This window comes from Coregonus lavaretus (assembly GCF_964263955.1).
Source record: "Coregonus lavaretus genome assembly, chromosome: 13".
NCBI classification, from domain to species: Eukaryota; Metazoa; Chordata; class Actinopteri; order Salmoniformes; family Salmonidae; genus Coregonus; species Coregonus lavaretus.
Window position 1 is genome coordinate 10,379,235 of NC_140000.1, and position 141,927 is coordinate 10,521,161.

Here is a 141,927-nt window from a genome sequence, read left to right on the forward strand (position 1 = left end):
TATGGTATGGAGTCAGTCTGTCTTTATGGCACTAAATCAGTCTGTCTTTATGGCAAAGAGTCAGTCTGTCTTTATGGCATGGAGTCATTCTGTCTTTATGGCACAGAGTCAGTCTGTCTTTATGGCACATATTCAGTCTGTCTTTATGTCATGGAGTCAGTCTGTCTTTATGGCACTGAGTCAGTCTGTCGTTATGGCACAAAGTCAGTCTGTCTTTATGGCATGGAGTCAGTCTGTCTTTATGGCAAGAAGTCAGTCTGTCTTTATAGTATGGAGTCAGTCTGTTTTTATGGTATGGAGTCAGTCTGTCTTTATGGCACAGAGTCAGTCTGTCTTTATGTTACGGAGTCAGTCTGTTTTTATGGTATGGAGTCAGTCCGTCTTTATGGCATGGAGTCAATCTGTTTTTATGGTATGGAGTCAGTCTGTTTTTATGGTATGGAGTCAGTCTGTCTTTATGGCACAGAGTCAGTCTGTCTTTATGGCACCGAGTCAGTCTGTCTTTATGGTATGGAGTCAGTCTGTCTTTATGGCACAGAGTCAGTCTGGCTTTATGGCACGGAGACAGTCTGTCTTAATGGCACAGAGTCAGTCTGTCTTTATGGCATGGAGTCAGTCTGTCTTTATGGCATGGAGTCAGTCTGTCTTTATGGTATGGAGTCAGTCTGTCTTTATGGCACGGAGTCAGTCTCTCTTTATGGCACAGAGTCAGTCTGACTTTATGGCATGGAGTCAGTCAGTCTTTATGGTATGGAGTCAGTCTGTCTTTATGGCATGGAGTCAGTCTGTCTTTATGGTATGGAGTCAGTATGTCTTTATGGCACAGAGTCAGTCTGTCTTTATGGCATGGAGTCAGTCCGTCTTTATGGTATGGAGTCAGTCTGTCATTATGGCATGGAGTCAGTCTGTCTTTATGGCACAGAGTCAGTCTCTCTTTATGGCATGGAGTCAGTCCGTCTTTATGGTTTGTAGTCAGTCTGTCTTTATGGCATGGAGTCAGTCTGTCTAAATGGCACAGAGTCAGTCTGTCTTTATGGCACAGAGTTAGTCTGTCTTTATGGCATGGTGTCAGTCTGTCTTTATGGTATGGAGTCAGTCTGTCTTTATGGCATGGAGTCAGTCTCTCTTTATGGCACAGAGTCAGTCTGACTTTATGGCATGGAGTCAGTCCGTCTTTATGGTATGGAGTCAGTCTGTCTTTATGGCATGGAGTCAGTCTGTCTTTATGGCACAGAGTCAGTCTGTCTTTATGGCATGGAGTCAGTCTGTCTTTATGGCATGGAGTCAGTCTGTCTTTATGGCATGGAGTCAGTCTGTCTTTATGGTATGGAGTCAGTCTGTCTTTATGGCACAAAGTCAATCTGTCTTTATGGCATGGAGTCAGTCTGTCTTTATTGCACAGAGTCAGTCTGTCTTTATGGCATGGAGTCAGTCTGTCTTTATGGCATGGAGTCAGTCTGTCTTTATGGCATGGTCAGTCTGTCTTTATGGCACAGAGTCAGTCTGTCTTTATGGCATGGAGTCAGTCTGTCTTTATGGTATGGAGTCAGTCTGTCTTTATGGCACAGAGTCAGTCTGTCTTAATGGTATGGAGTCAGTCTGTCTTTATGGCACAGAGTCAGTCTGTCTTTATGGCATGGTGTCAGTCTGTCTTTATGGTATGGAGTCAGTCTGTCTTTATGGCATGGAGTCAGTCTCTCTTTATGGCACAGAGTCAGTCTGACTTTATGGCATGGAGTCAGTCCGTCTTTATGGTATGGAGTCAGTCTGTCTTTATGGCATGGAGTCAGTCTGTCTTTATGGCACAGAGTCAGTCTGTCTTTATGGCATGGAGTCAGTCTGTCTTTATGGCATGGAGTCAGTCTGTCTTTATGGCATGGAGTCAGTCTGTCTTTATGGTATGGAGTCAGTCTGTCTTTATGGCACAAAGTCAATCTGTCTTTATGGCATGGAGTCAGTCTGTCTTTATTGCACAGAGTCAGTCTGTCTTTATGGCATGGAGTCAGTCTGTCTTTATGGCATGGAGTCAGTCTGTCTTTATGGCATGGTCAGTCTGTCTTTATGGCACAGAGTCAGTCTGTCTTTATGGCATGGAGTCAGTCTGTCTTTATGGTATGGAGTCAGTCTGTCTTTATGGCACAGAGTCAGTCTGTCTTAATGGTATGGAGTCAGTCTGTCTTTATGGCACAGAGTCAGTCTGTCTTTAAGGTATGGAGTCAGTCTGTCTTTATTGCACAGAGTCAGTCTGTCTTTATGGCACAGAGTCAGTCTGTCTTTATGGCATGGAGTCAGTCAGTTTTTTTGGTATGTAGTAAATCTGTCTTTATGGCATGGAGTCAGTCTGTCTTTATGGAAAGAAGTCAGTCTGTCTTTATGTTATGGAGTCAGTCTGTTTTCATGGTATGGAGTCAGTCCGTCTTTATGGCATGGAGTCAATCTGTTTTTATGGTATGGAGTCAGTCTGTTTTTATGGTATGGAGTCAGTCTGTCTTTATGGCACAGAGTCAGTCTGTCTTTATGGCACCGAGTCAGTCTGTCTTCATGGTATGGAGTCAGTCTGTCTTTATGGCACAGAGTCATTCTGTCTTTATGGCACAGAGTCAGTCTCTCTTTATGGCATGGAGTCAGTCCGTCTTTATGGTTTGTAGTCAATCTGTCTTCATGGTATGGAGTCAGTCTGTCTTTATGGCATGGATTCAGTCTGTCTATATGGCACAGAGTCAGTCTGTCTTTATGGCATGGAGTCAGTCTGTCTTTATGGCATGGAGTCAGTCTGTCTTTATGGTATGGAGTCAGTTTGTCTTTATGGCAGAGAGTCAGTCTGTCTTTATTGAATGGAGTCAGTCTGTCTTCATGGCATGGAGTCAGTCTGTCTTTATGGCATGGAGTCAGTCTGTCTATATGGCACAGAGTCAGTCTGTCTTTATGGCATGGAGTCAGTCTGTCTTTATGGCATGGAGTCAGTCTGTCTTTATGGTATGGAGTCAGTCTGTCTTTATGGCAGAGAGTCAGTCTGTCTTTTTTGAATGGAGTCAGTCTGTCTTCATGGCATGGAGTCAGTCTGTCTTTATGGTATGGAGTCAGTCTGTCTTTATGGTATGGAGTAAGTCTGTCTTCATGGTACGGAGTCAGTCTGTCTTTATGACACAGAGTCAGTCTGTCTTTATGGCATGGAGTCAGTCTGTCTTTATGGCACAGAGTCAGTCTGTCTTTATGGCACAGAGTCAGTCTGTCTTTATGGTATGGAGTCAGTATGTCTTTATGGCATGGAGTCAGTCTGTCTTTATGGCACAGAGTCAGTCTGTCTTTATGGCACAGAGTCAGTCTGTCTTTATGGTATGGAGTCAGTATGTCTTTATGGCATGGAGTCAGTCTGTTTTTATGGTATGGAGTCAGTCTGTCTTTATGGCACAGAGTCAGTCTGTCTTTATGGCATGGTGTCAGTCTGTCTTTATGGTATGGAGTCAGTCTGTCTTTATGGCACTAAATCAGTCTGTCTTTATGGCAAAGAGTCAGTCTGTCTTTATGGCATGGAGTCAGTCTGTCTTTATGGCATGGAGTCAGTCTGTCTTTATGGTATGGAGTCAGTTTGTCTTTATGGCAGAGAGTCAGTCTGTCTTTATTGAATGGAGTCAGTCTGTCTTCATGGCATGGAGTCAGTCTGTCTTTATGGCATGGAGTCAGTCTGTCTATATGGCACAGAGTCAGTCTGTCTTTATGGCATGGAGTCAGTCTGTCTTTATGGCATGGAGTCAGTCTGTTTTTATGGTATGGAGTCAGTCTGTCCTTATGGCAGAGAGTCAGTCTGTCTTTTTTGAATGGAGTCAGTCTGTCTTCATGGCATGGAGTCAGTCTGTCTTTATGGTATGGAGTCAGTCTGTCTTTATGGTATGGAGTCAGTCTGTCTTCATGGTACGGAGTCAGTCTGTCTTTATGACACAGAGTCAGTCTTTCTTTATGGCATGGTGTCAGTCTGTCTTTATGGCACAGAGTCAGTCTGTCTTTATGGCACAGAGTCAGTCTGTCTTTATGGTATGGAGTCAGTATGTCTTTATGGCATGGAGTCAGTCTGTCTTTATGGCACAGAGTCAGTCTGTCTTTATGGCACAGAGTTAGTCTGTCTTTATGGTATGGAGTCAGTATGTCTTTATGGCATGGAGTCAGTCTGTTTTTATGGTATGGAGTCAGTCTGTCTTTATGGCACAGAGTCAGTCTGTCTTTATGGCATGGTGTCAGTCTGTCTTTATGGTATGGAGTCAGTCTGTCTTTATGGCACTAAATCAGTCTGTCTTTATGGCAAAGAGTCAGTCTGTCTTTATGGCATGGAGTCAGTCTGTCTTTATGGCATGGAGTCAGTCAGTTTTATGGTATGGAGTCAGTCTGTCTTTATGGCATGGAGTCAGTCTGTCTTCATGGCACAGAGTCAGTCTGTCTTTATGGTGTGGAGTCAGTCTGTCTTTATGGTATGGAGTCAGTCTGTCTTCATGGTACGGAGTCAGTCTGTCTTTATGACACAGAGTCAGTCTGTCTTTATGGCATGGAGTCAGTCTGTTTTTATGGTATGTAGTAAATCTGTCTTTATGGCATGGAGTCAGTCTGTCTTTATGGCAAGAAGTCAGTCTGTCTTTATGGTATGGAGTCAGTCTGTCTTTAAGGTATGGAGTCAGTCTGTCTTTATGGCACAGAGTCAATCTGTCTTTATGGCATGGAGTCAGTCTGTCTTTATTGCACAGAGTCAGTCTGTCTTATGGCACAGAGTCAGTCTGTCTTTATGGCATGGAGTCAGTCTGTTTTTATGGTATGTAGTAAATCTGTCTTTATGGCATGGAGTCAGTCTGTCTTTATGGCAAGAAGTCAGTCTGTCTTTATGGTATGGAGTCAGTCTGTTTTTATGGTATGGAGTCAGTCTGTCTTTATGGCACAGAGTCAGTCTGTCTTTATGTTATGGAGTCAGTCTGTTTTTATGGTATGGAGTTAGTCCGTCTTTATGGCATGGAGTCAATCTGTTTTTATGGTATGGAGTCAGTCTGTTTTTATGGTATGGAGACAGTCTGTCTTTATGGCACAGAGTCAGTCTGTCTTTATGGCACCGAGTCAGTATGTCTTTATGGCATGGAGTCAGTCTGTTTTTATGGTATGGAGTCAGTCTGTCTTTATGGCACAGAGTCAGTCTGTCTTTATGGCATGTGTCAGTCTGTCTTTATGGTATGGAGTCAGTCTGTCTTTATGGCACTAAATCAGTCTGTCTTTATGGCAAAGAGTCAGTCTGTCTTTATGGCATGGAGTCAGTCTGTCTTTATGGCATGGAGTCAGTCAGTTTTATGGTATGGAGTCAGTCTGTCTTTATGGCATGGAGTCAGTCTGTCTTCATGGCACAGAGTCAGTCTGTCTTTATGGTGTGGAGTCAGTCTGTCTTTATGGTATGGAGTCAGTCTGTCTTCATGGTACGGAGTCAGTCTGTCTTTATGACACAGAGTCAGTCTGTCTTTATGGCATGGAGTCAGTCTGTTTTTATGGTATGTAGTAAATCTGTCTTTATGGCATGGAGTCAGTCTGTCTTTATGGCAAGAAGTCAGTCTGTCTTTATGGTATGGAGTCAGTCTGTCTTTAAGGTATGGAGTCAGTCTGTCTTTATGGCACAGAGTCAATCTGTCTTTATGGCATGGAGTCAGTCTGTCTTTATTGCACAGAGTCAGTCTGTCTTATGGCACAGAGTCAGTCTGTCTTTATGGCATGGAGTCAGTCTGTTTTTATGGTATGTAGTAAATCTGTCTTTATGGCATGGAGTCAGTCTGTCTTTATGGCAAGAAGTCAGTCTGTCTTTATGGTATGGAGTCAGTCTGTTTTTATGGTATGGAGTCAGTCTGTCTTTATGGCACAGAGTCAGTCTGTCTTTATGTTATGGAGTCAGTCTGTTTTTATGGTATGGAGTCAGTCCGTCTTTATGGCATGGAGTCAATCTGTTTTTATGGTATGGAGTCAGTCTGTTTTTATGGTATGGAGACAGTCTGTCTTTATGGCACAGAGTCAGTCTGTCTTTATGGCACGGAGACAGTCTGTCTTTATGGCACAGAGTCAGTCTGTCTTTATGGCACAGAGTCAGTCTCTATTTATGGCATTTGTTAGTCCGTCTTTATGGTTTGTAGTCAATCTGTCTTTATGGCATGGACTCAGTCTGTCTATATGGCACAGAGTCAGTCTGTCTTTATGGCATGGAGTCAGTCTGTCTTTATGGCATGGAGTCAGTCTGTCTTTATGGTATGGAGTCAGTCTGTCGTTATGGCAGAGAGTCAGTCTGTCTTTATTGAATGGAGTCAGTCTGTCTTCATGGCATGGAGTCAGTCTGTCTTTATGGTATGGAGTCAGTCTTTCTTTATGTTATGGAGTCAGTCTGTCTTCATGGTATGGAGTCAGTCGGTCTTTATGACACAGAGTCAGTATGTCTTTATGGCATGGAGTCAGTCTGTCTATATGGCACAGAGTCAGTATGTCTTTATGGCATGGAGTCAGTCTGTCTTTATGGCATGGAGTCAGTCTGTCTTTATTGTATGGAGTCAGTCTGTCTTTATGGCAGAGAGTCAGTCTGTCTTTATTGAATGGAGTCAGTCTGTCTTCATGGCATGGAGTCAGTCTGTCTTTATGGTATGGAGTCAGTCTGTCTTTATGGTATGGAGTCAGTCTGTCTTCATGGTACGGAGTCAGTCTGTCTTTATGACACAGAGTCAGTCTGTCTTTATGGCACAGAGTCAGTCTGTCTTTATGGTATGGAGTCAGTATGTCTTTATGGCATGGAGTCAGTCTGTCTTTATGGCACCGAGTCAGTCTGTCTTTATGGCACAGAGTCAGTCTGTCTTTATGGTATGGAGTCAGTATGTCTTTATGGCATGGAGTCAGTCTGTTTTTATGGTATGGAGTCAGTCTGTCTTTATGGCACAGAGTCAGTCTGTCTTTATGGCATGGTGTCAGTCTGTCTTTATGGTATGGAGTCAGTCTGTCTTTATGGCACTAAATCAGTCTGTCTTTATGGCAAAGAGTCAGTCTGTCTTTATGGCATGGAGTCATTCTGTCTTTATGGCATGGAGTCAGTCTGTTTTATGGTATGGAGTCAGTCTGTCTTTATGGCATGGAGTCAGTCTGTCTTTATGGCACAGAGTCAGTCTTTCTTCATGGCACAGAGTCAGTCTGTCTTTATGGCACAGAGTCAGTCTGTCTTTATGGTATGTAGTCAGTCTGTATTTATGGTATGGAGTCAGTCTGTCTTCATGGCATGGTGTCAGTCTGTCTTTATGGTGTGGAGTCAGTCTGTCTTTATGGTATGGAGTCAGTCTGTCTTCATGGTCCGGAGTCAGTATGTCTTTATGACACAGAGTCAGTCTGTCTTTATGGCATGGAGTCAGTTTGTCTTCATGGCACAGAGTCAGTCTGTCTTTATGGCACATATTCAGTCTGTCTTTATGTCATGGAGTCAGTCTGTCTTTATGGCACTGAGTCAGTCTGTCGTTATGGCACAAAGTCAGTCTGTCTTTATGGCATGGAGTCAGTCTGTCTTTATGGCAAGAAGTCAGTCTGTCTTTATAGTATGGAGTCAGTCTGTTTTTATGGTATGGAGTCAGTCTGTCTTTATGGCACAGAGTCAGTCTGTCTTTATGTTACGGAGTCAGTCTGTTTTTATGGTATGGAGTCAGTCCGTCTTTATGGCATGGAGTCAATCTGTTTTTATGGTATGGAGTCAGTCTGTTTTTATGGTATGGAGTCAGTCTGTCTTTATGGCTCAGAGTCAGTCTGTCTTTATGGCACCGAGTCAGTCTGTCTTTATGGTATGGAGTCAGTCTGTCTTTATGGCACAGAGTCAGTCTGTCTTTATGGCACGGAGACAGTCTGTCTTAATGGCACAGAGTCCGTCTGTCTTTATGGCATGGAGTCAGTCTGTCTTTATGGCATGGAGTCAGTCTGTCTTTATGGTATGGAGTCAGTCTGTCTTTATGGCATGGAGTCAGTCTCTCTTTATGGCACAGAGTCAGTCTGACTTTATGGCATGGAGTCAGTCAGTCTTTATGGTATGGAGTCAGTCTGTCTTTATGGCATGGAGTCAGTCTGTCTTTATGGTATGGAGTCAGTATGTCTTTATGGCACAGAGTCAGTCTGTCTTTATGGCATGGAGTCAGTCCGTCTTTATGGTATGGAGTCAGTCTGTCTTTATGGCATGGAGTCAGTCTGTCTTTATGGCATGGAGTCAGTCCGTCTTTATGGTATGGAGTCAGTCTGTCTTTATGGTATGGAGTCAGTATGTCTTTATGGCATGGAGTCATTCTGTCTTTATGGCACAATGTCAGTCTGTCTTTATGGCACAGAGTCAGTCTGTCTTTATGGCATGGAGTCAGTTTGTCTTTATGGCATGGAGTCAGTCTGTCTTTTTGGCATGGCGTCAGTCTTTCTTTATGGTATGTAGTCAGTCTGTCCTTATGGTATGGAGTCAGTCTGTCTTTATGGTATGGAGTCAGTCTGTCTTTATGGTATGGAGTCAGTCTGTCTTTATGGTATGGAGTCAGTCTGTCTTTATGGAGTGGAGTCAGTATATCTTTATGGCATGGAGTCAGTCTGTCTTTATGGCACAGAGTCAGTCTCTCTTTATGGCATGGAGTCAGTCCGTCTTTATGGTTTGTAGTCAGTCTGTCTTTATGGCATGGAGTCAGTCTGTCTAAATGGCACAGAGTCAGTCTGTCTTTATGGCACAGAGTTAGTCTGTCTTTATGGCATGGTGTCAGTCTGTCTTTATGGTATGGAGTCAGTCTGTCTTTATGGCATGGAGTCAGTCTCTCTTTATGGCACAGAGTCAGTCTGACTTTATGGCATGGAGTCAGTCCGTCTTTATGGTATGGAGTCAGTCTGTCTTTATGGCATGGAGTCAGTCTGTCTTTATGGCACAGAGTCAGTCTGTCTTTATGGCATGGAGTCAGTCTGTCTTTATGGCATGGAGTCAGTCTGTCTTTATGGTATGGAGTCAGTCTGTCTTTATGGCACAGAGTCAATCTGTCTTTATGGCATGGAGTCAGTCTGTCTTTATTGCACAGAGTCAGTCTGTCTTTATGGCATGGAGTCAGTCTGTCTTTATGGCATGGAGTCAGTCTGTCTTTATGGCATGGTCAGTCTGTCTTTATGGCACAGAGTCAGTCTGTCTTTATGGCATGGAGTCAGTCTGTCTTTATGGTATGGAGTCAGTCTGTCTTTATGGCACAGAGTCAGTCTGTCTTAATGGTATGGAGTCAGACTGTCTTTATGGCACAGAGTCAGTCTGTCTTTAAGGTATGGAGTCAGTCTGTCTTTATTGCACAGAGTCAGTCTGTCTTTATGGCACAGAGTCAGTCTGTCTTTATGGCATGGAGTCAGTCAGTTTTTTTGGTATGTAGTAAATCTGTCTTTATGGCATGGAGTCAGTCTGTCTTTATGGAAAGAAGTCAGTCTGTCTTTATGTTATGGAGTCAGTCTGTTTTCATGGTATGGAGTCAGTCCGTCTTTATGGCATGGAGTCAATCTGTTTTTATGGTATGGAGTCAGTCTGTTTTTATGGTATGGAGTCAGTCTGTCTTTATGGCACAGAGTCAGTCTGTCTTTATGGCACCGAGTCAGTCTGTCTTCATGGTATGGAGTCAGTCTGTCTTTATGGCACAGAGTCATTCTGTCTTTATGGCACAGAGTCAGTCTCTCTTTATGGCATGGAGTCAGTCCGTCTTTATGGTTTGTAGTCAATCTGTCTTCATGGTATGGAGTCAGTCTGTCTTTATGGCATGGATTCAGTCTGTCTATATGGCACAGAGTCAGTCTGTCTTTATGGCATGGAGTCAGTCTGTCTTTATGGCATGGAGTCAGTCTGTCTTTATGGTATGGAGTCAGTTTGTCTTTATGGCAGAGAGTCAGTCTGTCTTTATTGAATGGAGTCAGTCTGTCTTCATGGCATGGAGTCAGTCTGTCTTTATGGCATGGAGTCAGTCTGTCTATATGGCACAGAGTCAGTCTGTCTTTATGGCATGGAGTCAGTCTGTCTTTATGGCATGGAGTCAGTCTGTCTTTATGGTATGGAGTCAGTCTGTCTTTATGGCAGAGAGTCAGTCTGTCTTTTTTGAATGGAGTCAGTCTGTCTTCATGGCATGGAGTCAGTCTGTCTTTATGGTATGGAGTCAGTCTGTCTTTATGGTATGGAGTAAGTCTGTCTTCATGGTACGGAGTCAGTCTGTCTTTATGACACAGAGTCAGTCTGTCTTTATGGCATGGAGTCAGTCTGTCTTCATGGCACAGAGTCAGTCTGTCTTTATGGCACAGAGTCAGTCTGTCTTTATGGTATGGAGTCAGTATGTCTTTATGGCATGGAGTCAGTCTGTCTTTATGGCACAGAGTCAGTCTGTCTTTATGGCACAGAGTCAGTCTGTCTTTATGGTATGGAGTCAGTATGTCTTTATGGCATGGAGTCAGTCTGTTTTTATGGTATGGAGTCAGTCTGTCTTTATGGCACAGAGTCAGTCTGTCTTTATGGCATGGTGTCAGTCTGTCTTTATGGTATGGAGTCAGTCTGTCTTTATGGCACTAAATCAGTCTGTCTTTATGGCAAAGAGTCAGTCTGTCTTTATGGCATGGAGTCAGTCTGTCTTTATGGCATGGAGTCAGTCTGTCTTTATGGTATGGAGTCAGTTTGTCTTTATGGCAGAGAGTCAGTCTGTCTTTATTGAATGGAGTCAGTCTGTCTTCATGGCATGGAGTCAGTCTGTCTTTATGGCATGGAGTCAGTCTGTCTATATGGCACAGAGTCAGTCTGTCTTTATGGCATGGAGTCAGTCTGTCTTTATGGCATGGAGTCAGTCTGTTTTTATGGTATGGAGTCAGTCTGTCCTTATGGCAGAGAGTCAGTCTGTCTTTTTTGAATGGAGTCAGTCTGTCTTCATGGCATGGAGTCAGTCTGTCTTTATGGTATGGAGTCAGTCTGTCTTTATGGTATGGAGTCAGTCTGTCTTCATGGTACGGAGTCAGTCTGTCTTTATGACACAGAGTCAGTCTGTCTTTATGGCATGGAGTCAGTCTGTCTTTATGGCACAGAGTCAGTCTGTCTTTATGGCACAGAGTCAGTCTGTCTTTATGGTATGGAGTCAGTATGTCTTTATGGCATGGAGTCAGTCTGTCTTTATGGCACAGAGTCAGTCTGTCTTTATGGCACAGAGTTAGTCTGTCTTTATGGTATGGAGTCAGTATGTCTTTATGGCATGGAGTCGGTCTGTTTTTATGGTATGGAGTCAGTCTGTCTTTATGGCACAGAGTCAGTCTGTCTTTATGGCATGGTGTCAGTCTGTCTTTATGGTATGGAGTCAGTCTGTCTTTATGGCACTAAATCAGTCTGTCTTTATGGCAAAGAGTCAGTCTGTCTTTATGGCATGGAGTCAGTCTGTCTTTATGGCATGGAGTCAGTCAGTTTTATGGTATGGAGTCAGTCTGTCTTTATGGCATGGAGTCAGTCTGTCTTCATGGCACAGAGTCAGTCTGTCTTTATGGTGTGGAGTCAGTCTGTCTTTATGGTATGGAGTCAGTCTGTCTTCATGGTACGGAGTCAGTCTGTCTTTATGACACAGAGTCAGTCTGTCTTTATGGCATGGAGTCAGTCTGTTTTTATGGTATGTAGTAAATCTGTCTTTATGGCATGGAGTCAGTCTGTCTTTATGGCAAGAAGTCAGTCTGTCTTTATGGTATGGAGTCAGTCTGTCTTTAAGGTATGGAGTCAGTCTGTCTTTATGGCACAGAGTCAATCTGTCTTTATGGCATGGAGTCAGTCTGTCTTTATTGCACAGAGTCAGTCTGTCTTATGGCACAGAGTCAGTCTGTCTTTATGGCATGGAGTCAGTCTGTTTTTATGGTATGTAGTAAATCTGTCTTTATGGCATGGAGTCAGTCTGTCTTTATGGCAAGAAGTCAGTCTGTCTTTATGGTATGGAGTCAGTCTGTTTTTATGGTATGGAGTCAGTCTGTCTTTATGGCACAGAGTCAGTCTGTCTTTATGTTATGGAGTCAGTCTGTTTTTATGGTATGGAGTTAGTCCGTCTTTATGGAATGGAGTCAATCTGTTTTTATGGTATGGAGTCAGTCTGTTTTTATGGTATGGAGACAGTCTGTCTTTATGGCACAGAGTCAGTCTGTCTTTATGGCACCGAGTCAGTATGTCTTTATGGCATGGAGTCAGTCTGTTTTTATGGTATGGAGTCAGTCTGTCTTCATGGCACAGAGTCAGTCTGTCTTTATGGCATGGTGTCAGTCTGTCTTTATGGTATGTAGTCAGTCTGTCTTTATGGCACTAAATCAGTCTGTCTTTATGGCAAAGAGTCAGTCTGTCTTTATGGCATGGAGTCAGTCTGTCTTTATGGCATGGAGTCAGTCAGTTTTATGGTATGGAGTCAGTCTGTCTTTATGGCATGGAGTCAGTCTGTCTTCATGGCACAGAGTCAGTCTGTCTTTATGGTGTGGAGTCAGTCTGTCTTTATGGTATGGAGTCAGTCTGTCTTCATGGTACGGAGTCAGTCTGTCTTTATGACACAGAGTCAGTCTGTCTTTATGGCATGGAGTCAGTTTGTCTTCATGGCACAGAGTCAGTCTGTCTTTATGGCACAGATTCAGTCTGTCTTTATGGCATGGAGTCAGTCTGTCTTTATGGCACTGAGTCAGTCTGTCGTTATGGCACAAAGTCAGTCTGTCTTTATGGCATGGAGTCAGTATGTCTTTATGGTATGGAGTCAGCCTGTCTTTATGGTATGGAGTCAGTCTGTCTTTATGCATGGAGTCAGTCTGTCTTCATGGCACGGAGTCAGTTTGTCATTATGGCATGGAGTCAGTTTGTCTTTATAGTATAGAGTCAGTCTGTCTTTATGGCATGGAGTCAGTCTGTCTTTATGGCATGGTGTCAGTCCGTCTTTATGGCACAGAGTCAGTCTGTCTTTATGGCACAGAGTCAATCTGTCTTTATGGCACGGAGTCAGTCTGTCTTTATGGCACGGAGTCAGTCTGTCTTTATGGCATGGAGTCAGTCTGTCTTTATGGTATGGAGTCAGTCTGTCTTTATGGCAGAGAGTCAGTCTGTCTTTTTTGAATGGAGTCAGTCTGTCTTCATGGCATGGAGTCAGTCTGTCTTTATGGTATGGAGTCAGTCTGTCTTTATGGCACGGAGTCAGTCTGTCTTTATGGCATGGAGTCAGTCTGTCTTTATGGTATGGAGTCAGTCTGTCTTTATGGCAGAGAGTCAGTCTGTCTTTTTTGAATGGAGTCAGTCTGTCTTCATGGCATGGAGTCAGTCTGTCTTTATGGTATGGAGTCAGTCTGTCTTCATGGCACTAAATCAGTCTGTCTGTATGGCACAGAGTCAGTCTGTCTTTCCGGCATGGAGTTAGTCTGTCTTTATGGCATGGAGTCAGTCTGTCTGTATGGCATCGAGTCAGTCTGTTTTTATGGTATGGAGTCAGTCTGTCTTTATGGCATGGAGTTAGTCTGTCTTTATGGCACAGAGTCAGTCTGTCCTTATGGCACAGAGTCAGTCTGTCTCTATGGCACAGAGTCAGTCTGTCTTTATGGCACAAAGTCAGTCTGTCTTTATGGCACAGAGTCAGTCTGTTTTTATGGCACAGAGTCAGTCTGTCTTTATTGATTGGAGTCAGTCTGTCTTCATGGCATGGAGTCAGTCTGTTTTTATGGTATGGAGTCAGTCTGTCTTTATGGCATGGAGTCAGTCTGTCTTCATGGCATGGAGTCAGTGTGTCTTTATGGCATGGAGTCAGTCTGTCTTTATGGTATGGAGTCAGCCTGTCTTTATGATATGTAGTCAGTATGTCTTTATGCATGGAGTCAGTCTGTCTTTATGGCACGGAGTCAGTTTGTCATTATGGCACGGAGTCAGTCTGTCTTTATGGCATGGAGTCAGTCTGTCTTCATGGCACAGAGTCAGTATGTCTTTATGGCATGGAGTCATTCTGTCTTTATGGCACAATGTCAGTCTGTCTTTATGGCACAGAGTCAGTCTGTCTTTATGGCATGGAGTCAGTTTGTCTTTATGGCATGGAGTCAGTCTGTCTTTTTGGCATGGAGTCAGTCTTTCTTTATGGTATGTAGTCAGTCTGTCCTTATGGCACAGAGTCAGTCTGTCTTTATGGCACGGAGTCAGTCTGTCTTTATGGCATGGAGTCAGTCTGTCTTTATGGCATGGAGTCAGTCTGTCTTTATGGCACAGAGTCAGTCTGTCTTCATGGCACACAGTCAGTCTGTCTTTATGGTATGGAGTCAGACTGTCGTTATGGCATGGAGTCTGTATTTATAGCACGGAGTCAGTCTGTCTTTATGGCATGGAGTCAGTCTGTCTTTATGGCAGAGAGTCAGTCTGTCTTTATGGCATTTAGTCAGTCTGTCTTTATGGCAGAGAGTCAGTCTGTCTTTATGGCATTTAGTCAGTCTGTCTTTATGGCACGGAGTCAGTCTGTCTTTATGGCATGGAATCAGTCTGTCTTCATGGCACAGAGTCAGTCTGTCTTTATGGTATGGAGTCAGTCTGGTTTTATGGTATGGAGTCAGTCTGTCTTTATGACACAGAGTCAGTATATCTTTATGGCATGAAGTCTGTCTGTCTTTATGGCATGGAGTCAGTCTGTCTTTATGGCATGGAGTCATTCTGTTTTTATGGCATGGAATCAGTCTGTCTTTATTGTATTTTGTCAGTCTGTCTTTATGGTCTGGAGTCAGTCTGTCTTTATGGCACAGAGTCAGTCTGTCTTTATGGCACAGATTCAGTCTGTCTTTATGGCACAGAGTCAGTCTGTCTTTATGGCACAGAGTCAGTCTGTCTTTATGGTATGGAGTCAGTCTGTCTTTATGGTATGGAGTCAGTCTGTCTTTATGGTATGGAGTCAGTCTGTCTTTATGGTATGGAGTCAGTCTGTCTTTATGGAGTGGAGTCAGTATATCTTTATGGCATGGAGTCAGTCTGTCTTTATGGCACGGAGTCAGTCTATCTTTATGGCATGGAATCAGTCCGTCTTTATGGCATGGAGTCAGTCTGTCTTTGTGGCACAGATTCAGTCTGTCTTTATGGCACGGAGTCAGTCTGTCTTTATGGCACGGAGTCAGTCTGTCTTTATGGCACAGAGTCAGTCTGTCTTAATGGCATGTAGTCAGTCTGTCTTTATGGCATGGAGTCAGTCTGTCTTTATGGTATGGAATCGGTCTGTTTTTATTGTATGGAGTCAGTCTGTCTTTATGGCATGGAGTCAGTCTGTTTTTATGGTATGGAGTCAGTCTGTCTTCATGGTACTGAGTCAGTCTGTCTTTATGATTCAGAGTCAGTCTGTCTTTATGGCATGGAGTCAGTTTGTCTTCATGGCACAGAGTCAGTCTGTCTTTATGGCACAGATTCAGTCTGTCTTTATGGCATGGAGTCAGTCTGTCTTTATGGCACAACGTCAGTCTGTCTTTATGGCATGGAGTCAGTCTGTCTTTATGGCATGGAGTCAGTATGTCTTTATGGTATGGAGTCAGCCTGTCTTTATGGTATGGAGTCAGTCTGTCTTTATGCATGGAGTCAATCTGTCTTCATGGCACGGAGTCAGTTTGTCATTATGGCATGGAGTCAGTTTGTCTTTATAGTATAGAGTCAGTCTGTCTTTATGGCATGGAGTCAGTTTGTCTTTATGGCATGGAGTCAGTCTGTCTTTTTGGCATGGAGTCAGTCTTTCTTTATGGTATGTAGTCAGTCTGTCCTTATGGCACAGAGTCAGTCTGTCTTTATGGCACGGAGTCAGTCTGTCTTTATGGCATGGAGTCAGTCTGTCTTTATGGCATGGAGTCAGTCTGTCTTTATGGCACAGAGTCAGTCTGTCTTCATGGCACACAGTCAGTCTGTCTTTATGGTATGGAGTCAGACTGTCGTTATGGCATGGAGTCTGTATTTATAGCACGGAGTCAGTCTGTCTTTATGGCATGGAGTCAGTCTGTCTTTATGGCAGAGAGTCAGTCTGTCTTTATGGCATTTAGTCAGTCTGTCTTTATGGCAGAGAGTCAGTCTGTCTTTATGGCATGGAGTCAGTCTGTCTTCATGGCACAGAGTCAGTCTGTCTTTATGGTATGGAGTCAGTCTGGTTTTATGGTATGGAGTCAGTCTGTCTTTATGGCACAGAGTCAGTCTGTCTTTATGGCATGAAGTCTGTCTGTCTTTATGGCATGGAGTCAGTCTGTCTTTATGGCATGGAGTCATTCTGTTTTTATGGCATGGAATCAGTCTGTCTTTATTGTATTTTGTCAGTCTGTCTTTATGGTATGGAGTCAGTCTGTCTTTATGGCACAGAGTCAGTCTGTCTTTATGGCACAGAGTCAGTCTTTATGGCACAGAGTCAGTCAGTCTTTATGGTATGGAGTCAGTCTGTCTTTATGACACAGATTCAGTCTGTCTTTATGGCACGGAGTCATTCTTTTTTTATGGTATGGAGTCAGTCTGTCTTTATGGTATGGAGTCAGTCTGTCTTTATGGTATGGAGTCAGTCTGTCTTTATGGTATGGAGTCAGTCTGTCTTTATGGTATGGAGTCAGTCTGTCTTTATGGAGTGGAGTCAGTATATCTTTATGGCATGGAGTCAGTCTGTCTTTATGGCACGGAGTCAGTCTATCTTTATGGCATGGAATCAGTCCGTCTTTATGGCATGGAGTCAGTCTGTCTTTGTGGCACAGATTCATTTTGTCTTTATGGCACGGAGTCAGTCTGTCTTTATGGCACGGAGTCAGTCTGTCTTTATGGCATGGAGTCAGTCTGTCTTTATGGCACAGAGTCAGTCTGTCTTAATGGCATGTAGTCAGTCTGTCTTTATGGCATGGAGTCAGTCTGTCTTTATGGTATGGAGTAAGTCTGTCTTTATGGCACAGAGTCAGTCTGTCTTTATGGCATGGAATCGGTCTGTTTTTATTGTATGGAGTCAGTCTGTCTTTATGGCATGGAGTCAGTCTGTTTTTATGGTATGGAGTCAGTCTGTCTTCATGGTACGGAGTCAGTCTGTCTTTATGACACAGAGTCAGTCTGTCTTTATGGCATGGAGTCAGTTTGTCTTCATGGCACAGAGTCAGTCTGTCTTTATGGCACAGATTCAGTCTGTCTTTATGGCATGGAGTCAGTCTGTCTTTATGGCACTGAGTCAGTCTGTCGTTATGGCACAAAGTCAGTCTGTCTTTATGGCATGGAGTCAGTCTGTCTTTATGGCATGGAGTCAGTATGTCTTTATGGTATGGAGTCAGCCTGTCTTTATGGTATGGAGTCAGTCTGTCTTTATGCATGGAGTCAGTCTGTCTTCATGGCACGGAGTCAGTTTGTCATTATGGCATGGAGTCAGTTTGTCTTTATAGTATAGAGTCAGTCTGTCTTTATGGCATGGAGTCAGTCTGTCTTTATGGCATGGTGTCAGTCCGTCTTTATGGCACAGAGTCAGTCTGTCTTTATGGCACAGAGTCAATCTGTCTTTATGGCACGGAGTCAGTCTGTCTTTATGGCATGGAGACAGTATGTATTTATGGCATGGAGTCAGTCTGTCTTTATGGTATGGAGTCAGTCTGTCTTTATGGCACAGAGTCAGTCTGTCTTTATTGCAGAGAGTCAGTCTGTCTTTATGGTATGGAGTCAGTATGTCTTTATGGCATGGAGTCAGTCTGTTTTTATGGTATGGAGTCAGTCTTTCTTTATGGCACAGAGTCAGTCTGTCTTTATGGCATGGTGTCAGTCTGTCTTTATGGTATGGAGTCAGTCTGTCTTCATGGCACTAAATCAGTCTGTCTGTATGGCACAGAGTCAGTCTGTCTTTCCCGCATGGAGTTAGTCTGTCTTTATGGCATGGAGTCAGTCTGTCTGTATGGCATCGAGTCAGTCTGTTTTTATGGTATGGAGTCAGTCTGTCTTTATGGCATGGAGTTAGTCTGTCTTTATGGCACAGAGTCAGTCTGTCCTTATGGCACAGAGTCAGTCTGTCTCTATGGCACAGAGTCAGTCTGTCTTTATGGCACAAAGTCAGTCTGTCTTTATGGCACAGAGTCAGTCTGTTTTTATGGCACAGAGTCAGTCTGTCTTTATTGATAGGAGTCAGTCTGTCTTCATGGCATGGAGTCAGTCTGTTTTTATGGTATGGAGTCAGTCTGTCTTTATGGTATGGAGTCAGTCTGTCTTTATGACACAGAGTCAGTCTGTCTTTATGGCATGGAGTCAGTCTGTCTTTATGGCATGGAGTCAGTCTGTCTTTATGGCATGGAGTCAGTCTGTCTTTATGGCACAGAGTCAGTCTGTCTTCATGGCACACAGTCAGTCTGTCTTTATGGTATGGAGTCAGACTGTCGTTATGGCATGGAGTCTGTATTTATAGCACGGAGTCAGTCTGTCTTTATGGCATGGAGTCAGTCTGTCTTTATGGCAGAGAGTCAGTCTGTCTTTATGGCATTTAGTCAGTCTGTCTTTATGGCAGAGAGTCAGTCTGTCTTTATGGCATGGAGTCAGTCTGTCTTCATGGCACAGAGTCAGTCTGTCTTTATGGTATGGAGTCAGTCTGGTTTTATGGTATGGAGTCAGTCTGTCTTTATGGCACAGAGTCAGTCTGTCTTTATGGCATGAAGTCTGTCTGTCTTTATGGCATGGAGTCAGTCTGTCTTTATGGCATGGAGTCATTCTGTTTTTATGGCATGGAATCAGTCTGTCTTTATTGTATTTTGTCAGTCTGTCTTTATGGTATGGAGTCAGTCTGTCTTTATGGCACAGAGTCAGTCTGTCTTTATGGCACAAATTCAGTCTGTCTTTATGGCACAGAGTCAGTCTTTATGGCACAGAGTCAATCAGTCTTTATGGTATGGAGTCAGTCTGTCTTTATGACACAGATTCAGTCTGTCTTTATGGCACGGAGTCATTCTTTTTTTATGGTATGGAGTCAGTCTGTCTTTATGGTATGGAGTCAGTCTGTCTTTATGGTATGGAGTCAGTCTGTCTTTATGGTATGGAGTCAGTCTGTCTTTATGGTATGGAGTCAGTCTGTCTTTATGGAGTGGAGTCAGTATATCTTTATGGCATGGAGTCAGTCTGTCTTTATGGCACGGAGTCAGTCTATCTTTATGGCATGGAATCAGTCCGTCTTTATGGCATGGAGTCAGTCTGTCTTTGTGGCACAGATTCAGTTTGTCTTTATGGCACGGAGTCAGTCTGTCTTTATGGCACGGAGTCAGTCTGTCTTTATGGCATGGAGTCAGTCTGTCTTTATGGCACAGAGTCAGTCTGTCTTAATGGCATGTAGTCAGTCTGTCTTTATGGCATGGAGTCAGTCTGTCTTTATGGTATGGAGTAAGTCTGTCTTTATGGCACAGAGTCAGTCTGTCTTTATGGCATGGAATCGGTCTGTTTTTATTGTATGGAGTCAGTCTGTCTTTATGGCATGGAGTCAGTCTGTTTTTATGGTATGGAGTCAGTCTGTCTTCATGGTACTGAGTCAGTCTGTCTTTATGACACAGAGTCAGTCTGTCTTTATGGCATGGAGTCAGTTTGTCTTCATGGCACAGAGTCAGTCTGTCTTTATGGCACAGATTCAGTCTGTCTTTATGGCATGGAGTCAGTCTGTCTTTATGGCACTGAGTCAGTCTGTCGTTATGGCACAAAGTCAGTCTGTCTTTATGGCATGGAGTCAGTCTGTCTTTATGGCATGGAGTCAGTATGTCTTTATGGTATGGAGTCAGCCTGTCTTTATGGTATGGAGTCAGTCTGTCTTCATGGCACGGAGTCAGTTTGTCATTATGGCATGGAGTCAGTTTGTCTTTATAGTGTAGAGTCAGTCTGTCTTTATGGCATGGAGTCAGTCTGTCTTTATGGCATGGTGTCAGTCCGTCTTTATGGCACAGAGTCAGTCTGTCTTTATGGCACAGAGTCAATCTGTCTTTATGGCACGGAGTCAGTCTGTCTTTATGGCACGGAGACAGTATGTATTTATGGCATGGAGTCAGTCTGTCTTTATGGTATGGAGTCAGTCTGTCTTTATGGCACAGAGTCAGTCTGTCTTTATTGCAGAGAGTCAGTCTGTCTTTATGGTATGAAGTCAGTATGTCTTTATGGCATGGAGTCAGTCTGTTTTTATGGTATGGAGTCAGTCTTTCTTTATGGCACAGAGTCAGTCTGTCTTTATGGCATGGTGTCAGTCTGTCTTTATGGTATGGAGTCAGTCTGTCTTCATGGCACTAAATCAGTCTGTCTGTATGGCACAGAGTCAGTCTGTCTTTCCGGCATGGAGTTAGTCTGTCTTTATGGCATGGAGTCAGTCTGTCTGTATGGCATCGAGTCAGTCTGTTTTTATGGTATGGAGTCAGTCTGTCTTTATGGCATGGAGTTAGTCTGTCTTTATGGCACAGAGTCAGTCTGTCCTTATGGCACAGAGTCAGTCTGTCTCTATGGCACAGAGTCAGTCTGTCTTTATGGCACAAAGTCAGTCTGTCTTTATGGCACAGAGTCAGTCTGTTTTTATGGCACAGAGTCAGTCTGTCTTTATTGATAGGAGTCAGTCTGTCTTCATGGCATGGAGTCAGTCTGTTTTTATGGTATGGAGTCAGTCTGTCTTTATGGTATGGAGTCAGTCTGTCTTTATGACACAGAGTCAGTCTGTCTTTATGGCATGGAGTCAGTCTGTCTTCATGGCATGGATTCAGTGTGTCTTTATGGCATGGAGTCAGTCTGTCTTTATGGTATGGAGTCAGCCTGTCTTTATGATATGTAGTCAGTCTGTCTTTATGCATGGAGTCAGTCTGTCTTTATGGCACGGAGTCAGTTTGTCATTATGGCACGGAGTCAGTCTGTCTTTATGGCATGGAGTCAGTCTGTCTTTATGGCACGGAGTCAGTCTGTTTTTATGGTATGGAGTCAGTCTGTCTTTATGGCATGGAGTCAGTCTGTTTTTATGGTATGGAGTCAGTCTGTCTTCATGGCACAGAGTCAGTATGTCTTTATGGCATGGAGTCATTCTGTCTTTATGGCACAATGTCAGTCTGTCTTTATGGCACAGAGTCAGTCTGTCTTTATGGCATGGAGTCAGTTTATAATAATAATATAATATAATATGCCATTTAGCAGACGCTTTTATCCAAAGCGACTTACAGTCATGCGTGCATACATTTTTGTGTATGGCATGTTTGTCTTTATGGCATGGAGTCAGTCTGTCTTTTTGGCATGGCGTCAGTCTTTCTTTATGGTATGGAGTCAGTCTGTCTTTATGGTATGGAGTCAGTCTGTCTTTATGGAGTGGAGTCAGTATATCTTTATGGCATGGAGTCAGTCTGTCTTTATGGCACGGAGTCAGTCTATCTTTATGGCATGGAATCAGTCCGTCTTTATGGCATGGAGTCAGTCTGTCTTTGTGGCACAGATTCAGTCTGTCTTTATGGCACGGAGTCAGTCTGTCTTTATGGCATGGAGTCAGTCTGTCTTTATGGCACAGAGTCAGTCTGTCTTAATGGCATGTAGTCAGTCTGTCTTTATGGCATGGAGTCAGTCTGTCTTTATGGTATGGAGTAAGTCTGTCTTTATGGCACAGAGTCAGTCTGTCTTTATGGCATGGAATCGGTCTGTTTTTATTGTATGGAGTCAGTCTGTCTTTATGGCATGGAGTCAGTCTGTTTTTATGGTATGGAGTCAGTCTGTCTTCATGGTACGGAGTCAGTCTGTCTTTATGACACAGAGTCAGTCTGTCTTTATGGCATGGAGTCAGTTTGTCTTCATGGCACAGAGTCAGTCTGTCTTTATGGCACAGATTCAGTCTGTCTTTATGGCATGGAGTCAGTCTGTCTTTATGGCACTGAGTCAGTCTGTCGTTATGGCACAAAGTCAGTCTGTCTTTATGGCATGGAGTCAGTCTGTCTTTATGGCATGGAGTCAGTATGTCTTTATGGTATGGAGTCAGCCTGTCTTTATGGTATGGAGTCAGTCTGTCTTTATGCATGGAGTCAGTCTGTCTTCATGGCACGGAGTCAGTTTGTCATTATGGCATGGAGTCAGTTTGTCTTTATAGTATAGAGTCAGTCTGTCTTTATGGCATGGAGTCAGTCTGTCTTTATGGCATGGTGTCAGTCCGTCTTTATGGCACAGAGTCAGTCTGTCTTTATGGCACAGAGTCAATCTGTCTTTATGGCACGGAGTCAGTCTGTCTTTATGGCACGGAGACAGTATGTATTTATGGCATGGAGTCAGTCTGTCTTTATGGTATGGAGTCAGTCTGTCTTTATGGCACAGAGTCAGTCTGTCTTTATTGCAGAGAGTCAGTCTGTCTTTATGGTATGGAGTCAGTATGTCTTTATGGCATGGAGTCAGTCTGTTTTTATGGTATGGAGTCAGTCTTTCTTTATGGCACAGAGTCAGTCTGTCTTTATGGCATGGTGTCAGTCTGTCTTTATGGTATGGAGTCAGTCTGTCTTCATGGCACTAAATCAGTCTGTCTGTATGGCACAGAGTCAGTCTGTCTTTCCGGCATGGAGTTAGTCTGTCTTTATGGCATGGAGTCAGTCTGTCTGTATGGCATCGAGTCAGTCTGTTTTTATGGTATGGAGTCAGTCTGTCTTTATGGCATGGAGTTAGTCTGTCTTTATGGCACAGAGTCAGTCTGTCCTTATGGCACAGAGTCAGTCTGTCTTTATGGCACAGAGTCAGTCTGTTTTTATGGCACAGAGTCAGTCTGTCTTTATTGATAGGAGTCAGTCTGTCTTCATGGCATGGAGTCAGTCTGTTTTTATGGTATGGAGTCAGTCTGTCTTTATGGTATGGAGTCAGTCTGTCTTTATGACACAGAGTCAGTCTGTCTTTATGGCATGGAGTCAGTCTGTTTTTATGGCACAGAGTCAGTCTGTCTTTATGGCACAAAGTCAGTCTGTCTTTATGGCACAGAGTCAGTCTGTTTTTATGGCACAGAGTCAGTCTGTCTTTATTGATAGGAGTCAGTCTGTCTTCATGGCATGGAGTCAGTCTGTTTTTATGGTATGGAGTCAGTCTGTCTTTATGGTATGGAGTCAGTCTGTCTTTATGACACAGAGTCAGTCTGTCTTTATGGCATGGAGTCAGTCTGTCTTCATGGCATGGATTCAGTGTGTCTTTATGGCATGGAGTCAGTCTGTCTTTATGGTATGGAGTCAGCCTGTCTTTATGATATGTAGTCAGTCTGTCTTTATGCATGGAGTCAGTCTGTCTTTATGGCACGGACTCAGTTTGTCATTATGGCACGGAGTCAGTCTGTCTTTATGGCATGGAGTCAGTCTGTCTTTATGGCACGGAGTCAGTCTGTTTTTATGGAATGGAGTCAGTCTGTCTTTATGGCATGGAGTCAGTCTGTTTTTATGGTATGGAGTCAGTCTGTCTTTATGGCATGGAGTCAGTCTGTTTTTATGGTATGGAGTCAGTCTGTCTTCATGGCACAGAGTCAGTATGTCTTTATGGCATGGAGTCATTCTGTCTTTATGGCACAATGTCAGTCTGTCTTTATGGCACAGAGTCAGTCTGTCTTTATGGCATGGAGTCAGTTTGTCTTTATGGCATGGAGTCAGTCTGTCTTTTTGGCATGGCATCAGTCTTTCTTTATGGTATGTAGTCAGTCTGTCCTTATGGTATGGAGTCAGTCTGTCTTTATGGTATGGAGTCAGTCTGTCTTTATGGTATGGAGTCAGTCTGTCTTTATGGTATGGAGTCAGTCTGTCTTTATGGAGTGGAGTCAGTATATCTTTATGGCATGGAGTCAGTCTGTCTTTATGGCACGGAGTCAGTCTGTCTTTATGGCATGGAATCAGTCCGTCTTTATGGCATGGAGTCAGTCTGTCTTTGTGGCACAGATTCAGTCTGTCTTTATGGCACGGAGTCAGTCTGTCTTTATGGCATGGAGTCAGTCTGTCTTTATGGCACAGAGTCAGTCTGTCTTAATGGCATGTAGTCAGTCTGTCTTTATGGCATGGAGTCAGTCTGTCTTTATGGTATGGAGTAAGTCTGTCTTTATGGCACAGAGTCAGTCTGTCTTTATGGCATGGAATCGGTCTGTTTTTATTGTATGGAGTCAGTCTGTCTTTATGGCATGGAGTCAGTCTGTTTTTATGGTATGGAGTCAGTCTGTCTTCATGGTACGGAGTCAGTCTGTCTTTATGACACAGAGTCAGTCTGTCTTTATGGCATGGAGTCAGTTTGTCTTCATGGCACAGAGTCAGTCTGTCTTTATGGCACAGATTCAGTCTGTCTGTATGGCATGGAGTCAGTCTGTCTTTATGGCACTGAGTCAGTCTGTCGTTATTGCACAAAGTCAGTCTGTCTTTATGGCATGGAGTCAGTCTGTCTTTATGGCATGGAGTCAGTATGTCTTTATGGTATGGAGTCAGCCTGTCTTTATGGTATGGAGTCAGTCTGTCTTTATGCATGGAGACAGTCTGTCTTCATGGCACAGAGTCAGTTTGTCATTATGGCATGGAGTCAGTTTGTCTTTATAGTATAGAGTCAGTCTGTCTTTATGGCATGGAGTCAGTCTGTCTTTATGGCATGGTGTCAGTCCGTCTTTATGGCACAGAGTCAGTCTGTCTTTATGGCACAGAGTCAATCTGTCTTTATGGCACGGAGTCAGTATGTCTTTATGGCACGGAGACAGTATGTATTTATGGAATGGACTCAGTCTGTCTTTATGGTATGGAGTCAGTCTGTCTTTATGGCACAGAGTCAGTCTGTCTTTATTGCAGAGAGTCAGTCTGTCTTTATGGTATGGAGTCAGTATGTCTTTATGGCATGGAGTCAGTCTGTTTTTATGGTATGGAGTCAGTCTTTCTTTATGGCACAGAGTCAGTCTGTCTTTATGGCATGGTGTCAGTCTGTCTTTATGGTATGGAGTCAGTCTGTCTTCATGGCACTAAATCAGTCTGTCTGTATGGCACAGAGTCAGTCTGTCTTTCCGGCATGGAGTTAGTCTGTCTTTATGGCATGGAGTCAGTCTGTCTGTATGGCATCGAGTCAGTCTGTTTTTATGGTATGGAATCAGTCTGTCTTTATGGCATGGAGTCAGTCTGTCCTTATGGCACAGAGTCAGTCTGTCTCTATGGCACAGAGTCAGTCTGTCTTTATGGCACAAAGTCAGTCTGTCTTTATGGCACAGAGTCAGTCTGTTTTTATGGCACAGAGTCAGTCTGTCTTTATTGATTGGAGTCAGTCTGTCTTCATGGCATGGAGTCAGTCTGTTTTTATGGTATGGAGTCAGTCTGTCTTTATGGTATGGAGTCAGTCTGTCTTCATGGTACGGAGTCAGTCTGTCTTTATGACACAGAGTCAGTCTGTCTTTATGGCATGGAGTCAGTCTGTCTTCATGGCATGGATTCAGTGTGTCTTTATGGCATGGAGTCAGTCTGTCTTTATGGTATGGAGTCAGCCTGTCTTTATGATATGTAGTCAGTCTGTCTTTATGCATGGAGTCAGTCTGTCTTTATGGCACGGAGTCAGTTTGTCATTATGGCACGGAGTCAGTCTGTCTTTATGGCATGGAGTCAGTCTGTCTTTATGGCACGGAGTCAGTCTGTTTTTATGGTATGGAGTCAGTTTGTCTTTATGGCATGGAGTCAGTCTGTTTTTATGGTATGGAGTCAGTCTGTCTTTATGGCATGGAGTCAGTCTGTTTTTATGGTATGGAGTCAGTCTGTCTTCATGGCACAGAGTCAGTATGTCTTTATGGCATGGAGTCATTCTGTCTTTATGGCACAATGTCAGTCTGTCTTTATGGCACAGAGTCAGTCTGTCTTTATGGCATGGAGTCAGTTTGTCTTTATGGCATGGAGTCAGTCTGTCTTTTTGGCATGGCGTCAGTCTTTCTTTATGGTATGTAGTCAGTCTGTCCTTATGGCACAGAGTCAGTCTGTCTTTATGGCACGGAGTCAGTCTGTCTTTATGGCATGGAGTCAGTCTGTCTTTATGGCATGGAGTCAGTCTGTCTTTATGGCACAGAGTCAGTCTGTCTTCATGGCACACAGTCAGTCTGTCTTTATGGTATGGAGTCAGACTGTCGTTATGGCATGGAGTCTGTATTTATAGCACAGAGTCAGTCTGTCTTTATGGCATGGAGTCAGTCTGTCTTTATGGCAGAGAGTCAGTCTGTCTTTATGGCATTTAGTCAGTCTGTCTTTATGGCAGAGAGTCAGTCTGTCTTTATGGCACGGAGTCAGTCTGTCTTTATGGCATGGAATCAGTCCGTCTTTATGGCATGGAGTCAGTCTGTCTTTGTGGCACAGATTCAGTCTGTCTTTATGGCACGGAGTCAGTCTGTCTTTATGGCATGGAGTCAGTCTGTCTTTATGGCACAGAGTCAGTCTGTCTTAATGGCATGTAGTCAGTCTGTCTTTATGGCATGGAGTCAGTCTGTCTTTATGGTATGGAGTAAGTCTGTCTTTATGGCACAGAGTCAGTCTGTCTTTATGGCATGGAATCGGTCTGTTTTTATTGTATGGAGTCAGTCTGTCTTTATGGCATGGAGTCAGTCTGTTTTTATGGTATGGAGTCAGTCTGTCTTCATGGTACGGAGTCAGTCTGTCTTTATGACACAGAGTCAGTCTGTCTTTATGGCATGGAGTCAGTTTGTCTTCATGGCACAGAGTCAGTCTGTCTTTATGGCACAGATTCAGTCTGTCTGTATGGCATGGAGTCAGTCTGTCTTTATGGCACTGAGTCAGTCTGTCGTTATTGCACAAAGTCAGTCTGTCTTTATGGCATGGAGTCAGTCTGTCTTTATGGCATGGAGTCAGTATGTCTTTATGGTATGGAGTCAGCCTGTCTTTATGGTATGGAGTCAGTCTGTCTTTATGCATGGAGACAGTCTGTCTTCATGGCACGGAGTCAGTTTGTCATTATGGCATGGAGTCAGTTTGTCTTTATAGTATAGAGTCAGTCTGTCTTTATGGCATGGAGTCAGTCTGTCTTTATGGCATGGTGTCAGTCCGTCTTTATGGCACAGAGTCAGTCTGTCTTTATGGCACAGAGTCAATCTGTCTTTATGGCACGGAGTCAGTATGTCTTTATGGCACGGAGACAGTATGTATTTATGGCATGGACTCAGTCTGTCTTTATGGTATGGAGTCAGTCTGTCTTTATGGCACAGAGTCAGTCTGTCTTTATTGCAGAGAGTCAGTCTGTCTTTATGGTATGGAGTCAGTATGTCTTTATGGCATGGAGTCAGTCTGTTTTTATGGTATGGAGTCAGTCTTTCTTTATGGCACAGAGTCAGTCTGTCTTTATGGCATGGTGTCAGTCTGTCTTTATGGTATGGAGTCAGTCTGTCTTCATGGCACTAAATCAGTCTGTCTGTATGGCACGGAGTCAGTCTGTTTTTATGGTATGGAGTCAGTCTGTCTGTATGGCATCGAGTCAGTCTGTTTTTATGGTATGGAGTCAGTCTGTCTTTATGGCATGGAGTTAGTCTGTCTTTATGGCACAGAGTCAGTCTGTCCTTATGGCACAGAGTCAGTCTGTCTCTATGGCACAGAGTCAGTCTGTCTTTATGGCACAAAGTCAGTCTGTCTTTATGGCACAGAGTCAGTCTGTTTTTATGGCACAGAGTCAGTCTGTCTTTATTGATTGGAGTCAGTCTGTCTTCATGGCATGGAGTCAGTCTGTTTTTATGGTATGGAGTCAGTCTGTCTTTATGGTATGGAGTCAGTCTGTCTTCATGGTACGGAGTCAGTCTGTCTTTATGACACAGAGTCAGTCTGTCTTTATGGTATGGAGTCAGCCTGTCTTTATGATATGTAGTCAGTCTGTCTTTATGCATGGAGTCAGTCTGTCTTTATGGCACGGAGTCAGTTTGTCATTATGGCACGGAGTCAGTCTGTCTTTATGGCATGGAGTCAGTCTGTCTTTATGGCACGGAGTCAGTCTGTTTTTATGGTATGGAGTCAGTTTGTCTTTATGGCATGGAGTCAGTCTGTTTTTATGGTATGGAGTCAGTCTGTCTTTATGGCATGGAGTCAGTCTGTTTTTATGGTATGGAGTCAGTCTGTCTTCATGGCACAGAGTCAGTATGTCTTTATGGCATGGAGTCATTCTGTCTTTATGGCACAATGTCAGTCTGTCTTTATGGCACAGAGTCAGTCTGTCTTTATGGCATGGAGTCAGTTTGTCTTTATGGCATGGAGTCAGTCTGTCTTTTTGGCATGGAGTCAGTCTTTCTTTATGGTATGTAGTCAGTCTGTCCTTATGGCACAGAGTCAGTCTGTCTTTATGGCACGGAGTCAGTCTGTCTTTATGGCATGGAGTCAGTCTGTCTTTATGGCATGGAGTCAGTCTGTCTTTATGGCACAGAGTCAGTCTGTCTTCATGGCACACAGTCAGTCTGTCTTTATGGTATGGAGTCAGACTGTCGTTATGGCATGGAGTCTGTATTTATAGCACGGAGTCAGTCTGTCTTTATGGCATGGAGTCAGTCTGTCTTTATGGCAGAGAGTCAGTCTGTCTTTATGGCATTTAGTCAGTCTGTCTTTATGGCAGAGAGTCAGTCTGTCTTTATGGCATTTAGTCAGTCTGTCTTTATGGCACGGAGTCAGTCTGTCTTTATGGCATGGAATCAGTCTGTCTTCATGGCACAGAGTCAGTCTGTCTTTATGGTATGGATTCAGTCTGGTTTTATGGTATGGAGTCAGTCTGTCTTTATGACACAGAGTCAGTATATCTTTATGGCATGAAGTCTGTCTGTCTTTATGGCATGGAGTCAGTCTGTCTTTATGGCATGGAGTCATTCTGTTTTTATGGCATGGAATCAGTCTGTCTTTATTGTATTTTGTCAGTCTGTCTTTATGGTCTGGAGTCAGTCTGTCTTTATGGCACAGAGTCAGTCTGTCTTTATGGCACAGATTCAGTCTGTCTTTATGGCACAGAGTCAGTCTGTCTTTATGGCACAGAGTCAGTCTGTCTTTATGGTATGGAGTCAGTCTGTCTTTATGGTATGGAGTCAGTCTGTCTTTATGGTATGGAGTCAGTCTGTCTTTATGGTATGGAGTCAGTCTGTCTTTATGGAGTGGAGTCAGTATATCTTTATGGCATGGAGTCAGTCTGTCTTTATGGCACGGAGTCAGTCTATCTTTATGGCATGGAATCAGTCCGTCTTTATGGCATGGAGTCAGTCTGTCTTTGTGGCACAGATTCAGTCTGTCTTTATGGCACGGAGTCAGTCTGTCTTTATGGCACGGAGTCAGTCTGTCTTTATGGCACAGAGTCAGTCTGTCTTAATGGCATGTAGTCAGTCTGTCTTTATGGCATGGAGTCAGTCTGTCTTTATGGTATGGAATCGGTCTGTTTTTATTGTATGGAGTCAGTCTGTCTTTATGGCATGGAGTCAGTCTGTTTTTATGGTATGGAGTCAGTCTGTCTTCATGGTACTGAGTCAGTCTGTCTTTATGATTCAGAGTCAGTCTGTCTTTATGGCATGGAGTCAGTTTGTCTTCATGGCACAGAGTCAGTCTGTCTTTATGGCACAGATTCAGTCTGTCTTTATGGCATGGAGTCAGTCTGTCTTTATGGCACTGAGTCAGTCTGTCGTTATGGCACAACGTCAGTCTGTCTTTGTGGCATGGAGTCAGTCTGTCTTTATGGCATGGAGTCAGTATGTCTTTATGGTATGGAGTCAGCCTGTCTTTATGGTATGGAGTCAGTCTGTCTTTATGCATGGAGTCAATCTGTCTTCATGGCACGGAGTCAGTTTGTCATTATGGCATGGAGTCAGTTTGTCTTTATAGTATAGAGTCAGTCTGTCTTTATGGCATGGAGTCAGTTTGTCTTTATGGCATGGAGTCAGTCTGTCTTTTTGGCATGGAGTCAGTCTTTCTTTATGGTATGTAGTCAGTCTGTCCTTATGGCACAGAGTCAGTCTGTCTTTATGGCACGGAGTCAGTCTGTCTTTATGGCATGGAGTCAGTCTGTCTTTATGGCATGGAGTCAGTCTGTCTTTATGGCACAGAGTCAGTCTGTCTTCATGGCACACAGTCAGTCTGTCTTTATGGTATGGAGTCAGACTGTCGTTATGGCATGGAGTCTGTATTTATAGCACGGAGTCAGTCTGTCTTTATGGCATGGAGTCAGTCTGTCTTTATGGCAGAGAGTCAGTCTGTCTTTATGGCATTTAGTCAGTCTGTCTTTATGGCAGAGAGTCAGTCTGTCTTTATGGCATGGAGTCAGTCTGTCTTCATGGCACAGAGTCAGTCTGTCTTTATGGTATGGAGTCAGTCTGGTTTTATGGTATGGAGTCAGTCTGTCTTTATGGCACAGAGTCAGTCTGTCTTTATGGCATGAAGTCTGTCTGTCTTTATGGCATGGAGTCAGTCTGTCTTTATGGCATGGAGTCATTCTGTTTTTATGGCATGGAATCAGTCTGTCTTTATTGTATTTTGTCAGTCTGTCTTTATGGTATGGAGTCAGTCTGTCTTTATGGCACAGAGTCAGTCTGTCTTTATGGCACAGAGTCAGTCAGTCTTTATGGTATGGAGTCAGTCTGTCTTTATGACACAGATTCAGTCTGTCTTTATGGCACGGAGTCATTCTTTTTTTATGGTATGGAGTCAGTCTGTCTTTATGGTATGGAGTCAGTCTGTCTTTATGGTATGGAGTCAGTCTGTCTTTATGGTATGGAGTCAGTCTGTCTTTATGGTATGGAGTCAGTCTGTCTTTATGGAGTGGAGTCAGTATATCTTTATGGCATGGAGTCAGTCTGTCTTTATGGCACGGAGTCAGTCTATCTTTATGGCATGGAATCAGTCCGTCTTTATGGCATGGAGTCAGTCTGTCTTTGTGGCACAGATTCATTTTGTCTTTATGGCACGGAGTCAGTCTGTCTTTATGGCACGGAGTCAGTCTGTCTTTATGGCATGGAGTCAGTCTGTCTTTATGGCACAGAGTCAGTCTGTCTTAATGGCATGTAGTCAGTCTGTCTTTATGGCATGGAGTCAGTCTGTCTTTATGGTATGGAGTAAGTCTGTCTTTATGGCACAGAGTCAGTCTGTCTTTATGGCATGGAATCGGTCTGTTTTTATTGTATGGAGTCAGTCTGTCTTTATGGCATGGAGTCAGTCTGTTTTTATGGTATGGAGTCAGTCTGTCTTCATGGTACGGAGTCAGTCTGTCTTTATGACACAGAGTCAGTCTGTCTTTATGGCATGGAGTCAGTTTGTCTTCATGGCACAGAGTCAGTCTGTCTTTATGGCACAGATTCAGTCTGTCTTTATGGCATGGAGTCAGTCTGTCTTTATGGCACTGAGTCAGTCTGTCGTTATGGCACAAAGTCAGTCTGTCTTTATGGCATGGAGTCAGTCTGTCTTTATGGCATGGAGTCAGTATGTCTTTATGGTATGGAGTCAGCCTGTCTTTATGGTATGGAGTCAGTCTGTCTTTATGCATGGAGTCAGTCTGTCTTCATGGCACGGAGTCAGTTTGTCATTATGGCATGGAGTCAGTTTGTCTTTATAGTATAGAGTCAGTCTGTCTTTATGGCATGGAGTCAGTCTGTCTTTATGGCATGGTGTCAGTCCGTCTTTATGGCACGGAGTCAGTCTGTCTTTATGGCATGGAGACAGTATGTATTTATGGCATGGAGTCAGTCTGTCTTTATGGTATGGAGTCAGTCTGTCTTTATGGCACAGAGTCAGTCTGTCTTTATTGCAGAGAGTCAGTCTGTCTTTATGGTATGGAGTCAGTATGTCTTTATGGCATGGAGTCAGTATGTCTTTATGGTATGGAGTCAGCCTGTCTTTATGGTATGGAGTCAGTCTGTCTTTATGCATGGAGACAGTCTGTCTTTTTGGCATGGCGTCAGTCTTTCTTTATGGTATGTAGTCAGTCTGTCCTTATGGCACAGAGTCAGTCTGTCTTTATGGCACGGAGTCAGTCTGTCTTTATGGCATGGAGTCAGTCTGTCTTTATGGCATGGAGTCAGTCTGTCTTTATGGCACAGAGTCAGTCTGTCTTCATGGCACACAGTCAGTATGTCTTTATGGTATGGAGTCAGACTGTCGTTATGGCATGGAGTCTGTATTTATAGCACAGAGTCAGTCTGTCTTTATGGCATGGAGTCAGTCTGTCTTTATGGCAGAGAGTCAGTCTGTCTTTATGGCATTTAGTCAGTCTGTCTTTATGGCAGAGAGTCAGTCTGTCTTTATGGCACGGAGTCAGTCTGTCTTTATGGCATGGAATCAGTCCGTCTTTATGGCATGGAGTCAGTCTGTCTTTGTGGCACAGATTCAGTCTGTCTTTATGGCACGGAGTCAGTCTGTCTTTATGGCATGGAGTCAGTCTGTCTTTATGGCACAGAGTCAGTCTGTCTTAATGGCATGTAGTCAGTCTGTCTTTATGGCATGGAGTCAGTCTGTCTTTATGGTATGGAGTAAGTCTGTCTTTATGGCACAGAGTCAGTCTGTCTTTATGGCATGGAATCGGTCTGTTTTTATTGTATGGAGTCAGTCTGTCTTTATGGCATGGAGTCAGTCTGTTTTTATGGTATGGAGTCAGTCTGTCTTCATGGTACGGAGTCAGTCTGTCTTTATGACACAGAGTCAGTCTGTCTTTATGGCATGGAGTCAGTTTGTCTTCATGGCACAGAGTCAGTCTGTCTTTATGGCACAGATTCAGTCTGTCTGTATGGCATGGAGTCAGTCTGTCTTTATGGCACTGAGTCAGTCTGTCGTTATTGCACAAAGTCAGTCTGTCTTTATGGCATGGAGTCAGTCTGTCTTTATGGCATGGAGTCAGTATGTCTTTATGGTATGGAGTCAGCCTGTCTTTATGGTATGGAGTCAGTCTGTCTTTATGCATGGAGACAGTCTGTCTTCATGGCACGGAGTCAGTTTGTCATTATGGCATGGAGTCAGTTTGTCTTTATAGTATAGAGTCAGTCTGTCTTTATGGCATGGAGTCAGTCTGTCTTTATGGCATGGTGTCAGTCCGTCTTTATGGCACAGAGTCAGTCTGTCTTTATGGCACAGAGTCAATCTGTCTTTATGGCACGGAGTCAGTATGTCTTTATGGCACAGAGACAGTATGTATTTATGGCATGGACTCAGTCTGTCTTTATGGTATGGAGTCAGTCTGTCTTTATGGCACAGAGTCAGTCTGTCTTTATTGCAGAGAGTCAGTCTGTCTTTATGGTATGGAGTCAGTATGTCTTTATGGCATGGAGTCAGTCTGTTTTTATGGTATGGAGTCAGTCTTTCTTTATGGCACAGAGTCAGTCTGTCTTTATGGCATGGTGTCAGTCTGTCTTTATGGTATGGAGTCAGTCTGTCTTCATGGCACTAAATCAGTCTGTCTGTATGGCACGGAGTCAGTCTGTTTTTATGGTATGGAGTCAGTCTGTCTGTATGGCATCGAGTCAGTCTGTTTTTATGGTATGGAGTCAGTCTGTCTTTATGGCATGGAGTTAGTCTGTCTTTATGGCACAGAGTCAGTCTGTCCTTATGGCACAGAGTCAGTCTGTCTCTATGGCACAGAGTCAGTCTGTCTTTATGGCACAAAGTCAGTCTGTCTTTATGGCACAGAGTCAGTCTGTTTTTATGGCACAGAGTCAGTCTGTCTTTATTGATTGGAGTCAGTCTGTCTTCATGGCATGGAGTCAGTCTGTTTTTATGGTATGGAGTCAGTCTGTCTTTATGGTATGGAGTCAGTCTGTCTTCATGGTACGGAGTCAGTCTGTCTTTATGACACAGAGTCAGTCTGTCTTTATGGTATGGAGTCAGCCTGTCTTTATGATATGTAGTCAGTCTGTCTTTATGCATGGAGTCAGTCTGTCTTTATGGCACGGAGTCAGTTTGTCATTATGGCACGGAGTCAGTCTGTCTTTATGGCATGGAGTCAGTCTGTCTTTATGGCACGGAGTCAGTCTGTTTTTATGGTATGGAGTCAGTTTGTCTTTATGGCATGGAGTCAGTCTGTTTTTATGGTATGGAGTCAGTCTGTCTTTATGGCATGGAGTCAGTCTGTTTTTATGGTATGGAGTCAGTCTGTCTTCATGGCACAGAGTCATATGTCTTTATGGCATGGAGTCATTCTGTCTTTATGGCACAATGTCAGTCTGTCTTTATGGCACAGAGTCAGTCTGTCTTTATGGCATGGAGTCAGTTTGTCTTTATGGCATGGAGTCAGTCTGTCTTTTTGGCATGGAGTCAGTCTTTCTTTATGGTATGTAGTCAGTCTGTCCTTATGGCACAGAGTCAGTCTGTCTTTATGGCACGGAGTCAGTCTGTCTTTATGGCATGGAGTCAGTCTGTCTTTATGGCATGGAGTCAGTCTGTCTTTATGGCACAGAGTCAGTCTGTCTTCATGGCACACAGTCAGTCTGTCTTTATGGTATGGAGTCAGACTGTCGTTATGGCATGGAGTCTGTATTTATAGCACGGAGTCAGTCTGTCTTTATGGCATGGAGTCAGTCTGTCTTTATGGCAGAGAGTCAGTCTGTCTTTATGGCATTTAGTCAGTCTGTCTTTATGGCAGAGAGTCAGTCTGTCTTTATGGCATTTAGTCAGTCTGTCTTTATGGCACGGAGTCAGTCTGTCTTTATGGCATGGAATCAGTCTGTCTTCATGGCACAGAGTCAGTCTGTCTTTATGGTATGGATTCAGTCTGGTTTTATGGTATGGAGTCAGTCTGTCTTTATGACACAGAGTCAGTATATCTTTATGGCATGAAGTCTGTCTGTCTTTATGGCATGGAGTCAGTCTGTCTTTATGGCATGGAGTCATTCTGTTTTTATGGCATGGAATCAGTCTGTCTTTATTGTATTTTGTCAGTCTGTCTTTATGGTCTGGAGTCAGTCTGTCTTTATGGCACAGAGTCAGTCTGTCTTTATGGCACAGATTCAGTCTGTCTTTATGGCACAGAGTCAGTCTGTCTTTATGGCACAGAGTCAGTCTGTCTTTATGGTATGGAGTCAGTCTGTCTTTATGGTATGGAGTCAGTCTGTCTTTATGGTATGGAGTCAGTCTGTCTTTATGGTATGGAGTCAGTCTGTCTTTATGGAGTGGAGTCAGTATATCTTTATGGCATGGAGTCAGTCTGTCTTTATGGCACGGAGTCAGTCTATCTTTATGGCATGGAATCAGTCCGTCTTTATGGCATGGAGTCAGTCTGTCTTTGTGGCACAGATTCAGTCTGTCTTTATGGCACGGAGTCAGTCTGTCTTTATGGCACGGAGTCAGTCTGTCTTTATGGCACAGAGTCAGTCTGTCTTAATGGCATGTAGTCAGTCTGTCTTTATGGCATGGAGTCAGTCTGTCTTTATGGTATGGAATCGGTCTGTTTTTATTGTATGGAGTCAGTCTGTCTTTATGGCATGGAGTCAGTCTGTTTTTATGGTATGGAGTCAGTCTGTCTTCATGGTACTGAGTCAGTCTGTCTTTATGATTCAGAGTCAGTCTGTCTTTATGGCATGGAGTCAGTTTGTCTTCATGGCACAGAGTCAGTCTGTCTTTATGGCACAGATTCAGTCTGTCTTTATGGCATGGAGTCAGTCTGTCTTTATGGCACTGAGTCAGTCTGTCGTTATGGCACAACGTCAGTCTGTCTTTATGGCATGGAGTCAGTCTGTCTTTATGGCATGGAGTCAGTATGTCTTTATGGTATGGAGTCAGCCTGTCTTTATGGTATGGAGTCAGTCTGTCTTTATGCATGGAGTCAATCTGTCTTCATGGCACGGAGTCAGTTTGTCATTATGGCATGGAGTCAGTTTGTCTTTATAGTATAGAGTCAGTCTGTCTTTATGGCATGGAGTCAGTTTGTCTTTATGGCATGGAGTCAGTCTGTCTTTTTGGCATGGAGTCAGTCTTTCTTTATGGTATGTAGTCAGTCTGTCCTTATGGCACAGAGTCAGTCTGTCTTTATGGCACGGAGTCAGTCTGTCTTTATGGCATGGAGTCAGTCTGTCTTTATGGCATGGAGTCAGTCTGTCTTTATGGCACAGAGTCAGTCTGTCTTCATGGCACACAGTCAGTCTGTCTTTATGGTATGGAGTCAGACTGTCTTTATGGCAGAGAGTCAGTCTGTCTTTATGGCAGAGAGTCAGTCTGTCTTTATGGCATTTAGTCAGTCTGTCTTTATGGCAGAGAGTCAGTCTGTCTTTATGGCATGGAGTCAGTCTGTCTTCATGGCACAGAGTCAGTCTGTCTTTATGGTATGGAGTCAGTCTGGTTTTATGGTATGGAGTCAGTCTGTCTTTATGGCACAGAGTCAGTCTGTCTTTATGGCATGAAGTCTGTCTGTCTTTATGGCATGGAGTCAGTCTGTCTTTATGGCATGGAGTCATTCTGTTTTTATGGCATGGAATCAGTCTGTCTTTATTGTATTTTGTCAGTCTGTCTTTATGGTATGGAGTCAGTCTGTCTTTATGGCACAGAGTCAGTCTGTCTTTATGGCACAGAGTCAGTCTTTATGGCACAGAGTCAGTCAGTCTTTATGGTATGGAGTCAGTCTGTCTTTATGACACAGATTCAGTCTGTCTTTATGGCACGGAGTCATTCTTTTTTTATGGTATGGAGTCAGTCTGTCTTTATGGTATGGAGTCAGTCTGTCTTTATGGTATGGAGTCAGTCTGTCTTTATGGTATGGAGTCAGTCTGTCTTTATGGTATGGAGTCAGTCTGTCTTTATGGAGTGGAGTCAGTATATCTTTATGGCATGGAGTCAGTCTGTCTTTATGGCACGGAGTCAGTCTATCTTTATGGCATGGAATCAGTCCGTCTTTATGGCATGGAGTCAGTCTGTCTTTGTGGCACAGATTCATTTTGTCTTTATGGCACGGAGTCAGTCTGTCTTTATGGCACGGAGTCAGTCTGTCTTTATGGCATGGAGTCAGTCTGTCTTTATGGCACAGAGTCAGTCTGTCTTAATGGCATGTAGTCAGTCTGTCTTTATGGCATGGAGTCAGTCTGTCTTTATGGTATGGAGTAAGTCTGTCTTTATGGCACAGAGTCAGTCTGTCTTTATGGCATGGAATCGGTCTGTTTTTATTGTATGGAGTCAGTCTGTCTTTATGGCATGGAGTCAGTCTGTTTTTATGGTATGGAGTCAGTCTGTCTTCATGGTACGGAGTCAGTCTGTCTTTATGACACAGAGTCAGTCTGTCTTTATGGCATGGAGTCAGTTTGTCTTCATGGCACAGAGTCAGTCTGTCTTTATGGCACAGATTCAGTCTGTCTTTATGGCATGGAGTCAGTCTGTCTTTATGGCACTGAGTCAGTCTGTCGTTATGGCACAAAGACAGTCTGTCTTTATGGCATGGAGTCAGTCTGTCTTTATGGCATGGAGTCAGTATGTCTTTATGGTATGGAGTCAGCCTGTCTTTATGGTATGGAGTCAGTCTGTCTTTATGCATGGAGTCAGTCTGTCTTCATGGCACGGAGTCAGTTTGTCATTATGGCATGGAGTCAGTTTGTCTTTATAGTATAGAGTCAGTCTGTCTTTATGGCATGGAGTCAGTCTGTCTTTATGGCATGGTGTCAGTCCGTCTTTATGGCACAGAGTCAGTCTGTCTTTATGGCACAGAGTCAATCTGTCTTTATGGCACGGAGTCAGTCTGTCTTTATGGCATGGAGACAGTATGTATTTATGGCATGGAGTCAGTCTGTCTTTATGGTATGGAGTCAGTCTGTCTTTATGGCACAGAGTCAGTCTGTCTTTATTGCAGAGAGTCAGTCTGTCTTTATGGTATGGAGTCAGTATGTCTTTATGGCATGGAGTCAGTCTGTTTTTATGGTATGGAGTCAGTCTTTCTTTATGGCACAGAGTCAGTCTGTCTTTATGGCATGGTGTCAGTCTGTCTTTATGGTATGGAGTCAGTCTGTCTTCATGGCACTAAATCAGTCTGTCTGTATGGCACAGAGTCAGTCTGTCTTTCCGGCATGGAGTTAGTCTGTCTTTATGGCATGGAGTCAGTCTGTCTGTATGGCATCGAGTCAGTCTGTTTTTATGGTATGGAGTCAGTCTGTCTTTATGGCATGGAGTTAGTCTGTCTTTATGGCACAGAGTCAGTCTGTCCTTATGGCACAGAGTCAGTCTGTCTCTATGGCACAGAGTCAGTCTGTCTTTATGGCACAAAGTCAGTCTGTCTTTATGGCACAGAGTCAGTCTGTTTTTATGGCACAGAGTCAGTCTGTCTTTATTGATAGGAGTCAGTCTGTCTTCATGGCATGGAGTCAGTCTGTTTTTATGGTATGGAGTCAGTCTGTCTTTATGGTATGGAGTCAGTCTGTCTTTATGACACAGAGTCAGTCTGTCTTTATGGCATGGAGTCAGTCTGTCTTTATGGCATGGAGTCAGTCTGTCTTTATGGCATGGAGTCAGTCTGTCTTTATGGCACAGAGTCAGTCTGTCTTCATGGCACACAGTCAGTCTGTCTTTATGGTATGGAGTCAGACTGTCGTTATGGCATGGAGTCTGTATTTATAGCACGGAGTCAGTCTGTCTTTATGGCATGGAGTCAGTCTGTCTTTATGGCAGAGAGTCAGTCTGTCTTTATGGCATTTAGTCAGTCTGTCTTTATGGCAGAGAGTCAGTCTGTCTTTATGGCATGGAGTCAGTCTGTCTTCATGGCACAGAGTCAGTCTGTCTTTATGGTATGGAGTCAGTCTGGTTTTATGGTATGGAGTCAGTCTGTCTTTATGGCACAGAGTCAGTCTGTCTTTATGGCATGAAGTCTGTCTGTCTTTATGGCATGGAGTCAGTCTGTCTTTATGGCATGGAGTCATTCTGTTTTTATGGCATGGAATCAGTCTGTCTTTATTGTATTTTGTCAGTCTGTCTTTATGGTATGGAGTCAGTCTGTCTTTATGGCACAGAGTCAGTCTGTCTTTATGGCACAAATTCAGTCTGTCTTTATGGCACAGAGTCAGTCTTTATGGCACAGAGTCAATCAGTCTTTATGGTATGGAGTCAGTCTGTCTTTATGACACAGATTCAGTCTGTCTTTATGGCACGGAGTCATTCTTTTTTTATGGTATGGAGTCAGTCTGTCTTTATGGTATGGAGTCAGTCTGTCTTTATGGTATGGAGTCAGTCTGTCTTTATGGTATGGAGTCAGTCTGTCTTTATGGTATGGAGTCAGTCTGTCTTTATGGAGTGGAGTCAGTATATCTTTATGGCATGGAGTCAGTCTGTCTTTATGGCACGGAGTCAGTCTATCTTTATGGCATGGAATCAGTCCGTCTTTATGGCATGGAGTCAGTCTGTCTTTGTGGCACAGATTCAGTTTGTCTTTATGGCACGGAGTCAGTCTGTCTTTATGGCACGGAGTCAGTCTGTCTTTATGGCATGGAGTCAGTCTGTCTTTATGGCACAGAGTCAGTCTGTCTTAATGGCATGTAGTCAGTCTGTCTTTATGGCATGGAGTCAGTCTGTCTTTATGGTATGGAGTAAGTCTGTCTTTATGGCACAGAGTCAGTCTGTCTTTATGGCATGGAATCGGTCTGTTTTTATTGTATGGAGTCAGTCTGTCTTTATGGCATGGAGTCAGTCTGTTTTTATGGTATGGAGTCAGTCTGTCTTCATGGTACTGAGTCAGTCTGTCTTTATGACACAGAGTCAGTCTGTCTTTATGGCATGGAGTCAGTTTGTCTTCATGGCACAGAGTCAGTCTGTCTTTATGGCACAGATTCAGTCTGTCTTTATGGCATGGAGTCAGTCTGTCTTTATGGCACTGAGTCAGTCTGTCGTTATGGCACAAAGTCAGTCTGTCTTTATGGCATGGAGTCAGTCTGTCTTTATGGCATGGAGTCAGTATGTCTTTATGGTATGGAGTCAGCCTGTCTTTATGGTATGGAGTCAGTCTGTCTTCATGGCACGGAGTCAGTTTGTCATTATGGCATGGAGTCAGTTTGTCTTTATAGTGTAGAGTCAGTCTGTCTTTATGGCATGGAGTCAGTCTGTCTTTATGGCATGGTGTCAGTCCGTCTTTATGGCACAGAGTCAGTCTGTCTTTATGGCACAGAGTCAATCTGTCTTTATGGCACGGAGTCAGTCTGTCTTTATGGCACGGAGACAGTATGTATTTATGGCATGGAGTCAGTCTGTCTTTATGGTATGGAGTCAGTCTGTCTTTATGGCACAGAGTCAGTCTGTCTTTATTGCAGAGAGTCAGTCTGTCTTTATGGTATGAAGTCAGTATGTCTTTATGGCATGGAGTCAGTCTGTTTTTATGGTATGGAGTCAGTCTTTCTTTATGGCACAGAGTCAGTCTGTCTTTATGGCATGGTGTCAGTCTGTCTTTATGGTATGGAGTCAGTCTGTCTTCATGGCACTAAATCAGTCTGTCTGTATGGCACAGAGTCAGTCTGTCTTTCCGGCATGGAGTTAGTCTGTCTTTATGGCATGGAGTCAGTCTGTCTGTATGGCATCGAGTCAGTCTGTTTTTATGGTATGGAGTCAGTCTGTCTTTATGGCATGGAGTTAGTCTGTCTTTATGGCACAGAGTCAGTCTGTCCTTATGGCACAGAGTCAGTCTGTCTCTATGGCACAGAGTCAGTCTGTCTTTATGGCACAAAGTCAGTCTGTCTTTATGGCACAGAGTCAGTCTGTTTTTATGGCACAGAGTCAGTCTGTCTTTATTGATAGGAGTCAGTCTGTCTTCATGGCATGGAGTCAGTCTGTTTTTATGGTATGGAGTCAGTCTGTCTTTATGGTATGGAGTCAGTCTGTCTTTATGACACAGAGTCAGTCTGTCTTTATGGCATGGAGTCAGTCTGTCTTCATGGCATGGATTCAGTGTGTCTTTATGGCATGGAGTCAGTCTGTCTTTATGGTATGGAGTCAGCCTGTCTTTATGATATGTAGTCAGTCTGTCTTTATGCATGGAGTCAGTCTGTCTTTATGGCACGGAGTCAGTTTGTCATTATGGCACGGAGTCAGTCTGTCTTTATGGCATGGAGTCAGTCTGTCTTTATGGCACGGAGTCAGTCTGTTTTTATGGTATGGAGTCAGTCTGTCTTTATGGCATGGAGTCAGTCTGTTTTTATGGTATGGAGTCAGTCTGTCTTCATGGCACAGTATCAGTATGTCTTTATGGCATGGAGTCATTCTGTCTTTATGGCACAATGTCAGTCTGTCTTTATGGCACAGAGTCAGTCTGTCTTTATGGCATGGAGTCAGTTTGTCTTTATGGCATGGAGTCAGTCTGTCTTTTTGGCATGGCGTCAGTCTTTCTTTATGGTATGGAGTCAGTCTGTCTTTATGGTATGGAGTCAGTCTGTCTTTATGGAGTGGAGTCAGTATATCTTTATGGCATGGAGTCAGTCTGTCTTTATGGCACGGAGTCAGTCTATCTTTATGGCATGGAATCAGTCCGTCTTTATGGCATGGAGTCAGTCTGTCTTTGTGGCACAGATTCAGTCTGTCTTTATGGCACGGAGTCAGTCTGTCTTTATGGCATGGAGTCAGTCTGTCTTTATGGCACAGAGTCAGTCTGTCTTAATGGCATGTAGTCAGTCTGTCTTTATGGCATGGAGTCAGTCTGTCTTTATGGTATGGAGTAAGTCTGTCTTTATGGCACAGAGTCAGTCTGTCTTTATGGCATGGAATCGGTCTGTTTTTATTGTATGGAGTCAGTCTGTCTTTATGGCATGGAGTCAGTCTGTTTTTATGGTATGGAGTCAGTCTGTCTTCATGGTACGGAGTCAGTCTGTCTTTATGACACAGAGTCAGTCTGTCTTTATGGCATGGAGTCAGTTTGTCTTCATGGCACAGAGTCAGTCTGTCTTTATGGCACAGATTCAGTCTGTCTTTATGGCATGGAGTCAGTCTGTCTTTATGGCACTGAGTCAGTCTGTCGTTATGGCACAAAGTCAGTCTGTCTTTATGGCATGGAGTCAGTCTGTCTTTATGGCATGGAGTCAGTCTGTCTTTATGGCACTGAGTCAGTCTGTCGTTATGGCACAAAGTCAGTCTGTCTTTATGGCATGGAGTCAGTCTGTCTTTATGGCATGGAGTCAGTATGTCTTTATGGTATGGAGTCAGCCTGTCTTTATGGTATGGAGTCAGTCTGTCTTTCCGGCATGGAGTTAGTCTGTCTTTATGGCATGGAGTCAGTCTGTCTGTATGGCATCGAGTCAGTCTGTTTTTATGGTATGGAGTCAGTCTGTCTTTATGGCATGGAGTTAGTCTGTCTTTATGGCACAGAGTCAGTCTGTCCTTATGGCACAGAGTCAGTCTGTCTTTATGGCACAGAGTCAGTCTGTTTTTATGGCACAGAGTCAGTCTGTCTTTATTGATAGGAGTCAGTCTGTCTTCATGGCATGGAGTCAGTCTGTTTTTATGGTATGGAGTCAGTCTGTCTTTATGGTATGGAGTCAGTCTGTCTTTATGACACAGAGTCAGTCTGTCTTTATGGCATGGAGTCAGTCTGTTTTTATGGCACAGAGTCAGTCTGTCTTTATGGCACAAAGTCAGTCTGTCTTTATGGCACAGAGTCAGTCTGTTTTTATGGCACAGAGTCAGTCTGTCTTTATTGATAGGAGTCAGTCTGTCTTCATGGCATGGAGTCAGTCTGTTTTTATGGTATGGAGTCAGTCTGTCTTTATGGTATGGAGTCAGTCTGTCTTTATGACACAGAGTCAGTCTGTCTTTATGGCATGGAGTCAGTCTGTCTTCATGGCATGGATTCAGTGTGTCTTTATGGCATGGAGTCAGTCTGTCTTTATGGTATGGAGTCAGCCTGTCTTTATGATATGTAGTCAGTCTGTCTTTATGCATGGAGTCAGTCTGTCTTTATGGCACGGAGTCAGTTTGTCATTATGGCACGGAGTCAGTCTGTCTTTATGGCATGGAGTCAGTCTGTCTTTATGGCACGGAGTCAGTCTGTTTTTATGGTATGGAGTCAGTCTGTCTTTATGGCATGGAGTCAGTCTGTTTTTATGGTATGGAGTCAGTCTGTCTTTATGGCATGGAGTCAGTCTGTTTTTATGGTATGGAGTCAGTCTGTCTTCATGGCACAGAGTCAGTATGTCTTTATGGCATGGAGTCATTCTGTCTTTATGGCACAATGTCAGTCTGTCTTTATGGCACAGAGTCAGTCTGTCTTTATGGCATGGAGTCAGTTTGTCTTTATGGCATGGAGTCAGTCTGTCTTTTTGGCATGGCATCAGTCTTTCTTTATGGTATGTAGTCAGTCTGTCCTTATGGTATGGAGTCAGTCTGTCTTTATGGTATGGAGTCAGTCTGTCTTTATGGTATGGAGTCAGTCTGTCTTTATGGTATGGAGTCAGTCTGTCTTTATGGAGTGGAGTCAGTATATCTTTATGGCATGGAGTCAGTCTGTCTTTATGGCACGGAGTCAGTCTGTCTTTATGGCATGGAATCAGTCCGTCTTTATGGCATGGAGTCAGTCTGTCTTTGTGGCACAGATTCAGTCTGTCTTTATGGCACGGAGTCAGTCTGTCTTTATGGCATGGAGTCAGTCTGTCTTTATGGCACAGAGTCAGTCTGTCTTAATGGCATGTAGTCAGTCTGTCTTTATGGCATGGAGTCAGTCTGTCTTTATGGTATGGAGTAAGTCTGTCTTTATGGCACAGAGTCAGTCTGTCTTTATGGCATGGAATCGGTCTGTTTTTATTGTATGGAGTCAGTCTGTCTTTATGGCATGGAGTCAGTCTGTTTTTATGGTATGGAGTCAGTCTGTCTTCATGGTACGGAGTCAGTCTGTCTTTATGACACAGAGTCAGTCTGTCTTTATGGCATGGAGTCAGTTTGTCTTCATGGCACAGAGTCAGTCTGTCTTTATGGCACAGATTCAGTCTGTCTGTATGGCATGGAGTCAGTCTGTCTTTATGGCACTGAGTCAGTCTGTCGTTATTGCACAAAGTCAGTCTGTCTTTATGGCATGGAGTCAGTCTGTCTTTATGGCATGGAGTCAGTATGTCTTTATGGTATGGAGTCAGCCTGTCTTTATGGTATGGAGTCAGTCTGTCTTTATGCATGGAGACAGTCTGTCTTCATGGCACAGAGTCAGTTTGTCATTATGGCATGGAGTCAGTTTGTCTTTATAGTATAGAGTCAGTCTGTCTTTATGGCATGGAGTCAGTCTGTCTTTATGGCATGGTGTCAGTCCGTCTTTATGGCACAGAGTCAGTCTGTCTTTATGGCACAGAGTCAATCTGTCTTTATGGCACGGAGTCAGTATGTCTTTATGGCACGGAGACAGTATGTATTTATGGAATGGACTCAGTCTGTCTTTATGGTATGGAGTCAGTCTGTCTTTATGGCACAGAGTCAGTCTGTCTTTATTGCAGAGAGTCAGTCTGTCTTTATGGTATGGAGTCAGTATGTCTTTATGGCATGGAGTCAGTCTGTTTTTATGGTATGGAGTCAGTCTTTCTTTATGGCACAGAGTCAGTCTGTCTTTATGGCATGGTGTCAGTCTGTCTTTACGGTATGGAGTCAGTCTGTCTTCATGGCACTAAATCAGTCTGTCTGTATGGCACAGAGTCAGTCTGTCTTTCCGGCATGGAGTTAGTCTGTCTTTATGGCATGGAGTCAGTCTGTCTGTATGGCATCGAGTCAGTCTGTTTTTATGGTATGGAGTCAGTCTGTCTTTATGGCATGGAGTCAGTCTGTCCTTATGGCACAGAGTCAGTCTGTCTCTATGGCACAGAGTCAGTCTGTCTTTATGGCACAAAGTCAGTCTGTCTTTATGGCACAGAGTCAGTCTGTTTTTATGGCACAGAGTCAGTCTGTCTTTATTGATTGGAGTCAGTCTGTCTTCATGGCATGGAGTCAGTCTGTTTTTATGGTATGGAGTCAGTCTGTCTTTATGGTATGGAGTCAGTCTGTCTTCATGGTACGGAGTCAGTCTGTCTTTATGACACAGAGTCAGTCTGTCTTTATGGCATGGAGTCAGTCTGTCTTCATGGCATGGATTCAGTGTGTCTTTATGGCATGGAGTCAGTCTGTCTTTATGGTATGGAGTCAGCCTGTCTTTATGATATGTAGTCAGTCTGTCTTTATGCATGGAGTCAGTCTGTCTTTATGGCACGGAGTCAGTTTGTCATTATGGCACGGAGTCAGTCTGTCTTTATGGCATGGAGTCAGTCTGTCTTTATGGCACGGAGTCAGTCTGTTTTTATGGTATGGAGTCAGTTTGTCTTTATGGCATGGAGTCAGTCTGTTTTTATGGTATGGAGTCAGTCTGTCTTTATGGCATGGAGTCAGTCTGTTTTTATGGTATGGAGTCAGTCTGTCTTCATGGCACAGAGTCAGTATGTCTTTATGGCATGGAGTCATTCTGTCTTTATGGCACAATGTCAGTCTGTCTTTATGGCACAGAGTCAGTCTGTCTTTATGGCATGGAGTCAGTTTGTCTTTATGGCATGGAGTCAGTCTGTCTTTTTGGCATGGCGTCAGTCTTTCTTTATGGTATGTAGTCAGTCTGTCCTTATGGCACAGAGTCAGTCTGTCTTTATGGCACGGAGTCAGTCTGTCTTTATGGCATGGAGTCAGTCTGTCTTTATGGCATGGAGTCAGTCTGTCTTTATGGCACAGAGTCAGTCTGTCTTCATGGCACACAGTCAGTCTGTCTTTATGGTATGGAGTCAGACTGTCGTTATGGCATGGAGTCTGTATTTATAGCACAGAGTCAGTCTGTCTTTATGGCATGGAGTCAGTCTGTCTTTATGGCAGAGAGTCAGTCTGTCTTTATGGCATTTAGTCAGTCTGTCTTTATGGCAGAGAGTCAGTCTGTCTTTATGGCACGGAGTCAGTCTGTCTTTATGGCATGGAATCAGTCCGTCTTTATGGCATGGAGTCAGTCTGTCTTTGTGGCACAGATTCAGTCTGTCTTTATGGCACGGAGTCAGTCTGTCTTTATGGCATGGAGTCAGTCTGTCTTTATGGCACAGAGTCAGTCTGTCTTAATGGCATGTAGTCAGTCTGTCTTTATGGCATGGAGTCAGTCTGTCTTTATGGTATGGAGTAAGTCTGTCTTTATGGCACAGAGTCAGTCTGTCTTTATGGCATGGAATCGGTCTGTTTTTATTGTATGGAGTCAGTCTGTCTTTATGGCATGGAGTCAGTCTGTTTTTATGGTATGGAGTCAGTCTGTCTTCATGGTACGGAGTCAGTCTGTCTTTATGACACAGAGTCAGTCTGTCTTTATGGCATGGAGTCAGTTTGTCTTCATGGCACAGAGTCAGTCTGTCTTTATGGCACAGATTCAGTCTGTCTGTATGGCATGGAGTCAGTCTGTCTTTATGGCACTGAGTCAGTCTGTCGTTATTGCACAAAGTCAGTCTGTCTTTATGGCATGGAGTCAGTCTGTCTTTATGGCATGGAGTCAGTATGTCTTTATGGTATGGAGTCAGCCTGTCTTTATGGTATGGAGTCAGTCTGTCTTTATGCATGGAGACAGTCTGTCTTCATGGCACGGAGTCAGTTTGTCATTATGGCATGGAGTCAGTTTGTCTTTATAGTATAGAGTCAGTCTGTCTTTATGGCATGGAGTCAGTCTGTCTTTATGGCATGGTGTCAGTCCGTCTTTATGGCACAGAGTCAGTCTGTCTTTATGGCACAGAGTCAATCTGTCTTTATGGCACGGAGTCAGTATGTCTTTATGGCACGGAGACAGTATGTATTTATGGCATGGACTCAGTCTGTCTTTATGGTATGGAGTCAGTCTGTCTTTATGGCACAGAGTCAGTCTGTCTTTATTGCAGAGAGTCAGTCTGTCTTTATGGTATGGAGTCAGTATGTCTTTATGGCATGGAGTCAGTCTGTTTTTATGGTATGGAGTCAGTCTTTCTTTATGGCACAGAGTCAGTCTGTATTTATGGCATGGTGTCAGTCTGTCTTTATGGTATGGAGTCAGTCTGTCTTCATGGCACTAAATCAGTCTGTCTGTATGGCACGGAGTCAGTCTGTTTTTATGGTATGGAGTCAGTCTGTCTGTATGGCATCGAGTCAGTCTGTTTTTATGGTATGGAGTCAGTCTGTCTTTATGGCATGGAGTTAGTCTGTCTTTATGGCACAGAGTCAGTCTGTCCTTATGGCACAGAGTCAGTCTGTCTCTATGGCACAGAGTCAGTCTGTCTTTATGGCACAAAGTCAGTCTGTCTTTATGGCACAGAGTCAGTCTGTTTTTATGGCACAGAGTCAGTCTGTCTTTATTGATTGGAGTCAGTCTGTCTTCATGGCATGGAGTCAGTCTGTTTTTATGGTATGGAGTCAGTCTGTCTTTATGGTATGGAGTCAGTCTGTCTTCATGGTACGGAGTCAGTCTGTCTTTATGACACAGAGTCAGTCTGTCTTTATGGTATGGAGTCAGCCTGTCTTTATGATATGTAGTCAGTCTGTCTTTATGCATGGAGTCAGTCTGTCTTTATGGCACGGAGTCAGTTTGTCATTATGGCACGGAGTCAGTCTGTCTTTATGGCATGGAGTCAGTCTGTCTTTATGGCACGGAGTCAGTCTGTTTTTATGGTATGGAGTCAGTTTGTCTTTATGGCATGGAGTCAGTCTGTTTTTATGGTATGGAGTCAGTCTGTCTTTATGGCATGGAGTCAGTCTGTTTTTATGGTATGGAGTCAGTCTGTCTTCATGGCACAGAGTCAGTATGTCTTTATGGCATGGAGTCATTCTGTCTTTATGGCACAATGTCAGTCTGTCTTTATGGCACAGAGTCAGTCTGTCTTTATGGCATGGAGTCAGTTTGTCTTTATGGCATGGAGTCAGTCTGTCTTTTTGGCATGGCGTCAGTCTTTCTTTATGGTATGTAGTCAGTCTGTCCTTATGGCACAGAGTCAGTCTGTCTTTATGGCACGGAGTCAGTCTGTCTTTATGGCATGGAGTCAGTCTGTCTTTATGGCATGGAGTCAGTCTGTCTTTATGAAACAGAGTCAGTCTGTCTTTATGGCACAGAGTCAGTCTGTCTTCATGGCACACAGTCAGTCTGTCTTTATGGTATGGAGTCAGACTGTCGTTATGGCATGGAGTCTGTATTTATAGCACGGAGTCAGTCTGTCTTTATGGCATGGAGTCAGTCTGTCTTTATGGCAGAGAGTCAGTCTGTCTTTATGGCATTTAGTCAGTCTGTCTTTATGGCAGAGAGTCAGTCTGTCTTTATGGCATTTAGTCAGTCTGTCTTTATGGCACGGAGTCAGTCTGTCTTTATGGCATGGAGTCAGTCTGTCTTCATGGCACAGAGTCAGTCTGTCTTTATGGTATGGAGTCAGTCTGGTTTTATGGTATGGAGTCAGTCTGTCTTTATGGCACAGAGTCAGTCTGTCTTTATGGCATGAAGTCTGTCTGTCTTTATGGCATGGAGTCAGTCTGTCTTTATGGCATGGAGTCATTCTGTTTTTATGGTATGGAGTCAGCCTGTCTTTATGATATGTAGTCAGTCTGTCTTTATGCATGGAGTCAGTCTGTCTTTATGGCACGGAGTCAGTTTGTCATTATGGCACGGAGTCAGTCTGTCTTTATGGCATGGAGTCAGTCTGTCTTTATGGCACGGAGTCAGTCTGTTTTTATGGTATGGAGTCAGTCTGTCTTTATGGCATGGAGTCAGTCTGTTTTTATGGTATGGAGTCAGTCTGTCTTTATGGCATGGAGTCAGTCTGTTTTTATGGTATGGAGTCAGTCTGTCTTCATGGCACAGAGTCAGTATGTCTTTATGGCATGGAGTCATTCTGTCTTTATGGCACAATGTCAGTCTGTCTTTATGGCACAGAGTCAGTCTGTCTTTATGGCATGGAGTCAGTTTGTCTTTATGGCATGGAGTCAGTCTGTCTTTTTGGCATGGCGTCAGTCTTTCTTTATGGTATGTAGTCAGTCTGTCCTTATGGCACAGAGTCAGTCTGTCTTTATGGCACGGAGTCAGTCTGTCTTTATGGCATGGAGTCAGTCTGTCTTTATGGCATGGAGTCAGTCTGTCTTTATGGCACAGAGTCAGTCTGTCTTCATGGCACACAGTCAGTCTGTCTTTATGGTATGGAGTCAGACTGTCGTTATGGCATGGAGTCTGTATTTATAGCACGGAGTCAGTCTGTCTTTATGGCATGGAGTCAGTCTGTCTTTATGGCAGAGAGTCAGTCTGTCTTTATGGCATTTAGTCAGTCTGTCTTTATGGCAGAGAGTCAGTCTGTCTTTATGGCATTTAGTCAGTCTGTCTTTATGGCACGGAGTCAGTCTGTCTTTATGGCATGGAGTCAGTCTGTCTTCATGGCACAGAGTCAGTCTGTCTTTATGGTATGGAGTCAGTCTGGTTTTATGGTATGGAGTCAGTCTGTCTTTATGGCACAGAGTCAGTCTGTCTTTATGGCTTGAATTCTGTCTGTCTTTATGGCATGGAGTCAGTCTGTCTTTATGGCATGGAGTCATTCTGTTTTTATGGCATGGAATCAGTCTGTCTTTATTGTATTTTGTCAGTCTGTCTTTATGGTATGGAGTCAGTCTGTCTTTATGGCACAGAGTCAGTCTGTCTTTATGGCACAGATTCAGTCTGTCTTTATGGCACAGAGTCAGTCTGTCTTTATGGCACAGAGTCAGTCAGTCTTTATGGTATGGAGTCAGTCTGTCTTTATGACACAGATTCAGTCTGTCTTTATGGCACGGAGTCATTCTTTTTTTATGGTATGGAGTCAGTCTGTCTTTATGGTATGGAGTCAGTCTGTCTTTATGGTATGGAGTCAGTCTGTCTTTATGGTATGTAGTCAGTCTGTCTTTATGGAGTGGAGTCAGTATGTCTTTATGGCATGGAGTCAGTCTGTCTTTATGGCATGGAGTCAGTCTGTCTTTATGGTATGGAGTCAGTCTGTCTTTATGGCATGGAGTCAGTCTGTCTTTATGGCACGGAGTCAGTCTATCTTTATGGCATGGAATCAGTCCGTCTTTATGGCATGGAGTCAGTATGTCTTTATGGCATGGAGTCAGTCTGTCTTTATGGCATGGAGTCAGTCTGTCTTTATGGTATGGAGTCAGTCTGTCTTTATGGCATGGAGTCAGTCTGTCTTTATGGCACTGAGTCAGTCTATCTTTATGGCATGGAATCAGTCCGTCTTTATGGCATGGAATCAGTCTGTCTTTATGGCACGGAGTCAGTCTGTCTTTATGGCATGGAGTCAGTCTGTCTTTATGGCACAGAGTCAGTCTGTCTTAATGGCATGTAGTCAGTCTGTCTTTATGGCATGGAGTCAGTCTGTCTTTATGGTATGGAGTCAGTCTGTCTTTATGGCACAGAGTCAGTCTGTCTTTATGGCATGGAATCGGTCTGTTTTTATGGCATGGAGTCAGTCTGTCTTTATGGTATGGAGTCAGTCTGTCTATATGGCACAATGTCAGTCTGTCTTTATGGCACAGAGTCAGTCTGTCTTTATGGCATGGAGTCAGTTTGTCTTTATGGCATGGAGTCAGTCTGTCTTTTTGGCATGGCGTCAGTCTTTCTTTATGGTATGTAGTCAGTCTGTCCTTATGGCACAGAGTCAGTCTGTCTTTATGGCACGGAGTCAGTCTGTCTTTATGGCATGGAGTCAGTCTGTCTTTATGGCAGAGAGTCAGTCTGTCTTTATGGCATTTAGTCAGTCTGTCTTTATGGCAGAGAGTCAGTCTGTCTTTATGGCATTTAGTCAGTTTGTCTTTATGGCACGGAGTCAGTCTGTCTTTATGGCATGGAGTCAGTCTGTCTTCATGGCACAGAGTCAGTCTGTCTTTATGGTATGGAGTCAGTCTGGTTTTATGGTATGGAGTCAGTCTGTCTTTATGGCACAGAGTCAGTCTGTCTTTATGGCATGAAGTCTGTCTGTCTTTATGGCATGGAGTCAGTCTGTCTTTATGGCATGGAGTCATTCTGTTTTTATGGCATGGAATCAGTCTGTCTTTATTGTATTTTGTTAGTCTGTCTTTATGGTATGGAGTCAGTCTGTCTTTATGGCACAGAGTCAGTCTGTCTTTATGGCACAGATTCAGTCTGTCTTTATGGCACAGAGTCAGTCTGTCTTTATGGCACAGAGTCAGTCAGTCTTTATGGTATGGAGTCAGTCTGTCTTTATGACACAGATTCAGTCTGTCTTTATGGCACGGAGTCATTCTTTTTTTATGGTATGGAGTCAGTCTGTCTTTATGGTATGGAGTCAGTCTGTCTTTATGGTATGGAGTCAGTCTGTCTTTATGGTATGTAGTCAGTCTGTCTTTATGGAGTGGAGTCAGTATGTCTTTATGGCATGGAGTCAGTCTGTCTTTATGGCATGGAGTCAGTCTGTCTTTATGGTATGGAGTCAGTCTGTCTTTATGGCATGGAGTCAGTCTGTCTTTATGGCACGGAGTCAGTCTATCTTTATGGCATGGAATCAGTCCGTCTTTATGGCATGGAGTCAGTATGTCTTTATGGCATGGAGTCAGTCTGTCTTTATGGCATGGAGTCAGTCTGTCTTTATTGTATGGAGTCAGTCTGTCTTTATGGCATGGAGTCAGTCTGTCTTTATGGCACGGAGTCAGTCTATCTTTATGGCATGGAATCAGTCCGTCTTTATGGCATGGAATCAGTCTGTCTTTATGGCACGGAGTCAGTCTGTCTTTATGGCATGGAGTCAGTCTGTCTTTATGGCACAGAGTCAGTCTGTCTTAATGGCATGTAGTCAGTCTGTCTTTATGGCATGGAGTCAGTCTGTCTTTATGGTATGGAGTCAGTCTGTCTTTATGGCACAGAGTCAGTCTGTCTTTATGGCATGGAATCGGTCTGTTTTTATGGCATGGAGTCAGTCTGTCTTTATGGTATGGAGTCAGTCTGTCTTTATGGCACAATGTCAGTCTGTCTTTATGGCACAGAGTCAGTCTGTCTTTATGGCATGGAGTCAGTTTGTCTTTATGGCATGGAGTCAGTCTGTCTTTTTGGCATGGCGTCAGTCTTTCTTTATGGTATGTAGTCAGTCTGTCCTTATGGCACAGAGTCAGTCTGTCTTTATGGCACGGAGTCAGTCTGTCTTTATGGCATGGAGTCAGTCTGTCTTTATGGCAGAGAGTCAGTCTGTCTTTATGGCATTTAGTCAGTCTGTCTTTATGGCAGAGAGTCAGTCTGTCTTTATGGCATTTAGTCAGTTTGTCTTTATGGCATGGAGTCAGTCTGTCTTTATGGCATGGAGTCAGTCTGTCTTCATGGCACAGAGTCAGTCTGTCTTTATGGTATGGAGTCAGTCTGGTTTTATGGTATGGAGTCAGTCTGTCTTTATGGCACAGAGTCAGTCTGTCTTTATGGCATGAAGTCTGTCTGTCTTTATGGCATGGAGTCAGTCTGTCTTTATGGCATGGAGTCATTCTGTTTTTATGGCATGGAATCAGTCTGTCTTTATTGTATTTTGTTAGTCTGTCTTTATGGTATGGAGTCAGTCTGTCTTTATGGCACAGAGTCAGTCTGTCTTTATGGCACAGATTCAGTCTGTCTTTATGGCACAGAGTCAGTCTGTCTTTATGGCACAGAGTCAGTCAGTCTTTATGGTATGGAGTCAGTCTGTCTTTATGACACAGATTCAGTCTGTCTTTATGGCACGGAGTCAGTCTATCTTTATGGCATGGAATCAGTCCGTCTTTATGGCATGGAGTCAGTATGTCTTTATGGCATGGAGTCAGTCTGTCTTTATGGCATGGAGTCAGTCTGTCTTTATGGTATGGAGTCAGTCTGTCTTTATGGCATGGAGTCAGTCTGTCTTTATGGCACGGAGTCAGTCTATCTTTATTGCATGGAATCAGTCCGTCTTTATGGCATGGAGTCAGTCTGTCTTTATGGCACGGAGTCAGTCTGTCTTTATGGCATGGAGTCAGTCTGTCTTTATGGCACAGAGTCAGTCTGTCTTAATGGCATGTAGTCAGTCTGTCTTTATGGCATGGAGTCAGTCTGTCTTTATGGTATGGAGTCAGTCTGTCTTTATGGCACAGAGTCAGTCTGTCTTTATGGCATGGAATCGGTCTGTTTTTATGGCATGGAGTCAGTCTGTCTTTATGGTATGGAGTCAGTCTGTCTTTATGGCACAGAGTCAGTCTGTCTTTATGAAATGGAATCGGTCTGTTTTTATTGTATGGAGTCAGTCTGTCTTTATGGCATGGAGTCAGTCTGTTTTTATGGTATGGAGTCAGTCTGTCTTTATGGCATGGAGTCAGTCTGTTTTTATGGTATGGAGTCAGTCTGTCTTTATGGTATGGAGTCAGTCTGATTTTATGGTATGGAATCAGACTGTCTTTATGGCACAGAGTCAGTCTGTCTTTATGGCATGAAGTCAGTCTGTCTTGATGGCATGGAGTCAGTCTGTCTTTATGGCACAGTGTCAGTCTGTCTTTATGGCACAGAGTCAGTCTGTCTTTATGGCACAAAGTCAGTCTGTTTTTATGGCATGGAGTCAGTCTGTCTTTATGGCAAGTAGTCAGTCTGTCTTTATGGCACATAGTCAGTCTGTCTTTATGGCATGGAGTCAGTCTGTCTTTATGGCACAGAGTCAGTCTGTCTTTATGGCATGGAGTCAGTCTGTCTTTATGGCATGGAGTCAGTCTGTCTTTTTTGCACAGTGTCAGTCTGTCTTTATGGCATGGAGTCAGTCTGTCTTTATGGCATGGAGTCAGTCTGTCTTAATGGCATGTAGTCATTCTGTTTTTATGGCATGGAATCAGTCTGTCTGTATTGTATTTTGTCAGTCTGTCTTTATGGTATGGAGTCAGTCTGTCTTTATGGCACAGAGTCAGTCTGTCTTTATGGCACAGATTCAGTCTGTCTTTATGGCACAGAGTCAGTCTGTCTTTATGGCACAGAGTCAGTCTGTCTTTATGGTATGGAGTCAGTCTGTCTTTATGACACAGATTCAGTCTGTATTTATGGCACGGAGTCATTATTTTTTTATGGTATGGAGTCAGTCTGTCTTTATGGTATGGAGTCAGTCTGTCTTTATTGTATGGAGTCAGTCTGTCTTTATGGTATGGAGTCAGTCTGTCTTTATGGCATGGAGTCAGTATGTCTTTATGGCATTGAGTCAGTCTGTCTTTATGGCATGGAGTCAGTCTGTCTTTATGGTATGGAGTCAGTCTGTCTTTATGGCATGGAGTCAGTCTGTCTTTATGGCACGGAGTCAGTCTATCTTTATGGCATGAAGTCAGTCCGTCTTTATGGCATGGAGTCAGTCTGTCTTTATGGCATGGAGTCAGTCTGTCTTTATGGCAAGTAGTCAGTCTGTCTTTATGGCACATAGTCAGTCTGTCTTTATGGCATGGAGTCAGTCTGTCTTTATGGCACAGAGTCAGTCTGTCTTTATGGCATGGAGTCAGTCTGTCTTTATGGCATGGAGTCAGTCTGTCTTTTTTGCACAGTGTCAGTCTGTCTTTATGGCATGGAGTCAGTCTGTCTTTATGGCATGGAGTCAGTCTGTCTTTATTGCACAGTGTCAGTCTGTTTTCATGGCATGGAGTCAGTCTGTCTTTATGGCATGGAGTCAGTCTGTCTTTATGGTATGGATTCAGTCTGTCTTTATGGCACAGAGTCAGTCTGTCTTTATGGTATGGAGTCAGTCTGGCTTTATGGCATGGAGCCAGTCTGTCTTTAAGGTATGGAGTCAGTCTGTCTTTATGGCATGAAGTCAGTCTGTCTTTATGGTATAGAGTCAGTCTGTCTTTATGGCACAGAGTCAGTCTGTCTTTAAGGTATCGAGTCAGTCTGTCTTTATGGCACAGAGTCAGTCTGTCTTTATGGCATGGAGTCAGTCTGTCTTTATGGTATGAAGTCAGTCTGTCTTTATGGTATGGAGTCAGTCTGTCTTTATGGCACAGAGTCAGTCTGTCTTTATGGCATGGAGTCAGTCTGTTTTTATGGTATGGAGTCAGTCTGTCTTTATGGCATGGATTCAGTCTGTCTTTATGCATGGAGTCAGTCTGTCTTCATGGTATGGAGTCAGTCTGTCTTTATGGCATGGAGTCAGTATGTCTTTATGCATGGAATCAGTCTGTCTTTATGGTATGGAGTCAGTCTGTCTTTATGGTATGGAGTCAGTCTGTCTTTATGGTATGGAGTCAGTCTATCTTTATGGTATGGAGTCAGTCTGTCTTTACGGTATGGATTCAGTCTGTCTTTATGGCATGGAGTCAGTCTGTTTTTATGGTATGGAGTCAATCTGTCTTAATGGCACAGAATCGTTCTTTCTTAATGGCATGGAGTCAGTCTGTCTTCATGGTATGGAGTCAGTCTGTCTTTATGGCATGGAGTCAGTCTGTCTTTATGGCACAGAGTCAGTTTGTCTTTATGGCATGGAGTCAGTCTGTCTTTGTGGCACAGAGTCAGTCTGTCTTTATGGCACGGAGTCAGTCTGTCTTTATGGCACGGAGTCAGTCTGTCTTTATGGCATGGAGTCAGTCTGTCTTAATGGTATGTAGTCAGTCTGTCTTCATGGCACAGAGTCAGTCTGTCTTTATGGCATGGAATCGGTCTGTTTTTATTGTATGGAGTCAATGGCAATGGTAGTCTGTCTTTATGGCACGGAGTCAGTCTGTTTTTATGGTATGGAGTCAGTCTGTCTTTATGGCATGGAGTCAGTCTGTTTTTATGGTATGGAGTCAGTCTGTCTTTATGGTATGGAGTCAGTCTGTTTTTATGGTATGGAGTCAGTCTGTCTTTATGGCATAGAGTCAGTCTGTCTTTATGGCATGGAGTCAGTCTGTCTTTATGGCATGGAGTCAGTCTGTCTTAATGGTATGGAGTCATTCTGTTTTTATGGCATGGAATCAGTCTGTCTTTATTGTATTTTGTCAGTCTGTCTTTATGGTATGGAGTCAGTCTGTCTTTATGGCACAGAGTCAGTGTGTCTTTATGAGACAGATTCAGTCTGTCTTTATGGCACAGAGTCAGTCTCTCTTAATGGCACAGAGTCATTCTGTCTTTATGGTATGGAGTCAGTCTGTCTTTATGACACAGATTCATTCTGTCTTCATGGCACGGAGTCATTCTTTTTTTATGGTATGGAGTCAGTCTGTCTTTATGAGACAGATTCAGTCGGTCTTTATGGCACGGAGTCAGTCTGTTTTTATGTTATGGAGTCAGTCTGTCTTTATGGTATGGAGTCAGTCGGTCTTTATGGTATGGAGTCAGTCTGTCTTTATGGTATGGAGTCAGTCTGTCTTTATGGCATGGAGTCAGTCTTTTTTATGGTATGGAGTCAATCTGTCTTTATGGCACAGAATCAGTCTTTCTTAATGGCATGGAGTCATTCTGTCTTTATGGTATGGAGTCAGTCTGTCTTTATGGCACAGAGTCAGTCTGTCTTTATGGCACAGATTCAGTCTTTCTTTATGGCATGGAGTCAGTCTGTCTTTATGGCACGGAGTCAGTCTGTTTTTATGTTATGGAGTCAGTCTGTCTTTATGGTATGGAGTCAGTCGGTCTTTATGGTATGGAGTCAGTCTGTCTTTATGGTATGGAGTCAGTCTGTCTTTATGGCATGGAGTCAGTCTTTTTTATGGTATGGAGTCAATCTGTCTTTATGGCACAGAATCAGTCTTTCTTAATGGCATGGAGTCATTCTGTCTTTATGGTATGGAGTCAGTCTGTCTTTATGGCACAGAGTCAGTCTGTCTTTATGGCACAGATTCAGTCTTTCTTTATGGCATGGAGTCAGTCTGTCTTTATGGCACGGAGTCAGTCTGTCTTTATGGCATGGAGTCAGTCTGTCTTTATGGCACGAAGTCAGTCTGTCTTAATGGCACGGAGTCAGTCTGTATTCATGGCATGGAGTCAGTCTGTCTTTATGGTATGGAGTCAGTCTGTCTTTATGGTATGGAGTCAGTCTGTCTTTATGGTATGGAGTCAGTCTGTCTTTATGGTATGGAGTCAGTCTGTCTTTATGGCATGGAGTCAGTCTGTTTTTATGGTATGGAGTCAGTCTGTCTTTATGGCACAGAGTCAGTCTTTCTTTATGGCATGGAGTCAGTCTGTCTTTATGGTATGGAGTCAGTCTGTCTTCATGGCACGGAGTCATTCTTTTTTTATGGTATGGAATCAGTCTGTCTTTATGGTATGGAGTCAGTCTGTCTTTATGGTATGGAGTCAGTCTGTCTTTATGGTATGGAGTCAGTCTGTCTTTATGGCATGGAGTCGTCTGTTTTTATGGTATGGAGTCAATCTGTCTTCATGGCATGGAGTCAGTCTGTTTTTATGGTATGGAGTCAGTCTGTCTTTATGGCACAGAGTCAGTCTGTCTTTATGGCACAGAGTCAGTCTGTCTTTATGGTATGGAGTCAGTCTGTCTTTATGAGACAGATTCAGTCGGTCTTTATGGCACGGAGTCAGTCTGTTTTTATGTTATGGAGTCAGTCTGTCTTTATGGTATGGAGTCAGTCGGTCTTTATGGTATGGAGTCAGTCTGTCTTTATGGTATGGAGTCAGTCTGTCTTTATGGCATGGAGTCAGTCTTTTTTATGGTATGGAGTCAATCTGTCTTTATGGCACAGAATCAGTCTTTCTTAATGGCATGGAGTCATTCTGTCTTTATGGTATGGAGTCAGTCTGTCTTTATGGCACAGAGTCAGTCTGTCTTTATGGCACAGATTCAGTCTTTCTTTATGGCATGGAGTCAGTCTGTCTTTATGGCACGGAGTCAGTCTGTCTTTATGGCATGGAGTCAGTCTGTCTTTATGGCACGAAGTCAGTCTGTCTTAATGGCACGGAGTCAGTCTGTATTCATGGCATGGAGTCAGTCTGTCTTTATGGTATGGAGTCAGTCTGTCTTTATGGTATGGAGTCAGTCTGTCTTTATGGTATGGAGTCAGTCTGTCTTTATGGTATGGAGTCAGTCTGTCTTTATGGCATGGAGTCAGTCTGTTTTTATGGTATGGAGTCAGTCTGTCTTTATGGCACAGAGTCAGTCTTTCTTTATGGCATGGAGTCAGTCTGTCTTTATGGTATGGAGTCAGTCTGTCTTTATGGCACTGAGTCAGTCTGTCTTTATTGCACAGAGTCAGTCTGTCTTTATGGTATGGAGTCAGTCTGTCTTTATGGTATGAGTCAGTCTTTCTTCATGGCACAGAGTCAGTCTGTCTTCATGTCATGGAGTCAGTCTGTTTTTATGGTATGGAGTCAGTCTATCTATATGGCATGGAGTCAGTCTGTTTTTATGGTATGGAGTCAGTCTGTCTTTATGGTATGGAGTCAATCTGTCTTTATGGCACAGAATCAGTCTTTCTTAATGGCATGGAGTCAGTCTGTCTTCATGTCATGGAGTCAGTCTGTTTTTATGGTATGGAGTCAGTCTGTCTTCATGGCATGGAGTCAGTCTGTTTTTATGGTATGGAGTCAGTCTGTCTTTATGGCACAGAGTCAGTCTGTCTTTATGGCACAGAGTCAGTCTGTCTTTATGGTATGGAGTCAGTCTGTCTTTATGAGACAGATTCAGTCGGTCTTTATGGCACGGAGTCAGTCTGTTTTTATGTTATGGAGTCAGTCTGTCTTTATGGTATGGAGTCAGTCGGTCTTTATGGTATGGAGTCAGTCTGTCTTTATGGTATGGAGTCAGTCTGTCTTTATGGCATGGAGTCAGTCTTTTTTATGGTATGGAGTCAATCTGTCTTTATGGCACAGAATCAGTCTTTCTTAATGGCATGGAGTCATTCTGTCTTTATGGTATGGAGTCAGTCTGTCTTTATGGCACTGAGTCAGTCTGTCTTTATGGCACAGATTCAGTCTGTTTTTATGGCATGGAATCAGTCTGCCTTTATAGTATGTAGTCAGTCTGTCTTTATGGTATGGAGTCAGTCTGTCTTTATGGCACAGAGTCAGTCTGTCTTTATGGCACAGATTCAGTCTTTCTTTATGGCATGGAGTCAGTCTGTCTTAATGGCATGGAGTCAGTCTGTCTTTATGGCATGGAGTCAGTCTGTCTTTATGGCACGAAGTCAGTCTGTCTTAATGGCACGGAGTCAGTCTGTATTCATGGCATGGAGTCAGTCTGTCTTTATGGTATGGAGTCAGTCTGTCTTTATGGTATGGAGTCAGTCTGTCTTTATGGCATGGAGTCAGTCTGTTTTTATGGTATGGAGTCAGTCTGTCTTTATGGCACAGAGTCAGTCTTTCTTTATGGCATGGAGTCAGTCTGTCTTTATGGTATGGAGTTAGTCTGTCTTTATGGCACTGAGTCAGTCTGTCTTTATTGCACAGAGTCAGTCTGTCTTTATGGTATGGAGTCAGTCTGTCTTTATGGTATGGAGTCAGTCTTTCTTCATGGCACAGAGTCAGTCTGTCTTCATGTCATGGAGTCAGTCTGTTTTTATGGTATGGAGTCAGTCTATCTATATGGCATGGAGTCAGTCTGTTTTTATGGTATGGAGTCAGTCTGTCTTTATGGTATGGAGTCAATCTGTCTTTATGGCACAGAATCAGTCTTTCTTAATGGCATGGAGTCAGTCTGTCTTTATGGTATGGAGTCAGTCTGTCTTTATGGCACTGAGTCAGTCTGTCTTCATGGCATGGAGTCAGTCTGTCTTTATGGCATGGAGTCAGTCTGTCTTTATGGCACAGAGTCAGTCTGTCTTTATGGCACAGATTCAGTCTTTCTTTATGGCATGGAGTCAGTCTGTCTTTATGGCACGGAGTCAGTCTCTCTTTATGGCATGGTGTCAGTCTGTCTTTATGGCACGAAGTCAGTCTGTCTTAATGGCACGGAGTCAGTCTGTATTCATGGCATGGAGTCAGTCTGTCTTTATGGTATGGAGTCAGTCTGTCTTTATGGTGTGGAGTCAGTCTGTCTTTATGGTATGGAGTCAGTCTGTCTTTATGGTATGGAGTCAGTCTGTCTTTATGGCATGGAGTCAGTCTGTTTATATGGTATGGAGTCAGTCTGTCTTTATGGCACAGAGTCAGTCTTTCTTTATGGCATGGAGTCAGTCTGTCTTTATGGTATGGAGTCAGTCTGTCTTTATGGCACTGAGTCAGTCTGTCTTTATTGCACAGAGTCAGTCTGTCTTTATGGTATGGAGTCAGTCTGTCTTTATGGTATGGAGTCAGTCTTTCTTCATGGCACAAACTCAGTCTGTCTTCATGTCATGGAGTCAGTCTGTTTTTATGGTATGGAGTCAGTCTATCTATATGGCATGGAGTCAGTCTGTCTTTGTGGCACAGAGTCAGTCTGTCTTTATGGCACGGAGTCAGTCTTTCTTTATGGCACGGAGTCAGTCTGTCTTTATGGCATGGAGTCAGTCTGTCTTAATGGCACGTAGTCAGTCTGTCTTTATAGCATGGAGTCAGTCTGTCTTTATGGTATGGAGTCAGTCTGTCTTTATGGCACAGAGTCAGTCTGTCTTTATGGCATGGAATCAGTCTGTTTTTATTGTATGGAGTCAGTCTGTCTTTATGTCATGGAGTCAGTCTGTCTTTATGGTATGGAGTCAGTCTGTTTTTATGGTATGGAGTCAGTCTGTCTTTATGGCACAGAGTCAGTCTGTCTTAAGGGAATGGAGTCAGTCTGTCTTTATGGTATGGAGTCAGTCTGTCTTTATGGCATGGAGTCAGTCTGTTTTTATGGTATGGAGTCCATCTGTCTTTATGGGACAGAATCAGTCTTTCTTAATGGCATGGAGTCAGTCTGTCATTATGGTATGGAGTCAGTCTGTCTTTATGGCACTGAGTCAGTCTGTCTTTATGGCATGGAGTCAGTCTGTCTTTATGGCATGTAGTCAGTCTGTCTTTATGGCACAGAGTCAGTCTGTCTTTATGGCATGGAGTCAGTCTGTCTTTGTGGCACAGAGTCAGTCTTTCTTTATGGCACGGAGTCAGTCTGTCTTTATGGCATGGAGTCAGTCTGTCTTTATGTTACAGAGTCAGTCTGTCTTAATGGCACGTAGTCAGTCTGTCTTTATGGCATGGAGTCAGTCTGTCTTTATGGTATTGAGTCAGTCTGTCTTTATGGCACAGAGTCAGTCTGTCTTTATGGCATGGAATCAGTCTGTTTTTATTGTATGGAGTCAGTCTGTCTTTATGGTATGGAGTCAGTCTGTTTTTATGGCACGAAGTCAGTCTGTCTTAATGGCACGGAGTCAGTCTGTATTCATGGCATGGAGTCAGTCTGTCTTTATGGTATGGAGTCAGTCTGTCTTTATGGTATGGAGTCAGTCTGTTTTTATGGTATGGAGTCTGTCTGTCTATATGGCATGGAGTCAGTCTGTTTTTATGGTTTGGTGTCAGTCTGTCTTTATGGTATGGAGTCAGTCTGTCTTTATGGTATGGAGTCAGTCTGTCTTTGTGGCATGGAGTCAGTCTGTTTTTATGGTATGGAGTCAATCTGTCTTTATGGCACAGAATCAGTCTTTCTTAATGGCATGGAGTCAGTCTGTCTTTATGGTATGGCGTCAGTCTGTCTTTATGGCACTGAGTCAGTCTGTCTTTATGGCATGGAGTCAGTCTGTCTTTATGGCATGGAGTCAGTCTGTCTTTATGGCACAGAGTCAGTCTGTCTTTATGGCATGGAGTCAGTCTGTCTTTGTGGCACAGAGTCAGTCTGTCTTTATGGCACGGAGTCAGTCTTTCTTTATGGCACGGAGTCAGTCTGTCTTTATGGCACAGAGTCAGTCTGTCTTAATGACACTTAGTCAGTCTGTCTTTATGGCATGGAGTCAGTCTGTCTTTATGGTATGGAGTCAGTCTGTCTTTATGGCACAGAGTCAGTCTGTCTTTATGGCATGGAATCAGTCTGTTTTTATTGTATGGAGTCAGTCTGTCTTTATGTCATGGAGTCAGTCTGTCTTTATGGTATGGAGTCAGTCTGTTTTTATGGTATGGAGTCAGTCTGTCTTTATGTCACAGAGTCAGTCTGTCTTTATGGCATGGAGTCAGTCTGTCTTTATGGCATGGAGTCAGTCTGTCTTCATGGCACAGAGTCAGTCTGTCTTCATGTCATGGAGTCAGTCTGTTTTTATGGTATGGAGTCAGTCTGTCTATATGGCATGGAGTCAGTCTGTTTTTATGGTATGGAGTCAGTCTGTCTTTAAGGTATGGAGTCAGTCTGTCTTTATGGTATGGAGTCAGTCTGTCTTTATGGCATGGAGTCAGTCTGTTTTTATGGTATGGAGTCAATCTGTCTTTATGGCACAGAATCAGTCTTTCTTAATGGCATGGAGTCAGTCTGTCTTTATGGTATGGAGTCAGTCTGTCTTTATGGCACTGAGTCAGTCTGTCTTTATGGCATGGAGTCAGTCTGTCTTTATGGCATGGAGTCAGTCTGTCTTTATGGTATGGAGTCAGTCTGTCTTTATGGCACTGAGTCAGTCTGTCTTTATTTCACAGAGTCAGTCTGTCTTTATGGCATGGAGTCAGTCTGTCTTTGTGGCACAGAGTCAGTCTGTCTTTATGGTACGGAGTCAGTCTTTCTTTATGGCATGGAGTCAGTCTGTCTTCATGGCACAGAGTCAGTCTGTATTCATGTCATGGAGTCAGTCTTTTTTTATGGTATGGAGTCAGTCTGTCTATATGGCATGGAGTCAGTCTGTTTTTATGGTATGGAGTCAGTCTGTCTTAAGGGAATGGAGTCAGTCTGTCTTTATGGTATGGAGTCAGTCTGTCTTTATGGCATGGAGTCAGTCTGTTTTTATGGTATGGAGTCAATCTGTCTTTATGGGACAGAATCAGTCTTTCTTAATGGCATGGAATCAGTCTGTCTTTATGGTATGGAGTCAGTCTGTCTTTATGGCACTGAGTCAGTCTGTCTTTATGGCATGGAGTCAGTCTGTCTTTATGGCATGTAGTCAGTCTGTCTTTATGGCACAGAGTCAGTCTGTCTTTATGGCATGGAGTCAGTCTATCTTTGTGGCACAGAGTCAGTCTGTCTTTATGGCATGGAGTCAGTCTGTCTTTATGTTACAGAGTCAGTCTGTCTTAATGGCACGTAGTCAGTCTTTCTTTATGGCACGGAGTCAGTCTGTCTTTATGGCATGGAGTCAGTCTGTCTTTATGTTACAGAGTCAGTCTGTCTTAATGGCACGTAGTCAGTCTGTCTTTATGGCATGGAGTCAGTCTGTCTTTATGGTATTGAGTCAGTCTGTCTTTATGGCACAGAGTCAGTCTGTCTTTATGGCATGGAATCAGTCTGTTTTTATTGTATGGAGTCAGTCTGTCTTTATGTCATGGAGTCAGTCCGTCTTTATGGTATGGAGTCAGTCTGTTTTCATGGCACAAAGTCAGTCTGTCTTAATGGCACGGAGTCAGTCTGTATTCATGGCATGGAGTCAGTCTGTCTTTATGGTATGGAGTCAGTCTGTCTTTATGGTATGGAGTCAGTCTGTCTTTATGGCATGGAGTCAGTCTGTCTTTATGGCATGGAGTCAGTCTGTCTTTGTGGCACAGAGTCAGTCTGTCTTTATGGTACGGAGTCAGTCTTTCTTTATGGCATGGAGTCAGTCTGTCTTCATGGCACAGAGTCAGTCTGTATTCATGTCATGGAGTCAGTCTTTTTTTATGGTATGGAGTCAGTCTGTCTATATGGCATGGAGTCAGTCTGTTTTTATGGTATGGAGTCAGTCTGTCTTAAGGGAATGGAGTCAGTCTGTCTTTATGGTATGGAGTCAGTCTGTCTTTATGGCATGGAGTCAGTCTGTTTTTATGGTATGGAGTCAATCTGTCTTTATGGGACAGAATCAGTCTTTCTTAATGGCATGGAATCAGTCTGTCTTTATGGTATGGAGTCAGTCTGTCTTTATGGCACTGAGTCAGTCTGTCTTTATGGCATGGAGTCAGTCTGTCTTTATGGCATGTAGTCAGTCTGTCTTTATGGCACAGAGTCAGTCTGTCTTTATGGCATGGAGTCAGTCTGTCTTTGTGGCACAGAGTCAGTCTGTCTTTATGGCATGGAGTCAGTCTGTCTTTATGTTACAGAGTCAGTCTGTCTTAATGGCACGTAGTCAGTCTTTCTTTATGGCACGGAGTCAGTCTGTCTTTATGGCATGGAGTCAGTCTGTCTTTATGTTACAGAGTCAGTCTGTCTTAATGGCACGTAGTCAGTCTGTCTTTATGGCATGGAGTCAGTCTGTCTTTATGGTATTGAGTCAGTCTGTCTTTATGGCACAGAGTCAGTCTGTCTTTATGGCATGGAATCAGTCTGTTTTTATTGTATGGAGTCAGTCTGTCTTTATGTCATGGAGTCAGTCTGTCTTTATGGTATGGAGTCAGTCTGTTTTCATGGCACAAAGTCAGTCTGTCTTAATGGCACGGAGTCAGTCTGTATTCATGGCATGGAGTCAGTCTGTCTTTATGGTATGGAGTCAGTCTGTCTTTATGGTATGGAGTCAGTCTGTCTTTATGGCATGGAGTCAGTCTGTTTTTATGGTATGGAGTCAGTCTGTCTTTATGGTATGGAGTCAGTCTGTCTTTATGGCACAGAGTCAGTCTGTCTTTATTGCACAGAGTCAGTCTGTCTTTACGGTATGGAGTCAGTCTGTCTTTATGGTATGGAGTCAGTCTTTCTTCATGGCACAGAGTCAGTCTGTCTTCATGTCATGGAGTCAGTCTGTTTTTATGGTATGGAGTCAGTCTGTCTATATGGCATGGAGTCAGTCTGTTTTTATGGTATGGAGTCAGTCTGTCTTTATGGTATGGAGTCAGTCTGTCTTTGTGGTATGGAGTCAGTCTGTCTTTATGGCATGGAGTCAGTCTGTTTTATGGTATGGAGTCAATCTGTCTTTATGGCACAGAATCAGTCTTTCTTAATGGCATGGAGTCAGTCTGTCTTTATGGTATGGCGTCAGTCTGTCTTTATGGCACTGAGTCAGTCTGTCTTTATGGCATGGAGTCAGTCTGTCTTTATGGCATGGAGTCAGTCTGTCTTTATGGCACAGAGTCAGTCTTGTCTTTATGGCATGGAGTCAGTCTGTCTTTGTGGCACAGAGTCAGTCTGTCTTTATGGCACGGAGTCAGTCTTTCTTTATGGCACGGAGTCAGTCTGTCTTTATGGCATGGAGTCAGTCTGTTTTTATGGTATGGAGTCAATCTGTCTTTATGGGACAGAATCAGTCTTTCTTAATGGTATGGAGTCAGTCTGTCTTTATGGTATGGAGTCAGTCTGTCTTTATGGCACTGAGTCAGTCTGTCTTTATGGCATGGAGTCAGTCTGTCTTTATGGCATGTAGTCAGTCTGTCTTTATGGCACAGAGTCAGTCTGTCTTTATGGCATGGAGTCAGTCTGTCTTTGTGGCACAGAGTCAGTCTTTCTTTATGGCACGGAGTCAGTCTGTCTTTATGGCATGGAGTCAGTCTGTCTTTATGTTACAGAGTCAGTCTGTCTTAATGGCACGTAGTCAGTCTGTCTTTATGGCATGGAGTCAGTCTGTCTTTATGGTATTGAGTCAGTCTGTCTTTATGGCACAGAGTCAGTCTGTCTTTATGGCATGGAATCAGTTTGTTTTTATTGTATGGAGTCAGTCTGTCTTTATGTCATGGAGTCAGTCTGTCTTTATGGTAATGAGTCAGTCTGTTTTTATGGCACGAAGTCAGTCTGTCTTAATGGCACGGAGTCAGTCTGTATTCATGGCATGGAGTCAGTCTGTCTTTATGGTATGGAGTCAGTCTGTCTTTATGGTATGGAGTCAGTCTGTCTTTATGGCATGGAGTCAGTCTGTTTTTATGGTATGGAGTCAGTCTGTCTTTATGGCACAGAGTCAGTCTTTCTTTATGGCATGGAGTCAGTCTGTCTTTATGGTATGGAGTCAGTCTGTCTTTATGGCATTGAGTCAGTCTGTCTTTATTGCACAGAGTCAGTCTGTCTTTATGGTATGCAGTCAGTCTGTCTTTATGGTATGGAGTCAGTCTTTCTTCATGGCACAGAGTCAGTCTGTCTTCATGTCATGGAGTCAGTCTGTTTTTATGGTATGGAGTCAGTCTGTCTATATGGCATGGAGTCAGTCTGTTTTTATGGTATGGAGTCAGTCTGTCTTTATGGTATGGAGTCAGTCTGTCTTTATGGTATGGAGTCAGTCTGTCTTTATGGCATGGAGTCAGTCTGTTTTTATGGTATGGAGTCAATCTGTCTTTATGGCACAGAATCAGTCTTTCTTAATGGCATGGAGTCAGTCTGTCTTTATGGTATGGCGTCAGTCTGTCTTTATGGCACTATGTCAGTCTGTCTTTATGGCATGGAGTCAGTCTGTCTTTATGGCATGGAGTCAGTCTGTCTTTACGGCACAGAGTCAGTCTGTCTTTATGGCATGGAGTCAGTCTGTCTTTGTGGCACAGAGTCAGTCTGTCTTTATGGCACGGAGTCAGTCTTTCTTTATGGCACGGAGTCAGTCTGTCTTTATGGCATGGAGTCAGTCTGTCTTTATGGCACAGAGTCAGTCTGTCTTAATGACACTTAGTCAGTCTGTCTTTATGGCATGGAGTCAGTCTGTCTTTATGGTATGGAGTCAGTCTGTCTTTATGGCACAGAGTCAGTCTGTCTTTATGGCATGGAAGCAGTCTGTTTTTATTGTATGGAGTCAGTCTGTCTTTATGTCATGGAGTCAGTCTGTCTTTATGGTATGGAGTCAGTCTGTTTTTATGGTATGGAGTCAGTCTGTATTTATGTCACAGAGTCAGTCTGTCTTTATGGCATGGAGTCAGTCTGTCTTCATGGCACAGAGTCAGTCTGTCTTCATGTCATGGAGTCAGTCTGTTTTTATGGTATGGAGTCAGTCTGTCTATATGGCATGGAGTCAGTCTGTTTTTATGGTATGGAGTCAGTCTGTCTTTATGGTATGGAGTCAGTCTGTCTTTATGGTATGGAGTCAGTCTGTCTTTATGGCATGGAGTCAGTCTGTTTTTATGGTATGGAGTCAATCTGTCTTTATGGCACAGAATCAGTCTTTCTTAATGGCATGGAGTCAGTCTGTCTTTATGGTATGGAGTCAGTCTGTCTTTATGGCACTGAGTCAGTCTGTCTTTATGGCACAGAGTCAGTCTGTCTTTATGGCATGGAGTCAGTCTGTCTTTGTGGCACAGAGTCAGTCTTTCTTTATGGCACGGAGTCAGTCTGTCTTTATGGCATGGAGTCAGTCTGTCTTTATGTTACAGAGTCAGTCTGTCTTAATGGCACGTAGTCAGTCTGTCTTTATGGCATGGAGTCAGTCTGTCTTTATGGTATTGAGTCAGTCTGTCTTTATGGCACAGAGTCAGTCTGTCTTTATGGCATGGAATCAGTCTGTTTTTATTGTATGGAGTCAGTCTGTCTTTATGTCATGGAGTCAGTCTGTCTTTATGGTATGGAGTCAGTCTGTTTTTATGGCACGGAGTCAGTCTGTATTCATGGCATGGAGTCAGTCTGTCTTTATGGTATGGAGTCAGTCTGTCTTTATGGTATGGAGTCAGTCTGTCTTTATGGCATGGAGTCAGTCTGTTTTTATGGTATGGAGTCAGTCTGTCTTTATGGCACAGAGTCAGTCTTTCTTTATGGCATGGAGTCAGTCTGTCTTTATGGTATGGAGTCAGTCTGTCTTTATGGCACTGAGTCAGTCTGTCTTTATTGCACGGAGTCAGTCTGTCTTTATGGTATGGAGTCAGTCTGTCTTTATGGTATGGAGTCAGTCTTTCTTCATGGCACAGAGTCAGTCTGTCTTCATGTCATGGAGTCAGTCTGTTTTTATGGTATGGAGTCAGTCTGTCTTTATGGTATGGAGTCAGTCTGTCTTTATGGTATGGAGTCAGTCTGTCTTTATGGCATGGAGTCAGTCTGTTTTTATGGTATGGAGTCAATCTGTCTTTATGGCACAGAATCAGTCTTTCTTAATGGCATGGAGTCAGTCTGTCTTTATGGTATGGCGTCAGTCTGTCTTTATGGCACTGTGTCAGTCTGTCTTTATGGCATGGAGTCAGTCTGTCTTTATGGCATGGAGTCAGTCTGTCTTTATGGCACAGAGTCAGTCTGTCTTTATGGCATGGAGTCAGTCTGTCTTTGTGGCACAGAGTCAGTCTGTCTTTATGGCACAGAGTCAGTCTGTCTTTATGGTATGGAGTCAGTCTGTCTTTGTGGCACAGAGTCAGTCTGTCTTTATGGCACGGAGTCAGTCTTTCTTTATGGCACGGAGTCAGTCTGTCTTTATGGCATGGAGTCAGTCTGTCTTTATGGCACAGAGTCAGTCTGTCTTAATGACACTTAGTCAGTCTGTCTTTATGGCATGGATTCAGTCTGTCTTTATGGTATGGAGTCAGTCTGTCTTTATGGCACAGAGTCAGTCTGTCTTTATGGCATGGAAGCAGTCTGTTTTTATTGTATGGAGTCAGTCTGTCTTTATGTCATGGAGTCAGTCTGTCTTTATGGTATGGAGTCAGTCTGATTTTATGGTATGGAGTCAGTCTGTATTTATGTCACAGAGTCAGTCTGTCTTTATGGCATGGAGTCAGTCTGTCTTTATGGCATGGAGTCAGTCTGTCTTCATGGTACAGAGTCAGTCTGTCTTCATGTCATGGAGTCAGTCTGTTTTTATGGTATGGAGTCAGTCTGTCTATATGGCATGGAGTCAGTCTGTTTTTATGGTATGGAGTCAGTCTGTCTTTATGGTATGGAGTCAGTCTGTCTTTATGGCATGGAGTCAGTCTGTTTTTATGGTATGGAGTCAATCTGTCTTTATGGCACAGAATCAGTCTTTCTTAATGGCATGGAGTCAGTCTGTCTTTATGGTATGGAGTCAGTCTGTCTTTATGGCACTGAGTCAGTCTGTCTTTATGGCATGGAGTCAGTCTGTCTTTATGGCATGGAGTCAGTCTGTCTTTATGGCACAGAATCAGTCTTTCTTAATGGCATGGAGTCAGTCTGTCTTTATGGTATGGAGTCAGTCTGTCTTTATGGCACTGAGTCAGTCTGTCTTTATGGCACAGAGTCAGTCTGTCTTTATGGCATGGAGTCAGTCTGTCTTTGTGGCACAGAGTCAGTCTGTCTTTATGGTACGGAGTCAGTCTTTCTTTATGGCACGGAGTCAGTCTGTCTTTATGGCATGGAGTCAGTCTGTCTTTATGGCACAGAGTCAGTCTGTCTTAATGGCACGTAGTCAGTCTGTCTTTATGGCATGGAGTCAGTCTGTCTTTATGGTATGGAGTCAGTCTGTCTATATGGCATGGAGTCAGTCTGTTTTTATGGTATGGAGTCAGTCTGTCTTTATGGTATGGAGTCAGTCTGTCTTTATGGTAAGGAGTCAGTCTGTCTTTATGGCATGGAGTCAGTCTGTTTTTATGGTATGGAGTCAATCTGTCTTTATGGCACAGAATCAGTCTTTCTTAATGGCATGGAGTCAGTCTGTCTTTATGGCATGGAGTCAGTCTGTCTTTATGGCATGGAGTCAGTCTGTCTTTATGGCACAGAATCAGTCTTTCTTAATGGCATGGAGTCAGTCTGTCTTTATGGTATGGAGTCAGTCTGTCTTTATGGCACTGAGTCAGTCTGTCTTTATGGCACAGAGTCAGTCTGTCTTTATGGCATGGAGTCAGTCTGTCTTTGTGGCACAGAGTCAGTCTGTCTTTATGGCACGGAGTCAGTCTTTCTTTATGGCACGGAGTCAGTCTGTCTTTATGGCATGGAGTCAGTCTGTCTTTATGGCACAGAGTCAGTCTGTCTTAATGGCATGTAGTCAGTCTGTTTTTATGGTATGGAGTCAATCTGTCTTTATGGCACAGAATCAGTCTTTCTTAATGGCATGGAGTCAGTCTGTCTTTATGGTATGGAGTCAGTCTGTCTTTATGGCACTGAGTCAGTCTGTCTTTATGGCACAGAGTCAGTCTGTCTTTATGGCATGGAGTCAGTCTGTCTTTGTGGCACAGAGTCAGTCTGTCTTTATGGCATGGAGTCAGTCTGTCTTTGTGGCACAGAGTCAGTCTGTCTTTATGGCATGGAGTCAGTCTGTCTTTATGGCACAGAGTCAGTCTGTTTTTATGGTATGGAGTCAGTATGTCTTTATGGTATGGAGTCAGTCTGTCTTTATGGTATGTAGTCAGTCTGTCTTTATGGTATGGAGTCAGTCTGTCTTTATGGCACAGAGTCAGTCTGTCTTTATGGCACAGATTCAGTCTTTCTTTATGGCATGGAGTTACTCTGTCTTTATGGCACGGAGTCAGTCTGTCTTTATGGCATGGAGTCAGTCTGTCTTTATGGCACGGAGTCAGTCTGTCTTTATGGCACAGAGTCAGTCTGTCTTAATGGTACGGAGTCAGTCTGTATTCATGGCATGGAGTCAGTCTGTCTTCATGGCATGGAGTCAGTCTGTCTTTATGGCACAGAGTCAGTCTGTCTTTATGGCATGGAGTCAGTCTGTCTTTGTGGCACAGAGTCAGTCTGTCTTTATGGCACGGAGTCAGTCTGTCTTTATGTTATGGAGTCAGTCTGTCTTTATGGCACAGAGTCAGTCTGTCTTAATGGCACATAGTCAGTCTGTCTTTATGGTATGCGGTCAGTCTGTCTTTATGGTATGGAGTCAGTCTGTCTTTATGGCATGGAGTCAGTCTGTCTTTATGGTATGGAGTCAGTCTGTCTTTATGGCACAGAGTCAGTCTGTCTTTATGGCATGGAATCAGTCTGTTTTTATAGTATGGAGTCAGTCTGTCTTTATGGCATGGAGTTCGTCTGTCTTTATGGTATGGAGTTAGTCTGTCTTTATGGCATGGAGTCAGTCTGTTTTTATGGTATGCGGTCAGTCTGTCTTTATGGTATGGAGTCAGTCTGTTTTTATGGTATGGATTCAGTCTGTCTTTATGGCACAGAGTCAGTCTGTCTTTATGGCATGGAGTCAGTCTGTCTTTATGGCATGGAGTCAGTCTGTCTTTATTGCACGGAGTCAGTCTGTCTTTATGGCACAGAGTCAGTCTGTCTTAATGGCACGGAGTCAGTCTGTATTCATGGCATGGAGTCAGTCTGTCTTCATGGCATGGAGTCAGTCTGTCTTTATGGCACAGAGTCAGTCTGTCTTCATGGCATGGAGTCAGTCTGTCTTTGTGGCACAGAGTCAGTCTGTCTTTATGGCACGGAGTCAGTCTGTCTTTATGGAACGGAGTCAGTCTGTCTTTATGGCACAGAGTCAGTCTGTCTTAATGGCACGTAGTCAGTCTGTCTTTATGGCATGGAGTCAGTCTGTCTTTATGGCATGGAATCAGTCTGTTTTTATTTGTATGGAGTCAGTCTGTTTTTATGGTATGGAGTCAGTCTGTCTTTATGGCATGGAGTCAGTCTGTCTTTATGGCACTGAGTCAGTCTGTCTTTATGGCACAGAGTCAGTCTGTCTTTATGGCATGGAGTCAGTCTGTCTTTGTGGCACAGAGTCAGTCTGTCTTTATGGCACGGAGTCAGTCTTTCTTTATGGCACGGAGTCAGTCTGTCTTTATGGCATGGAGTCAGTCTGTCTTTATGGCACAGAGTCAGTCTGTCTTAATGGCATGTAGTCAGTCTGTTTTTATGGTATGGAGTCAATCTGTCTTTATGGCACAGAATCAGTCTTTCTTAATGGCATGGAGTCAGTCTGTCTTTATGGTATGGAGTCAGTCTGTCTTTATGGCACTGAGTCAGTCTGTCTTTATGGCACAGAGTCAGTCTGTCTTTATGGCATGGAGTCAGTCTGTCTTTGTGGCACAGAGTCAGTCTGTCTTTATGGCATGGAGTCAGTCTGTCTTTGTGGCACAGAGTCAGTCTGTCTTTATGGCATGGAGTCAGTCTGTCTTTATGGCACAGAGTCAGTCTGTTTTTATGGTATGGAGTCAGTATGTCTTTATGGTATGGAGTCAGTCTGTCTTTATGGTATGTAGTCAGTCTGTCTTTATGGTATGGAGTCAGTCTGTCTTTATGGCACAGAGTCAGTCTGTCTTTATGGCACAGATTCAGTCTTTCTTTATGGCATGGAGTTACTCTGTCTTTATGGCACGGAGTCAGTCTGTCTTTATGGCATGGAGTCAGTCTGTCTTTATGGCACGGAGTCAGTCTGTCTTTATGGCACAGAGTCAGTCTGTCTTAATGGTACGGAGTCAGTCTGTATTCATGGCATGGAGTCAGTCTGTCTTCATGGCATGGAGTCAGTCTGTCTTTATGGCACAGAGTCAGTCTGTCTTTATGGCATGGAGTCAGTCTGTCTTTGTGGCACAGAGTCAGTCTGTCTTTATGGCACGGAGTCAGTCTGTCTTTATGTTATGGAGTCAGTCTGTCTTTATGGCACAGAGTCAGTCTGTCTTAATGGCACATAGTCAGTCTGTCTTTATGGTATGCGGTCAGTCTGTCTTTATGGTATGGAGTCAGTCTGTCTTTATGGCATGGAGTCAGTCTGTCTTTATGGTATGGAGTCAGTCTGTCTTTATGGCACAGAGTCAGTCTGTCTTTATGGCATGGAATCAGTCTGTTTTTATAGTATGGAGTCAGTCTGTCTTTATGGCATGGAGTTCGTCTGTCTTTATGGTATGGAGTCAGTCTGTCTTTATGGCATGGAGTCAGTCTGTTTTTATGGTATGCGGTCAGTCTGTCTTTATGGTATGGAGTCAGTCTGTTTTTATGGTATGGATTCAGTCTGTCTTTATGGCACAGAGTCAGTCTGTCTTTATGGCATGGAGTCAGTCTGTCTTTATGGCATGGAGTCAGTCTGTCTTTATTGCACGGAGTCAGTCTGTCTTTATGGCACAGAGTCAGTCTGTCTTAATGGCACGGAGTCAGTCTGTATTCATGGCATGGAGTCAGTCTGTCTTCATGGCATGGAGTCAGTCTGTCTTTATGGCACAGAGTCAGTCTGTCTTCATGGCATGGAGTCAGTCTGTCTTTGTGGCACAGAGTCAGTCTGTCTTTATGGCACGGAGTCAGTCTGTCTTTATGGAACGGAGTCAGTCTGTCTTTATGGCACAGAGTCAGTCTGTCTTAATGGCACGTAGTCAGTCTGTCTTTATGGCATGGAGTCAGTCTGTCTTTATGGCATGGAATCAGTCTGTTTTTATTTGTATGGAGTCAGTCTGTTTTTATGGTATGGAGTCAGTCTGTCTTTATGGCATGGAGTCAGTCTGTTTTAATGGTATGGAGTCAGTCTGTCTTTATGGTATTGATTCAGTCTGTTTTTATGGTATGGAGTCAGTCTGTCTTTATGGCACAGAGTCAGTCTGTCTTTATGGCATGGCGTCATTCTGTTTTTATGGCATGGAATCAGTCTGTCTTTATTGTATTTTGTCAGTCTGTCTTTATGGTATGGAGTCAGTCTGTCTTTATGGCACAGAGTCAGTCTGTCTTTATGGCACAGAGTCAGTCTGTCTTTATGGCACAGAGTCAGTCTGTCTTTATCGCACAGAGTCATTCTGTCTTTATGGTATGGAGTCAGTCTGTCTTTATGACACAGATTCAGTCTGTCTTTATGGTATGGAGTCAATCTGTCTTTATGGCACAGAATCAGTCTTTCTTAATGGCATGGAGTCAGTCTGTCTTTATGGTATGGAGTCAGTCTGTCTTTATGGCACTGAGTCAGTCTGTCTTTATGGCATGGAGTCAGTCTGTCTTTATGGCACAGAGTCAGTCTGTCTTAATGGTACGGAGTCAGTCTGTATTCATGGCATGGAGTCAGTCTGTCTTCATGGCATGGAGTCAGTCTGTCTTTATGGCACAGAGTCAGTCTGTCTTTATGGCATGGAGTCAGTCTGTCTTTGTGGCACAGAGTCAGTCTGTCTTTATGGCACGGAGTCAGTCTGTCTTTATGGCACGGAGTCAGTCTGTCTTTATGTTATGGAGTCAGTCTGTCTTTATGGCACAGAGTCAATCTGTCTTAATGGCATGTAGTCAGTCTGTCTTTATGGCATGGAATCAGTCTGTCTTTATGGTATGGAGTCAGTCTGTCTTTATGGCACAGAGTCAGTCTGTCTTAATGGCACATAGTCAGTCTGTCTTTATGGCATGGAGTCAGTCTGTCTTTATGGTATGGAGTCAGTCTGTCTTTATGGCACAGAGTCAGTCTGTCTTTATGGCATTGAATCAGTCTGTTTTTATTGTATGGAGTCAGTCTGTCTTTATGGCATGGAGTCAGTCTGTCTTAATGGTATGGAGTCAGTCTGTCTTTATGGCATGGAGTCAGTCTGTTTTTATGGTATGCGGTCAGTCTGTCTTTATGGTATGGAGTCAGTCTGTTTTTATGGTATGGATTCAGTCTGTCTTTATGGCACAGAGTCAGTCTGTCTTTATGGCATGGAGTCAGTCTGTCTTTATGGCATGGAGTCAGTCTGTCTTAATCGCATGGAGTCAGTCTGTCTTTATGGCACGGAGTCAGTCTGTCTTTATGGCATGGAGTCAGTCTGTCTTAATGGCACGGATTCAGTCTGTATTCATGGCATGGAGTCAGTCTGTCTTTATTGTATTTTGTCAGTCTGTCTTTATGGTATGGAGTCAGTCTGTCTTTATGGCACAGAGTCAGTCTGTCTTTATGGCACAGAGTCAGTCTGTCTTTATGGCACAGAGTCAGTCTGTCTTTATCGCACAGAGTCATTCTGTCTTTATGGTATGGAGTCAGTCTGTCTTTATGACACAGATTCAGTCTGTCTTTATGGTATGGAGTCAGTCTGTCTTTATGGCACTGAGTCAGTCTGTCTTTATGGCATGGAGTCAGTCTGTCTTTATGGCACAGAGTCAGTCTGTCTTAATGGTACGGAGTCAGTCTGTATTCATGGCATGGAGTCAGTCTGTCTTCATGGCATGGAGTCAGTCTGTCTTTATGGCACAGAGTCAGTCTGTCTTTATGGCATGGAGTCAGTCTGTCTTTGTGGCACAGAGTCAGTCTGTCTTTATGGCACGGAGTCAGTCTGTCTTTATGGCACGGAGTCAGTCTGTCTTTATGTTATGGAGTCAGTCTGTCTTTATGGCACAGAGTCAATCTGTCTTAATGGCATGTAGTCAGTCTGTCTTTATGGCATGGAATCAGTCTGTCTTTATGGTATGGAGTCAGTCTGTCTTTATGGCACAGAGTAAGTCTGTCTTAATGGCACGTAGTCAGTCTGTCTTTATGGCATGGAGTCAGTCTGTCTTTATGGTATGGAGTCAGTCTGTCTTTATGGCACAGAGTCAGTCTGTCTTTATGGCATGGAATCAGTCTGTTTTTATTGTATGGAGTCAGTCTGTCTTTATGGCATGGAGTCAGTCTGTCTTTATGGTATGGAGTCAGTCTGTCTTTATGGCATGGAGTCAGTCTGTTTTTATGGTATGCGGTCAGTCTGTCTTTATGGTATGGAGTCAGTCTGTTTTTATGGTATGGATTCAGTCTGTCTTTATGGCACAGAGTCAGTCTGTCTTTATGGCATGGAGTCAGTCTGTCTTTATGGCATGGAGTCAGTCTGTCTTAATCGCATGGAGTCAGTCTGTCTTTATGACACGGAGTCAGTCTGTCTTTATGGCACAGAGTCAGTCTGTCTTAATGGCACGGAGTCAGTCTGTATTCATGGCATGGAGTCAGTCTGTCTTCATGGCATGGAGTCAGTCTGTCTTTATGGCACAGAGTCAGTCTGTCTTCATGGCATGGAGTCAGTCTGTCTTTGTGGCACAGAGTCAGTCTGTCTTTATGGCACGTAGTCAGTCTGTCTTTATGATTTGGAGTCAGTCTGTCTTTATGGCATGGAGTCAGTCTGTCTTTATGGCACAGAGTCAGTCTGTCTTAATGGCACGTAGTCAGTCTGTCTTTATGGCATGGAGTCAGTCTGTCTTTATGGCATGGAATCAGTCTGTTTTTATTGTATGGAGTCAGTCTGTCTTTATGGCATGGAGTCAGTCTGTCTTTATGGTATGGAGTCAGTCTGTCTTTATGGCATGGAGTCAGTCTGTTTTTATGGTATGCGGTCAGTTTGTCTTTATGGTATGGAGTCAGTCTGTTTTTATGGTATGGATTCAGTCTGTCTTTATGGCACAGAGTCAGTCTGTCTTTATGGCATGGAATCAGTCTGTTTTTATAGTATGGAGTCAGTCTGTCTTTATGGCATGGAGTCAGTCTGTCTTTATGGTATGGAGTCAGTCTGTCTTTATGGCATGGAGTCAGTCTGTTTTTATGGTATGCGGTCAGTCTGTCTTAATGGCACGGATTCAGTCTGTATTCATGGCATGGAGTCAGTCTGTCTTCATGGCATGGAGTCAGTCTGTCTTTATGGCACAGAGTCAGTCTGTCTTCATGGCATGGAGTCAGTCTGTCTTTGTGGCACAGAGTCAGTCTGTCTTTATGGCACGGAGTCAGTCTGTCTTTATGGTACGGAGTCAGTCTGTCTTTATGGCACAGAGTCAGTCTGTCTTAATGGCACGTAGTCAGTCTGTCTTTATGGCATGGAGTCAGTCTGTCTTTATGGCATGGAATCAGTCTGTTTTTATTTGTATGGAGTCAGTCTGTCTTTATGGCATGGAGTCAGTCTGTTTTTATGGTATGGAGTCAGTCTGTCTTTATGGCATGGAGTCAGTCTGTTTTAATGGTATGGAGTCAGTCTGTCTTTATGGTATTGATTCAGTCTGTTTTTATGGTATGGAGTCAGTCTGTCTTTATGGCACAGAGTCAGTCTGTCTTTATGGCATGGCGTAAGTCTGTCTTTATGGCATGGAGTCAGTCTGTCTTAATGGCATGGAGTCATTCTGTTTTTATGGCATGGAATCAGTCTGTCTTTATTGTATTTTGTCAGTCTGTCTTTATGGTATGGAGTCAGTCTGTCTTTATGGCACAGAGTCAGTCTGTCTTTATGGCACAGAGTCAGTCTGTCTTTATGGCACAGAGTCAGTCTGTCTTTATCGCACAGAGTCAGTCTGTCTTTATGGTTTGGAGTCAGTCTGTCTTTATGGTATGGAGTCAGTCTGTCTTTATGGCACAGAGTCAGTCTGTCTTTATGGCATGGAATCAGTCTGTTTTTATTGTATGGAGTCAGTCTGTCTTTATGTCATGGAGTCAGTCTGTCTTTATGGTATGGAGTCAGTCTGTTTTTATGGTATGGAGTCAGTCTGTCTTTATGGCACAGAGTCAGTCTGTCTTTATGGCATGGAGTCAGTCTGTCTTTATGGCATGGAGTCAGTCTGTCTTTATGGCACTGAGTCAGTCTGTCTTTATGGCACAGAGTCAGTCTGTCTTTATGGTATGGAGTCAGTCTGTCTTTATGGCATGGAGTCAGTCTGTCTTTGTGGCACAGAGTCAGTCTGTCTTTATGGCACGGAGTCAGTCTGTCTTAATTGCACAGAGTCAGTCGGTCTTTATGGCATGGAGTCAGTCTGTCTTTATGGCACAGAGTCAGTCTGTCTTTATGGTATGGAGTCAGTCTGTCTTTATGGTATGGAGTCAGTCTGTCTTTATGGCACTTAGTCAGTCTGTCTTTATGGCACAGATTCAGTCTTTCTTTATGGCATGGAGTTACTCTGTCTTTATGGCACAGAGTCAGTCTGTCTTTATGGCATGGAGTCAGTCTGTCTTTGTGGCACAGAGTCAGTCTGTCTTTATGGCACGGAGTCAGTCTGTCTTTATGGTATGGAGTCAGTCTGTCTTTATGGCATGGAGTCAGTCTGTCTTTATGGCACAGAGTCAGTCTGTCTTAATGGCACGTAGTCAGTCTGTCTTTATGGCATGGAGTCAGTCTGTCTTTATGGTATGGAGTCAGTCTGTCTTAATGGCACGTAGTCAGTCTGTCTTTATGTCATGGAGTCAGTCTGTCTTTATGGCATGGAGTCAGTCTGTTTTTATGGTATGGAGTCAGTCTGTCTTTATGGTATGGAGTCAGTCTGTCTTTATGGTATGGAGTGAGTCTGTCTTTATGGCATGGAGTCAGTCTGTCTTTATGGCACAGAGTCAGTCTGTCTTAAAGGCACGTAGTCAGTCTGTCTTTATGGCATGGAGTCAGTCTGTCTTTATGGTATGGAGTCAGTCTGTCTATATGGCACAGAATCAGTCTGTCTTTATGGCATGGAATCAGTCTGTTTTTATTGTATGGAGTCAGTCTGTCTTAATGGCACAGAGTCAGTCTGTCTTTATGGCATGGAGTCAGTCTGTCTTTGTGGCACAGAGTCAGTCTGTCTTTATGGCACGGAGTCAGTCTTTCTTTATGGCACGGAGTCAGTCTGTCTTTATGGCATGGAGTCAGTCTGTCTTTATGGCACAGAGTCAGTCTGTCTTAATGGCACGTAGTCAGTCTGTCTTTATGGTATGGAGTCAGTCTGTCTTTATGGCACAGAGTCAGTCTGTCTTTATGGCATGGAATCAGTCTGTTTTTATTGTATGGAGTCAGTCTGTCTTTATGTCATGGAGTCAGTCTGTCTTTATGGTATGGAGTCAGTCTGTTTTTATGGTATGGAGTCAGTCTGTCTTTATGGCACAGAGTCAGTCTGTCTTTATGGCATGGAGTCAGTCTGTCTTTATGGCATGGAGTCAGTCTGTCTTTATGGCACTGAGTCAGTCTGTCTTTATGGCACAGAGTCAGTCTGTCTTTATGGTATGGAGTCAGTTTGTCTTTATGGCATGGAGTCAGTCTGTCTTTGTGGCACAGAGTCAGTCTGTCTTTATGGCATGGAGTCAGTCTGTCTTTATGGCACAGAGTCAGTCTGTCTTAATGGCACGTAGTCAGTCTGTCTTTATGGCATGGAGTCAGTCTGTCTTTATCGTATGGAGTCAGTCTGTCTATATGGCACAGAGTCAGTCTGTCTTTATGGCATGGAATCAGTCTGTTTTTATTGTATGGAGTCAGTCTGTCTTAATGGCACAGAGTCAGTCTGTCTTTATGGCATGGAGTCAGTCTGTCTTTATGGCACAGAGTAGGTCTGTCTTAATGGCACGTAGTCAGTCTGTCTTTATGGCATGGAGTCAGTCTGTCTTTGTGGCACAGAGTCAGTCTGTCTTTATGGCACGGAGTCAGTCTTTCTTTATGGCATGGAGTCAGTCTGTCTTTATGGCATGGAGTCAGTCTGTCTTTATGGCACAGAGTCAGTCTGTCTTAATGGCACGTAGTCAGTCTGTCTTTATGGCATGGAGTCAGTCTGTCTTTATGGTATGGAGTCAGTCTGTCTTTATGGCACAGAGTCAGTCTGTCTTTATGGCATGGAATCAGTCTGTTTTTATTGTATGGAGTCAGTCTGTCTTTATGTCATGGAGTCAGTCTGTCTTTATGGCACAGAGTCAGTCTGTCTTTATGGCATGGAGTCAGTCTGTCTTTATGGCATGGAGTCAGTCTGTCTTTATGGCACTGAGTCAGTCTGTCTTTATGGCACAGAGTCAGTCTGTCTTTATGGTATGGAGTCAGTCTGTCTTTATGGCATGGAGTCAGTCTGTCTTTGTGGCACAGAGTCAGTCTGTCTTTATGGCACGGAGTCAGTCTGTCTTAATTGCACAGAGTCAGTCTGTCTTTATGGCATGGAGTCAGTCTGTCTGTATGGCACAGAGTCAGTCTGTTTTTATGGTATGGAGTCAGTCTGTCTTTATGGTATGGAGTCAGTCTGTCTTTATGGTATGTAGTCAGTCTGTCTTTATGGTATGGAGTCAGTCTGTCTTTATGGCACAGAGTCAGTCTGTCTTTATGGCACAGATTCAGTCTTTCTTTATGGCATGGAGTTACTCTGTCTTTATGGCACTGAGTCAGTCTGTCTTTATGTTATGGAGTCAGTCTGTCTTTGTGGCACAGAGTCAGTCTGTCTTTATGGCACGGAGTCAGTCTGTCTTTATGGTATGGAGTCAGTCTGTCTTTATGGCATGGAGTCAGTCTGTCTTTATGGCACAGAGTCAGTCTGTCTTAATGGCACGTAGTCAGTCTGTCTTTATGGCATGGAGTCAGTCTGTCTTTATGGTATGGAGTCAGTCTGTCTTTATGTCACAGAGTCAGTCTGTCTTAATGGCACGTAGTCAGTCTGTCTTTATGGCATGGAATCAGTCTGTTTTTATTGTATGGAGTCAGTCTGTCTTTATGTCATGGAGTCAGTCTGTCTTTATGGTATGGAGTCAGTCTGTTTTTATGGTATGGAGTCAGTCTGTCTTTATGGCACAGAGTCAGTCTGTCTTTATGGCATGGATTCAGTCTGTCTTTATGGCATGGAGTCAGTCTGTCTTCATGGCACAGAGTCAGTCTGTCTTCATGTCATGGAGTCAGTCTGTTTTTATGGTATGGTGTCAGTCTGTCTATATGGCATGGAGTCAGTCTGTTTTTATGGTATGGAGTCAGTCTGTCTTTATGGTATGGAGTCAGTCTGTCTTTATGGTATGGAGTCAGTCTGTCTTTATGGCTTGGAGTCAGTCTGTTTTTATGGTATGGAGTCAATCTGTCTTTATGGCACAGAATCAGTCTTTCTTAATGGCATGGAGTCAGTCTGTCTTTATGGTATGGAGTCAGTCTGTCTTTATGGCACGGAGTCAGTCTGTCTTTTTGGCATGGAGTCAGTCTGTCTTTATGGCATGGAGTCAGTCTGTCTTTATGGCACAGAGTCAGTCTGTCTTTATGGCATGGAGTCAGTCTGTCTTTGTGGCACAGAGTCAGTCTGTCTTTATGGCATGGAGTCAGTCTGTCTTTATGGCACAGAGTCAATCTGTCTTAATGGCACGTAGTCAGTCTGTCTTTATGGCATGGAGTCAGTCTGTCTTTATGGTATGGAGTCAGTCTGTCTATATGGCACAGAATCAGTCTGTCTTTATGGCATGGAATCAGTCTGTTTTTATTGTATGGAGTCAGTCTGTCTTAATGGCACAGAGTCAGTCTGTCTTTATGGCATGGAGTCAGTCTGTCTTTGTGGCACAGAGTCAGTCTGTCTTTATGGCACGGAGTCAGTCTTTCTTTATGGCACGGAGTCAGTCTGTCTTTATGGCATGGAGTCAGTCTGTCTTTATGGCACAGAGTCAGTCTGTCTTAATGGCACGTAGTCAGTCTGTCTTTATGGCATGGAGTCAGTCTGTCTTTATGGTATGGAGTCAGTCTGTCTTTATGGCACAGAGTCAGTCTGTCTTTATGGCATGGAATCAGTCTGTTTTTATTGTATGGAGTCAGTCTGTCTTTATGTCATGGAGTCAGTCTGTCTTTATGGTATGGAGTCAGTCTGTTTTTATGGTATGGAGTCAGTCTGTCTTTATGGCACAGAGTCAGTCTGTCTTTATGGCATGGAGTCAGTCTGTCTTTATGGCATGGAGTCAGTCTGTCTTTATGGCACTGAGTCAGTCTGTCTTTATGGCACAGAGTCAGTCTGTCTTTATGGTATGGAGTCAGTCTGTCTTTATGGCATGGAGTCAGTCTGTCTTTGTGGCACAGAGTCAGTCTGTCTTTATGGTACGGAGTCAGTCTGTATTCATGGCATGGAGTCAGTCTGTCTTCATGGCATTGAGTCAGTCTGTCTTTATGGCACAGAGTCAGTCTGTCTTTATGGCATGGAGTCAGTCTTTCTTTGTGGCACAGAGTCAGTCTGTCTTTATAGCATGGAGTCAGTCTGTCTTTATGGCACGGAGTCAGTCTGTCTTTATGTTATGGAGTCAGTCTGTCTTTATGGCACAGAGTCAATCTGTCTTAATGGCACGTAGTCAGTCTGTCTTTATGGCATGGAGTCAGTCTGTCTTTATGGTATGGATTCAGTCTGTCTTTATGGCACAGAGTCAGTCTGTCTTTATGGCATGGAATCAGTCTGTTTTTATTGTATGGAGTCAGTCTGTCTTTATGGCATGGAGTCAGTTTGTCTTTATGGTATGGAGTCAGTCTGTCTTTATGGCATGGAGTCAGTCTGTTTTTATGGTATGCGGTCAGTCTGTCTTTATGGTATGGAGTCAGTCTGTTTTTATGGTATGGATTCAGTCTGTCTTTATGGCACAGAGTCAGTCTGTCTTTATGGCATGGAGTAAGTCTGTCTTTATGGCATGGAGTCAGTCTGTCTTAATCGCATGGAGTCAGTCTGTCTTTATGGCACGGAGTCAGTCTGTCTTTAAGGCACAGAGTCAGTCTGTATTTATGGCATGGAGTCAGTCTGTCTTTGTGGCACAGAGTCAGTCTGTCTTTATGGCATGGAGTCAGTCTGTTTTTATGGTATGCGGTCAGTCTGTCTTTATGGCATGGAGTCAGTCTGTCTTTATGGTATGGAGTCAGTCTGTCTTTATGGCACAGAGTCAGTCTGTCTTTATGGCATGGAATCAGTCTGTTTTTATTGTATGGAGTCAGTCTGTCTTTATGGCATGGAGTCAGTTTGTCTTTATGGTATGGAGTCAGTCTGTCTTTATGGCATGGAGTCAGTCTGTTTTTATGGTATGCGGTCAGTCTGTCTTTATGGTATGGAGTCAGTCTGTTTTTATGGTATGGATTCAGTCTGTCTTTATGGCACAGAGTCAGTCTGTCTTTATGGCATGGAGTAAGTCTGTCTTTATGGCATGGAGTCAGTCTGTCTTAATCGCATGGAGTCAGTCTGTCTTTATGGCACGGAGTCAGTCTGTCTTTATGGCACAGAGTCAGTCTGTATTTATGGCATGGAGTCAGTCTGTCTTTGTGGCACAGAGTCAGTCTGTCTTAATGGCACGTAGTCAGTCTGTCTTTATGGCATGGAGTCAGTCTGTCTTTATGGTATGGAGTCAGTCTGTCTATATGGCACAGAGTCAGTCTGTCTTTATGGCATGGAATCAGTCTGTTTTTATTGTATGGAGTCAGTCTGTCTTAATGGCACAGAGTCAGTCTGTCTTTATGGCATGGAGTCAGTCTGTCTTTATGGCACAGAGTCAGTCTGTCTTAATGGCACGTAGTCAGTCTGTCTTTATGGCATGGAGTCAGTCTGTCTTTGTGGCACGGAGTCAGTCTGTCTTTATGGCACGGAGTCAGTCTTTCTTTATGGCACGGAGTCAGTCTGTCTTTATGGCATGGAGTCAGTCTGTCTTTATGGCACAGAGTCAGTCTGTCTTAATGGCACGTAGTCAGTCTGTCTTTATGGCATGGAGTCAGTCTGTCTTTATGGTATGGAGTCAGTCTGTCTTTATGGCACAGAGTCAGTCTGTCTTTATGGCATGGAATCAGTCTGTTTTTATTGTATGGAGTCAGTCTGTCTTTATGGTATGGAGTCAGTCTGTTTTTATGGTATGGAGTCAGTCTGTCTTTATGGCACAGAGTCAGTCTGTCTTTATGGCATGGAGTCAGTCTGTCTTTATGGCATGGAGTCAGTCTGTCTTTATGGCACTGAGTCAGTCTGTCTTTATGGCACAGAGTCAGTCTGTCTTTATGGTATGGAGTCAGTCTGTCTTTATGGCATGGAGTCAGTCTGTCTTTGTGGCACAGAGTCAGTCTGTCTTTATGGCACGGAGTCAGTCTGTCTTAATTGCACAGAGTCAGTCGGTCTTTATGGCATGGAGTCAGTCTGTCTTTATGGCACAGAGTCAGTCTGTCTTTATGGTATGGAGTCAGTCTGTCTTTATGGTATGGAGTCAGTCTGTCTTTATGGCACTTAGTCAGTCTGTCTTTATGGCACAGATTCAGTCTTTCTTTATGGCATGGAGTTACTCTGTCTTTATGGCACAGAGTCAGTCTGTCTTTATGGCATGGAGTCAGTCTGTCTTTGTGGCACAGAGTCAGTCTGTCTTTATGGCACGGAGTCAGTCTGTCTTTATGGTATGGAGTCAGTCTGTCTTTATGGCATGGAGTCAGTCTGTCTTTATGGCACAGAGTCAGTCTGTCTTAATGGCACGTAGTCAGTCTGTCTTTATGGCATGGAGTCAGTCTGTCTTTATGGCATGGAGTCAGTCTGTCTTTATGGCACAGAGTCAGTCTGTCTTAATGGCACGTAGTCAGTCTGTCTTTATGGCATGGAGTCAGTCTGTCTTTATGGTATGGAGTCAGTCTGTCTTAATGGCACGTAGTCAGTCTGTCTTTATGGCATGGAGTCAGTCTGTCTTTATGGTATGGAGTCAGTCTGTCTTTATGGCACAGAGTCAGTCTGTCTTTATGGCATGGAATCAGTCTGTTTTTATTGTATGGAGTCAGTCTGTCTTTATGTCATGGAGTCAGTCTGTCTTTATGGTATGGAGTCAGTCTGTTTTATGGTATGGAGTCAGTCTGTCTTTATGGCACAGAGTCAGTCTGTCTTTATGGCATGGAGTCAGTCTGTCTTTATGGCATGGAGTCAGTCTGTCTTCATGGCACAGAGTCAGTCTGTCTTCATGTCATGGAGTCAGTCTGTTTTTATGGTATGGAGTCAGTCTGTCTATATGGCATGGAGTCAGTCTGTTTTTATGGTATGGAGTCAGTCTGTCTTTATGGTATGGAGTCAGTCTGTCTTTATGGTATGGAGTGAGTCTGTCTTTATGGCATGGAGTCAGTCTGTCTTTATGGCACAGAGTCAGTCTGTCTTAAAGGCACGTAGTCAGTCTGTCTTTATGGCATGGAGTCAGTCTGTCTTTATGGTATGGAGTCAGTCTGTCTTTATGGCACAGAGTCAGTCTGTCTTAATGGCACGTAGTCAGTCTGTCTTTATGGCATGGAGTCAGTCTGTCTTTATGGTATGGAGTCAGTCTGTTTTTATGGCACAGAGTCAGTCTGTCTTTATGGCATGGAATCAGTCTGTTTTTATTGTATGGAGTCAGTCTGTCTTTATGTCATGGAGTCAGTCTGTCTTTATGGTATGGAGTCAGTCTGTTTTTATGGTATGGAGTCAGTCTGTCTTCATGGCACAGAGTCAGTCTGTCTTCATGTCATGGAGTCAGTCTGTTTTTATGGTATGGAGTCAGTCTGTCTATATGGCATGGAGTCAGTCTGTTTTTATGGTATGGAGTCAGTCTGTCTTTATGGTATGGAGTCAGTCTGTCTTTATGGCATGGAGTCAGTCTGTTTTTATGGTATGGAGTCAATCTGTCTTTATGGCACAGAATCAGTCTTTCTTAATGGCATGGAGTCAGTCTGTCTTTATGGTATGGAGTCAGTCTGTCTTTATGGCACTGAGTCAGTCTGTCTTTATGGCATGGAGTCAGTCTGTCTTTATGGCATGGAGTCAGTCTGTCTTTATGGCACAGAGTCAGTCTGTCTTTATGGCATGGAGTCAGTCTGTCTTTGTGGCACAGAGTCAGTCTGTCTTTATGGCATGGAGTAAGTCTGTCTTTATGGCACAGAGTCAGTCTGTCTTAATGGCACGTAGTCAGTCTGTCTTTATGGCATGGAGTCAGTCTGTCTTTATGGTATGGAGTCAGTCTGTCTATATGGCACAGAGTCAGTCTGTCTTTATGGCATGGAATCAGTCTGTTTTTATGGTATGGAGTCAGTCTGTCTTAATGGCACAGAGTCAGTCTGTCTTTATGGCATGGAGTCAGTCTGTCTTTATGGCACAGAGTCAGTCTGTCTTAATGGCACGTAGTCAGTCTGTCTTTATGGCATGGAGTCAGTCTGTCTTTGTGGCACAGAGTCAGTCTGTCTTTATGGCACGGAGTCAGTCTTTCTTTATGGCACGGAGTCAGTCTGTCTTTATGGCATGGAGTCAGTCTGTCTTTATGGCACAGAGTCAGTCTGTCTTAATGGCACGTAGTCAGTCTGTCTTTATGGCATGGAGTCAGTCTGTCTTTATGGTATGGAGTCAGTCTGTCTTTATGGCACAGAGTCAGTCTGTCTTTATGGCATGGAATCAGTCTGTTTTTATTGTATGGAGTCAGTCTGTCTTTATGTCATGGAGTCAGTCTGTCTTTATGGCACAGAGTCAGTCTGTCTTTATGGCATGGAGTCAGTCTGTCTTTATGGCATGGAGTCAGTCTGTCTTTATGGCACTGAGTCAGTCTGTCTTTATGGCACAGAGTCAGTCTGTCTTTATGGTATGGAGTCAGTCTGTCTTTATGGCATGGAGTCAGTCTGTCTTTGTGGCACAGAGTCAGTCTGTCTTTATGGCACGGAGTCAGTCTGTCTTAATTGCACAGAGTCAGTCTGTCTTTATGGCATGGAGTCAGTCTGTCTGTATGGCACAGAGTCAGTCTGTTTTTATGGTATGGAGTCAGTCTGTCTTTATGGTATGGAGTCAGTCTGTCTTTATGGCATGGAGTCAGTCTGTCTGTATGGCACAGAGTCAGTCTGTTTTTATGGTATGGAGTCAGTCTGTCTTTATGGTATGGAGTCAGTCTGTCTTTATGGCACAGAGTCAGTCTGTCTTTATGGCACAGATTCAGTCTTTCTTTATGGCATGGAGTTACTCTGTCTTTATGGCACAGAGTCAGTCTGTCTTTATGGCATGGAGTCAGTCTGTCTTTGTGGCACAGAGTCAATCTGTCTTTATGGCACCGAGTCAGTCTGTCTTTATGGTATGGAGTCAGTCTGTCTTTATGGCATGGAGTCAGTCTGTCTTTATGGCACAGAGTCAGTCTGTCTTAATGGCACGTAGTCAGTCTGTCTTTATGGCATGGAGTCAGTCTGTCTTTATGGTATGGAGTCAGTCTGTCTTTATGTCACAGAGTCAGTCTGTCTTAATGGCACGTAGTCAGTCTGTCTTTATGGCATGGAATCAGTCTGTTTTTATTGTATGGAGTCAGTCTGTCTTTATGTCATGGAGTCAGTCTGTCTTTATGGTATGGAGTCAGTCTGTTTTTATGGTATGGAGTCAGTCTGTCTTTATGGCACAGAGTCAGTCTGTCTTTATGGCATGGAGTCAGTCTGTCTTTATGGCATGGAGTCAGTCTGTCTTCATGGCACAGAGTCAGTCTGTCTTCATGTCATGGAGTCAGTCTGTTTTTATGGTATGGTGTCAGTCTGTCTATATGGCATGGAGTCAGTCTGTTTTTATGGTATGGAGTCAGTCTGTCTTTATGGCTTGGAGTCAGTCTGTTTTTATGGTATGGAGTCAATCTGTATTTATGGCACAGAATCAGTCTTTCTTAATGGCATGGAGTCAGTCTGTCTTTATGGTATGGAGTCAGTCTGTCTTTATGGCACGGAGTCAGTCTGTCTTTTTGGCATGGAGTCAGTCTGTCTTTATGGCACAGAGTCAGTCTGTCTTAATGGTACGTAGTCAGTCTGTCTTTATGGCATGGAATCAGTCTGTTTTTATTGTATGGAGTCAGTCTGTCTTTATGTCATGGAGTCAGTCTGTCTTTATGGTATGGAGTCAGTCTGTTTTTATGGTATGGAGTCAGTCTGTCTTTATGGCACAGAGTCAGTAAGTCTTTATGGCATGGAGTCAGTCTGTCTTCATGGCATGGAGTCAGTCTGTCTTCATGGCACAGAGTCAGTCTGTCTTCATGTCATGGAGTCAGTCTATTTTTATGGTATGGTGTCAGTCTGTCTATATGGCATGGAGTCAGTCTGTTTTTATGGTATGGAGTCAGTCTGTCTTTATGGTATGGAGTCAGTCTGTCTTTATGGTATGGAGTCAGTCTGTCTTTATGGCTTGGAGTCAGTCTGTTTTTATGGTATGGAGTCAATCTGTATTTATGGCACAGAATCAGTCTTTCTTAATGGCATGGAGTCAGTCTGTCTTTATGGTATGGAGTCAGTCTGTCTTTATGGCACGGAGTCAGTCTGTCTTTTTGGCATGGAGTCAGTCTGTCTTTATGGCACAGAGTCAGTCTGTCTTTATGGCATGGAGTCAGTCTGTCTTTGTGGCACAGAGTCAGTCTGTCTTTATGGCATGGAGTCAGTCTGTCTTTATGGCACAGAGTCAATCTGTCTTAATGGCACGTAGTCAGTCTGTCTTTATGGCATGGAGTCAGTCTGTCTTTATGGTATGGAGTCAGTCTGTCTATATGGCACAGAATCAGTCTGTCTTTATGGCATGGAATCAGTCTGTTTTTATTGTATGGAGTCAGTCTGTCTTAATGGCACAGAGTCAGTCTGTCTTTATGGCATGGAGTCAGTCTGTCTTTGTGGCACAGAGTCAGTCTGTCTTTATGGCACGGAGTCAGTCTTTCTTTATGGCACGGAGTCAGTCTGTCTTTATGGCATGGAGTCAGTCTGTCTTTATGGCACAGAGTCAGTCTGTCTTAATGGCACGTAGTCAGTCTGTCTTTATGGCATGGAGTCAGTCTGTCTTTATGGTATGGAGTCAGTCTGTCTTTATGGCACAGAGTCAGTCTGTCTTTATGGCATGGAATCAGTCTGTTTTTATTGTATGGAGTCAGTCTGTCTTTATGTCATGGAGTCAGTCTGTCTTTATGGTATGGAGTCAGTCTGTTTTTATTGTATGGAGTCAGTCTGTCTTTATGGCACAGAGACAGTCTGTCTTTATGGCATGGAGTCAGTCTGTCTTTATGGCATGGAGTCAGTCTGTCTTTATGGCACTGAGTCAGTCTGTCTTTATGGCACAGAGTCAGTCTGTCTTTATGGTATGGAGTCAGTCTGTCTTTATGGCATGGAGTCAGTCTGTCTTTGTGGCACAGAGTCAGTCTGTCTTTATGGTACGGAGTCAGTCTGTATTCATGGCATGGAGTCAGTCTGTCTTCATGGCATGGAGTCAGTCTGTCTTTATGGCACATAGTCAGTCTGTCTTTATGGCATGGAGTCAGTCTGTCTTTGTGGCACAGAGTCAGTCTGTCTTTATGGCACGGAGTCAGTCTGTCTTTATGGCACGGAGTCAGTCTGTCTTTATGTTATGGAGTCAGTCTGTCTTTATGGCACAGAGTCAATCTGTCTTAATGGCATGTAGTCAGTCTGTCTTTATGGCATGGAATCAGTCTGTCTTTATGGTATGGAGTCAGTCTGTCTTTATGGCACAGAGTCAGTCTGTCTTAATTGCACGTAGTCAGTCTGTCTTTATGGCATGGAGTCAGTCTGTCTTTATGGTATGGAGTCAGTCTGTCTTTATGGCACAGAGTCAGTCTGTCTTTATGGCATGGAATCAGTCTGTTTTTATTGTATGGAGTCAGTCTGTCTTTATGGCATGGAGTCAGTTTGTCTTTATGGTATGGAGTCAGTCTGTCTTTATGGCATGGAGTCAGTCTGTTTTTATGGTATGCGGTCAGTCTGTCTTTATGGTATGGAGTCAGTCTGTTTTTATGGTATGGATTCAGTCTGTCTTTATGGCACAGAGTCAGTCTGTCTTTATGGCATGGAGTAAGTCTGTATTTATGGCATGGAGTCAGTCTGTCTTAATCGCATGGAGTCAGTCTGTCTTTATGGCACGGAGTCAGTCTGTCTTTATGGCACAGAGTCAGTCTGTATTTATGGCATGGAGTCAGTCTGTCTTTGTGGCACAGAGTCAGTCTGTTTTTATGGCATGGAGTCAGTCTGTCTTTATGGCACAGAGTCAGTCTGTCTTAATGGCACGTAGTCAGTCTGTCTTTATGGCATGGAGTCAGTCTGTCTTTATGGTATGGAGTCAGTCTGTCTATATGGCACAGAGTCAGTCTGTCTTTATGGCATGGAATCAGTCTGTTTTTATTGTATGGAGTCAGTCTGTCTTAATGGCACAGAGTCAGTCTGTCTTTATGGCATGGAGTCAGTCTGTCTTTATGGCACAGAGTCAGTCTGTCTTAGTGGCACGTAGTCAGTCTGTCTTTATGGCATGGAGTCAGTCTGTCTTTGTGGCACAGAGTCAGTCTGTCTTTATGGCACGGAGTCAGTCTTTCTTTATGGCACGGAGTCAGTCTGTCTTTATGGCATGGAGTCAGTCTGTCTTTATGGCACAGAGTCAGTCTGTCTTTATGTCATGGAGTCAGTCTGTCTTTATGGTATGGAGTCAGTCTGTTTTTATTGTATGGAGTCAGTCTGTCTTTATGGCACAGAGACAGTCTGTCTTTATGGCATGGAGTCAGTCTGTCTTTATGGCATGGAGTCAGTCTGTCTTTATGGCACTGAGTCAGTCTGTCTTTATGGCACAGAGTCAGTCTGTCTTTATGGTATGGAGTCAGTCTGTCTTTATGGCATGGAGTCAGTCTGTCTTTGTGGCACAGAGTCAGTCTGTCTTTATGGTACGGAGTCAGTCTGTATTCATGGCATGGAGTCAGTCTGTCTTCATGGCATGGAGTCAGTCTGTCTTTATGGCACAGAGTCAGTCTGTCTTTATGGCATGGAGTCAGTCTGTCTTTGTGGCACAGAGTCAGTCTGTCTTTATGGCACGGAGTCAGTCTGTCTTTATGGCACGGAGTCAGTCTGTCTTTATGTTATGGAGTCAGTCTGTCTTTATGGCACAGAGTCAATCTGTCTTAATGGCATGTAGTCAGTCTGTCTTTATGGCATGGAATCAGTCTGTCTTTATGGTATGGAGTCAGTCTGTCTTTATGGCACAGAGTCAGTCTGTCTTAATTGCACGTAGTCAGTCTGTCTTTATGGCATGGAGTCAGTCTGTCTTTATGGTATGGAGTCAGTCTGTCTTTATGGCACAGAGTCAGTCTGTCTTTATGGCATGGAATCAGTCTGTTTTTATTGTATGGAGTCAGTCTGTCTTTATGGCATGGAGTCAGTTTGTCTTTATGGTATGGAGTCAGTCTGTCTTTATGGCATGGAGTCAGTCTGTTTTTATGGTATGCGGTCAGTCTGTCTTTATGGTATGGAGTCAGTCTGTTTTTATGGTATGGATTCAGTCTGTCTTTATGGCACAGAGTCAGTCTGTCTTTATGGCATGGAGTAAGTCTGTCTTTATGGCATGGAGTCAGTCTGTCTTAATCGCATGGAGTCAGTCTGTCTTTATGGCACGGAGTCAGTCTGTCTTTATGGCACAGAGTCAGTCTGTATTTATGGCATGGAGTCAGTCTGTCTTTGTGGCACAGAGTCAGTCTGTCTTTATGGCATGGAGTCAGTCTGTCTTTATGGCACAGAGTCAGTCTGTCTTAATGGCACGTAGTCAGTCTGTCTTTATGGCATGGAGTCAGTCTGTCTTTATGGTATGGAGTCAGTCTGTCTATATGGCACAGAGTCAGTCTGTCTTTATGGCATGGAATCAGTCTGTTTTTATTGTATGGAGTCAGTCTGTCTTAATGGCACAGAGTCAGTCTGTCTTTATGGCATGGAGTCAGTCTGTCTTTATGGCACAGAGTCAGTCTGTCTTTGTGGCACAGAGTCAGTCTGTCTTTATGGCACGGAGTCAGTCTTTCTTTATGGCACGGAGTCAGTCTGTCTTTATGGCATGGAGTCAGTCTGTCTTTATGGCACAGAGTCAGTCTGTCTTAATGGCACGTAGTCAGTCTGTCTTTATGGCATGGAGTCAGTCTGTCTTTATGGTATGGAGTCAGTCCGTCTTTATGGCACAGAGTCAGTCTGTCTTTATGGCATGGAATCAGTCTGTTTTTATTGTATGGAGTCAGTCTGTCTTTATGTCATGGAGTCAGTCTGTCTTTATGGTATGGAGTCAGTCTGTTTTTATGGTATGGAGTCAGTCTGTCTTTATGGCACAGAGTCAGTCTGTCTTTATGGCATGAAGTCAGTCTGTCTTTATGGCACTGAGTCAGTCTGTCTTTATGGCACAGAGTCAGTCTGTCTTTATGGTATGGAGTCAGTCTGTCTTCATGGCATGGAGTCAGTCTGTCTTTGTGGCACAGAGTCAGTCTGTCTTTATGGCACGGAGTCAGTCTGTCTTAATTGCACAGAGTCAGTCTGTCTTTATGGCATGGAGTCAGTCTGTCTTTATGGCACAGAGTCAGTCTGTTTTTATGGTATGGAGTCAGTCTGTTTTTATGGTATGGAGTCAGTCTGTCTTTATGGCACAGAGTCAGTCTGTCTTTATGGCATGGAGTCAGTCTGTCTTTATGGCATGGAGTCAGTCTGTCTTTATGGCACTGAGTCAGTCTGTCTTTATGGCACAGAGTCAGTCTGTCTTTATGGTATGGAGTCAGTCTGTCTTTATGGCATGGAGTCAGTCTGTCTTTGTGGCACAGAGTCAGTCTGTCTTTATGGCACGGAGTCAGTCTGTCTTAATTGCACAGAGTCAGTCTGTCTTTATGGCATGGAGTCAGTCTGTCTTTATGGCACAGAGTCAGTCTGTTTTTATGGTATGGAGTCAGTCTGTCTTTATGGTATGGAGTCAGTCTGTCTTTATGGCACAGAGTCAGTCTGTCTTTATGGCACAGATTCAGTCTTTCTTTATGGCATGGAGTTACTCTGTCTTTATGGCACAGAGTCAGTCTGTCTTTATGGCATGGAGTCAGTCTGTCTTTGTGGCACAGAGTCAGTCTGTCTTTATGGCACGGAGTCAGTCTGTCTTTATGGCATGGAGTCAGTCTGTCTTTATGGCACAGAGTCAGTCTGTCTTAATGGCACGTAGTCAGTCTGTCTTTATGGCATGGAGTCAGTCTGTCTTTATGGTATGGAGTCAGTCTGTCTTAATGGCACGTAGTCAGTCTGTCTTTATGGCATGGAGTCAGTCTGTCTTTATGGTATGGAGTCAGTCTGTCTTTATGGCACAGAGTCAGTCTGTCTTTATGGCATGGAATCAGTCTGTTTTTATTGTATGGAGTCAGTCTGTCTTTATGTCATGGAGTCAGTCTGTCTTTATGGTATGGAGTCAGTCTGTTTTTATGGTATGGAGTCAGTCTGTCTTTATGGCACAGAGTCAGTCTGTCTTTATGGCATGGAGTCAGTCTGTCTTTATGGCATGGAGTCAGTCTGTCTTCATGGCACTGAGTCAGTCTTTCTTCATGTCATGGAGTCAGTCTGTTTTTATGGTATGGAGTCAGTCTGTCTATATGGCATGGAGTCAGTCTGTTTTTATGGTATGGAGTCAGTCTGTCTTTATGGTATGGAGTCAGTCTGTCTTTATGGTATGGAGTCAGTCTGTCTTTATGGCACAGAGTCAGTCTTTCTTTATGGCATGGAGTCAGTCTGTCTTTATGGCATGGAGTCAGTCTGTCTTTATGGCACTGAGTCAGTCTGTCTTTATGGCACAGAGTCAGTCTGTCTTTATGGCATGGAGTCAGTCTGTCTTAATGGCACGTAGTCAGTCTGTCTTTATGGTATGGAGTCAGTCTGTCTTTATGGCACGGAGTCAGTCTTTCTTTATGGCACGGAGTCAGTCTGTCTTTATGGCATGGAATCAGTCTGTTTTTATTGTATGGAGTCAGTCTGTCTTAATGGCACAGAGTCAGTCTTCCTTTATGGCATGGAGTCAGTCTGTCTTTGTGGCACAGAGTCAGTCTGTCTTTATGGCACGGAGTCAGTCTTTCTTTATGGCACGGAGTCAGTCTGTCTTTATGGCATGGAGTCAGTCTGTCTTTATGGCACAGAGTCAGTCTGTCTTAAAGGCACGTAGTCAGTCTGTCTTTATGGCATGGAGTCAGTCTGTCTTTATGGTATGGAGTCAGTCTGTCTTTATGGCACAGAGTCAGTCTGTCTTTATGGCATGGAATCAGTCTGTTTTTATTGTATGGAGTCAGTCTGTCTTTATGGCACAGAGTCAATCTGTCTTAATGGCATGTAGTCAGTCTGTCTTTATGGCATGGAATCAGTCTGTCTTTATGGTATGGAGTCAGTCTGTCTTTATGGCACAGAGTCAGTCTGTCTTAATTGCACGTAGTCAGTCTGTCTTTATGGCATGGAGTCAGTCTGTCTTTATGGTATGGAGTCAGTCTGTCTTTATGGCACAGAGTCAGTCTGTCTTTATGGCATGGAATCAGTCTGTTTTTATTGTATGGAGTCAGTCTGTCTTTATGGCATGGAGTCAGTTTGTCTTTATGGTATGGAGTCAGTCTGTCTTTATGGCATGGAGTCAGTCTGTTTTTATGGTATGCGGTCAGTCTGTCTTTATGGTATGGAGTCAGTCTGTTTTTATGGTATGGATTCAGTCTGTCTTTATGGCACAGAGTCAGTCTGTCTTTATGGCATGGAGTAAGTCTGTCTTTATGGCATGGAGTCAGTCTGTCTTAATCGCATGGAGTCAGTCTGTCTTTATGGCACGGAGTCAGTCTGTCTTTATGGCACAGAGTCAGTCTGTATTTATGGCATGGAGTCAGTCTGTCTTTGTGGCACAGAGTCAGTCTGTCTTTATGGCATGGAGTCAGTCTGTCTTTATGGCACAGAGTCAGTCTGTCTTAATGGCACGTAGTCAGTCTGTCTTTATGGCATGGAGTCAGTCTGTCTTTATGGTATGGAGTCAGTCTGTCTATATGGCACAGAGTCAGTCTGTCTTTATGGCATGGAATCAGTCTGTTTTTATTGTATGGAGTCAGTCTGTCTTAATGGCACAGAGTCAGTCTGTCTTTATGGCATGGAGTCAGTCTGTCTTTATGGCACAGAGTCAGTCTGTCTTTGTGGCACAGAGTCAGTCTGTCTTTATGGCACGGAGTCAGTCTTTCTTTATGGCACGGAGTCAGTCTGTCTTTATGGCATGGAGTCAGTCTGTCTTTATGGCACAGAGTCAGTCTGTCTTAATGGCACGTAGTCAGTCTGTCTTTATGGCATGGAGTCAGTCTGTCTTTATGGTATGGAGTCAGTCCGTCTTTATGGCACAGAGTCAGTCTGTCTTTATGGCATGGAATCAGTCTGTTTTTATTGTATGGAGTCAGTCTGTCTTTATGTCATGGAGTCAGTCTGTCTTTATGGTATGGAGTCAGTCTGTTTTTATGGTATGGAGTCAGTCTGTCTTTATGGCACAGAGTCAGTCTGTCTTTATGGCATGAAGTCAGTCTGTCTTTATGGCACGGAGTCAGTCTGTCTTTATGGCACTGAGTCAGTCTGTCTTTATGGCACAGAGTCAGTCTGTCTTTATGGTATGGAGTCAGTCTGTCTTCATGGCATGGAGTCAGTCTGTCTTTGTGGCACAGAGTCAGTCTGTCTTTATGGCACGGAGTCAGTCTGTCTTAATTGCACAGAGTCAGTCTGTCTTTATGGCATGGAGTCAGTCTGTCTTTATGGCACAGAGTCAGTCTGTTTTTATGGTATGGAGTCAGTCTGTTTTTATGGTATGGAGTCAGTCTGTCTTTATGGCACAGAGTCAGTCTGTCTTTATGGCATGGAGTCAGTCTGTCTTTATGGCATGGAGTCAGTCTGTCTTTATGGCACTGAGTCAGTCTGTCTTTATGGCACAGAGTCAGTCTGTCTTTATGGTATGGAGTCAGTCTGTCTTTATGGCATGGAGTCAGTCTGTCTTTGTGGCACAGAGTCAGTCTGTCTTTATGGCACGGAGTCAGTCTGTCTTAATTGCACAGAGTCAGTCTGTCTTTATGGCATGGAGTCAGTCTGTCTTTATGGCACAGAGTCAGTCTGTTTTTATGGTATGGAGTCAGTCTGTCTTTATGGTATGGAGTCAGTCTGTCTTTATGGCACAGAGTCAGTCTGTCTTTATGGCACAGATTCAGTCTTTCTTTATGGCATGGAGTTACTCTGTCTTTATGGCACAGAGTCAGTCTGTCTTTATGGCATGGAGTCAGTCTGTCTTTGTGGCACAGAGTCAGTCTGTCTTTATGGCACGGAGTCAGTCTGTCTTTATGGCATGGAGTCAGTCTGTCTTTATGGCACAGAGTCAGTCTGTCTTAATGGCACGTAGTCAGTCTGTCTTTATGGCATGGAGTCAGTCTGTCTTTATGGTATGGAGTCAGTCTGTCTTAATGGCACGTAGTCAGTCTGTCTTTATGGCATGGAGTCAGTCTGTCTTTATGGTATGGAGTCAGTCTGTCTTTATGGCACAGAGTCAGTCTGTCTTTATGGCATGGAATCAGTCTGTTTTTATTGTATGGAGTCAGTCTGTCTTTATGTCATGGAGTCAGTCTGTCTTTATGGTATGGAGTCAGTCTGTTTTTATGGTATGGAGTCAGTCTGTCTTTATGGCACAGAGTCAGTCTGTCTTTATGGCATGGAGTCAGTCTGTCTTTATGGCATGGAGTCAGTCTGTCTTCATGGCACTGAGTCAGTCTTTCTTCATGTCATGGAGTCAGTCTGTTTTTATGGTATGGAGTCAGTCTGTCTATATGGCATGGAGTCAGTCTGTTTTTATGGTATGGAGTCAGTCTGTCTTTATGGTATGGAGTCAGTCTGTCTTTATGGTATGGAGTCAGTCTGTCTTTATGGCACAGAGTCAGTCTTTCTTTATGGCATGGAGTCAGTCTGTCTTTATGGCATGGAGTCAGTCTGTCTTTATGGCACTGAGTCAGTCTGTCTTTATGGCACAGAGTCAGTCTGTCTTTATGGCATGGAGTCAGTCTGTCTTAATGGCACGTAGTCAGTCTGTCTTTATGGCATGGAGTCAGTCTGTCTTTATGGTATGGAGTCAGTCTGTCTTTATGGCACGGAGTCAGTCTTTCTTTATGGCACGGAGTCAGTCTGTCTTTATGGCATGGAATCAGTCTGTTTTTATTGTATGGAGTCAGTCTGTCTTAATGGCACAGAGTCAGTCTTCCTTTATGGCATGGAGTCAGTCTGTCTTTGTGGCACAGAGTCAGTCTGTCTTTATGGCACGGAGTCAGTCTTTCTTTATGGCACGGAGTCAGTCTGTCTTTATGGCATGGAGTCAGTCTGTCTTTATGGCACAGAGTCAGTCTGTCTTAAAGGCACGTAGTCAGTCTGTCTTTATGGCATGGAGTCAGTCTGTCTTTATGGTATGGAGTCAGTCTGTCTTTATGGCACAGAGTCAGTCTGTCTTTATGGCATGGAATCAGTCTGTTTTTATTGTATGGAGTCAGTCTGTCTTTATGGCACTGAGTCAGTCTGTCTTTATGGTATGGAGTCAGTCTGTTTTTATGGTATGGAGTCAGTCTGTCTTTATGGCACAGAGTCAGTCTGTCTTTATGGCATGGAGTCAGTCTGTCTTTATGGCATGGAGTCAGTCTGTCTTTATGGCACTGAGTCAGTCTGTCTTTATGGCACAGAGTCAGTCTGTCTTTATGGTATGCAGTCAGTCTGTCTTTATGGCATGGAGTCAGTCTGTCTTTGTGGCACAGAGTCAGTCTGTCTTTATGGCACGGAGTCAGTCTGTCTTTATGGCACAGAGTCAGTCTGTCTTTATGGCATGGAGTCAGTCTGTCTTTATGGCACAGATTCAGTCTGTTTTTATGGTATGGAGTCAGTCTGTCTTTATGGCATGGAGTCAGTCTGTCTTTATGGCACAGAGTCAGTCTGTCTTAATGGCACGTAGTCAGTCTGTCTTTATGGCATGGAGTCAGTCTGTCTTTATGGTATGGAGTCAGTCTGTCTTAATGGCACGTAGTCAGTCTGTCTTTATGGCATGGAGTCAGTCTGTCTTTATGGTATGGAGTCAGTCTGTCTTTATGGCACAGAGTCAGTCTGTCTTTATGGCATGGAATCAGTCTGTTTTTATTGTATGGAGTCAGTCTGTCTTTATGTCATGGAGTCAGTCTGTCTTTATGGTATGGAGTCAGTCTGTTTTATGGTATGGAGTCAGTCTGTCTTTATGGCACAGAGTCAGTCTGTCTTTATGGCATGGAGTCAGTCTGTCTTTATGGCATGGAGTCAGTCTGTCTTCATGGCACAGAGTCAGTCTGTCTTCATGTCATGGAGTCAGTCTGTTTTTATGGTATGGAGTCAGTCTGTCTATATGGCATGGAGTCAGTCTGTTTTTATGGTATGGAGTCAGTCTGTCTTTATGGTATGGAGTCAGTCTGTCTTTATGGTATGGAGTGAGTCTGTCTTTATGGCATGGAGTCAGTCTGTCTTTATGGCACAGAGTCAGTCTGTCTTAAAGGCACGTAGTCAGTCTGTCTTTATGGCATGGAGTCAGTCTGTCTTTATGGTATGGAGTCAGTCTGTCTTTATGGCACAGAGTCAGTCTGTCTTAATGGCACGTAGTCAGTCTGTCTTTATGGCATGGAGTCAGTCTGTCTTTATGGCATGGAGTCAGTCTGTCTTAATGGCACGTAGTCAGTCTGTCTTTATGGCATGGAGTCAGTCTGTCTTTATGGTATGGAGTCAGTCTGTCTTTATGGCACGGAGTCAGTCTTTCTTTATGGCACGGAGTCAGTCTGTCTTTATGGCATGGAATCAGTCTGTTTTTATTGTATGGAGTCAGTCTGTCTTAATGGCACAGAGTCAGTCTTCCTTTATGGCATGGAGTCAGTCTGTCTTTGTGGCACAGAGTCAGTCTGTCTTTATGGCACGGAGTCAGTCTTTCTTTATGGCACGGAGTCAGTCTGTCTTTATGGCATGGAGTCAGTCTGTCTTTATGGCACAGAGTCAGTCTGTCTTAAAGGCACGTAGTCAGTCTGTCTTTATGGCATGGAGTCAGTCTGTCTTTATGGCATGGAGTCAGTCTGTCTTTATGGTATGGAGTCAGTCTGTCTTTATGGCACAGAGTCAGTCTGTCTTTATGGCATGGAATCAGTCTGTTTTTATTGTATGGAGTCAGTCTGTCTTTATGGCACTGAGTCAGTCTGTCTTTATGGTATGGAGTCAGTCTGTTTTTATGGTATGGAGTCAGTCTGTCTTTATGGCACAGAGTCAGTCTGTCTTTATGGCATGGAGTCAGTCTGTCTTTATGGCATGGAGTCAGTCTGTCTTTATGGCACTGAGTCAGTCTGTCTTTATGGCACAGAGTCAGTCTGTCTTTATGGTATGCAGTCAGTCTGTCTTTATGGCATGGAGTCAGTCTGTCTTTGTGGCACAGAGTCAGTCTGTCTTTATGGCACGGAGTCAGTCTGTCTTTATGGCACAGAGTCAGTCTGTCTTTATGGCATGGAGTCAGTCTGTCTTTATGGCACAGATTCAGTCTGTTTTTATGGTATGGAGTCAGTCTGTCTTTATGGCATGGAGTCAGTCTGTCTTTATGGCACAGAGTCAGTCTGTCTTAATGGCACGTAGTCAGTCTGTCTTTATGGCATGGAGTCAGTCTGTCTTTATGGTATGGAGTCAGTCTGTCTTAATGGCACGTAGTCAGTCTGTCTTTATGGCATGGAGTCAGTCTGTCTTTATGGTATGGAGTCAGTCTGTCTTTATGGCACAGAGTCAGTCTGTCTTTATGGCATGGAATCAGTCTGTTTTTATTGTATGGAGTCAGTCTGTCTTTATGTCATGGAGTCAGTCTGTCTTTATGGTATGGAGTCAGTCTGTTTTATGGTATGGAGTCAGTCTGTCTTTATGGCACAGAGTCAGTCTGTCTTTATGGCATGGAGTCAGTCTGTCTTTATGGCATGGAGTCAGTCTGTCTTCATGGCACAGAGTCAGTCTGTCTTCATGTCATGGAGTCAGTCTGTTTTTATGGTATGGAGTCAGTCTGTCTATATGGCATGGAGTCAGTCTGTTTTTATGGTATGGAGTCAGTCTGTCTTTATGGTATGGAGTCAGTCTGTCTTTATGGTATGGAGTGAGTCTGTCTTTATGGCATGGAGTCAGTCTGTCTTTATGGCACAGAGTCAGTCTGTCTTAAAGGCACGTAGTCAGTCTGTCTTTATGGCATGGAGTCAGTCTGTCTTTATGGTATGGAGTCAGTCTGTCTTTATGGCACAGAGTCAGTCTGTCTTAATGGCACGTAGTCAGTCTGTCTTTATGGCATGGAGTCAGTCTGTCTTTATGGCATGGAGTCAGTCTGTCTTAATGGCACGTAGTCAGTCTGTCTTTATGGCATGGAGTCAGTCTGTCTTTATGGTATGGAGTCAGTCTGTCTTTATGGCACGGAGTCAGTCTTTCTTTATGGCACGGAGTCAGTCTGTCTTTATGGCATGGAATCAGTCTGTTTTTATTGTATGGAGTCAGTCTGTCTTAATGGCACAGAGTCAGTCTTCCTTTATGGCATGGAGTCAGTCTGTCTTTGTGGCACAGAGTCAGTCTGTCTTTATGGCACGGAGTCAGTCTTTCTTTATGGCACGGAGTCAGTCTGTCTTTATGGCATGGAGTCAGTCTGTCTTTATGGCACAGAGTCAGTCTGTCTTAAAGGCACGTAGTCAGTCTGTCTTTATGGCATGGAGTCAGTCTGTCTTTATGGTATGGAGTCAGTCTGTCTTTATGGCACAGAGTCAGTCTGTCTTTATGGCATGGAATCAGTCTGTTTTTATTGTATGGAGTCAGTCTGTCTTTATGGCACTGAGTCAGTCTGTCTTTATGGTATGGAGTCAGTCTGTTTTTATGGTATGGAGTCAGTCTGTCTTTATGGCACAGAGTCAGTCTGTCTTTATGGCATGGAGTCAGTCTGTCTTTATGGCATGGAGTCAGTCTGTCTTTATGGCACTGAGTCAGTCTGTCTTTATGGCACAGAGTCAGTCTGTCTTTATGGTATGCAGTCAGTCTGTCTTTATGGCATGGAGTCAGTCTGTCTTTGTGGCACAGAGTCAGTCTGTCTTTATGGCACGGAGTCAGTCTGTCTTTATGGCACAGAGTCAGTCTGTCTTTATGGCATGGAGTCAGTCTGTCTTTATGGCACAGATTCAGTCTGTTTTTATGGTATGGAGTCAGTCTGTCTTTATGGCATGGAGTCAGTCTGTCTTTATGGCACAGAGTCAGTCTGTCTTAATGGCACGTAGTCAGTCTGTCTTTATGGCATGGAGTCAGTCTGTCTTTATGGTATGGAGTCAGTCTGTCTTAATGGCACGTAGTCAGTCTGTCTTTATGGCATGGAGTCAGTCTGTCTTTATGGTATGGAGTCAGTCTGTCTTTATGGCACAGAGTCAGTCTGTCTTTATGGCATGGAATCAGTCTGTTTTTATTGTATGGAGTCAGTCTGTCTTTATGTCATGGAGTCAGTCTGTCTTTATGGTATGGAGTCAGTCTGTTTTATGGTATGGAGTCAGTCTGTCTTTATGGCACAGAGTCAGTCTGTCTTTATGGCATGGAGTCAGTCTGTCTTTATGGCATGGAGTCAGTCTGTCTTCATGGCACAGAGTCAGTCTGTCTTCATGTCATGGAGTCAGTCTGTTTTTATGGTATGGAGTCAGTCTGTCTATATGGCATGGAGTCAGTCTGTTTTTATGGTATGGAGTCAGTCTGTCTTTATGGTATGGAGTCAGTCTGTCTTTATGGTATGGAGTGAGTCTGTCTTTATGGCATGGAGTCAGTCTGTCTTTATGGCACAGAGTCAGTCTGTCTTAAAGGCACGTAGTCAGTCTGTCTTTATGGCATGGAGTCAGTCTGTCTTTATGGTATGGAGTCAGTCTGTCTTTATGGCACAGAGTCAGTCTGTCTTAATGGCACGTAGTCAGTCTGTCTTTATGGCATGGAGTCAGTCTGTCTTTATGGTATGGAGTCAGTCTGTTTTTATGGCACAGAGTCAGTCTGTCTTTATGGCATGGAATCAGTCTGTTTTTATTGTATGGAGTCAGTCTGTCTTTATGTCATGGAGTCAGTCTGTCTTTATGGTATGGAGTCAGTCTGTTTTTATGGTATGGAGTCAGTCTGTCTTCATGGCACAGAGTCAGTCTGTCTTCATGTCATGGAGTCAGTCTGTTTTTATGGTATGGAGTCAGTCTGTCTATATGGCATGGAGTCAGTCTGTTTTTATGGTATGGAGTCAGTCTGTCTTTATGGTATGGAGTCAGTCTGTCTTTATGGCATGGAGTCAGTCTGTTTTTATGGTATGGAGTCAATCTGTCTTTATGGCACAGAATCAGTCTTTCTTAATGGCATGGAGTCAGTCTGTCTTTATGGTATGGAGTCAGTCTGTCTTTATGGCACTGAGTCAGTCTGTCTTTATGGCATGGAGTCAGTCTGTCTTTATGGCATGGAGTCAGTCTGTCTTTATGGCACAGAGTCAGTCTGTCTTTATGGCATGGAGTCAGTCTGTCTTTGTGGCACAGAGTCAGTCTGTCTTTATGGCATGGAGTCAGTCTGTCTTTATGGCACAGAGTCAGTCTGTCTTAATGGCACGTAGTCAGTCTGTCTTTATGGCATGGAGTCAGTCTGTCTTTATGGTATGGAGTCAGTCTGTCTATATGGCACAGAGTCAGTCTGTCTTTATGGCATGGAATCAGTCTGTTTTTATTGTATGGAGTCAGTCTGTCTTAATGGCACAGAGTCAGTCTGTCTTTATGGCATGGAGTCAGTCTGTCTTTATGGCACAGAGTCAGTCTGTCTTAATGGCACGTAGTCAGTCTGTCTTTATGGCATGGAGTCAGTCTGTCTTTGTGGCACAGAGTCAGTATGTCTTTATGGCACGGAGTCAGTCTTTCTTTATGGCACGGAGTCAGTCTGTCTTTATGGCATGGAGTCAGTCTGTCTTTATGGCACAGAGTCAGTCTGTCTTAATGGCACGTAGTCAGTCTGTCTTTATGGCATGGAGTCAGTCTGTCTTTATGGTATGGAGTCAGTCTGTCTTTATGGCACAGAGTCAGTCTGTCTTTATGGCATGGAATCAGTCTGTTTTTATTGTATGGAGTCAGTCTGTCTTTATGTCATGGAGTCAGTCTGTCTTTATGGCACAGAGTCAGTCTGTCTTTATGGCATGGAGTCAGTCTGTCTTTATGGCATGGAGTCAGTCTGTCTTTATGGCACTGAGTCAGTCTGTCTTTATGGCACAGAGTCAGTCTGTCTTTATGGTATGGAGTCAGTCTGTCTTTATGGCATGGAGTCAGTCTGTCTTTGTGGCACAGAGTCAGTCTGTCTTTATGGCACGGAGTCAGTCTTTCTTTATGGCACGGAGTCAGTCTGTCTTTATGGCATGGAGTCAGTCTGTCTTTATGGCACAGAGTCAGTCTGTCTTAAAGGCACGTAGTCAGTCTGTCTTTATGGCATGGAGTCAGTCTGTCTTTATGGTATGGAGTCAGTCTGTCTTTATGGCACAGAGTCAGTCTGTCTTTATGGCATGGAATCAGTCTGTTTTTATTGTATGGAGTCAGTCTGTCTTTATGGCACTGAGTCAGTCTGTCTTTATGGTATGGAGTCAGTCTGTTTTTATGGTATGGAGTCAGTCTGTCTTTATGGCACAGAGTCAGTCTGTCTTTATGGCACGGAGTCAGTCTTTCTTTATGGCACGGAGTCAGTCTGTCTTTATGGCATGGAGTCAGTCTGTCTTTATGGCACAGAGTCAGTCTGTCTTAAAGGCACGTAGTCAGTCTGTCTTTATGGCATGGAGTCAGTCTGTCTTTATGGTATGGAGTCAGTCTGTCTTTATGGCACAGAGTCAGTCTGTCTTTATGGCATGGAATCAGTCTGTTTTTATTGTATGGAGTCAGTCTGTCTTTATGGCACTGAGTCAGTCTGTCTTTATGGTATGGAGTCAGTCTGTTTTTATGGTATGGAGTCAGTCTGTCTTTATGGCACAGAGTCAGTCTGTCTTTATGGCATGGAGTCAGTCTGTCTTTATGGCATGGAGTCAGTCTGTCTTTATGGCACTGAGTCAGTCTGTCTTTATGGCACAGAGTCAGTCTGTCTTTATGGTATGCAGTCAGTCTGTCTTTATGGCATGGAGTCAGTCTGTCTTTGTGGCACAGAGTCAGTCTGTCTTTATGGCACGGAGTCAGTCTGTCTTTATGGCACAGAGTCAGTCTGTCTTTATGGCATGGAGTCAGTCTGTCTTTATGGCACAGATTCAGTCTGTTTTTATGGTATGGAGTCAGTCTGTCTTTATGGCATGGAGTCAGTCTGTCTTTATGGCACAGAGTCAGTCTGTCTTAATGGCACGTAGTCAGTCTGTCTTTATGGCATGGAGTCAGTCTGTCTTTATGGTATGGAGTCAGTCTGTCTTAATGGCACGTAGTCAGTCTGTCTTTATGGCATGGAGTCAGTCTGTCTTTATGGTATGGAGTCAGTCTGTCTTTATGGCACAGAGTCAGTCTGTCTTTATGGCATGGAATCAGTCTGTTTTTATTGTATGGAGTCAGTCTGTCTTTATGTCATGGAGTCAGTCTGTCTTTATGGTATGGAGTCAGTCTGTTTTATGGTATGGAGTCAGTCTGTCTTTATGGCACAGAGTCAGTCTGTCTTTATGGCATGGAGTCAGTCTGTCTTTATGGCATGGAGTCAGTCTGTCTTCATGGCACAGAGTCAGTCTGTCTTCATGTCATGGAGTCAGTCTGTTTTTATGGTATGGAGTCAGTCTGTCTATATGGCATGGAGTCAGTCTGTTTTTATGGTATGGAGTCAGTCTGTCTTTATGGTATGGAGTCAGTCTGTCTTTATGGTATGGAGTGAGTCTGTCTTTATGGCATGGAGTCAGTCTGTCTTTATGGCACAGAGTCAGTCTGTCTTAAAGGCACGTAGTCAGTCTGTCTTTATGGCATGGAGTCAGTCTGTCTTTATGGTATGGAGTCAGTCTGTCTTTATGGCACAGAGTCAGTCTGTCTTAATGGCACGTAGTCAGTCTGTCTTTATGGCATGGAGTCAGTCTGTCTTTATGGTATGGAGTCAGTCTGTTTTTATGGCACAGAGTCAGTCTGTCTTTATGGCATGGAATCAGTCTGTTTTTATTGTATGGAGTCAGTCTGTCTTTATGTCATGGAGTCAGTCTGTCTTTATGGTATGGAGTCAGTCTGTTTTTATGGTATGGAGTCAGTCTGTCTTCATGGCACAGAGTCAGTCTGTCTTCATGTCATGGAGTCAGTCTGTTTTTATGGTATGGAGTCAGTCTGTCTATATGGCATGGAGTCAGTCTGTTTTTATGGTATGGAGTCAGTCTGTCTTTATGGTATGGAGTCAGTCTGTCTTTATGGCATGGAGTCAGTCTGTTTTTATGGTATGGAGTCAATCTGTCTTTATGGCACAGAATCAGTCTTTCTTAATGGCATGGAGTCAGTCTGTCTTTATGGTATGGAGTCAGTCTGTCTTTATGGCACTGAGTCAGTCTGTCTTTATGGCATGGAGTCAGTCTGTCTTTATGGCATGGAGTCAGTCTGTCTTTATGGCACAGAGTCAGTCTGTCTTTATGGCATGGAGTCAGTCTGTCTTTGTGGCACAGAGTCAGTCTGTCTTTATGGCATGGAGTCAGTCTGTCTTTATGGCACAGAGTCAGTCTGTCTTAATGGCACGTAGTCAGTCTGTCTTTATGGCATGGAGTCAGTCTGTCTTTATGGTATGGAGTCAGTCTGTCTATATGGCACAGAGTCAGTCTGTCTTTATGGCATGGAATCAGTCTGTTTTTATTGTATGGAGTCAGTCTGTCTTAATGGCACAGAGTCAGTCTGTCTTTATGGCATGGAGTCAGTCTGTCTTTATGGCACAGAGTCAGTCTGTCTTAATGGCACGTAGTCAGTCTGTCTTTATGGCATGGAGTCAGTCTGTCTTTGTGGCACAGAGTCAGTATGTCTTTATGGCACGGAGTCAGTCTTTCTTTATGGCACGGAGTCAGTCTGTCTTTATGGCATGGAGTCAGTCTGTCTTTATGGCACAGAGTCAGTCTGTCTTAATGGCACGTAGTCAGTCTGTCTTTATGGCATGGAGTCAGTCTGTCTTTATGGTATGGAGTCAGTCTGTCTTTATGGCACAGAGTCAGTCTGTCTTTATGGCATGGAATCAGTCTGTTTTTATTGTATGGAGTCAGTCTGTCTTTATGTCATGGAGTCAGTCTGTCTTTATGGCACAGAGTCAGTCTGTCTTTATGGCATGGAGTCAGTCTGTCTTTATGGCATGGAGTCAGTCTGTCTTTATGGCACTGAGTCAGTCTGTCTTTATGGCACAGAGTCAGTCTGTCTTTATGGTATGGAGTCAGTCTGTCTTTATGGCATGGAGTCAGTCTGTCTTTGTGGCACAGAGTCAGTCTGTCTTTATGGCACGGAGTCAGTCTTTCTTTATGGCACGGAGTCAGTCTGTCTTTATGGCATGGAGTCAGTCTGTCTTTATGGCACAGAGTCAGTCTGTCTTAAAGGCACGTAGTCAGTCTGTCTTTATGGCATGGAGTCAGTCTGTCTTTATGGTATGGAGTCAGTCTGTCTTTATGGCACAGAGTCAGTCTGTCTTTATGGCATGGAATCAGTCTGTTTTTATTGTATGGAGTCAGTCTGTCTTTATGTCATGGAGTCAGTCTGTCTTTATGGTATGGAGTCAGTCTGTTTTTATGGTATGGAGTCAGTCTGTCTTTATGGCACAGAGTCAGTCTGTCTTTATGGCATGGAGTCAGTCTGTCTTTATGGCATGGAGTCAGTCTGTCTTTATGGCACTGAGTCAGTCTGTCTTTATGGCACAGAGTCAGTCTGTCTTTATGGTATGCAGTCAGTCTGTCTTTATGGCATGGAGTCAGTCTGTCTTTGTGGCACAGAGTCAGTCTGTCTTTATGGCACGGAGTCAGTCTGTCTTTATGGCACAGAGTCAGTCTGTCTTTATGGCATGGAGTCAGTCTGTCTTTATGGCACAGATTCAGTCTGTTTTTATGGTATGGAGTCAGTCTGTCTTTATGGCATGGAGTCAGTCTGTCTTTATGGCACAGAGTCAGTCTGTCTTAATGGCACGTAGTCAGTCTGTCTTTATGGCATGGAGTCAGTCTGTCTTTATGGTATGGAGTCAGTCTGTCTTAATGGCACGTAGTCAGTCTGTCTTTATGGCATGGAGTCAGTCTGTCTTTATGGTATGGAGTCAGTCTGTCTTTATGGCACAGAGTCAGTCTGTCTTTATGGCATGGAATCAGTCTGTTTTTATTGTATGGAGTCAGTCTGTCTTTATGTCATGGAGTCAGTCTGTCTTTATGGTATGGAGTCAGTCTGTTTTATGGTATGGAGTCAGTCTGTCTTTATGGCACAGAGTCAGTCTGTCTTTATGGCATGGAGTCAGTCTGTCTTTATGGCATGGAGTCAGTCTGTCTTCATGGCACAGAGTCAGTCTGTCTTCATGTCATGGAGTCAGTCTGTTTTTATGGTATGGAGTCAGTCTGTCTATATGGCATGGAGTCAGTCTGTTTTTATGGTATGGAGTCAGTCTGTCTTTATGGTATGGAGTCAGTCTGTCTTTATGGTATGGAGTGAGTCTGTCTTTATGGCATGGAGTCAGTCTGTCTTTATGGCACAGAGTCAGTCTGTCTTAAAGGCACGTAGTCAGTCTGTCTTTATGGCATGGAGTCAGTCTGTCTTTATGGTATGGAGTCAGTCTGTCTTTATGGCATAGAGTCAGTCTGTCTTAATGGCACGTAGTCAGTCTGTCTTTATGGCATGGAGTCAGTCTGTCTTTATGGTATGGAGTCAGTCTGTTTTTATGTAACAGAGTCAGTCTGTCTTTATGGCATGGAATCAGTCTGTTTTTATTGTATGGAGTCAGTCTGTCTTTATGTCATGGAGTCAGTCTGTCTTTATGGTATGGAGTCAGTCTGTTTTTATGGTATGGAGTCAGTCTGTCTTCATGGCACAGAGTCAGTCTGTCTTCATGTCATGGAGTCAGTCTGTTTTTATGGTATGGAGTCAGTCTGTCTATATGGCATGGAGTCAGTCTGTTTTTATGGTATGGAGTCAGTCTGTCTTTATGGTATGGAGTCAGTCTGTCTTTATGGCATGGAGTCAGTCTGTTTTTATGGTATGGAGTCAATCTGTCTTTATGGCACAGAATCAGTCTTTCTTAATGGCATGGAGTCAGTCTGTCTTTATGGTATGGAGTCAGTCTGTCTTTATGGCACTGAGTCAGTCTGTCTTTATGGCATGGAGTCAGTCTGTCTTTATGGCATGGAGTCAGTCTGTCTTTATGGCACAGAGTCAGTCTGTCTTTATGGCATGGAGTCAGTCTGTCTTTGTGGCACAGAGTCAGTCTGTCTTTATGGCATGGAGTCAGTCTGTCTTTATGGCACAGAGTCAGTCTGTCTTAATGGCACGTAGTCAGTCTGTCTTTATGGCATGGAGTCAGTCTGTCTTTATGGTATGGAGTCAGTCTGTCTATATGGCACAGAGTCAGTCTGTCTTTATGGCATGGAATCAGTCTGTTTTTATTGTATGGAGTCAGTCTGTCTTAATGGCACAGAGTCAGTCTGTCTTTATGGCATGGAGTCAGTCTGTCTTTATGGCACAGAGTCAGTCTGTCTTAATGGCACGTAGTCAGTCTGTCTTTATGGCATGGAGTCAGTCTGTCTTTGTGGCACAGAGTCAGTCTGTCTTTATGGCACGGAGTCAGTCTTTCTTTATGGCACGGAGTCAGTCTGTCTTTATGGCATGGAGTCAGTCTGTCTTTATGGCACAGAGTCAGTCTGTCTTAATGGCACGTAGTCAGTCTGTCTTTATGGCATGGAGTCAGTCTGTCTTTATGGCATGGAATCAGTCTGTTTTTATTGTATGGAGTCAGTCTGTCTTTATGTCATGGAGTCAGTCTGTCTTTATGGCACAGAGTCAGTCTGTCTTTATGGCATGGAGTCAGTCTGTCTTTATGGCATGGAGTCAGTCTGTCTTTATGGCACTGAGTCAGTCTGTCTTTATGGCACAGAGTCAGTCTGTCTTTATGGTATGGAGTCAGTCTGTCTTTATGGCATGGAGTCAGTCTGTCTTTGTGGCACAGAGTCAGTCTGTCTTTATGGCACGGAGTCAGTCTGTCTTAATTGCACAGAGTCAGTCTGTCTTTATGGCATGGAGTCAGTCTGTCTGTATGGCACAGAGTCAGTCTATTTTTATGGTATGGAGTCAGTCTGTCTTTATGGTATGGAGTCAGTCTGTCTTTATGGCATGGAGTCAGTCTGTCTGTATGGCACAGAGTCAGTCTGTTTTTATGGTATGGAGTCAGTCTGTCTTTATGGTATGGAGTCAGTCTGTCTTTATGGCACAGAGTCAGTCTGTCTTTATGGCACAGATTCAGTCTTTCTTTATGGCATGGAGTTACTCTGTCTTTATGGCACAGAGTCAGTCTGTCTTTATGGCATGGAGTCAGTCTGTCTTTGTGGCACAGAGTCAATCTGTCTTTATGGCACGGAGTCAGTCTGTCTTTATGGTATGGAGTCAGTCTGTCTTTATGGAATGGAGTCAGTCTGTCTTTATGGCACAGAGTCAGTCTGTCTTAATGGCACGTAGTCAGTCTGTCTTTATGGCATGGAGTCAGTCTGTCTTTATGGTATGGAGTCAGTCTGTCTTTATGTCACAGAGTCAGTCTGTCTTAATGGCACGTAGTCAGTCTGTCTTTATGGCATGGAATCAGTCTGTTTTTATTGTATGGAGTCAGTCTGTCTTTATGTCATGGAGTCAGTCTGTCTTTATGGTATGGAGTCAGTCTGTTTTTATGGTATGGAGTCAGTCTGTCTTTATGGCACAGAGTCAGTCTGTCTTTATGGCATGGAGTCAGTCTGTCTTTATGGCATGGAGTCAGTCTGTCTTCATGGCACAGAGTCAGTCTGTCTTCATGTCATGGAGTCAGTCTGTTTTTATGGTATGGTGTCAGTCTGTCTATATGGCATGGAGTCAGTCTGTTTTTATGGTATGGAGTCAGTCTGTCTTTATGGCTTGGAGTCAGTCTGTTTTTATGGTATGGAGTCAATCTGTATTTATGGCACAGAATCAGTCTTTCTTAATGGCATGGAGTCAGTCTGTCTTTATGGTATGGAGTCAGTCTGTCTTTTTGGCATGGAGTCAGTCTGTCTTTATGGCACAGAGTCAGTCTGTCTTAATGGCACGTAGTCAGTCTGTCTTTATGGCATGGAATCAGTCTGTTTTTATTGTATGGAGTCAGTCTGTCTTTATGTCATGGAGTCAGTCTGTCTTTATGGTATGGAGTCAGTCTGTTTTTATGGTATGGAGTCAGTCTGTCTTTATGGCACAGAGTCAGTAAGTCTTTATGGCATGGAGTCAGTCTGTCTTTATGGCACAGAGTCAGTCTGTCTTAATGGCACGTAGTCAGTCTGTCTTTATGGCATGGAGTCAGTCTGTCTTTATGGTATGGAGTCAGTCTGTCTATATGGCACAGAGTCAGTCTGTCTTTATGGCATGGAATCAGTCTGTTTTTATTGTATGGAGTCAGTCTGTCTTAATGGCACAGAGTCAGTCTGTCTTTATGGCATGGAGTCAGTCTGTCTTTATGGCACAGAGTCAGTCTGTCTTAATGGCACGTAGTCAGTCTGTCTTTATGGCATGGAGTCAGTCTGTCTTTGTGGCACAGAGTCAGTCTGTCTTTATGGCACGGAGTCAGTCTTTCTTTATGGCACGGAGTCAGTCTGTCTTTATGGCATGGAGTCAGTCTGTCTTTATGGCACAGAGTCAGTCTGTCTTAATGGCACGTAGTCAGTCTGTCTTTATGGCATGGAGTCAGTCTGTCTTTATGGCATGGAATCAGTCTGTTTTTATTGTATGGAGTCAGTCTGTCTTTATGTCATGGAGTCAGTCTGTCTTTATGGCACAGAGTCAGTCTGTCTTTATGGCATGGAGTCAGTCTGTCTTTATGGCATGGAGTCAGTCTGTCTTTATGGCACTGAGTCAGTCTGTCTTTATGGCACAGAGTCAGTCTGTCTTTATGGTATGGAGTCAGTCTGTCTTTATGGCATGGAGTCAGTCTGTCTTTGTGGCACAGAGTCAGTCTGTCTTTATGGCACGGAGTCAGTCTGTCTTAATTGCACAGAGTCAGTCTGTCTTTATGGCATGGAGTCAGTCTGTCTGTATGGCACAGAGTCAGTCTATTTTTATGGTATGGAGTCAGTCTGTCTTTATGGTATGGAGTCAGTCTGTCTTTATGGCATGGAGTCAGTCTGTCTGTATGGCACAGAGTCAGTCTGTTTTTATGGTATGGAGTCAGTCTGTCTTTATGGTATGGAGTCAGTCTGTCTTTATGGCACAGAGTCAGTCTGTCTTTATGGCACAGATTCAGTCTTTCTTTATGGCATGGAGTTACTCTGTCTTTATGGCACAGAGTCAGTCTGTCTTTATGGCATGGAGTCAGTCTGTCTTTGTGGCACAGAGTCAATCTGTCTTTATGGCACGGAGTCAGTCTGTCTTTATGGTATGGAGTCAGTCTGTCTTTATGGAATGGAGTCAGTCTGTCTTTATGGCACAGAGTCAGTCTGTCTTAATGGCACGTAGTCAGTCTGTCTTTATGGCATGGAGTCAGTCTGTCTTTATGGTATGGAGTCAGTCTGTCTTTATGTCACAGAGTCAGTCTGTCTTAATGGCACGTAGTCAGTCTGTCTTTATGGCATGGAATCAGTCTGTTTTTATTGTATGGAGTCAGTCTGTCTTTATGTCATGGAGTCAGTCTGTCTTTATGGTATGGAGTCAGTCTGTTTTTATGGTATGGAGTCAGTCTGTCTTTATGGCACAGAGTCAGTCTGTCTTTATGGCATGGAGTCAGTCTGTCTTTATGGCATGGAGTCAGTCTGTCTTCATGGCACAGAGTCAGTCTGTCTTCATGTCATGGAGTCAGTCTGTTTTTATGGTATGGTGTCAGTCTGTCTATATGGCATGGAGTCAGTCTGTTTTTATGGTATGGAGTCAGTCTGTCTTTATGGCTTGGAGTCAGTCTGTTTTTATGGTATGGAGTCAATCTGTATTTATGGCACAGAATCAGTCTTTCTTAATGGCATGGAGTCAGTCTGTCTTTATGGTATGGAGTCAGTCTGTCTTTTTGGCATGGAGTCAGTCTGTCTTTATGGCACAGAGTCAGTCTGTCTTAATGGCACGTAGTCAGTCTGTCTTTATGGCATGGAATCAGTCTGTTTTTATTGTATGGAGTCAGTCTGTCTTTATGTCATGGAGTCAGTCTGTCTTTATGGTATGGAGTCAGTCTGTTTTTATGGTATGGAGTCAGTCTGTCTTTATGGCACAGAGTCAGTAAGTCTTTATGGCATGGAGTCAGTCTGTCTTTATGGCATGGAGTCAGTCTGTCTTCATGGCACAGAGTCAGTCTGTCTTCATGTCATGGAGTCAGTCTGTTTTTATGGTATGGTGTCAGTCTGTCTATATGGCATTTAGTCAGTCTGTTTTTATGGTATGGAGTCAGTCTGTCTTTATGGTATGGAGTCAGTCTGTCTTTATGGTATGGAGTCAGTCTGTCTTTATGGCTTGGAGTCAGTCTGTTTTTATGGTATGGAGTCAATCTGTATTTATGGCACAGAATCAGTCTTTCTTAATGGCATGGAGTCAGTCTGTCTTTATGGTATGGAGTCAGTCTGTCTTTATGGCACGGAGTCAGTCTGTCTTTTTGGCATGGAGTCAGTCTGTCTTTATGGCACAGAGTCAGTCTGTCTTTATGGCATGGAGTCAGTCTGTATTTATGGCACAGAATCAGTCTTTCTTAATGGCATGGAGTCAGTCTGTCTTTATGGTATGGAGTCAGTCTGTCTTTATGGCACGGAGTCAGTCTGTCTTTTTGGCATGGAGTCAGTCTGTCTTTATGGCACAGAGTCAGTCTGTCTTAATGGCACGTAGTCAGTCTGTCTTTATGGCATGGAATCAGTCTGTTTTTATTGTATGGAGTCAGTCTGTCTTTATGTCATGGAGTCAGTCTGTCTTTATGGTATGGAGTCAGTCTGTTTTTATGGTATGGAGTCAGTCTGTCTTTATGGCACAGAGTCAGTCAGTCTTTATGGCATGGAGTCAGTCTGTCTTTATGGCATGGAGTCAGTCTGTCTTCATGGCAGAGAGTCAGTCTGTCTTCATGTCATGGAGTCAGTCTGTTTTTATGGTATGGTGTCAGTCTGTCTATATGGCATGGAGTCAGTCTGTTTTTATGGTATGGAGTCAGTCTGTCTTTATGGTATGGAGTCAGTCTGTCTTTATGGTATGGAGTCAGTCTGTCTTTATGGCTTGGAGTCAGTCTGTTTTTATGGTATGGAGTCAATCTGTATTTATGGCACAGAATCAGTCTTTCTTAATGGCATGGAGTCAGTCTGTCTTTATGGTATGGAGTCAGTCTGTCTTTATGGCACGGAGTCAGTCTGTCTTTTTGGCATGGAGTCAGTCTGTCTTTATGGCACAGAGTCAGTCTGTCTTTATGGCATGGAGTCAGTCTTTCTTTGTGGCACAGAGTCAGTCTGTCTTTATGGCATGGAGTCAGTCTGTCTTTATGGCACAGAGTCAATCTGTCTTAATGGCACGTAGTCAGTCTGTCTTTATGGCATGGAGTCAGTCTGTCTTTATGGTATGGAGTCAGTCTGTCTATATGGCACAGAATCAGTCTGTCTTTATGGCATGGAATCAGTCTGTTTTTATTGTATGGAGTCAGTCTGTCTTAATGGCACAGAGTCAGTCTGTCTTTATGGCATGGAGTCATTCTGTCTTTGTGGCACAGAGTCAGTCTGTCTTTATGGCACGGAGTCAGTCTTTCTTTATGGCACGGAGTCAGTCTGTCTTTATGGCATGGAGTCAGTCTGTCTTTATGGCACAGAGTCAGTCTGTCTTAATGGCACGTAGTCAGTCTGTCTTTATGGCATGGAGTCAGTCTGTCTTTATGGTATGGAGTCAGTCTGTCTTTATGGCACAGAGTCAGTCTGTCTTTATGGCATGGAATCAGTCTGTTTTTATTGTATGGAGTCAGTCTGTCTTTATGTCATGGAGTCAGTCTGTCTTTATGGTATGGAGTCAGTCTGTTTTTATTGTATGGAGTCAGTCTGTCTTTATGGCACAGAGACAGTCTGTCTTTATGGCATGGAGTCAGTCTGTCTTTATGGCATGGAGTCAGTCTGTCTTTATGGCACTGAGTCAGTCTGTCTTTATGGCACAGAGTCAGTCTGTCTTTATGGTATGGAGTCAGTCTGTCTTTATGGCATGGAGTCAGTCTGTCTTTGTGGCACAGAGTCAGTCTGTCTTTATGGTACGGAGTCAGTCTGTATTCATGGCATGGAGTCAGTCTGTCTTCATGGCATGGAGTCAGTCTGTCTTTATGGCACATAGTCAGTCTGTCTTTATGGCATGGAGTCAGTCTGTCTTTGTGGCACAGAGTCAGTCTGTCTTTATGGCACGGAGTCAGTCTGTCTTTATGGCACGGAGTCAGTCTGTCTTTATGTTATGGAGTCAGTCTGTCTTTATGGCACAGAGTCAATCTGTCTTAATGGCATGTAGTCAGTCTGTCTTTATGGCATGGAATCAGTCTGTCTTTATGGTATGGAGTCAGTCTGTCTTTATGGCACAGAGTCAGTCTGTCTTAATTGCACGTAGTCAGTCTGTCTTTATGGCATGGAGTCAGTCTGTCTTTATGGTATGGAGTCAGTCTGTCTTTATGGCACAGAGTCAGTCTGTCTTTATGGCATGGAATCAGTCTGTTTTTATTGTATGGAGTCAGTCTGTCTTTATGGCATGGAGTCAGTTTGTCTTTATGGTATGGAGTCAGTCTGTCTTTATGGCATGGAGTCAGTCTGTTTTTATGGTATGCGGTCAGTCTGTCTTTATGGTATGGAGTCAGTCTGTTTTTATGGTATGGATTCAGTCTGTCTTTATGGCACAGAGTCAGTCTGTCTTTATGGCATGGAGTAAGTCTGTCTTTATGGCATGGAGTCAGTCTGTCTTAATCGCATGGAGTCAGTCTGTCTTTATGGCACGGAGTCAGTCTGTCTTTATGGCACAGAGTCAGTCTGTATTTATGGCATGGAGTCAGTCTGTCTTTGTGGCACAGAGTCAGTCTGTTTTTATGGCATGGAGTCAGTCTGTCTTTATGGCACAGAGTCAGTCTGTCTTAATGGCACGTAGTCAGTCTGTCTTTATGGCATGGAGTCAGTCTGTCTTTATGGTATGGAGTCAGTCTGTCTATATGGCACAGAGTCAGTCTGTCTTTATGGCATGGAATCAGTCTGTTTTTATTGTATGGAGTCAGTCTGTCTTAATGGCACAGAGTCAGTCTGTCTTTATGGCATGGAGTCAGTCTGTCTTTATGGCACAGAGTCAGTCTGTCTTAGTGGCACGTAGTCAGTCTGTCTTTATGGCATGGAGTCAGTCTGTCTTTGTGGCACAGAGTCAGTCTGTCTTTATGGCACGGAGTCAGTCTTTCTTTATGGCACGGAGTCAGTCTGTCTTTATGGCATGGAGTCAGTCTGTCTTTATGGCACAGAGTCAGTCTGTCTTTATGTCATGGAGTCAGTCTGTCTTTATGGTATGGAGTCAGTCTGTTTTTATTGTATGGAGTCAGTCTGTCTTTATGGCACAGAGACAGTCTGTCTTTATGGCATGGAGTCAGTCTGTCTTTATGGCACAGAGTCAATCTGTCTTAATGGCATGTAGTCAGTCTGTCTTTATGGCATGGAATCAGTCTGTCTTTATGGTATGGAGTCAGTCTGTCTTTATGGCATGGAGTCAGTCTGTCTTTGTGGCACAGAGTCAGTCTGTCTTTATGGTACGGAGTCAGTCTGTATTCATGGCATGGAGTCAGTCTGTCTTCATGGCATGGAGTCAGTCTGTCTTTATGGCACAGAGTCAGTCTGTCTTTATGGCATGGAGTCAGTCTGTCTTTGTGGCACAGAGTCAGTCTGTCTTTATGGCACGGAGTCAGTCTGTCTTTATGGCACGGAGTCAGTCTGTCTTTATGTTATGGAGTCAGTCTGTCTTTATGGCACAGAGTCAATCTGTCTTAATGGCATGTAGTCAGTCTGTCTTTATGGCATGGAATCAGTCTGTCTTTATGGTATGGAGTCAGTCTGTCTTTATGGCACAGAGTCAGTCTGTCTTAATTGCACGTAGTCAGTCTGTCTTTATGGCATGGAGTCAGTCTGTCTTTATGGTATGGAGTCAGTCTGTCTTTATGGCACAGAGTCAGTCTGTCTTTATGGCATGGAATCAGTCTGTTTTTATTGTATGGAGTCAGTATGTCTTTATGGCATGGAGTCAGTTTGTCTTTATGGTATGGAGTCAGTCTGTCTTTATGGCATGGAGTCAGTCTGTTTTTATGGTATGTGGTCAGTCTGTCTTTATGGTATGGAGTCAGTCTGTTTTTATGGTATGGATTCAGTCTGTCTTTATGGCACAGAGTCAGTCTGTCTTTATGGCATGGAGTAAGTCTGTCTTTATGGCATGGAGTCAGTCTGTCTTAATCGCATGGAGTCAGTCTGTCTTTATGGCACGGAGTCAGTCTGTCTTTATGGCACAGAGTCAGTCTGTATTTATGGCATGGAGTCAGTCTGTCTTTGTGGCACAGAGTCAGTCTGTCTTTATGGCATGGAGTCAGTCTGTCTTTATGGCACAGAGTCAGTCTGTCTTAATGGCACGTAGTCAGTCTGTCTTTATGGCATGGAGTCAGTCTGTCTTTATGGTATGGAGTCAGTCTGTCTATATGGCACAGAGTCAGTCTGTCTTTATGGCATGGAATCAGTCTGTTTTTATTGTATGGAGTCAGTCTGTCTTAATGGCACAGAGTCAGTCTGTCTTTATGGCATGGAGTCAGTCTGTCTTTATGGCACAGAGTCAGTCTGTCTTTGTGGCACAGAGTCAGTCTGTCTTTATGGCACGGAGTCAGTCTTTCTTTATGGCACGGAGTCAGTCTGTCTTTATGGCATGGAGTCAGTCTGTCTTTATGGCACAGAGTCAGTCTGTCTTAATGGCACGTAGTCAGTCTTTCTTTATGGCATGGAGTCAGTCTTTCTTTATGGTATGGAGTCAGTCTGTCTTTATGGCACAGAGTCAGTCTTTCTTTATGGCATGGAATCAGTCTGTTTTTATTGTATGGAGTCAGTCTGTCTTTATGTCATGGAGTCAGTCTGTCTTTATGGTATGGAGTCAGTCTGTTTTTATGGTATGGAGTCAGTCTGTCTTTATGGCACAGAGTCAGTCTGTCTTTATGGCATGGAGTCAGTCTGTCTTTATGGCATGGAGTCAGTCTGTCTTTATGGCACTGAGTCAGTCTGTCTTTATGGCACAGAGTCAGTCTGTCTTTATGGTATGGAGTCAGTCTGTCTTCATGGCATGGAGTCAGTCTGTCTTTGTGGCACAGAGTCAGTCTGTCTTTATGGCACGGAGTCAGTCTGTCTTAATTGCACAGAGTCAGTCTGTCTTTATGGCATGGAGTCAGTCTGTCTTTATGGCACAGAGTCAGTCTGTTTTTATGGTATGGAGTCAGTCTGTTTTTATGGTATGGAGTCAGTCTGTCTTTATGGCACAGAGTCAGTCTGTCTTTATGGCATGGAGTCAGTCTGTCTTTATGGCATGGAGTCAGTCTGTCTTTATGGCACTGAGTCAGTCTGTCTTTATGGCACAGAGTCAGTCTGTCTTTATGGTATGGAGTCAGTCTGTCTTTATGGCATGGAGTCAGTCTGTCTTTGTGGCACAGAGTCAGTCTGTCTTTATGGCACGGAGTCAGTCTGTCTTAATTGCACAGAGTCAGTCTGTCTTTATGGCATGGAGTCAGTCTGTCTTTATGGCACAGAGTCAGTCTGTTTTTATGGTATGGAGTCAGTCTGTCTTTATGGTATGGAGTCAGTCTGTCTTTATGGCACAGAGTCAGTCTGTCTTTATGGCACAGATTCAGTCTTTCTTTATGGCATGGAGTTACTCTGTCTTTATGGCACAGAGTCAGTCTGTCTTTATGGCATGGAGTCAGTCTGTCTTTATGGCACAGAGTCAGTCTGTCTTTATGGCACGGAGTCAGTCTGTCTTTATGGCATGGAGTCAGTCTGTCTTTATGGCACAGAGTCAGTCTGTCTTAATGGCACGTAGTCAGTCTGTCTTTATGGCATGGAGTCAGTCTGTCTTTATGGTATGGAGTCAGTCTGTCTTAATGGCACGTAGTCAGTCTGTCTTTATGGCATGGAGTCAGTCTGTCTTTATGGTATGGAGTCAGTCTGTCTTTATGGCACAGAGTCAGTCTGTCTTTATGGCATGGAATCAGTCTGTTTTTATTGTATGGAGTCAGTCTGTCTTTATGTCATGGAGTCAGTCTGTCTTTATGGTATGGAGTCAGTCTGTTTTTATGGTATGGAGTCAGTCTGTCTTTATGGCACAGAGTCAGTCTGTCTTTATGGCATGGAGTCAGTCTGTCTTTATGGCATGGAGTCAGTCTGTCTTCATGGCACAGAGTCAGTCTTTCTTCATGTCATGGAGTCAGTCTGTTTTTATGGTATGGAGTCAGTCTGTCTATATGGCATGGAGTCAGTCTGTTTTTATGGTATGGAGTCAGTCTGTCTTTATGGTATGGAGTCAGTCTGTCTTTATGGTATGGAGTCAGTCTGTCTTTATGGCACAGAGTCAGTCTTTCTTTATGGCATGGAGTCAGTCTGTCTTTATGGCATGGAGTCAGTCTGTCTTTATGGCACTGAGTCAGTCTGTCTTTATGGCACAGAGTCAGTCTGTCTTTATGGCATGGAGTCAGTCTGTCTTAATGGCACGTAGTCAGTCTGTCTTTATGGCATGGAGTCAGTCTGTCTTTATGGTATGGAGTCAGTCTGTCTATATGGCACAGAGTCAGTCTGTCTTTATGGCATGGAATCAGTCTGTTTTTATTGTATGGAGTCAGTCTGTCTTAATGGCACAGAGTCAGTCTGTCTTTATGGCATGGAGTCAGTCTGTCTTTGTGGCACAGAGTCAGTCTGTCTTTATGGCACGGAGTCAGTCTTTCTTTATGGCACGGAGTCAGTCTGTCTTTATGGCATGGAGTCAGTCTGTCTTTATGGCACAGAGTCAGTCTGTCTTAAAGGCACGTAGTCAGTCTGTCTTTATGGCATGGAGTCAGTCTGTCTTTATGGTATGGAGTCAGTCTGTCTTTATGGCACAGAGTCAGTCTGTCTTTATGGCATGGAATCAGTCTGTTTTTATTGTATGGAGTCAGTCTGTCTTTATGTCATGGAGTCAGTCTGTCTTTATGGTATGGAGTCAGTCTGTTTTTATGGTATGGAGTCAGTCTGTCTTTATGGCACAGAGTCAGTCTGTCTTTATGGCATGGAGTCAGTCTGTCTTTATGGCATGGAGTCAGTCTGTCTTTATGGCACTGAGTCAGTCTGTCTTTATGGCACAGAGTCAGTCTGTCTTTATGGTATGCAGTCAGTCTGTCTTTATGGCATGGAGTCAGTCTGTCTTTGTGGCACAGAGTCAGTCTGTCTTTATGGCACGGAGTCAGTCTGTCTTTATGGCACAGAGTCAGTCTGTCTTTATGGCATGGAGTCAGTCTGTCTTTATGGCACAGATTCAGTCTGTTTTTATGGTATGGAGTCAGTCTGTCTTTATGGTATGGAGTCAGTCTTTCTTTATGGTATGTAGTCAGTCTGTCTTTATGGTATGGAGTCAGTCTGTCTTTATGGCACAGAGTCAATCTGTCTTTATGGCACAGATTCAGTCTTTCTTTATGGCATGGAGTCAGTCTGTCTTTATGGCATGGAGTCAGTCTGTCTTTATGGCACTGAGTCAGTCTGTCTTTATGGCACAGAGTCAGTCTGTCTTTATGGTATGGAGTCAGTCTGTCTTTATGGCATGGAGTCAGTCTGTCTTTGTGGCACAGAGTCAGTCTGTCTTTATGGCACGGAGTCAGTCTGTCTTAATTGCACAGAGTCAGTCTGTCTTTATGGCATGGAGTCAGTCTGTCTTTATGGTATGTAGTCAGTCTGTCTTTATGGTATGGAGTCAGTCTGTCTTTATGGTATGTAGTCAGTCTGTCTTTATGGTATGGAGTCAGTCTGTCTTTATGTCACAGAGTCAGTCTGTCTTTATGGCACAGATTCAGTCTTTCTTTATGGCATAAAATCAGTCTGTTTTTATTGTATGGAGTCAGTCTGTCTTTATGTCATGGAGTCAGTCTGTCTTTATGGTATGGAGTCAGTCTGTCTTTATGGTATGGAGTCAGTCTGTCTTCATGGCATGGAGTCAGTCTGTCTTTGTGGCACAGAGTCAGTCTGTCTTTATGGCACGGAGTCAGTCTGTCTTAATTGCACAGAGTCAGTCTGTCTTTATGGCATGGAGTCAGTCTGTCTTTATGGCACAGAGTCAGTCTGTTTTTATGGTATGGAGTCAGTCTGTTTTTATGGTATGGAGTCAGTCTGTCTTTATGGCACAGAGTCAGTCTGTCTTTATGGCATGGAGTCAGTCTGTCTTTATGGCATGGAGTCAGTCTGTCTTTATGGCACTGAGTCAGTCTGTCTTTATGGCACAGAGTCAGTCTGTCTTTATGGTATGGAGTCAGTCTGTCTTTATGGCATGGAGTCAGTCTGTCTTTGTGGCACAGAGTCAGTCTGTCTTTATGGCACGGAGTCAGTCTGTCTTAATTGCACAGAGTCAGTCTGTCTTTATGGCATGGAGTCAGTCTGTCTTTATGGCACAGAGTCAGTCTGTTTTTATGGTATGGAGTCAGTCTGTCTTTATGGTATGGAGTCAGTCTGTCTTCATGGCACAGAGTCAGTCTGTCTTCATGTCATGGAGTCAGTCTGTTTTTATGGTATGGAGTCAGTCTGTCTATATGGCATGGAGTCAGTCTGTTTTTATGGTATGGAGTCAGTCTGTCTTTATGGTATGGAGTCAGTCTGTCTTTATGGTATGGAGTCAGTCTGTCTTTATGGCATGGAGTCAGTCTGTTTTTATGGTATGGAGTCAATCTGTCTTTATGGCACAGAATCAGTCTTTCTTAATGGCATGGAGTCAGTCTGTCTTTATGGTATGGAGTCAGTCTGTCTTTATGGCACTGAGTCAGTCTGTCTTTATGGCATGGAGTCAGTCTGTCTTTATGGCATGGAGTCATTCTGTCTTTATGGCACAGAGTCAGTCTGTCTTTATGGCATGTAGTCAGTCTGTCTTTGTGGCACAGAGTCAGTCTGTCTTTATGGCATGGAGTCAGTCTGTCTTAATGGCACGTAGTCAGTCTGTCTTTATGGCTTGGAGTCAGTCTGTCTTTATGGTATGGAGTCAGTCTGTCAATATGGCACAGAGTCAGTCTGTCTTTATGGCATGGAATCAGTCTGTTTTTATTGTATGGAGTCAGTCTGTCTTAATGGCACAGAGTCAGTCTGTCTTTATGGCATGGAGTCAGTCTGTCTTTGTGGCACAGAGTCAGTCTGTCTTTATGGCACGGAGTCAGTCTTTCTTTATGGCACGGAGTCAGTCTGTCTTTATGGCATGGAGTCAGTCTGTCTTTATGGCACAGAGTCAGTCTGTCTTAAAGGCACGTAGTCAGTTTGTCTTTATGGCATGGAGTCAGTCTGTCTTTATGGTATGGAGTCAGTCTGTCTTTATGGCACAGAGTCAGTCTGTCTTTATGGCATGGAATCAGTCTGTTTTTATTGTATGGAGTCAGTCTGTCTTTATGTCATGGAGTCAGTCTGTCTTTATGGCATGGAATCAGTCTGTTTTTATTGTATGGAGTCAGTCTGTCTTAATGGCACAGAGTCAGTCTGTCTTTATGGCATGGAGTCAGTCTGTCTTTGTGGCACAGAGTCAGTCTGTCTTTATGGCACGGAGTCAGTCTTTCTTTATGGCACGGAGTCAGTCTGTCTTTATGGCATGGAGTCAGTCTGTCTTTATGGCACAGAGTCAGTCTGTCTTAAAGGCACGTAGTCAGTCTGTCTTTATGGCATGGAGTCAATCTGTCTTTATGGTATGGAGTCAGTCTGTCTTTATGGCACAGAGTCAGTCTGTCTTTATGGCATGGAATCAGTCTGTTTTTATTGTATGGAGTCAGTCTGTCTTTATGTCATGGAGTCAGTCTGTCTTTATGGTATGGAGTCAGTCTGTTTTTATGGTATGGAGTCAGTCTGTCTTTATGGCACAGAGTCAGTCTGTCTTTATGGCATGGAGTCAGTCTGTCTTTATGGCATGGAGTCAGTCTGTCTTTATGGCACTGAGTCAGTCTGTCTTTATGGCACAGAGTCAGTCTGTCTTTATGGTATGCAGTCAGTCTGTCTTTATGGCATGGAGTCAGTCTGTCTTTGTGGCACAGAGTCAGTCTGTCTTTATGGCACGGAGTCAGTCTGTCTTTATGGCACAGAGTCAGTCTGTCTTTATGGCATGGAGTCAGTCTGTCTTTATGGCACAGATTCAGTCTGTTTTTATGGTATGGAGTCAGTCTGTCTTTATGGTATGGAGTCAGTCTTTCTTTATGGTATGTAGTCAGTCTGTCTTTATGGTATGGAGTCAGTCTGTCTTTATGGCACAGAGTCAATCTGTTTTTATGGCACAGATTCAGTCTTTCTTTATGGCATGGAGTCAGTCTGTCTTTATGGCATGGAGTCAGTCTGTCTTTATGGCACTGAGTCAGTCTGTCTTTATGGCACAGAGTCAGTCTGTCTTTATGGTATGGAGTCAGTCTGTCTTTATGGCATGGAGTCAGTCTGTCTTTGTGGCACAGAGTCAGTCTGTCTTTATGGCACAGAGTCAGTCTGTCTTAATTGCACAGAGTCAGTCTGTCTTTATGGCATGGAGTCAGTCTGTCTTTATGGTATGTAGTCAGTCTGTCTTTATGGTATGGAGTCAGTCTGTCTTTATGGTATGTAGTCAGTCTGTCTTTATGGTATGGAGTCAGTCTGTCTTTATGTCACAGAGTCAGTCTGTCTTTATGGCACAGATTCAGTCTTTCTTTATGGCATGGAATCAGTCTGTTTTTATTGTATGGAGTCAGTCTGTCTTTATGGTATGGAGTCAGTCTGTCTTTATGGCATGGAGTCAGTCTGTCTTTATGGCACAGAATCAGTCTGTCTTTATGGCATGGAGTCAGTCTGTCTTTATGGTATGGAATCAGTCTGTTTTTATTGTATGGAGTCAGTCTGTCTTTATGGTATGGAGTCAGTCTGTCTTTATGGCATGGAGTCAGTCTGTTTTTATGGTATTTAGTCAATCTGTCTTTATGGCACAGAATCAGTCTTTCTTAATGGCATGGAGTCAGTCTGTCTTTATGGTATGGAGTCAGTCTGTCTTTATGGCACTGAGTCAGTCTGTCTTTATGGCATGGAGTCAGTCTGTCTTTATGGCATGGAGTCAGTCTGTCTTTATGGCACAGAGTCAGTCTGTCTTTATGGCATGTAGTCAGTCTGTCTTTGTGGCACAGAGTCAGTCTGTCTTTATGGCATGGAGTCAGTCTGTCTTAATGGCACGTAGTCAGTCTGTCTTTATGGCATGGAGTCAGTCTGTCTTTATGGTATGGAGTCAGTCTGTCTATATGGCACAGAGTCAGTCTGTCTTTATGGCATGGAATCAGTCTGTTTTTATTGTATGGAGTCAGTCTGTCTTAATGGCACAGAGTCAGTCTGTCTTTATGGCATGGAGTCAGTCTGTCTTTGTGGCACAGAGTCAGTCTGTCTTTATGGCACGGAGTCAGTCTTTCTTTATGGCACGGAGTCAGTCTGTCTTTATGGCATGGAGTCAGTCTGTCTTTATGGCACAGAGTCAGTCTGTCTTAAAGGCACGTAGTCAGTCTGTCTTTATGGCATGGAGTCAGTCTGTCTTTATGGCACAGAGTCAGTCTGTCTTTATGGCATGGAATCAGTCTGTTTTTATTGTATGGAGTCAGTCTGTCTTTATGTCATGGAGTCAGTCTGTCTTTATGGTATGGAGTCAGTCTGTTTTTATGGTATGGAGTCAGTCTGTCTTTATGGCACAGAGTCAGTCTGTCTTTATGGTATGGAGTCAGTCTGTCTTTATGGCACAGATTCAGTCTGTTTTTATGGTATGGAGTCAGTCTGTTTTTATGGTATGGAGTCAGTCTGTCTTTATGGCACAGAGTCAGTCTGTCTTTATGGCATGGAGTCAGTCTGTCTTTATGGCATGGAGTCAGTCTGTCTTTATGGCACTGAGTCAGTCTGTCTTTATGGCACAGAGTCAGTCTGTCTTTATGGTATGCAGTCAGTCTGTCTTTATGGCATGGAGTCAGTCTGTCTTTGTGGCACAGAGTCAGTCTGTCTTTATGGCACGGAGTCAGTCTGTCTTTATGGCACAGAGTCAGTCTGTCTTTATGGCATGGAGTCAGTCTGTCTTTATGGCACAGATTCAGTCTGTTTTTATGGTATGGAGTCAGTCTGTCTTTATGGTATGGAGTCAGTCTTTCTTTATGGTATGTAGTCAGTCTGTCTTTATGGTATGGAGTCAGTCTGTCTTTATGGCACAGAGTCAATCTGTCTTTATGGCACAGATTCAGTCTTTCTTTATGGCATGGAGTCAGTCTGTCTTTATGGCATGGAGTCAGTCTGTCTTTATGGCACTGAGTCAGTCTGTCTTTATGGCACAGAGTCAGTCTGTCTTTATGGTATGGAGTCAGTCTGTCTTTATGGCATGGAGTCAGTCTGTCTTTGTGGCACAGAGTCAGTCTGTCTTTATGGCACGGAGTCAGTCTGTCTTAATTGCACAGAGTCAGTCTGTCTTTATGGCATGGAGTCAGTCTGTCTTTATGGTATGTAGTCAGTCTGTCTTTATGGTATGGAGTCAGTCTGTCTTTATGGTATGTAGTCAGTCTGTCTTTATGGTATGGAGTCAGTCTGTCTTTATGTCACAGAGTCAGTCTGTCTTTATGGCACAGATTCAGTCTTTCTTTATGGCATAAAATCAGTCTGTTTTTATTGTATGGAGTCAGTCTGTCTTTATGTCATGGAGTCAGTCTGTCTTTATGGTATGGAGTCAGTCTGTTTTTATGGTATGGAGTCAGTCTGTCTTTATGGCACAGAGTCAGTCTGTCTTTATGGCATGGAGTCAGTCTGTCTTTATGGCATGGAGTCAGTCTGTCTTCATGGCACAGAGTCAGTCTGTCTTCATGTCATGGAGTCAGTCTGTTTTTATGGTATGGAGTCAGTCTGTCTATATGGCATGGAGTCAGTCTGTTTTTATGGTATGGAGTCAGTCTGTCTTTATGGTATGGAGTCAGTCTGTCTTTATGGTATGGAGTCAGTCTGTCTTTATGGCATGGAGTCAGTCTGTTTTTATGGTATGGAGTCAATCTGTCTTTATGGCACAGAATCAGTCTTTCTTAATGGCATGGAGTCAGTCTGTCTTTATGGTATGGAGTCAGTCTGTCTTTATGGCACTGAGTCAGTCTGTCTTTATGGCATGGAGTCAGTCTGTCTTTATGGCATGGAGTCATTCTGTCTTTATGGCACAGAGTCAGTCTGTCTTTATGGCATGTAGTCAGTCTGTCTTTGTGGCACAGAGTCAGTCTGTCTTTATGGCATGGAGTCAGTCTGTCTTAATGGCACGTAGTCAGTCTGTCTTTATGGCTTGGAGTCAGTCTGTCTTTATGGTATGGAGTCAGTCTGTCAATATGGCACAGAGTCAGTCTGTCTTTATGGCATGGAATCAGTCTGTTTTTATTGTATGGAGTCAGTCTGTCTTAATGGCACAGAGTCAGTCTGTCTTTATGGCATGGAGTCAGTCTGTCTTTGTGGCACAGAGTCAGTCTGTCTTTATGGCACGGAGTCAGTCTTTCTTTATGGCACGGAGTCAGTCTGTCTTTATGGCATGGAGTCAGTCTGTCTTTATGGCACAGAGTCAGTCTGTCTTAAAGGCACGTAGTCAGTTTGTCTTTATGGCATGGAGTCAGTCTGTCTTTATGGTATGGAGTCAGTCTGTCTTTATGGCACAGAGTCAGTCTGTCTTTATGGCATGGAATCAGTCTGTTTTTATTGTATGGAGTCAGTCTGTCTTTATGTCATGGAGTCAGTCTGTCTTTATGGCATGGAATCAGTCTGTTTTTATTGTATGGAGTCAGTCTGTCTTAATGGCACAGAGTCAGTCTGTCTTTATGGCATGGAGTCAGTCTGTCTTTGTGGCACAGAGTCAGTCTGTCTTTATGGCACGGAGTCAGTCTTTCTTTATGGCACGGAGTCAGTCTGTCTTTATGGCATGGAGTCAGTCTGTCTTTATGGCACAGAGTCAGTCTGTCTTAAAGGCACGTAGTCAGTCTGTCTTTATGGCATGGAGTCAATCTGTCTTTATGGTATGGAGTCAGTCTGTCTTTATGGCACAGAGTCAGTCTGTCTTTATGGCATGGAATCAGTCTGTTTTTATTGTATGGAGTCAGTCTGTCTTTATGTCATGGAGTCAGTCTGTCTTTATGGTATGGAGTCAGTCTGTTTTTATGGTATGGAGTCAGTCTGTCTTTATGGCACAGAGTCAGTCTGTCTTTATGGCATGGAGTCAGTCTGTCTTTATGGCATGGAGTCAGTCTGTCTTTATGGCACTGAGTCAGTCTGTCTTTATGGCACAGAGTCAGTCTGTCTTTATGGTATGCAGTCAGTCTGTCTTTATGGCATGGAGTCAGTCTGTCTTTGTGGCACAGAGTCAGTCTGTCTTTATGGCACGGAGTCAGTCTGTCTTTATGGCACAGAGTCAGTCTGTCTTTATGGCATGGAGTCAGTCTGTCTTTATGGCACAGATTCAGTCTGTTTTTATGGTATGGAGTCAGTCTGTCTTTATGGTATGGAGTCAGTCTTTCTTTATGGTATGTAGTCAGTCTGTCTTTATGGTATGGAGTCAGTCTGTCTTTATGGCACAGAGTCAATCTGTCTTTATGGCACAGATTCAGTCTTTCTTTATGGCATGGAGTCAGTCTGTCTTTATGGCATGGAGTCAGTCTGTCTTTATGGCACTGAGTCAGTCTGTCTTTATGGCACAGAGTCAGTCTGTCTTTATGGTATGGAGTCAGTCTGTCTTTATGGCATGGAGTCAGTCTGTCTTTGTGGCACAGAGTCAGTCTGTCTTTATGGCACGGAGTCAGTCTGTCTTAATTGCACAGAGTCAGTCTGTCTTTATGGCATGGAGTCAGTCTGTCTTTATGGTATGTAGTCAGTCTGTCTTTATGGTATGGAGTCAGTCTGTCTTTATGGTATGTAGTCAGTCTGTCTTTATGGTATGGAGTCAGTCTGTCTTTATGTCACAGAGTCAGTCTGTCTTTATGGCACAGATTCAGTCTTTCTTTATGGCATGGAATCAGTCTGTTTTTATTGTATGGAGTCAGTCTGTCTTTATGGTATGGAGTCAGTCTGTCTTTATGGCATGGAGTCAGTCTGTCTTTATGGCACAGAATCAGTCTGTCTTTATGGCATGGAGTCAGTCTGTCTTTATGGTATGGAATCAGTCTGTTTTTATTGTATGGAGTCAGTCTGTCTTTATGGTATGGAGTCAGTCTGTCTTTATGGCATGGAGTCAGTCTGTTTTTATGGTATTTAGTCAATCTGTCTTTATGGCACAGAATCAGTCTTTCTTAATGGCATGGAGTCAGTCTGTCTTTATGGTATGGAGTCAGTCTGTCTTTATGGCACTGAGTCAGTCTGTCTTTATGGCATGGAGTCAGTCTGTCTTTATGGCATGGAGTCAGTCTGTCTTTATGGCACAGAGTCAGTCTGTCTTTATGGCATGTAGTCAGTCTGTCTTTGTGGCACAGAGTCAGTCTGTCCTTATGGCATGGAGTCAGTCTGTCTTAATGGCACGTAGTCAGTCTGTCTTTATGGCATGGAGTCAGTCTGTCTTTATGGTATGGAGTCAGTCTGTCTATATGGCACAGAGTCAGTCTGTCTTTATGGCATGGAATCAGTCTGTTTTTATTGTATGGAGTCAGTCTGTCTTAATGGCACAGAGTCAGTCTGTCTTTATGGCATGGAGTCAGTCTGTCTTTGTGGCACAGAGTCAGTCTGTCTTTATGGCACGGAGTCAGTCTTTCTTTATGGCACGGAGTCAGTCTGTCTTTATGGCATGGAGTCAGTCTGTCTTTATGGCACAGAGTCAGTCTGTCTTAAAGGCACGTAGTCAGTCTGTCTTTATGGCATGGAGTCAGTCTGTCTTTATGGCACAGAGTCAGTCTGTCTTTATGGCATGGAATCAGTCTGTTTTTATTGTATGGAGTCAGTCTGTCTTTATGTCATGGAGTCAGTCTGTCTTTATGGTATGGAGTCAGTCTGTTTTTATGGTATGGAGTCAGTCTGTCTTTATGGCACAGAGTCAGTCTGTCTTTATGGCATGGAGTCAGTCTGTCTTTATGGCATGGAGTCAGTCTGTCTTTATGGCACTGAGTCAGTCTGTCTTTATGGCACAGAGTCAGTCTGTCTTTATGGTATGCATTCAGTCTGTCTTTATGGCATGGAGTCTGTCTGTCTTTGTGGCACAGAGTCAGTCTGTCTTTATGGCACGGAGTCAGTCTGTCTTTATGGCACAGAGTCAGTCTGTCTTTATGGCATGGAGTCAGTCTGTCTTTATGGCACAGATTCAGTCTGTTTTTATGGTATGGAGTCAGTCTGTCTTTATGGTATGGAGTCAGTCTTTCTTTATGGTATGTAGTCAGTCTGTCTTTATGGTATGGAGTCAGTCTGTCTTTATGGCACAGAGTCAGTCTGTCTTTATGGCACAGATTCAGTCTTTCTTTATGGCATGGAGTTACTCTGTCTTTATGGCACGGAGTCAGTCTGTCTTTATGGCATGGAGTCAGTCTGTCTTTATGGCACGGAGTCAGTCTGTCTTTATGGCACAGAGTCAGTCTGTCTTAATGGTACGGAGTCAGTCTGTATTCATGGCATGTAGTCAGTCTGTCTTTATGGCATGGAATCAGTCTGTCTTTATGGTATTTAGTCAGTCTGTCTTTATGGCACAGAGTCAGTCTGTCTTAATGGCACGTAGTCAGTCTGTCTTTATGGTATGGAGTCAGTCTGTCTTTATGGCACAGAGTCAGTCTGTCTTTATGGCATGGAATCAGTCTGTTTTTATTGTATGGAGTCAGTCTGTCTTTATGGCATGGAGTCAGTCTGTCTTTATGGTATGGAGTCAGTCTGTCTTTATGGCATGGAGTCAGTCTGTTTTTATGGTATGCGGTCAGTCTGTCTTTATGGTATGGAGTCAGTCTGTTTTTATGGTATGGATTCAGTCTGTCTTTATGGCACAGAGTCAGTCTGTCTTTATGGCATGGAGTCAGTCTGTCTTTATGGCATGGAGTCAGTCAGTCTTAATCGCATGGAGTCAGTCTGTCTTTATGGCACAGAGTCAGTCTGTCTTAATGGCACGTAGTCAGTCTGTCTTTATGGTATGGAGTCAGTCTGTCTTTATGGCACAGAGTCAGTCTGTCTTTATGGCATGGAATCAGTCTGTTTTTATTGTATGGAGTCAGTCTGTCTTTATGGCATGGAGTCAGTCTGTCTTTATGGTATGGAGTCAGTCTGTCTTTATGGCATGGAGTCAGTCTTTCTTTATGGTATGTAGTCAGTCTGTCTTTATGGTATGGAGTCAGTCTGTCTTTATGGCACAGAGTCAGTCTGTCTTTATGGCACAGATTCAGTCTTTCTTTATGGCATGGAGTTACTCTGTCTTTATGGCACGGAGTCAGTCTGTCTTTATGGCATGGAGTCAGTCTGTCTTTATGGCACGGAGTCAGTCTCTTTATGGCACAGAGTCAGTCTGTCTTAATGGTACGGAGTCAGTCTGTATTCATGGCATGTAGTCAGTCTGTCTTTATGGCATGGAATCAGTCTGTCTTTATGGTATGGAGTCAGTCTGTCTTTATGGCACAGAGTCAGTCTGTCTTAATGGCACGTAGTCAGTCTGTCTTTATGGTATGGAGTCAGTCTGTCTTTATGGCACAGAGTCAGTCTGTCTTTATGGCATGGAATCAGTCTGTTTTTATTGTATGGAGTCAGTCTGTCTTTATGGCATGGAGTCAGTCTGTCTTTATGGTATGGAGTCAGTCTGTCTTTATGGCATGGAGTCAGTCTGTTTTTATGGTATGCGGTCAGTCTGTCTTTATGGTATGGAGTCAGTCTGTTTTTATGGTATGGATTCAGTCTGTCTTTATGGCACAGAGTCAGTCTGTCTTTATGGCATGGAGTCAGTCTGTCTTTATGGCATGGAGTCAGTCAGTCTTAATCGCATGGAGTCAGTCTGTCTTTATGGCACGGAGTCAGTCTGTCTTTATGGCACAGAGTCAGTCTGTCTTAATGGCACGGAGTCAGTCCGTATTCATGGCATGGAGTCAGTCTGTCTTCATGGCATGGAGTCAGTCTGTCTTTATGGCACAGAGTCAGTCTGTCTTCATGGCATGGAGTCAGTCTGTCTTTGTGGCACAGAGTCAGTCTGTCTTTATGGCACGGAGTCAGTCTGTCTTTATGGCATGGAGTCAGTCTGTCTTTATGGCACAGAGTCAGTCTGTCTTTGTGGCACAGAGTCAGTCTGTCTTTATGGCACGGAGTCAGTCTGTCTTTATGGTACGGAGTCAGTCTGTCTTTATGGCATGGAGTCAGTCTGTCTTTATGGCACAGAGTCAGTCTGTCTTAATGGCACGTAGTCAGTCTGTCTTTATGGCATGGAGTCAGTCTGTCTTTATGGCATGGAATCAGTCTGTTTTTATTTGTATGGAGTCAGTCTGTCTTTATGGCATGGAGTCAGTCTGTTTTTATGGTATGGAGTCAGTCTGTCTTTATGGCATGGAGTCAGTCTGTTTTAATGGTATGGAGTCAGTCTGTCTTTATGGTATTGAGTCAGTCTGTTTTTATGGTATGGAGTCAGTCTGTCTTTATGGCACAGAGTCAGTCTGTCTTTATGGCATGGCGTAAGTCTGTCTTTATGGCATGGAGTCAGTCTGTCTTAATGGCATGGAGTCATTCTGTTTTTATGGCATGGAATGAGTCTGTCTTTATTGTATTTTGTCAGTCTGTCTTTATGGTATGGAGTCAGTCTGTCTTTATGGCACAGAGTCAGTCTGTCTTTATGGCACAGAGTCACTCTGTCTTTATGGCATAGAGTCAGTCTGTCTTTATCGCACAGAGTCATTCTGTCTTTATGGTATGGAGTCAATCTGTCTTTATGGCACAGAATCAGTCTTTCTTAATGGCATGGAGTCAGTCTGTCTTTATGGTATGGAGTCATTCTGTCTTTATGGAACTGAGTAAGTCTGTCTTTATGGCATGGAGTCAGTCTGTCTTTATGGCATGGAGTCAGTCTGTCTTTATGGCACAGAGTCAGTCTGTCTTTATGGCATGGAGTCAGTCTGTCTTTGTGGCACAGAGTCAGTCTGTCTTTATGGCACGGAGTCAGTCTGTCTTTATGGTATGGAGTCAGTCTGTCTTTATGGCATGGAGTCAGTCTGTCTTTATGGCACAGAGTCAGTCTGTCTTAATGGCACGTAGTCAGTCTTTCTTTATGGCATGGAGTCAGTCTGTCTTTATGGTATGGAGTCAGTCTGTCTTTATGGCACAGAGTCAGTCTGTCTTAATGGCACGTAGTTAGTCTGTCTTTATGGCATGGAGTCAGTCTGTCTTTATGGTATGGAGTCAATCTGTCTTCATGGCACAGAGTCAGTCTGTCTTTATGGCATGGAATCAGTCTGTTTTTATTATATGGAGTCAGTCTGTCTTTATGTCATGGAGTCAGTCTGGCTTTATGGTATGGAGTCAGTCTGTTTTTATGGTATGGAGTCAGTCTGTCTTTATGGCACAGTGTCAGTCTGTCTTTATGGCATGGAGTCAGTCTGTCTTTATGGCATGGAGTCAGTCTGTCTTCATGGCACAGAGTCAGTCTGTCTTCATGTCATGGAGTCAGTCTGTTTTTATGGTATGGAGTCAGTCTGTCTATATGGCATGGAGTCAGTCTGTTTTTATGGTATGGAGTCAGTCTGTTTTTATGGGTTGGAGTCAGTCTGTCTTTATGGTATGGAGTCAGTCTGTCTTTATGGCATGGAGTCAGTCTGTTTTTATGGTATGGAGTCAATCTGTCTTTATGGCACAGAATCAGTCTTTCTTAATGGCATGGAGTCAGTCTGTCTTTATGGTATGGAGTCAGTCTGTCTTTATGGCACTGAGTCAGTCTGTCTTTATGGCATGGAGTCAGTCTATCTTTATGGCATGGAGTCAGTCTGTCTTTATGGCACAGAGTCAGTCTGTCTTTATGGCATGGAGTCAGTCTGTCTTTATGGCACAGAGTCAGTCTGTCTTTATGGCATGGAGTCAGTCTGTCTTTATGGCACAGAGTCAGTCTGTCTTAATGGCACGTAGTCAGTCTGTCTTTATGGCATGGAGTCAGTCTGTCTTTATGGTATGGAGTCAGTCTGTCTATATGGCACAGAGTCAGTCTGTCTTTATGGCATGGAATCAGTCTGTTTTTATTGTATGGAGTCAGTCTGCCTTAATGGCACAGAGTCAGTCTGTCTTTATGGCATGGAGTCAGTCTGTCTTTATGGCACAGAGTCAGTCTGTCTTAATGGCACGTAGTCAGTCTGTCTTTATGGCATGGACTCAGTCTGTCTTTATGGTATGGAGTCAGTCTGTCTTTATGGTATGTAGTCAGTCTGTCTTATGGTATGGAGTCAGTCTGTCTTAATGGCACGTAGTCAGTCTGTCTTTATGGCATGGAGTCAGTCTGTCTTTATGGTATGGAGTCAGTCTGTCTATATGGCACAGAGTCAGTCTGTCTTTATGGCATGGAATCAGTCTGTTTTTATTGTATGGAGTCAGTCTGTCTTTATGTCATGGAGTCAGTCTGTCTTTATGGTATGGAGTCAGTCTGTTTTTATGGTATGGAGTCAGTCTGTCTTTATGGCACAGAGTCAGTCTGTCTTTATGGCATGGAGTCAGTCTGTCTTTATGGCATGGAGTCAGTCTGTCTTTATGGCACTGAGTCAGTCTGTCTTTATGGCACAGAGTCAGTCTGTCTTTATGGTATGCAGTCAGTCTGTCTTTATGGCATGGAGTCAGTCTGTCTTTGTGGCACAGAGTCAGTCTGTCTTTATGGCACGGAGTCAGTCTGTCTTTATGGCACAGAGTCAGTCTGTCTTTATGGCATGGAGTCAGTCTGTCTTTATGGCACAGATTCAGTCTGTTTTTATGGTATGGAGTCAGTCTGTCTTTATGGTATGGAGTCAGTCTTTCTTTATGGTATGTAGTCAGTCTGTCTTTATGGTATGGAGTCAGTCTGTCTTTATGGCACAGAGTCAATCTGTCTTTATGGCACAGATTCAGTCTTTCTTTATGGCATGGAGTCAGTCTGTCTTTATGGCATGGAGTCAGTCTGTCTTTATGGCACTGAGTCAGTCTGTCTTTATGGCACAGAGTCAGTCTGTCTTTATGGTATGGAGTCAGTCTGTCTTTATGGCATGGAGTCAGTCTGTCTTTGTGGCACAGAGTCAGTCTGTCTTTATGGCACGGAGTCAGTCTGTCTTAATTGCACAGAGTCAGTCTGTCTTTATGGCATGGAGTCAGTCTGTCTTTATGGTATGTAGTCAGTCTGTCTTTATGGTATGGAGTCAGTCTGTCTTTATGGTATGTAGTCAGTCTGTCTTTATGGTATGGAGTCAGTCTGTCTTTATGTCACAGAGTCAGTCTGTCTTTATGGCACAGATTCAGTCTTTCTTTATGGCATGGAATCAGTCTGTTTTTATTGTATGGAGTCAGTCTGTCTTTATGGTATGGAGTCAGTCTGTCTTTATGGCATGGAGTCAGTCTGTCTTTATGGCACAGAATCAGTCTGTCTTTATGGCATGGAGTCAGTCTGTCTTTATGGTATGGAATCAGTCTGTTTTTATTGTATGGAGTCAGTCTGTCTTTATGGTATGGAGTCAGTCTGTCTTTATGGCATGGAGTCAGTCTGTTTTTATGGTATTTAGTCAATCTGTCTTTATGGCACAGAATCAGTCTTTCTTAATGGCATGGAGTCAGTCTGTCTTTATGGTATGGAGTCAGTCTGTCTTTATGGCACTGAGTCAGTCTGTCTTTATGGCATGGAGTCAGTCTGTCTTTATGGCATGGAGTCAGTCTGTCTTTATGGCACAGAGTCAGTCTGTCTTTATGGCATGTAGTCAGTCTGTCTTTGTGGCACAGAGTCAGTCTGTCTTTATGGCATGGAGTCAGTCTGTCTTAATGGCACATAGTCAGTCTGTCTTTATGGCATGGAGTCAGTCTGTCTTTATGGTATGGAGTCAGTCTGTCTATATGGCACAGAGTCAGTCTGTCTTTATGGCATGGAATCAGTCTGTTTTTATTGTATGGAGTCAGTCTGTCTTAATGGCACAGAGTCAGTCTGTCTTTATGGCATGGAGTCAGTCTGTCTTTGTGGCACAGAGTCAGTCTGTCTTTATGGCACGGAGTCAGTCTTTCTTTATGGCACGGAGTCAGTCTGTCTTTATGGCATGGAGTCAGTCTGTCTTTATGGCACAGAGTCAGTCTGTCTTAAAGGCACGTAGTCAGTCTGTCTTTATGGCATGGAGTCAGTCTGTCTTTATGGCACAGAGTCAGTCTGTCTTTATGGCATGGAATCAGTCTGTTTTTATTGTATGGAGTCAGTCTGTCTTTATGTCATGGAGTCAGTCTGTCTTTATGGTATGGAGTCAGTCTGTTTTTATGGTATGGAGTCAGTCTGTCTTTATGGCACAGAGTCAGTCTGTCTTTATGGCATGGAGTCAGTCTGTCTTTATGGCATGGAGTCAGTCTGTCTTTATGGCACTGAGTCAGTCTGTCTTTATGGCACAGAGTCAGTCTGTCTTTATGGTATGCATTCAGTCTGTCTTTATGGCATGGAGTCTGTCTGTCTTTGTGGCACAGAGTCAGTCTGTCTTTATGGCACGGAGTCAGTCTGTCTTTATGGCACAGAGTCAGTCTGTCTTTATGGCATGGAGTCAGTCTGTCTTTATGGCACAGATTCAGTCTGTTTTTATGGTATGGAGTCAGTCTGTCTTTATGGTATGGAGTCAGTCTTTCTTTATGGTATGTAGTCAGTCTGTCTTTATGGTATGGAGTCAGTCTGTCTTTATGGCACAGAGTCAGTCTGTCTTTATGGCACAGATTCAGTCTTTCTTTATGGCATGGAGTTACTCTGTCTTTATGGCACGGAGTCAGTCTGTCTTTATGGCATGGAGTCAGTCTGTCTTTATGGCACGGAGTCAGTCTGTCTTTATGGCACAGAGTCAGTCTGTCTTAATGGTACGGAGTCAGTCTGTATTCATGGCATGTAGTCAGTCTGTCTTTATGGCATGGAATCAGTCTGTCTTTATGGTATTTAGTCAGTCTGTCTTTATGGCACAGAGTCAGTCTGTCTTAATGGCACGTAGTCAGTCTGTCTTTATGGTATGGAGTCAGTCTGTCTTTATGGCACAGAGTCAGTCTGTCTTTATGGCATGGAATCAGTCTGTTTTTATTGTATGGAGTCAGTCTGTCTTTATGGCATGGAGTCAGTCTGTCTTTATGGTATGGAGTCAGTCTGTCTTTATGGCATGGAGTCAGTCTGTTTTTATGGTATGCGGTCAGTCTGTCTTTATGGTATGGAGTCAGTCTGTTTTTATGGTATGGATTCAGTCTGTCTTTATGGCACAGAGTCAGTCTGTCTTTATGGCATGGAGTCAGTCTGTCTTTATGGCATGGAGTCAGTCAGTCTTAATCGCATGGAGTCAGTCTGTCTTCATGGCACAGAGTCAGTCTGTCTTTATGGCATGGAATCAGTCTGTTTTTATTGTATGGAGTCAGTCTGTCTTTATGGCATGGAGTCAGTCTGTCTTTATGGTATGGAGTCAGTCTGTCTTTATGGCATGGAGTCAGTCTTTCTTTATGGTATGTAGTCAGTCTGTCTTTATGGTATGGAGTCAGTCTGTCTTTATGGCACAGAGTCAGTCTGTCTTTATGGCACAGATTCAGTCTTTCTTTATGGCATGGAGTTACTCTGTCTTTATGGCACGGAGTCAGTCTGTCTTTATGGCATGGAGTCAGTCTGTCTTTATGGCACGGAGTCAGTCTCTTTATGGCACAGAGTCAGTCTGTCTTAATGGTACGGAGTCAGTCTGTATTCATGGCATGTAGTCAGTCTGTCTTTATGGCATGGAATCAGTCTGTCTTTATGGTATGGAGTCAGTCTGTCTTTATGGCACAGAGTCAGTCTGTCTTAATGGCACGTAGTCAGTCTGTCTTTATGGTATGGAGTCAGTCTGTCTTTATGGCACAGAGTCAGTCTGTCTTTATGGCATGGAATCAGTCTGTTTTTATTGTATGGAGTCAGTCTGTCTTTATGGCATGGAGTCAGTCTGTCTTTATGGTATGGAGTCAGTCTGTCTTTATGGCATGGAGTCAGTCTGTTTTTATGGTATGCGGTCAGTCTGTCTTTATGGTATGGAGTCAGTCTGTTTTTATGGTATGGATTCAGTCTGTCTTTATGGCACAGAGTCAGTCTGTCTTTATGGCATGGAGTCAGTCTGTCTTTATGGCATGGAGTCAGTCAGTCTTAATCGCATGGAGTCAGTCTGTCTTTATGGCACGGAGTCAGTCTGTCTTTATGGCACAGAGTCAGTCTGTCTTAATGGCACGGAGTCAGTCCGTATTCATGGCATGGAGTCAGTCTGTCTTCATGGCATGGAGTCAGTCTGTCTTTATGGCACAGAGTCAGTCTGTCTTCATGGCATGGAGTCAGTCTGTCTTTGTGGCACAGAGTCAGTCTGTCTTTATGGCACGGAGTCAGTCTGTCTTTATGGCATGGAGTCAGTCTGTCTTTATGGCACAGAGTCAGTCTGTCTTTGTGGCACAGAGTCAGTCTGTCTTTATGGCACGGAGTCAGTCTGTCTTTATGGTACGGAGTCAGTCTGTCTTTATGGCATGGAGTCAGTCTGTCTTTATGGCACAGAGTCAGTCTGTCTTAATGGCACGTAGTCAGTCTGTCTTTATGGCATGGAGTCAGTCTGTCTTTATGGCATGGAATCAGTCTGTTTTTATTTGTATGGAGTCAGTCTGTCTTTATGGCATGGAGTCAGTCTGTTTTTATGGTATGGAGTCAGTCTGTCTTTATGGCATGGAGTCAGTCTGTTTTAATGGTATGGAGTCAGTCTGTCTTTATGGTATTGAGTCAGTCTGTTTTTATGGTATGGAGTCAGTCTGTCTTTATGGCACAGAGTCAGTCTGTCTTTATGGCATGGCGTAAGTCTGTCTTTATGGCATGGAGTCAGTCTGTCTTAATGGCATGGAGTCATTCTGTTTTTATGGCATGGAATGAGTCTGTCTTTATTGTATTTTGTCAGTCTGTCTTTATGGTATGGAGTCAGTCTGTCTTTATGGCACAGAGTCAGTCTGTCTTTATGGCACAGAGTCACTCTGTCTTTATGGCACAGAGTCAGTCTGTCTTTATCGCACAGAGTCATTCTGTCTTTATGGTATGGAGTCAATCTGTCTTTATGGCACAGAATCAGTCTTTCTTAATGGCATGGAGTCAGTCTGTCTTTATGGTATGGAGTCATTCTGTCTTTATGGAACTGAGTAAGTCTGTCTTTATGGCATGGAGTCAGTCTGTCTTTATGGCATGGAGTCAGTCTGTCTTTATGGCACAGAGTCAGTCTGTCTTTATGGCATGGAGTCAGTCTGTCTTTGTGGCACAGAGTCAGTCTGTCTTTATGGCACGGAGTCAGTCTGTCTTTATGGTATGGAGTCAGTCTGTCTTTATGGCATGGAGTCAGTCTGTCTTTATGGCACAGAGTCAGTCTGTCTTAATGGCACGTAGTCAGTCTTTCTTTATGGCATGGAGTCAGTCTGTCTTTATGGTATGGAGTCAGTCTGTCTTTATGGCACAGAGTCAGTCTGTCTTAATGGCACGTAGTTAGTCTGTCTTTATGGCATGGAGTCAGTCTGTCTTTATGGTATGGAGTCAATCTGTCTTCATGGCACAGAGTCAGTCTGTCTTTATGGCATGGAATCAGTCTGTTTTTATTATATGGAGTCAGTCTGTCTTTATGTCATGGAGTCAGTCTGTCTTTATGGTATGGAGTCAGTCTGTTTTTATGGTATGGAGTCAGTCTGTCTTTATGGCACAGTGTCAGTCTGTCTTTATGGCATGGAGTCAGTCTGTCTTTATGGCATGGAGTCAGTCTGTCTTCATGGCACAGAGTCAGTCTGTCTTCATGTCATGGAGTCAGTCTGTTTTTATGGTATGGAGTCAGTCTGTCTATATGGCATGGAGTCAGTCTGTTTTTATGGTATGGAGTCAGTCTGTTTTTATGGTTTGGAGTCAGTCTGTCTTTATGGTATGGAGTCAGTCTGTCTTTATGGCATGGAGTCAGTCTGTTTTTATGGTATGGAGTCAATCTGTCTTTATGGCACAGAATCAGTCTTTCTTAATGGCATGGAGTCAGTCTGTCTTTATGGTATGGAGTCAGTCTGTCTTTATGGCACTGAGTCAGTCTGTCTTTATGGCATGGAGTCAGTCTATCTTTATGGCATGGAGTCAGTCTGTCTTTATGGCACAGAGTCAGTCTGTCTTTATGGCATGGAGTCAGTCTGTCTTTATGGCACAGAGTCAGTCTGTCTTTATGGCATGGAGTCAGTCTGTCTTTATGGCACAGAGTCAGTCTGTCTTAATGGCACGTAGTCAGTCTGTCTTTATGGCATGGAGTCAGTCTGTCTTTATGGTATGGAGTCAGTCTGTCTATATGGCACAGAGTCAGTCTGTCTTTATGGCATGGAATCAGTCTGTTTTTATTGTATGGAGTCAGTCTGCCTTAATGGCACAGAGTCAGTCTGTCTTTATGGCATGGAGTCAGTCTGTCTTTATGGCACAGAGTCAGTCTGTCTTAATGGCACGTAGTCAGTCTGTCTTTATGGCATGGACTCAGTCTGTCTTTATGGTATGGAGTCAGTCTGTCTTTATGGTATGTAGTCAGTCTGTCTTATGGTATGGAGTCAGTCTGTCTTAATGGCACGTAGTCAGTCTGTCTTTATGGCATGGAGTCAGTCTGTCTTTATGGTATGGAGTCAGTCTGTCTATATGGCACAGAGTCAGTCTGTCTTTATGGCATGGAATCAGTCTGTTTTTATTGTATGGAGTCAGTCTGTCTTAATGGCACAGAGTCAGTCTGTCTTTATGGCATGGAGTCAGTCTGTCTTTGTGGCACAGAGTCAGTCTGTCTTTATGGCACGGAGTCAGTCTTTCTTTATGGCACGGAGTCAGTCTGTCTTTATGGCATGGAGTCAGTCTGTCTTTATGGCACAGAGTCAGTCTGTCTTAAAGGCACGTAGTCAGTCTGTCTTTATGGCATGGAGTCAGTCTGTCTTTATGGCACAGAGTCAGTCTGTCTTTATGGCATGGAATCAGTCTGTTTTTATTGTATGGAGTCAGTCTGTCTTTATGTCATGGAGTCAGTCTGTCTTTATGGTATGGAGTCAGTCTGTTTTTATGGTATGGAGTCAGTCTGTCTTTATGGCACAGAGTCAGTCTGTCTTTATGGCATGGAGTCAGTCTGTCTTTATGGCATGGAGTCAGTCTGTCTTTATGGCACTGAGTCAGTCTGTCTTTATGGCACAGAGTCAGTCTGTCTTTATGGTATGCATTCAGTCTGTCTTTATGGCATGGAGTCTGTCTGTCTTTGTGGCACAGAGTCAGTCTGTCTTTATGGCACGGAGTCAGTCTGTCTTTATGGCACAGAGTCAGTCTGTCTTTATGGCATGGAGTCAGTCTTTCTTTATGGCACAGATTCAGTCTGTTTTTATGGTATGGAGTCAGTCTGTCTTTATGGTATGGAGTCAGTCTTTCTTTATGGTATGTAGTCAGTCTGTCTTTATGGTATGGAGTCAGTCTGTCTTTATGGCACAGAGTCAGTCTGTCTTTATGGCACAGATTCAGTCTTTCTTTATGGCATGGAGTTACTCTGTCTTTATGGCACGGAGTCAGTCTGTCTTTATGGCATGGAGTCAGTCTGTCTTTATGGCACGGAGTCAGTCTGTCTTTATGGCACAGAGTCAGTCTGTCTTAATGGTACGGAGTCAGTCTGTATTCATGGCATGTAGTCAGTCTGTCTTTATGGCATGGAATCAGTCTGTCTTTATGGTATTTAGTCAGTCTGTCTTTATGGCACAGAGTCAGTCTGTCTTAATGGCACGTAGTCAGTCTGTCTTTATGGTATGGAGTCAGTCTGTCTTTATGGCACAGAGTCAGTCTGTCTTTATGGCATGGAATCAGTCTGTTTTTATTGTATGGAGTCAGTCTGTCTTTATGGCATGGAGTCAGTCTGTCTTTATGGTATGGAGTCAGTCTGTCTTTATGGCATGGAGTCAGTCTGTTTTTATGGTATGCGGTCAGTCTGTCTTTATGGTATGGAGTCAGTCTGTTTTTATGGTATGGATTCAGTCTGTCTTTATGGCACAGAGTCAGTCTGTCTTTATGGCATGGAGTCAGTCTGTCTTTATGGCATGGAGTCAGTCAGTCTTAATCTTATGGAGTCAGTCTGTCTTTATGGCACAGAGTCAGTCTGTCTTAATGGCACGTAGTCAGTCTGTCTTTATGGTATGGAGTCAGTCTGTCTTTATGGCACAGAGTCAGTCTGTCTTTATGGCATGGAATCAGTCTGTTTTTATTGTATGGAGTCAGTCTGTCTTTATGGCATGGAGTCAGTCTGTCTTTATGGTATGGAGTCAGTCTGTCTTTATGGCATGGAGTCAGTCTTTCTTTATGGTATGTAGTCAGTCTGTCTTTATGGTATGGAGTCAGTCTGTCTTTATGGCACAGAGTCAGTCTGTCTTTATGGCACAGATTCAGTCTTTCTTTATGGCATGGAGTTACTCTGTCTTTATGGCACGGAGTCAGTCTGTCTTTATGGCATGGAGTCAGTCTGTCTTTATGGCACGGAGTCAGTCTGTCTTTATGGCACAGAGTCAGTCTGTCTTAATGGTACGGAGTCAGTCTGTATTCATGGCATGTAGTCAGTCTGTCTTTATGGCATGGAATTAGTCTGTCTTTATGGTATGGAGTCAGTCTGTCTTTATGGCACAGAGTCAGTCTGTCTTAATGGCACGTAGTCAGTCTGTCTTTATGGTATGGAGTCAGTCTGTCTTTATGGCACAGAGTCAGTCTGTCTTTATGGCATGGAATCAGTCTGTTTTTATTGTATGGAGTCAGTCTGTCTTTATGGCATGGAGTCAGTCTGACTTTATGGTATGGAGTCAGTCTGTCTTTATGGCATGGAGTCAGTCTGTTTTTATGGTATGCGGTCAGTCTGTCTTTATGGTATGGAGTCAGTCTGTTTTTATGGTATGGATTCAGTCTGTCTTTATGGCACAGAGTCAGTCTGTCTTTATGGCATGGAGTCAGTCTGTCTTTATGGCATGGAGTCAGTCAGTCTTAATCGCATGGAGTCAGTCTGTCTTTATGGCACGGAGTCAGTCTGTCTTTATGGCACAGAGTCAGTCTGTCTTAATGGCACGGAGTCAGTCCGTATTCATGGCATGGAGTCAGTCTGTCTTCATGGCATGGAGTCAGTCTGTCTTTATGGCACAGAGTCAGTCTGTCTTCATGGCATGGAGTCAGTCTGTCTTTGTGGCACAGAGTCAGTCTGTCTTTATGGCACGGAGTCAGTCTGTCTTTATGGCATGGAGTCAGTCTGTCTTTATGGCACAGAGTCAGTCTGTCTTTGTGGCACAGAGTCAGTCTGTCTTTATGGCACGGAGTCAGTCTGTCTTTATGGTACGGAGTCAGTCTGTCTTTATGGCATGGAGTCAGTCTGTCTTTATGGCACAGAGTCAGTCTGTCTTAATGGCACGTAGTCAGTCTGTCTTTATGGCATGGAGTCAGTCTGTCTTTATGGCATGGAATCAGTCTGTTTTTATTTGTATGGAGTCAGTCTGTCTTTATGGCATGGAGTCAGTCTGTTTTTATGGTATGGAGTCAGTCTGTCTTTATGGCATGGAGTCAGTCTGTTTTAATGGTATGGAGTCAGTCTGTCTTTATGGTATTGAGTCAGTCTGTTTTTATGGTATGGAGTCAGTCTGTCTTTATGGCACAGAGTCAGTCTGTCTTTATGGCATGGCGTAAGTCTGTCTTTATGGCATGGAGTCAGTCTGTCTTAATGGCATGGAGTCATTCTGTTTTTATGGCATGGAATGAGTCTGTCTTTATTGTATTTTGTCAGTCTGTCTTTATGGTATGGAGTCAGTCTGTCTTTATGGCACAGAGTCAGTCTGTCTTTATGGCACAGAGTCACTCTGTCTTTATGGCACAGAGTCAGTCTGTCTTTATCGCACAGAGTCATTCTGTCTTTATGGTATGGAGTCAATCTGTCTTTATGGCACAGAATCAGTCTTTCTTAATGGCATGGAGTCAGTCTGTCTTTATGGTATGGAGTCATTCTGTCTTTATGGAACTGAGTAAGTCTGTCTTTATGGCATGGAGTCAGTCTGTCTTTATGGCATGGAGTCAGTCTGTCTTTATGGCACAGAGTCAGTCTGTCTTTATGGCATGGAGTCAGTCTGTCTTTGTGGCACAGAGTCAGTCTGTCTTTATGGCATGGAGTCAGTCTGTCTTTATGGTATGGAGTCAGTCTGTCTTTATGGCATGGAGTCAGTCTGTCTTTATGGCACAGAGTCAGTCTGTCTTAATGGCACGTAGTCAGTCTTTCTTTATGGCACGTAGTCAGTCTTTCTTTATGGCATGGAGTCAGTCTGTCTTTATGGTATGGAGTCAGTCTGTCTTTATGGCACAGAGTCAGTCTGTCTTAATGGCACGTAGTTAGTCTGTCTTTATGGCATGGAGTCAGTCTGTCTTTATGGTATGGAGTCAATCTGTCTTCATGGCACAGAGTCAGTCTGTCTTTATGGCATGGAATCAGTCTGTTTTTATTATATGGAGTCAGTCTGTCTTTATGTCATGGAGTCAGTCTGTCTTTAT